We start from the raw sequence: 144,179 nt of genomic DNA, 5'->3' as shown, positions 1-144,179 counted from the left end.
ATCCTATCGGTTCTCAGAAATTATTTTAATAAGGGGAACAATTCTCAATGGAAAACCTATTTAATTTTAATTATATGTTGCTAATCAATCACAATCAGGATAATAAGGACTGTGTTAAATCAATATGGTTTTTTGAGTGCATTTGGGAATAGTTTTATGACAATGGGACATTGGTTATGAGTTTTGCTCTCAAGGTGTCTGTCAACTGCATGCACTGAATTGACTAGAATAGATGTAGAATGTCAAATGACTATCTATGTATTTGTTTTTGTTAAGGCGTCAGTTATTATGTTAATATGATTTCTATGTGATTGATACTTTATTATAGTAGGCAAATCTGTTATTTTATGCACAAACCAAAGAGAGCAGTTTGTGTCCTATTTTGTTTGACCACCTGCATTCTAAAGAATGATTGCAGCCACACATTTAAACAGCAAATATAGATCTTCCTCTCGCTCATTCTCATCGAAGAATCGTTGGGGAAACTCTCTTCATTTGGACGTTGCTAAGGAACCATTTCAAAACGCTAACATGGACAACAGTGTCAGTTTCGAGGTTCTGGGACGGCTGAATTTCAGTGGAGGGGGGGTCCTTATTCATTCCTGCACACTTGAACCTCTAATGGTCTGTGCCTTACCAGACAAGCTCATTTGGGGGGGGGGGGGGGGGGTCAATGCTTGAGTTACTGCTGGGATCCGACAAATAGGGTGACGGGGGGGGGGGGGGGGGCGGGGAGCCGCTCCAAGCAACCGATGCCTTAGAAGTGTCAAGCTATGGAGTGAGACGCAAATCATCTTCAGAGGATTCATTAAAGCAAAGATGAATATGCAAAATTCATTCAAAAGAGGGAAAGACTGTAAGACAGGCACCTACGTGAACATGGTATTTATTAGTAATAATAATAGTGAACATAAAAGCGGAAATAAACAAGCCCTCAGGAACTTTGTCATGGTTACCTGGACGTCACTGAGGTCCCCCAGTTCAACATGTATTTTACGTCTTGAGTGGCCTGTAAAGAGGACAATCACATCCAAAAGTGCTAGAAAGTTTTGGGCACATTTCTGGATTGTACATGGAATACTCCTGGGAATACTCCTTGGAATACTCTTGGGAATACTCCTTGGAATACTCCTGGGAATACTCCTGGGAATACTCTTGGGAATACTCCTTGGAATACTCCTTGGAATACTCCTTGGAATACTCCTGGGAATTTGTTATACAGTCGGAACAATGTATTTATTCTTTTGATGTATGCAGTGATTATAGATCTCGATGTTATTGCACCCTCACAAAAAACATGCCTTTGAAAGAGGCGTTTTTTTTTTAATAGTGAGTTTATATCCGCTCGTGATATCGAAACGTGTCAGTGCAGTTAAGCTCCAGGGTCCGCTGAGGGTGGGGCAGGAAGTAAAGCAGCAGCTGCTGTCAGCCTCCTGGAGCTGGGGAAGGAAGGACCCTGATTGGCTCTGGGACAAAATGCGGGCCCCCCGTGGCCCCCCGCACATTGTGCGGCACATCTGGCACGCAACTTGCGCATATAAATAATGCAGGAGGGGGAGTGAAATGGGCCCAGACGCATTAAAGGTTCTTACAAGCTAGAGATCACATTTAGGGATTACATGTGCTGAGAACCTCAAACATCTAACCAGGTCCTGAGTGCCAGTAACAACGGGGTCAAAGGGCATCAGGGAAATGGTGCGAAAATGTGAATCCTGGCACAGCAGTAGCTTCCTGTGAATATTCTCAGCTAGATTCTGAGGAGCATGTCCTCCCACAATACCCTGAACAAGGTCTCCTAAGCAAAGTTGGAAAGTTCAGCTTCAGGAGATGCAAATCCAGATCAAGATTTTGTTTTAACAAATCAGTTAAGTATTCTGTGAATGTCACTCTCTATTCTCAGCTGGCTGGTTGAAAGAAAATCTCGGTCTGGATTTGCATTTTCTGAGCCTAATCTTAATCCTAAATCTCTCAATCAAGCAGCCTGCATGTGTAACTCGAATACCACTTCAATTCCTACTTATTTCTGTCAACTTGTTAAATAAAGTATGTATGTGGGGTGTATGTGTTAAGAGACAAAAAATCAAATCAGAGCTTAATAAACTATATTTGACTGGTATTCTTACAAAGGGCATTGTCCCGTTATTGTATAATAAGCACCGCTCATTTTATTATTCAGTGGCTAATGAACAATTTACTGAAGGATGTTAACAATCTTTACAGAATTATTAGTGACCTAAATCCTCTTAACAGGAAAATAAAACCGGATTTTTTTTTTCTGTGATTAAGTATTTAGTTACTTGAAAAATCAATGGGCTGAATATTGTGTTGTGCCCAGTTATTCGGGCACCATGAAAGCAAGATAAGTTCCGGTATCACTTATGCAGCGTTTTATCATTGTGAGATTTCTTCCTTAAAAGCATAATCTCCTCCGAGTCTATTTCAGGCCGGCAGCCTCATAGAAGCTTCAGAAGGAGCCAAAATGCTCAGAAGGCTCCGCTGCCGTCTGCCGGCATTCCCGTCATCTGTAATATACGTACAAAGTTAATTCCTTTCAAATCTCCCAGTGTAAAATATTATTTTTTGCTTTAGATGGATTTATTTTGTATTCTCAAAAATTGAAAACAGGAAGTTGGGGGAGGGGGTGTTACGCAATCCGCTCTTTAAAACACTAAAGCTCGGGATTATGTATAATTATATGCAATATACTTTTAAAATAGTGAACAACATGAGATCCGTGACTTGTTTACTGATGGGTTCGTTTCAAGCCTGGTTTCATAAAGGGTGTATTTCAAGGTCACTCAAAGTGAATCACTTAACAACCACATCAAGGATAATGAAAGTCAGTTAGTCAAAATGTTAGATTACAGTTATATGTCACTCCACGGTAGAAAAAAAAGGAGAAGACCCAGTGCTGTATTCCATCTATCACAATTGCTAGTCTAGTACAGGGTCATGGCAATTCTGGAGCATATCCCAGGATGCACTGGGCATGAGGCACTTTGAATGCTATACCAGTCCATCATAGGGAAGACACTCAAACACTATGGTCAATATAGAGACAGCAATTCACCAAACAATCTCGGGGGGTGGGGCACTGTTATACATTTTACACAATGTGCTTGAAAATCAATGAGGAAGGTATGTGTGCCATTTCAGATGCATTACCAGGCAGGAAAAGGCTCCCTTATTGTTAGTCCTTTGACAATACTGAGGATAACTGCACTTAAGTGCATAACTGGTCAATCTCTAATAGTAGTTAAAATGTCAGTGGAGGAATAATTGAAGTGAATAAATAAAGTTTTAGTGGATTAGTTTTCTCAAATTAATTAGTGCTATGTCATTTTTGTTTTGATTCGTCATTTTTCTGCCAAGCCTTTACAATCACCGGCTAATTAATGAGCTTCAGTTGTTTTTGTTTATTTTATTTATGCAAAATGTTGTAGATGTAATATCCTTTCTGCATCTGCGGGCACATTTTGAGTGATATTGCATTATCTGTACAGATGAGTTGTACTGAATTCCAGATTATTAGACTGCAGATACAAATTTGCTCAAGGCATTTAACAGCGTTGTTATGGACGTTTCTTCCGGATTGTTCCTCCTGACCTGGCAGTGGAATATTGAGACGAGCAGCTTTTTCAGGACGATACGGCAAGATTGTTGATTTACACAACTATCTCAATAGCCGCTTTGTGGTGATAATCGTGTAAATCAAAGAAGAGAGGTATTGCAATATACATATAAAACATACCCACCCCCAGCTGCGGCTGCACTGTAAAGCGCCCATTGTCATAAACTGACCTGCAATGTTCCAGTAAATTTTCAAAACTGTATAAAAAGGAACAATTCAAAGCTGCATTGAAAAAAAGCACGAGTCTGCGCACTGCAGTAACTGCAGTCCATACTGATTGAAATGGTTTTAAACGCAGAGACTGACAATTCCAGCTAATTGCGTGCCATTTTCCCAAAATATCAATATATTGCTATGTGAAGTCTAAAAAAGACTATAAGAGGAGCTCATTGTATTTTGCAGATGGGAAATGAAAAGCTGTAGTTGTGTTTAAATGATGTACTTATGGCACATAGCATAATTACTGCAACAGCCAACAGCCTGCTTCTTTTATTTTATCACAATTCAATGATCAGTACTAAAATACATCATATACATAAAAGTATTGGGACACCTGGCCATTACACCTACAGGAACCTTTATGACCATTTGTGAGGTTGGGCACTGATGTTGGACATGAAGGCCTGGTTAGCAATCTTCATTCTAGTTCATGCAAAAGGTGTTGGATGCAATTAATGTCAGTGTGCAGGCCACTCAAGTTCTTCCTCACCAAACTCACTAAACCATGTCTTCATGTACCTTGCTTTGTGCCCTGGGGGACAGTCATACTGGAACAGGATAAGGTTTTCTCCAATCTGTTCCCACAACATACTGATGTCTAGGAAACTAAAGGGCCTACCCAGCCCTGAAAAACAACCCCATACCACTATCCCTCCTCCACCAAACTTTACATTTGGCACAATGCAGTCAGGCAGGTAACGTTCAGACTGCCAGATAGACAAGTGTGATTCATCACTCCACATAATACGTTTATACTACTTGCATGCCACTCAGATAATGCCTCAACAAACAATCTGTTCCTGGTGAAACTGAAATGGTTAAAAATCTCACCGCAAGCCAGTCAGATCAGCTAAAGTCCACTCACAGGAGAAGCTAAATTTGGATTTTTGTAATGACATGCTTGTGGAATTTGATAGCAATAGTTGAGGCGTTCCAAACCATGCTGGTCTGGATGAGGACAGATTGTCTTTGCATAGACTCTTATTGGTGAGTGTTGGAACAATATTTTCCTCAGGAACAAAATTGCATTTACATTTACAACATTTAGCAGATGCTCTTTTCCAGAGCGACTTACAACAGTGCTCTGTAGTCCATGACTGTTCTTCGATATATAAAGCTAGACCTAAAATCAACAACTGTCATTAAAACCAAGTTATCGCTAAGTACGTTGTATAAAAAACCTTGTTAGGGAAAAACAGTGAACAGACAAACATTGTTAGTGGGATTTATTGTTTTAAATGGAGAGAGTGGACAGAAAGAGGGGTATTAGTCTCCTAGGTACTCCTTGAAAAGGTGAGTCTTTAGACGAAGTTTGAAGAAAGCAAGGGATCGGCCATTCTTATGGCAAGAGGAAGTTCGTTCCACCGCTGAGGAGTCAACATTGCAAAAGGTATTGATGCATGTCATTCTCTTTTAAATGTTAGTGGTTCGAGACGAGCAGCGATTGATGCTCTGAGAGGACGAGAAGTGACACGATTCTTGATGAGGAAGAAAATGGAAGTAAATGGAAGATAACAAATCACTGGCTTATGAAATGGAGGTGTGCATACCTGTAATAAGACTGGCGGAACGATGGAATCACAGAGTGGCCATCTGGCCTCTGTAGATTGTTCTCTGCTTCTTTGGGCCTAGTTAATGTCATTGGTTGAGATGGGGTCTTCAAAGGTCATCTACTGTGTCTTCTAGGACACTAAGTATAGTTTGATATCGGAAGCTGACCAAACTATTTGTGGACTATATTTAACAACATGCACATTATAATGCAAATTATTATTCAGCATACGACTTTCCCTGCATTCCTTAACTGTTTTGGATATTTTCTGACATGACATCACATTATTCACAGACAGATTTGCTGAAGGAGACAAGAACTTCCATCCAGTATATGCATGCTAAGAAAATGTATGAGCCTTATCAAATCACTCAGACAGGTGCACTTCTTGTCTTACCTGATAATTCTTAATTATGTGGATAACAGCTACTAAATGTGGTCTGGCAGCAATTTAAGGTTGGACGTCCAGCCACTGTACCAAGTACTAGCTTCTGCTTGGCCGGCAAGTCAGTAAAGGAACATTTTTTAATATACTTCAGTGAGTTCTGGCTCCTGACCTGTGAAGACCAGGCAGGATGCCAAGACTGCAGTGACGCTCACCATGCCGGACAACTTGTACTTTTCAGAATTATGGGCCATAAGGACGTAGGGTTAGCAGCAGCTCTGCGATGCCGTGCCCACGATGGGAGCCGCTGGGAGCTGAGTAACCTCTGCCTTTCTGTCTTTGAATGCCAGCCATGCTATGCATCTAGACACGACAGCAATCCAATGCCATTTTTCTGCATAATTCATGAGGGCAGCAGCCATCAGTTGGCCAGGTCTACATGAAACTCCCCCTGTGTAAAGTCAAATTCAGATTACTTTACAATTTCCAAGGTGCACTCTTCATTCCGCATTTGTTTTTGCCTTGGGATTGAAACTCAACACCGTCGTGTTTGAATATGACCGAACAATAGCTGGAACAATGGCAATAAAACTGCTGCACTCTTACCAGACAAAATTAATAGCAGAGATACTTACATTGTATGATATGATTCAATGTTTCCAATCCGTTCCTCAGGGACCCGCATTTATTGGGAGCTGGGAGGGAGCAAAAACGTGGACCGTCTGGGGGTCCATGAGAAGCGGGTTGGGAAACAGTGACATAATTAAAAATATTTTGTTTTATTGGCCTGCCTTTAGCCCGTAGCCTCTGGGATAGGCTCCGGAACCACTGTGGCCTTGAATAGCATGAGCAGTTACAAAAAATGGATGGATGGATGGATGGATGGATGGATGTGTTTGGGGTTTGCTTTTGGAGACCCCATGTATTTTGTCCCTTGGAGATTACCAAAGCAGGAGTAGTCACCATGGTGAATTCTGATGGAGATTTTGATCAAAATCCAATCTGGGATCCATAACATTAAGACTTTTGCAATTTTTACCATGGCTTTTAAAAACATAGCCTGCATGCTTTTTTTTTTCTCTCTCAGTTAAAACATTTTGTCACAGACGCAGACGAGTCTCGCCACGGAAATGTTTGTCTGTGTGCAGACAGCTTGATAGGATTAAAGATTAAAGAATATAAAGAAATATTAACAGTAATAGAAATATTAAAGAAATACAACGGTATTTGCAAAAGACTTATGTTATGGATCCCAGATTGGACTATTGCTGCTGACGTCCCCCTAACACTTATTCGCTTATTCATGCAATGTGTTTCACGCTTCCTCTCTCCTTCCTCACTTCCTCATCCCACAGCCAATCACATGTCCCCTTGTACCGCATTACACTGCCAACGTAAACGTCTGAAACGTGGACACAGCTCTGTACCAGCTTTCAATCACATGGAACATTAAAGAGCAGCTTGAGAACAACTGACACAGATACAAAGCGTATTTAAGTTACCCTACTATGTATATTTAATTACTCTCACTAAAAAAGGGTGGAAATGAAGGAGTTCAAAAGGAAAAACCTAGAAAAAAAGGGTGAGCATGAAATATGCATTTCACAAGCTTTTTATTAAGTTTCCCTTGAGCACACATAATCAGTGGCATTTTCCTTCTTCAGACTCATGCTATTGTATGGCACACACTTGAACAAGCTATATTATGTATATAGCCCCTTTCCGGGGTGCATGTGGGGGCTGCTAATGAAGCAGCCCATGCAGGCATGACCAGTTAAATATCAAGAACAGGATGGAGCCCACTTTTGTAGAATAAAAGAAAAGTATATTTGCACTGCTTGGCTGAAAAGACTTTCATTACGTTACATGGGGGCCACTTCCCTAGCAACGGAAGCGACTCTCTGTAGGCTGCTGCAATGTATCCTTAACGCAGCAGGTGGGAAAATATGAACTACAACTGAAAGGAATCTCTTACTGTATCATTTTCCAATCAAAACATACCCTAATCAAATATCAAACACACGGAGGAGACACCCCCTCGACTCTCCAGGAGGGTTCCGTCTGGAGAAAAGGCAGTGCTGTTTTTAACCTTTAAGCTATCTAGATGACCGAAAAAAGCAAGCGAAATATCGGATGGCTCATATCGGTTCAAAATTGGTTTGCGTTTCTGCTTAGGGCAACCTGAAAAGTCACATGACCCTGGAGCGACACGGAGGGTCACAAGCACGTCCTTGGAGGCCGAGAGCGGCGTGACGTAACAAGTTATCTAAATGCCCAGAAGACTAAAACACACACCGAACCTCAGCTTTTCTGTAAGGTTACCTTGAAGTTTAAATTAAAAAAATTAAAATGATTAATGGAATAGCACAGATTGCCTGAGTGTGCGGCTATGCCAGATTATGGCTGTGCATTTGTCCAGTTACCAACTGACAGTTTGCTGTCTGTGATGTAATTTGTATACATATTTGAGGCAATGAGGCTGAGAGTGTTATACCATATGCCTGCCATAATCATTAATTTAATTAGTACTGCTTTACTTCCTTTTAAAAAATGCAGAACATAATGCACATCCCGTGTATCCAGACACCCAGGCTACACTGGGTCTTTAATGGTGAAATTCTTCAGTACCACAGCTCCTGGTCAACATTTAACATTTAATGTGTGTCCTTTAAAATGAAATGTCAAATGTGGGGGGAAAAAAGTTCTCGCAGAGATAATGCATGATTTGCCATCTGTTACCTTTACAAAAGGAGGACATACATGTAGACTAATAATAGATTAACTGTCTGTTAATTTCAGGTTTAATAAAATGTGACAAAGGTGGAATTCATGCACAAATGAAAACGCTTAAGGTGTTTTAAGGATGCAAATGAAGGAATTAAGTCTCTAGCTACTTAATCACCCTTGTGCACGAGCAGCACATTATCTTCATTAATCAGAACTGAGGAAAACCATTTCTGAGTCTTTCCTATTATAATTATCTATAGTACAGAAAGGACGGATAATAGAGGACGGGATGCAGAAATAATGCAAGGTAGAGGGATCAAGCCTGAAATCAGTCTACATATCAAAATTCCCACAATGCTTCATGTTACATTATAGAAGTCCAACATCAAGAATACAGTCCCAGTTAAAGTGGCTCCCAGCCCATGCAGCCCAATTAGCTGATTGATAACAGCTCACTGCTCACAGAAGTTAATCTTCTTTCTTCTTACTCTAAGGCCTGCTTGTGCATTCAAGATCTAGCTCAGTCCAGTATTCAGTAATCCTCAGTCGCATCAAAGACTCCTTGCCGATGCATGCAGACGCCGGAGCTCTGATTAAGAATGGGACAGTCACGCCTAGATTGCTAATGTCGTCCTTAATGCTCGGTGACCTGGCATGGCAAATTGATGGCTAAGCAACACACTACGGAAGTGTGCCATTGACATTCTTTGTATAGACACATGTCATAAGAAGAACAATGAATATGGGTGGATTTGGCAAAACCAGATAACTCATTTGCCTAAGGTTTTTGTGTACTGTATATCGAGTACGTCTCTGTTGAAGGATAATGAATTTATTAAAAATCGTATAAAGGCAGACCTCTTTCATTTGGTCCAGTATTACATTTCATTTCAATGAGGGCAACAGCAGACTGTCATTCTTCCAAGACAACGGAAAAGTATTATCATATGAGAGATATTTTATCGGTTTACATCAGTTAAATGTCTTTCCTAACTGGATTTCCTCATCACTGCAAGAATATGGCTGGATGTACTGCATCACTTAACCACTGCGATTTTTATGATTCACCGAAGTAATCCTTTAAAAAATGTATTCCCATACACCTGAGACTGCAAAGCCTAAAACAGACCAGATTCATCTGAAATTGGTCTTCAAAAAAGACTCGGCTCACTATTGATTAAACAACGCAGTCCAGGAGTTATAGAGAATTTACATCAATAACTGTAAATAATGAATATGTATTAAATGATGAAAACCCAGCCTTTGGGTAGATGTAGGTTCAGGTGCCGCATTATCAGCCCTGCATCCTTCTCGGACATGGGCATATATATATATATATATATATATATATATATATATATATATATATATATATATATATATATATATATATATATATATATATATATATATATATATATATATATGGATATTGCCTTGTCAGGACTGTTCTGTTAATGGGCTCGAGTACAAAGTCAAAGAACAAAACAATCCAACAGCAACCAAACAATGAAGGGAAGCAGAACAGTGTCTAAGTAAATTTGCATAAAATTTTGCTTCTTATGAAACTATTGCACTATTGTTACAGTGCTGTTAAAAACATACCACAGGTAGAAAACCCCCTGAAGCTGTTTCAGAGACAGTTCTTATGCACTAGATCCCTGACTGCTTTACACAGACTGGTTTCCTTACTTTTTTCCAGATTGGTCTTTACGCACCGATCTTCCCACCCCTCTACCTGATTGGTTTTCATACAACAGACACTCAACCACCTGACCAATCACTGACCTCTGCTGGAAGGATGCTTAAAGTCATGTGCTGTTATATCCTACATTTTTAGCAGGTCTCCATTACCCTTTGACCTAAGAATGAACTGCTCTGAAATGGAACACAAATAAATGACAAACTGAAAGAAACTCTTTGTTATTAAAACAGGTGCCTTAGGCCTTTTATTTTATGAATGATTAATTTTCTACTTTCATCCGGTTTCTGATAAAACGTTATAAGCGACGTTTACCATTTCATCCACCCAACTACTTACTCTGGACAAGACTGCACTGGGCATTCCTGTTTCAATCCATTTAAACTATTTCTACTGAGAAGCTTGAAATGTGCAACTAATTTACGAACATCTTCACTACTGCGGGCCTGAGGCACAGCCGGTCATTCTACTTCAGCTATGCCCTAGTTAGGATATAATTCTACAACCTTACGCTCCACAAGTGAATGGACAGTCGACTGTCTCTTGTTTTGTAGAAAATAAAACTATCGATGTGTAATATATGTGCTCTTCCTCAGTGTTTTCAGCGTTTTGAGCAAAATCAATATCAGGCTTAGGGAAAGAGAATCCCCGCGATGACATTCTATTCCAGTGGCGTCTGAGTGATGGTTTGACTGGCGAGCTCGTACAGAGAGCACAGTGACGGGAGAGCTGCCTCCCAGTGAAGGGAGCTGTAGGTAAACTGGCAGGCTAGGGATGCAGAATCCCCAATCCAGCACCATCCTTTTAAACAAAAAAAATGCACTGCACAAACACAGGGGAAAATAGAACTTAGATTAAAACATAAAACACACACATACACTCGCATATATATATATATATATTTTTTTTTTTTTTTTTTTGGGTGACTCAGAATGTGTTCATTCATCTGATCATTCATAACAAGATCAGTTGGAACTTCAGCCTTGACTGAATTTCATAGAAAGCCTACTGACTGTTTTATGTGGGTGCTGAATTTTTGGTTCAATAAACCTTTCGATAAACCCTTCATCTGCCTGACAGTCGGCTGTTTTTCTTTAAGCAGTGGTAGTCATCAGCGCTCAGGCTATATTTTCATACATTAGAATAAGTATTAATAATCCAAATAGTGCTTTGTTTTGTTTTAGAATTTTTGACAGTTAGGGTCTGTAAAACCAATTGGAATTTGGACAGGGCGTCATAATCTCCACTCGAAGTTTATACTCTGTAAACATTAAGCAGCAGATCAAATCTGGAAACTTGATAAATTAAAAAATATAAATGATTTCCTTTGATGAGGGACATTACAGAGCTATGCTCTTTTTTTCTACCTATCCTATAAAAAAAACATAAGGTGGAACATCTCTGCTTGAGTGACTTATAGAGGAGTTTCTGCACAAGGCGTTTCATTTTGAACTTCAATATGTTTTGTAGATAAACCGTCTATATACATCACACAGCCGTCAGCCTGTATATTATGTGTGTGCTGCGGGGTGTACGCTCAGCTGCTCGGCATTAAATAATCCCACCACAGGGGTGGGTACGTGTCCCCTCTGCTGGAGAGAGCACTCCATAATAGCTGCCCAGAAATGCCATTTGGAATATTAACAAATTAGGCTAATATGTGTCTCAGCTACGGTACGGTGCTTTACCCCAGAACTGAAAAATGAAGCATGTTGTCAAATTTAAGACTGTATATTTTTTTTTTGTGTCATATTGTCATCATTTTTTCTTGAGTGTGAACACCACTCCACAAGGTCACACTAAGACTGTCACATATAAGAACTTGAAATAACCAGCCCAATAGGTGTTCTGGCGCCAATACCAAGCCACAGGAAGCAAACTGGGGAAAAAAAATAAGAAAACAACAACTACAGCAGAGATCTGCCGGTGAGTGGAATGCAAGGAGGGGACACCGTCCAGCTACCGCGCAGAGCCGAGGGGGTCACGTTGCAGCGGCAAAGGTCGCAGGGAGGATGGAAACTTCCTCTTTTCTCACCAAGCCATTAAAGGTCATCTCCGCGGCGTCTCATCAGAGGGAAAACAAAAGCGGTTCCCACGTCAGGCTGTGGCAGCAAGCGGCAGCAGCCCCCTGTGCCTCTCCCACCTGCCTGGGTAACGAGACCTCTCTCCATCTGTTGCCACTCACAGGCTGCTGGTTGGTAATCACGGAGAAATGGCAATGGAGGAGGGGCAGCCGGACAGCCCCGCTGCATGCACCATGAGGCAGGGGAGCATTAGGCAGGGAAGCGAGGACTTTAGCAGGAGAGCTTGTTATTATCTTACTGCCGCTATCAGCGATGAGCCCGTCCTCCATCATGTCGGTACGTTCGTCACTAAGGAGGTCCTTCATCGGACACAAAGGACGCTTAGCTTCAAAAACTGACTGAGTTGAAAAAAGGTCATCGCATATGAGAGAGATTACATATCGTACCACCCACTATCGATAAAATAAAACGCAATAGCAGTCATGCTCATTCAAACTAGCATTCACGCATAGCTTGCCTTTTTAAGAGATCTGCATGCCTTGCGTACATCCCTCCTCATTGTTAAGATGCTCTGAGGATAAATGCATTACTACATTTTGCCTGTTATTCAGGCAAATTGCTATGTGTCACAGGAATGTGGGGAATGCCTTTCTGTGGGTCCAACACGGACTTAGCCCCTTACAGAGCCAAATGCTGGCCAGGAGATATATTTTGCTGAAGCTTGTATTTCATCTAGCTGCTAAATTCAGCTCTCCTGAATCACAAAGAACAGCCTGGAAGTTTTTTTTCTCTCTCTCTCTCAGCTCCTCCAGCATCTAGAATGTTACTTCGTTCGTTTCTAAGTCTTCATTGGTATTTTCAATTGAAAATAGACCGGAAGAGATAGCTTATCATCTGGAAGTGTCAGGGTGGAGGAAGTTCTATTCTGAATTCATAATAGTGGAAAAACGGTCCCGGGGGCAGCCCAGCAAACACACACAGACGGACACTCACATATGCATACCTAATTACTGACCCGTTTAACCACGGTTGAGAAAGTCCCCTAATGTCACAATCTCAGATTGCAGGCATCTCCACAGACGGAGTGCTTTACAGCTGAGGGTTTAACAAGATCAGCAGATTTGGTGGTATGAAACCTCACTGTGATTTCATTACCGTGCACGACTAACATTACACTGTTTCAAATAATGCATTACTTTAGTGATATTAATACTTATTTGCGACATCAACTAGAAGTCCTGCTGTGAGCAAATGTCTTCTTTTCCTTAGAAAACCAGGCTTGCAGAATCTGTATCAGATCATCTACCCATTAATTTCACCTAGCCTTTCATTTCTCTCTCTTTATAGTTGTGTTCTGTAATTCATTTGATCAAGTCATATAAAATAATGATTTTCCTTTTGCTTTCGGCTGGATTTTATAGGATTCCAGTTTAGCTGGGGCCTTTTATCAAGAGCAAAGGCTCTTTGAATTCCCTCTTGATTGCAGTGGTGCAAATACATTAATGGACCACGACATGAATTAGGGGATGTTTTGGGGGAAAACCGTGATTCAATATATAAATACATAAGCAGGTCATCTACAATTTAGAGGTTGAAAAAAATGAAACCTAGAAATCCTACTTCCAAAACACTTTTGAATCGTAAGTGGTCTCCCACTCTTACCTTTAATTCTGTTTACTGCTATGAGTCATGTAGGGATTAACTGAGCAGAACGACTTTAGCGGAGGACTGAAACAGCTTTACATAGTTTGTAGTGAAAAAAAGGGCAGAGATCCTGAGGCAAGTGAAACACAGCAAGCCCCCGTGCCTCCGTAAGGCTCCGAGACCTGGGCCTGGGACCAAGGCGAGCGTGTGAGAAGCAAACAAAGATGTGAGTCAGATCTGGCCATTAACTCCTAGCGTGCCCGCTCCGGTTAGCCCGAGCTCGCTTACCACCTTTGCGGTATGCGACGGCTCCTAAAATACGGATTGACGTCAAGCAGGGGCACGGAGTAATGTGCTTCGTCTTTACGGCTCCAGGCCGGACTTCCACCTTTGATGTCCTCTTCTGGCTTGATGCCTCCTATTCATTCGGCCCGCAGCCTCAAGAGGCAGCTGTCTTCGTGCAGAGCGTGTGAGGCAGTTTACTGCCCAACAAGTGCTAATGACAGCCACACATTTGCCTCTGAAGTCCTGCTTCATGTATCAGCCTTGTGCTCCATTGCACTAAAGTCCAACGAGCTTCAATCACTCTTTTAATCGGTCCACTTAACGTCTCACTTAAGGTCATTTTGACATCATCAAAAAAAAGGAATATTATATTAATGTTATATTAATTAGATGTCGTTGTAAGAAGAATCAAATACTAGAGCATAACGGTTATGTTTTAGACAAACACTGAGTAAATACGAATTAACATGGCAGGTCAACTGTAAGATGTTAGCGTACAAAACAGCAATGGTTTTAGCTACAGTTATCGGGTCTCACTCACTGAAAACCATTTACTATATGGATGCATGCAAACCACGCATATATTTAAAAGCTTGTTTTGACTATGCTAAGATCATGTGGAGACCTTTATCACTGATTCATAGCAGATCTGCTTTCTACGTGTAATGAAATGTCATCCTTTAATTGGGATGGGAGAATTAATTAATCCTTAATATGAAAAATTCTATACTGTAAAAATGTTCCTGTAAGACTTTCTTTAACGGAGAATAATCCAATCAGTCCGGTGCCAAAAGAGAAGGTTCCAAAAGCACCACATCGGACAACTGATGAATTATGGAACACACATGAGGACTGCTCATTCTAGCAACCCTGCAGGTTCTGAGCTGGTCCCCCTTTTTAGCTGGGTTAAAATTTCAAGGGTATTTAAAGGCTTGCTATTTCACAAGACCTGGCTGTCTATAAGGGACATGCCATCCATTTTCACAGAGGCTTCCTTACTGAACTTTTAAAGGAGCCTTGCTATGGAGGACATCCGCATGAATGTTGCACTTTCTCACCCAGAGTGACAGATCTCTATACTTTCCTACCTTAGACAAGCCCACACTCACTGAGGCGTGATGAATGACCTTCCTGCTTTTGATAGGCATAGGACACCTCGCGGGTTCACCCGCAGTCCATAGCAATCAGGAAACTGTGACTCAATCGCTGCTTCAGGTGGGTCTTCAGAAAGCGAATCTAAAAACAGTGCTACCTTCAGTCGTTTGTGTAGCAAGGGCTCCCTGCATGCAGTTTACAAACCACATTAAAAAGTCCAAGCAACGTAACCGGAAAACACATCAATCCTTTCTTCGCTTTCTATTTTTGTGTGCGCAACTGTGAGAATCATCTCTGGCTTAAGATAAAGCCTCTCACTCAGTGTACAAAGAGGTACATCGCGCCATTTGTTTGGTGAAACAGTCCTTAGAAAAAGGTCATGTGTGCCTTTCTGCACACATATGTCCTCATACAATAGCATGTCCAGCCCTGAAGCCATTATTTCTCCTATTATCTCCTAACAGGCCTAATAATCCATGTGGCCTTCACACCCATCCATACCATTTCCTGCTCTTAGTGAATGTCTCAATATACAGCTGACTGATGCAGTACTGTGTAAAGGTCTGCAGTCAAAGAAATTCAGTGTATTCATGATAGGTAACACTTTACGTTAACTGCGCCTTCATAAAGCATTCATTAGACATTCATAGAACATTCAGTGCACCATCATAATGCAATTATGCAATTTTTATGCATTCATAGAACATTGATAAGCAACATGCAAGTACACCTTAACATCCTAACATCCCTTAACAGCTGTAATATACATTAATAAGAAATATTATAATTGTATAATAATCAGATGTTTGTTATTAATGTATATTCAAGCTGTTAAGGGATGTTACGATGTTATGGTGTACTTGCATACTGCTTATCAATGTTTCATGAATATTTAATGAATACATTATGAAGGCGTACTGAACGTTTTATGAATGCAATATAAAATCTGTATGAAGGTGCAGTTAATGTAAAGCGTTACCTAATGATCTTCACTTTGGTGAAAACCATGATATATCTGTCAGGGTTTGTTAACTTAGCTATTTCAAAACCTGCTCTAAAGTTAACCCAGTATTTGCAGCAATCATCTGTCATCTGCAGCAACCAACTAATTTACTTAATTAACTGAGCTTGTAGTTAAATTTAACAGATACTTGCAATGGTGCAGGAGAGGTTTAGCAACTGAAGTGGAGTTCATCTAGTCATCTCACAATATATCAGCAACTTTTTGGAGAATGTAAGAAATTCCTGTTAGTTTTTATTTTACTCATAATTTGCATACGTTCTAATATGAAATAGTGTTTTTCGTTCTGAGAAAATATGCACTTACTACCAAGAAAAACAGCCTTAAACATTTTTTTTGCCTAAGACTTTTGCACAGTACTGCTAGACTTTATAAAGCGGCACTGTGCGGAACGTGGTGCCGAATACGACAACCTTGAGGTGCGTCAAACACCCGCTCGCTCACTCACTCGCTCGCTCACTCACACATCACGCCCTCGTCCTGATCGCTCAGCAGAAAACCTGAGCCGGGAGTTAATAAAGTTCAGCCAGGAGCGTTTCCCAATGAGTTATATGGTCGTCGAACCCACCGCTCCGGTGCCCCCGGCCTGCCTCAGAAGCGCGAGGCTGACAGATTAAGTGTCGTCACTGAGGCCGGCGCTGTGACAGACGTGCTCGGAGCAGGTGTTGTGGAGGTCAAAAATGCAGGCAGGGTTTCCTCGGGAATCTCGAGTTGGCAGGAGCAACCGGGTCAGGTGGGAGCTTCCATAAAGTCAGGGGCGTGTCTCGGAAAGAGGCCGCAGCCATGTAGACTGCGATCACCATGCCAAACAGCTACCTCACGTCTTCGAATACGACCTGGAGACATGTGTCTGTGCTTCCTAATACATTTCCGCTTGCTTACCCAAAAGATTTTCACAGCAGCGATTTTTCTGTCCACCCCTGGGACAAGAAGCAGTATCGTGCTCTGGGTCAGCCTTTAGTCTACGCTATCCGTCAGAATCAGCTTTCTGTTCGCCACTGTTACCAGCCCACTCGTCGGATTCTCCCAGCTAGTACTGGTTCCTGACTCATGGCAGGCATTTGTCAGTTACTTACCCAAACCTACATTAATATCAACATTTCTGTATATTTTTTTTTCAAAAGACTAGCAAATACAGCATTGAAGCTACTTTCTTTGCAGTATGAGATTTATTAAACATGTTTTATATGCATATCAGATAACTGCTTCATTAGCAAGGCTAAAAAAGTGAGCATAGGTATAAATATTTCAGCAAGATCTTGCACAGGTTTTCTTTGATGTATTTTGTAATACCCTGTAAATTCCACATACTACTTTTTGAGCCTAACACATAAAAAGAGTTACGGATTTCACAGAGTAACAAAGCCGCTGAGATACTCTGGTCCAGAAGAGTAGAGATACTACTTAAATATTTATTTTAAGTGCCTTTTCCCCTGAATGCAACTTAAAAAAGGGAGGAAGGAAGAACAGAGGTCTGAACATACCTTTAAGTTACCTTCTACTAAGCTAATTATTCCGCAGTTCCATCATAAATATTTTGAACTCTGTAGCTCGCAGTTTGCAGCTGCCTTGACAATGGCTTTTGTTAACTGTGACTCAGAGCTCTGACGAATGAAGCAGCCCCAGTATTACATAAAATCATTTGTCACAAATGTATGAGGTCAGTCATCAGATGCACCCTATAGCTGTTGACTTAGTTTGACGCCTCCCCATTGGCTTTGGAACACGTTTGTATGTTTAATTAACTGAGACACAATGGATGTCTGAATCCCTGGAAGCAATTGATCAGGCTAATACAGATGACAGTGCACAGTACAAGAGTTACTTTTCCTGAAGACATCTAGCACTACTGCCTTGAGCTAACCATGCATTTGAAATAGAAAGTAAATTAAACATATGACATCTAAAAACTGAACAAGGCTAAAAAAGAGCTATGAGACTCAAACTATGCTTAACTGTAGCTCATTAGAAACCATGAGATACAGCAGTTAATGGTTTAATGTTAGAATACACTTTTTGTTTTTTACTGGGACAGCAGAAGTCCTTCCATTAGTCAGGTGATTATTGTGCCATTTACCAGAAAACCCTCAAACGTGGATATGAAAATCATTTAAAAAGGCTACATTTACACAGTTCATTTAGAGTGGTGATCCATAGCACGCTGCCCAGACATGTTTGACCTCAGATGGCCAGTTCGCCAGACTAGTCTTATAATTCCGTACCATGTCAAGGCCCCACTTGAAGAGGTGGGCCCAGGTACAGTTAGTAACAGTCTGCATTTTGTGTGATCGCTAACTGTGCCGGGGCCCAGAGCACAGACATGACATCAATGATTCGACTGACACACACATGCACACATGTACACTATACATGAACCGGCCATGTAAGGAACGTTCTGGGTAAGCTCTACAGATCCCGTTTTTTTTTTTTTTTTGCAAAACTGCCTTGTGAAAAAAGTGACTCATACAGGTTGGGTAGTGACAAACAGTTAACTATCATGGCAGCAAGGGGTCGCTTTGGTCTACGGCAGAGGTGCAGTGTTTGCTGGGAATTTGGGCTGACGAGTACTGGATGCAACACACAAATATTTGGAAAAATATGGGACTATCTTCTTATACATGCAGCATAAATAAGTAAAAATGGCTGCATTGCATATTAAATAAGTCTACAAGAGGGTCTTGTGTCATCACCCCCAAAACAAGTCCAAATAAGACACAAAATTAGCGCATCCGATAATGAAGTCCGTTGTGCTGTGCGATAGCACGCTTCTTCCTATGTCTTCAACACAGAAAGTCGCATGGTGATGATGTAAGCGTGCTCAGGCCCAGGATTGAGTTAAGCTCAATGTGAGTGCAGACCAGCAGGGGAGTGGGGAGGAGGGACAATCATGCTTGGGCACGGTACAAGGCATCCGGGCCAAGTGTGAGTACTGTATGACCTTAGGCTAGCAGGAATAATTGATTAATCAGCCATTAAGAATTGTGCACAGTTTTAACATATTGGCCTTGGGAGCCTGTAGCTTAGCTATCTGAATAAGAAAATGCATAAATCAAGTGATGATTAACATTATTGAGAATCACATCGCTTTGCAAAGAGTCCCTCAAGGCATAATACTTAGACCTCTCCATTTCTCCATACATTTGAAGCTGTCTTTTATTTTAACAGTTGCTGTTCTTCACAGATCTTTCCTCTGAGATAGTCATGTCTTCCTTATCTGGATGTGTCACCATCACTTTGTCTCATCAAAGCTTACATCCTTTATTTCCCATTCAACAGTCACTGCACACTGACCCCTTTCTGATCCGCAGACTGCTGAAAAGCAGCACGTCACCCTGGACAATCACCTGGCCTCATCCAAACACAGCAAATTCACGCTGATTGGATCTCTACTCTAATAATGCTCTCATTCCTTACAAGTGGACCCTGGATACTACTGCAAAGCCTTTTCTGTCCAGCCGGTCTTCTTTTCGCAAACTACAAGAACTGATCCAGAAATGGTGTCCCATCTGCTTTTCAACTTGTCACATTGGCTGCTGAACATGGCTTGGATCAAGTTTAAAGCCTGTGTTCTGGCTTATTAAGGGACAAATGACTTGTGACTGCATCACTTTCAGAGTGTCATTCCCTCATACACTCCTGCCAGAACACATCACTTGGCATCTTTAGACATTTTTAGACAGTACCTCTCCCAGAACTTGAGAAGTCTTCCGCAGTGCACAGCTCACACCTAATTCACTGCGATGAATCTGCGCTCATTCTGTCTGCTTGCCCGTTTGTCATTAAGCTATCCATCTTATATTAATTCACATGACTTCTTGGATTTTTGCACTAAAATAAATTTATGTGACTAATTAAAGCACAACTTTTATTACACCATATTATTATATTATTTCTGAGTTACACATTGGCTTTGTTATTAAATGTTTTATACTGCATCTATGAATACAGAAATCACTAGTGATAGGACGTAAATATTTTTCAATTGATGTAAACTTTATTAGCTAGGTACAGTCCCGGCAGTTATTAATTGATCTTTGGAATCATGGTGATTCATTTGGTAGTACTGTTGCCTCAGTAGCCCTGGGTCGTGTATTTCAATCCTGCCCAAATAATATGGGCAGAACTCAAATGGGTCTCTCTGGCTTCCTTCCAGAAACATGCTGCTTATAAAACAGTAGGTCGTCTTTCAAAAAATGAATTGATTCTCAATTATCGTTATCTGCCTGAATTAAAATGTTTCTAAATATAGCAATGGGGAAAAAAATACTTCTTTAAATTGAATCTGAAAGAGGAACATAGTAGCTATTCAATTTGTGACGATAAAACAAATTCAATTTCATCACAGACATCATTTTAAGTCAGTCACTCTTGTTCTATTTATTCGCATTACGAAGCTATAAAATATATATTTGAAAAGTAGACCGTCCAAGGTGTCTGAGGGTGTTTCTTAAATGTTTATATGACAAAAACTCGCAGAGTTATTTTCCCAACATTTGTTTGCTTGTAGGTTTTACGTTTGAATAGTAGTACACGACTTCATGAAAATTTCAGGACAACTGAAGAGAACCCATTACTAATGCAATAAGCCACCATACCTCAACAAGCTTGTTTCAAACACAAAAAGTTGTTATATCCACCGACCTGTTGCTGTAATGCCTTTGTTTTAGATCAGAGGATGGGGCAAAGCTCTTAACTACAATGCTAACACAATGACCAAATGCATACATATTTATAATATATTTAAAGGTCATTGGCACAAACAGGCTATCCCCATGCAAATGCTAACTACATAACTTCGCAAAATATGCTTTAAGCCATGTATCAATGCATTATGTAATAATTTGACAAAATGTAAACATTATAGATTACATTGTAATGTTATACTGCAACTTTACCCTGTTATTATTATAATTATGATTATTATCATGATCATCATCATCATTATTATCATCATTCAATTTGTTACATTCTGGCAAGTTATTACATAATGTGACGTTATTACGTAATGGGACATTATTACGCACTGCGCTGTTACAACCCGCTCCTCTTTATCCTCATCAGTGTGCCATCTTAGAATGTGTCTCTGCAGAGGATTGCCTATTCATAGCTGCAGTTCAGACGATTAGTTGGGATATTAATACGCAAACAAATATTTACTGTAACTAGCTGTAAATCCTCCTCATCTTAATTCTGAACCAGGCTTTTCACACTGCTAAGAAACAAGATCGAGGATAAGGGACAGAATGTTGACCTGCTGATAATCATATACTGAGAGTTGTGCATTAAAGCAAGTTAATGGTTAAACTATGAATAATTATGAACAGTGTAGTATAAAATATAGTATTAGTGTATAGATAATAGTGTATAGATAGGATATTATCATTATTGTATATTATTGGCATATAAATTCACTTATTATAAATAGTTCAGTATAGTATAAAGAAAATAATTCAGTTCATTTCCAGATTAGTAAAGAGCAGAGAGTTTGACCTTGGTAATTCAGCATGTTGGAATTGAAAGATTGGTGTGAATCAGATACTTGTTACCGTGAAGGACAAATACAAACCACAGCTGTCCAGCTGAACACACCTCGGCTTAGTGGAACAAAACAAAGCTTTCTAACTCCCCTGGTAAAAGCCATTCATCTTTCATAAGTACAGGGTCATGATGAACCTGTGAAGGCGGAAAAATGCTGCACAAATACAGGCAGAACATGGAACCTCCACACACACAGAACCCAGGGCAGGAACTGAGCATCGAGCCTGGAAGCGTGAGGCTATGGTGCAACCCACGGAACCACCATGGAAACGCCCGGTAAAATATTATAGCGCACAAAAGGATAAATAAACATTACTGTGCAAAAGCCCTAGGCAGTCATAGGTAAAGTCATTTATCCAAATAATAAGGATATATGTGCTCCAATCCAACATGTGAAACACGTGAAAATTAAGAGTAACACAACAAAAACTAACAAGAATGTCCTCCATTCTCTGAAAATTTACTGATGACTTGTTGGATGGTTAGATGAACACGGCTTCAGTTCCCTAACCTCTCCTCAGGGGCACACCAGCCATTCCATGTATTTGTAACATTTCACATCCAGCCCAATTAATTCATAAATTTCATTAGTTTAAGCAGGTCAGTGAGGTACGGATTAGTTATATGAGGTGGGGCGCTGGTCGAATAACATTCCAAATATGATGCATAGTAATTAGTGTCATCATGACTGGCATTGGCCCTCATGTGGGTTTCTGGTGATTCAGATGGAATCGCATGTGAAAAGTCAAACACAGACGAAAGAAATACAGCTACAATCAGAAAAATAAGCATTGCTAACAAAGGACAGGACGACAGGACAGGACAGGACAGGACAGGACAGGACAGGACGACAGGACAGGACAGGACAGGACGACAGGACAGGACGACAGGACAGGACAGAATAAGATGCTGAACTCCCAGGGAAAATCTTGTCCATACAGCAGCAAGGTACATTGACTAGACAAAAATACATATAAAGCAAAACAAGGCAACGTGCAAGATAGTACACGAAGTGCAAACAAATTATGCATAATTAAACTGCATTATTAAATTATTAAGTTCAACTGCACTGTGACCCTGAACACTGATCAGGCTCTGCATCACTATGAGCCGGTCCCCGGAAGCAGAGCAAACCTTGACCATGACCTCAGTGTCTCACGAGGAACTCACTCTCCCAGTCCTTCACTAACACACTCAGACACAAAGGTCCCTTTCATGACCAAACGTGAGCTGAACTGCATGGCTTTGAATGATGGAAGGAAAATGGAGAACCTGGAAGAACCTTTGAGGCGACGATCACCAAGGCGTAAAGCGACAGTGCTGCACAAACAGATAACAGCCAGTCTAATTTTAATCTACTTATTTACGTGTTGCTTTTACAGCTGTCTGTGTACCAGTTATGGTAGAGAATGCACTTTCATCTAAAAGCATTAAGGATCATTTTATTTTTATGTGTGATTTAATTTCAGCAAGTAGTAAATTAACTGACCCAGCCTCCTGTAGAACTCCATGAGGAAAATTTTAATAATAATATGGTACCTTTGATCTCTGGATTGAAAAATGAAACTCTTATTTTGAAGTGGTTTAGCAATATGCGCTGAATGAGGACGAGGTTCCACTGGAGAAACGAGAATGCTGCATATTTCTGAAGTAACAGTGTGAGAAGGGTATTCTTCCTCGCTTGTTTATCAATAGCTAAGCCCATCAGTAAAGGCTGGTTCAGCAACCCAGCGATATGTGAAATTCACATTGATCCTCAAGCTCATAAGAGTTTGAGGAGGCCAGCAGCTGCAGCCTGCATGCAAGTGGAAGCACATAACCCCGAGGTGGGTGTCAGGTCCAGGGGGCGCACCTGCTGCCGTGACCCTCCGTGAGTAACGGAGACGCTACGCCGGCCTCACCCTCCGGGATCGGCTCATGAAATCCGCCTCGCAGAACTCGACACGTTCCCTAAAACACCCGTGAGTGGGTGGGGGTTCTAGTCACCGAAACCATTATCTGGGCCAAACACAAGCAGGATCCATGGCAACTGCACGAGGAATGCGAACGTTATGCATCCATTCTCTGTGCATCTCTGACAAGGCCATGGGTCCGTATGGGCTTCAGATCTCAAAGTTGAAACAATGAAAAATAAAATAAGCAGAATCACGAATGTTCCAGGACCAAGACCGGCCGGTTAATTAGATTCCCTATATGATGTCATCCACAGAAGCCCACGGGTTTGGTCCTGGCTGTCACACACTATTATTTCACCAGTACCTCACATGACAGCTCATACCCAAACCCCTTTTTCTCAGTGGCAATCCACATCAGACTTCCCCCTTTAAAATACCCTCATATATCCCTAAGTGACTTTTCATTTGAAAATGTCATATCGTCTTTTAATTCCTGGAGGCTGTCTCCACCATAATAACCAAAAGCGGTCTGTTCACCGTGGTGCAGAATGTTAATAGAAATGGGCCGTTACTGTACTTAATCTTGCTGTAAGCCAATTCCAACTTTTACAGTCCTGCACCAAGAACGGATATTATTATTGATTCCTTTGTCATGCCACTCTGGGAAGCGTTCCAGCACTACGCCGTGGACCGTCCTAAAGATTTTAATCTGCTCTTTCAAACTGATTTCATCAAAAAAGAAAAATAAAAGCCTGCTTCGTGCTTGATGACGACCTTGACGCTCAGGTGGGACGGTTTGCAACAGACGAAAGGGTTGGTTTCCCCGTCTTGAACTTGCACGACATTCGTTTTATAATATTCTGCATAGTAGGGACACACATTGCTGACGTTCGCTTGGTAATTAAGCACTCAGCACTCGGGCGGCAGAGCGACCCTTTGCATTCCGCCGTCTGCTGCGAGTCACCAGGACGACTAGCTGATCAGCTGCTTTCAGCCGGCATGGTGTGGATTTCTGTGTACGGCAAAAGGTACATCCAGTACAGGGGAAAGGGCTTGTAGCTGGTCTGGTCTGTCTTCTGTCCATAAAGAGCAAAGTGTTGTATTCTTACTGAACTGCCGACTTGGCCTCAATGCACAGAGCGGGCGTAGATATCAGATGATAAAGTTGTGATGATTCATAATTCACTCTCTGTTTTACACCCATCATCACGCTGCACGATTGTATCTTTAGACAGGAAACATGCTGCATCATTTTCAAAGCATCAGGCTGCATCAAAGGAGACATTTTACTTAATCGCAACCGAATGTTCATCAACAAAGGAAGCCTGGGAGCGGAGTGAAGTGACCGGATAATCGATAGATGCAATAAATGACACTAATCAGCATTTGATTAATATGTAAAGTGCAGTTTTCAGTTTTTTTTTTCGTTTTTAGCTGAGAAAATGTAACATTACAGATGAATAAATAGCAGATCGCGGACCACTGAGGAACTGGAAGCATATTCATAACTTTATTTAATCTCAGGCCAGGTCGAGAGTGTTGATCACGGCTGAGGACACAGAGCGCACGGAGGCTCACATGCTCAGGGCTAGCCGCTTGGAGCCGCCGGGGGGGGGGGGCATGTCATGTCATGTCCACCTGACCAGCCATCTGTCGCGGGGCCTCACAGCGGCCCTCCGAACGCAGGAGCGCTTCCAGAGCACTTCCGTTAGTGGCGAGGTATCGTCAGAAGCCGACACCAAGAGAAGCTCAGTAAAAGAGAACAAGGGGGTCACAAACTGGTGCCCCCGCATGGTCCACTGCCCCCCCATTATTGACTGTGGAACTGGGGGCTCTGTGGGAGCTGCCAGGTGGGAGCATACTACATCACACTGGCAGGCCTTCTAGTGTCATGCTAATGCGGGGGGGGGGGGGGGGGGGGGGGGGGGGGGCGGCCTGGACGTGCAGGCGGGTGGGGGGGGGGGGGTCTCCGGGAGGAGAGTTCCGGAAGGCGGCGAGCTGCCCGGGGTCGCCCAGCACAGCAGGCAGCAGCCATTAAAGGGGATATCAAACCACCTGCTTATCTTAAGAGCTTAAGAATAGCACTGTATCGCTTAACATTTACTCATCTCTATACTGGGGGAACTCTTTAAATGCCAAGGTTATTTCTGCTATTTTTAGCTGAGAGATGCACACTCCTTACACCAGATCCATTTGTGCGGATTTTATAGGAACACCATTTAATCAATGCTCATCAATACTTTGCGCAAAGCTCTGTACGTGTCGTGACATTAATAGTGGTTCCCTCCTGCGTGTGCTCTGGCTTTGCTGTGCCCTGTGCAGCCTGGGACAGCCCCCCCATGACCCTGTCCAGGATAAGCAGTTGGAAGACAGATGGACAGATATTAATAGTTCATCGCTTTGTCTTACGACTGGCATGAAGAGAAGTTTACAGTGTTTTCTCCCCTTATCTTTGCATTCATGTTTCAGTAACATACAGATATGCAGTATGTAAAGTCCTCTGCTTTCTTTAAAATATACTTAACCTACCGAATATTCGGCATATTATGCCAAGTCAAAAATGTCACCCAAAGAGTTTCTCATTTCTGTAAGGGTTTCCATTTTTGTCTCCCTAAGCTGATATATTTATTCTTCTCAGCAGTCACTTTTTCCCCACACCTCTGAACAACTGTACTCATCTCCCAGCACGAAAAACATTATTATTATTGTTTAAATTACAATTAATCACCTGGGTTTGCCACTGCGTCGCGTGTCATTCTGTATGAATTATGTCGTGTCATGATTTTCTCACAGAAGCCTGATTTTGTTGAACAACCCCCGGTTATACTGCTCTCTGGGGGCCCCTCGACAATCAAATTGCAGCAAGAAGCATACCTAAGGAGGACAGCGCCCGACCCACTTCAGTTTTTCATGTCCCACCAAATTTATCGATAAGCTAGCTCTGACAATCGGTGGAGCCAGCGTTGCGTGTGGGAAATGGGTGCATTGCTCCGATTTGACACAGTCAATTCACTCCAGGACAGGACATGAGCTCATTTATCCCCCATTATACCTCTTGGTCATTCAGCTGGAACCTATCGAGTCTCTGACTCTATTTCTGTCAGAGTGCCGTTTAATTCCAATCAAGGTCTCCCAAACCCACACTTCTGTGCTGCCGGACGTGCAGCTTCAGCTGCTTGCGCTGTAAAAAATAATTGTGACCATCAGCCTAGAGACAAATTCAAGCTGAGCTTTCCTGTGGATTTTAATGCTACATGCTACGTCATTGCCTTTGACAATGGGCTCATTAAGCTACTCTTATCATAATAAATACCGATATATTTTTTTTCACGGCCGAGATCCAGTTATAACTTAATTCCGAGACATGTAATCTGATTCTTACTGTGATGCTGAGTCACATGACGAAGGGCAATGAACAGGGATAATTGTGAGGATTTTATTATCTAAACTGGGTCACTTGGTTACCTCCATATAAATATACGCTTCTCCATCCTTCACTGCAATGAAAGGATTTACAATTATTGCAATTATCACTGCAGCTGTCGTCCAGCTCATCTCCTCCCACAGACAGATGAAGTCCCAGTTAACATTTTATAATGGTGGGGGCTTAGACAGATGAGGTGAACCGGGACAGTGCATCTGTCACTATCGTTGAGGCCCATCGTAGCTTTTTCTCCCCATACAATTACCACGGACGTTGGTTGAGTACAGCTCAGATGTTCAATACGTTTGATTATTTTGAAGCTCTGCTGCAAAAACATAAATCAAGCACTTATCATAAGACCTTTTCCATACAATGGGTGTTTTATTGGGTATTTCATTCTTATCTTATATACGGTGAACGGACTTCTCAGTAGTAACCTCTGTAAATGTACTAACTGCTGCACCAGGTGTTCTGTTAATTATATTGCTTAGTATTATTTAATTCAGACAAACATGCTTCTGGAGAATTGGAGCGGCAGTGAGGCTATCGGTCAGCAGGCTTGTTGTTATTGACTGCGATATATGGGTCACATGAACGCCAAAGATGACCTGACAGCTCCGGTCATCACGTAAAATTTCATTCACCGCATGTCTCACTAGCTGCAAGCATAATTAGATATGGAGGCTGCCCCTCAACATGTGACACACTTTGCGGAGGGGGGTGTTGAATCATAACCATGTTTGGGTTTCTGGTTACTTTACTGCAAGTACCCTGTTCCATAATATAATTCAAGCTAATTAAAAGGTACTTTATTTAAGTGAGATGCAACAGATCAATGAAATGGCTGATGGGAGTGAAATAGTTTGACATTTCAGCTGCCAATTAAAAAAAACTACACCTTCTGATGGCCCAGCATCGTGTCCAGGCCCTACCCCTGCCTTGTGCCCTGTGCTGCTGGGATAGGCTTTCTTCTAACCCAGAATAGGATCCATCCATCTATTTTCCAACCGCTTATCCTACTGGGTCGCGGGGGATCCGGAGCCTATCCCGGAAGCTATGGGCACGAGGCAGGGAACAACCCAGGATGGGGGGCCAGTCCATCGCAGGGCACACTCACACACCATTCACTCACACATGCACACCTACGGGCAATTTAGCAACTCCAATTAGCCTCAGCATGTCTTTGGACTGTGGGGGGAAACCGGAGTACCTGGAGGAAACCCCACGACGACATGGGGAGAACATGCAAACTCCACACACATGTAACCCAGGCGGAGACTCGAACCCGGGTCCTAGAGGTGTGAGGCAACAGTGCTAACCACTGCACCACCATGCCGCCCCTTACAGTGCTAACCACTGCACCACCATGCCGCCCCTTACAGTGCTAACCACTGCACCACCATGCCGCCCCTTACAGTGCTAACCACTGCACCACCATGCCGCCCCTTACAGTGCTAACCACTGCACCACCATACCGCCCCTCCAGAATAGGATAAGTGACTGGAAGTCAAGTGCATATATGTGACTGTATATATAGGATTCAGTGCACAATGAGGGCCTCTCCTGGGCGGTTAACTGGAAAACGACAACGTCATTTGATTCTAAGAACAAGCAGGAAATACTTTACACCTGGCAGTGCATTAACATGCATATAGCGTAGCAGCCTATCAGGGTAAACTGGACCACATCAGTATCACAAGCACGGCTGCGGTTTTAGACTCTGTGAAGGCCACCATGCCACTATGAGGGTGTAATACATGACAAGTCCTTGTTACAGTCCTTGGTCAACAGACTGCTTTATGCTTTTAGCTTGGCTTGCATTTGCCAAGAGCTGAGCCACGCCACAGATAACAAAATGTCAGCATAACACAGGGAATTGATCAGATTTGCAAAAACGGGAAGGAAAACTAAGAGAAGCCATAGAAGCCAAATGCCTCCATGAGAAAAGGGGAAAAGTGAGACTCTGTCATGTAGGTAAAGCATAAGTCATTCCAGTTTGGGAGTGCATCAGTCAGCGAACGTATTCATGGGTCAAAATCAAAACAGTGCTGGGTATCGAGACAGCTCTCATGCGGAAGATCGACAGCTACATCCTCACACAGCACACAGTAACTTGCCTGCTCTCAGAATAGAGATTATTAAAACTTAAAAACTTTCCGCTGCATTGCGAAGTTTTGGTAAACACTGCACAAGAAGTACAGACGATAGTTCAGTTCAATTCCTCCACTGTCGACTACACTGGGGAAGAACACCATAAATAACTGACAACCTGACTATTGTCGAGTCCCGCTGCAGCTCCTTCCTTCCTAAACAGAATCTTTGCTTTCTCAGCTGCAATTTCAGCGCAATGCTAGCAGAACAGCATTCAGCTGCATGAATCAGCAGAATACAAACCGTGCGGCTACACAAGCATCTCTTTTGCAGTAGAATTAAATATTCTTGTGTGTATAACCCTAAGTGGACACAACTGCAGTTACATGACAAATGGGCAGAGAAATAAGGGCCTTCTAGACAGTTAGTGGCATGACAGGTTTGTCTCCTTTGGCTAAGTATGTCGCAGGAAAGCACAAATCAACAGAAATAACCAGGCTTATTTTAAAAAGGCAACAAAAACACCACGAAACCGAGGGCACTCACTGAAGGGAAATGCAAAAACAAAAGCACTGTATTGCTATCTAGTTTGTTCTTACCCTGTATTGCTAGTTAATGTGCTTTTATACTATGTTACTAGCTAGCATGCTGTTACACTGTATTGCAAGCTAATGTGCTGCTACACTGTATTGGCAGCTAGCATGCTGTTACACTCTGTTGCTAGCTAGCGTGCTGTCACACTGTATTGCTAGCTAAAATGCTACTACACTGTATTACCAGCTAACTTACTGCTACACTGTATTGCCGGCTAACGTGCTGCTACACTGTATTGCCAGCTAACGTGCTGCTACACTGTATTCGTTAGAAAACATGCTGCTATACTGTATTGCTAGAAAACATGCTGCTACACTGTATTGCTAGTTAACGTGCTGCTACACTGTGTTGCTAGCTAGTGTGCTGTTACTTAGATGCTAGCACCTTTCTGCAGCCTAGCTTTATTCTTTTACCCCTGTAAAGTGTTCAGATCAGTTGCTGCCAAATGGGCATGATTAATTATGATATTTACACAGAGCTTGTTACCACGGCCACAGAATTTTGGCTTACACCCCCCAATAAATTAGTCAGCCTGACCAAGTGTAATAAACATATAATTTTGACTTTGATGTTTACCTCCCATAGCTCAGTTCTTTACATTATCATCACCAAAACCTGTGGGGATTCCTGACAGATTTCAAAATGACGAGTTGGGAGCAGATGGATGGTGAACATTAAAAATTCAGCTTTAAATATTTACCCCAATTGTTAACACCGGTATCAGCACATGCCAGGTATGGGCTGTCACTGCAAATGGCTTTCAGACAACATTTTAATTCATTCTGAATTCTATACTCTTCTAAAAGACCAGGCAATTAATTTTAAAAAATGTGAATAATATATGAAGTCTCTCACCTCTTAATGTATGGGTAAAATACAAGATAAAAAACAGGCAGTTTTTTTTAGCTAACATATTTAAGGTATTGTCATTGACATCAGGCCAAAATGTACGTTAATGACCTGGAACCCAGTCTTATCCTGTGCCACACCAGCAATTCATCTACTACCGTTCAACATGGGCAGCAAAGGCGAGTCCTGGGGGGCTGAGAGGGGCACCGAGAAGGTGACCTGGGTATCGATGTTCCTCACTTTGGAGTCGAAGCCATTGTTTCCTAACAAAGTCACCCCACAGGGGTTCCCGCTACAGACCTAATTGGTAAAGTGACACCGTCTGTCAGCATGACCCTCAAGGACAGCACCCGCCCTCCCTTACCAAAGAAGCTGCTCAGAATTTAAACAAAGGTGCCTAACGTCACATGCATGCTTTTTAAAAAAAACATTAATTTGCTCCAGGTGGTTCCCACATTCATGTATCTTTCTAAATACACATGGAAAGTGTGCTTGTCATTAAAGGAAAACAAAAGATTGTTATAGAACTGAATTAGTTATTCAATTAATTACGTTTACAGTTATATTTTACTTGGGAGGTGAAAAAATCTAGTGGTGTTTTCCCTGAAAAATAAAATTTAGGGAATGTGTGGAATGTTGGAGATAGAACATTTTTCAGCTGCTATCAGACTGGTGAGCATTCAAAACAGGATCTGGGTGGTAAATTACACAGACTGATGACCTGAAGGAAGGAGGAAAGGAAAAACAGAAGAGGCAGAATCTTACTGTACTTTATGGTATTAATTGAAAGCAGGGCTCCTGCATTGTTTGGGCATACAGGGGCCATTTGGTAAAAATATCTGAGTGTTTGTTGGATGGATATTGGATTACACACAGGAAACGATGCAGAGTTAGGGGGTGCAGCCTACTGTACGGTCAGATATTTTCTGCAGTTCCTCGATAAAACAGATCTGAAAAGTTGCTAACGTTAGTTAATGACGTCGGCGCAGAATTATAGTATTTAGTGCTAAGGTTCATCGACACATCACAAACTAGCAAAGAGAGGAAAGAAAATTAAAAAATATATGTATCAGGATTTTATGCTACAGTCATAGACTACAACCAGAACTGCAAAATATCTAAAGGTTCATACTTGAACTTGGGACTGACAATGACAGTGTAACTATAAACCATCAGCAAACCATCAGTTTGTAAATGAAGATGTTCAAGTTAAGTAAAGTTACGTTATGGTAATGTTACACATGTGAAATTAAATTGCATTTCTGCAGAGCATTAGATTGCTAGAACAATGAATAGTTGAACAATAAAGACTGAACAATAAATACTGCATTAAAAAATATACAACAGTGCACAACAATGACTCAGTGCAACAACGGAAGGCATGGACAGTGTTGATCTTGTTGTTCAGTGAGCCCATGATGTATTACATCACAGCACAGTCATGCATGCAAACTGGAGTTGGGTAATGATTGTATGTATATGTGTTATATGCATTTTATTACATTTGCATATCGTATGGCAAAAGGGCAATAGGGTAGTACAGATGTCCCTGTGCCAGACATAATGAGTCTGTTCATTCAGTAACCTGACTGTTTTATGTGTCAAGCCCAGACCACACCCCGAGATCTTGTCACTTGATCCATGCTGTATCTCTTCCCTACACCCAGTGCCCTGTTAATTTCCCAGTGCTCTCCGCTTTGGACGAAGCTGAATTGGTTGTCCTCCCTTCCATTTGGTTACACCTCTCCCCCAAATAAATTCCCTATACTGACTCAGATAATCTTTATTGATAAAAGTTATGGTCCCAATTGGAGCAAGTCTTATATATATATATATATGCATCACGCCATGTGCAGCCCATGTGCGATGAACACCACAGCCTGGCCAGCAGTGCACAGGGTTCTCTGCGATTTCATCTAACAAAGGAGCTTCACACACTCACCTGATTCAATGCGGTTCTGCAGCCTCTGCGGTGTAGGGGCACAGGCTGAGAACATGCTGTCCATGCGGCACAATCAACATGCAACACTTCCATCGGAGATCGTCCTCACATATCACCGCACACATTTATGATGAAGTCATTACAGTCACCAGTTCCAGCACTTTCTCAGGCATAAAAAGCTGAGACTCTCCCATTGATTTTCCATGCGCAATCTGGTAAATACGTCATCAATTTAAGAAACTGCAAAGCTCAAAATTAATTTTTGTTGGAGGGACCAGGAAGAAATGAGACAGTTCCAGTTTAGTGCCTTTCAGATGTATAACCATACGCCTTAACTGTTTTACGTCGTCATTTACTCTGTTCTTTATTGTTTTAAGTATGAACCTGACACATTCAATTGAAAATGGGCAGCATATCGATATTCCGAAGTCAACGGCATGGAGGAAGTGAAAGCTGCACATTTCCAGTTAAAAGCCCAGAACAGGCCCACGCTATACATCCTATATATACATGCAAATATATTCACCTGACTTCCAACTACTTATCCCAGGCAGCACAGGGAATAAGGTACCCTGGACGGGATGCCAGTCCATCACAGGGCAATTTAGAAATACCAATTAGCCTAACTACTTGTCTTTGGACTATGAATATTATATTATAGTATATAATTTGCTGTATGCTGTTTTACAGTAGTATGCTATTGTACAGTATAAGCAAAAAATAAAAATAAAAAACTAAGTAAACCTGCAATAGACCAGTTTTTTCCTTGTGATTTCACCTGTGTGTAGAGCTGCTGGCAGGGTTCAGTACTCACTAACTGAACTGGAAAGGGCCCTCCTGTACAGTGAACCATCTCTGGTGACGAAAGATGACTTTAATGTTCTCCGGCTTCACTTACCAGTAAAGGCCAGATCAATCCATTTATAGTACATAATTCAGTAACTTCAATCGTGTGCCCAGAGACGACGTTTGTGTTCGCACTTTGCAACTTAACAGTAGTTCTCAGAATTTCAATGCTGAATGACAGTGTAACTATTGCGATAGTCATTCTGTAGATGCAGCAAAGTTTTTGTTCCAAGAAAATACAGTAACGCATGCAGACTGCCCATAATCCTCATTGTAGGCAGTGTTTACATTGGTTATTTACTGCATATGTAAATAGGTATGTGTGTCCTTGTGGATGTGTGTAAACCTTTTTTTTTTTTTTTAAAAAAAAAAAAAAAAAAAGAAAATACCTTTGGTTGCCTGATTACCTAGATAATGTTCATCCATCCGTTGTAGAACCATTTAGTTCTGCCCTTTCATACCTAGACAAGCTGCCTAATATTTATAGTCCACTACATGCTTCCTCCGGAATATGTTTACATTGTATTATAACATGTTTCTGTACATATTTTAATATTTATAACCCTCTTGGTCCTGTATTTAGTATATTGGTACTTCTTTACAAAACGCATTTAATTCTTTGTGAGCGGAAATCATTACGTAGTTTTTTTTATTGTGGTCATGACTAAGGAATCAACGGTCAAACATGGGGCTCAGGTTCCGGAGTGGAGCAGACACTGGAATTTTCTTTGTCAAAAGAAACGCTCGAGTCACAGGGCTCTAAGGCTGCGTCCCGACAGGGAATGCCATGGTGCAGTCCCCAAGCACAGAGGTGACCGAACATAACCTTCAGGAGTATCACTGTGGATGCCCCACAAAAGCTCCCTAAAGGGGGCGCTATACATGCCTCCTCACCTGTCCCCCCAGCTTTCACCAAGGCTCTCTATGCGTCGCCTTTGTTTAAAGCAGATAGCCTAAACTCCGCCTCCCACTCTTTCTAAAAGCCCCCCCATCTCATCTGACGTTTAATTACATCCCTTTTCATGCACGTGCCCTTTTATTGCCCCCGGATCAGACACGCCTCTCATGACATCTTTCTCCCATGAGCCCCTGCTTCGCGGTGCCCGTTTCCCGCCACAAGTGCCCGCACGCCACCATGGCTGTTGTGCCGAAACTGCAGCCAGGAAGCAGCGAGACGACACCGGGCGTGTTTGAAATTAAAGGATGCCAGTAATCCCTTTTATGTATTTTCATCGATTTATACTGCGTTTCTGGGAAATGGGAATCTGGAGCACTTCCACAGCTCTAGGAACACTTGGGAGAACAGATTAATAAGGGCAACGTAATGGCGCTACGCGACCATCTTTTACAGCAATCAAACACTGTCTCTGCCAATGCGTGAGAATGTACTCAGAACGTGCCGGTTCCTTATTAATTCGCTGAATAAGGAGAGTGGCTCACAGAAGGTGAGGCATGAGTGGGACATGTACTGTAAAGATGCCGTTTGCTCCACAAGCTGCAGGTCACCCATGGCACAAAAGCATGTCTCACTTCACAGACGCTCACAGTACTACACATAGACAGGCCAGTCAGTGGACGAGAGGAGGGGTTAAATGAGGGCGCCGGGGGCTTCAGAGCAGCGGTGTCACACCCGCTCCCCCCCCACCTCGGCAAACGATGATGTCCCACTCAGAAATAAGGAAACGGCCAAATAACGACGTAGCGATTGATCACACGCTCGGCTTAGGGTGCCGACTGCGACCGAGAAGGCGGGCTGTCGTTTGAGCTGCGATCCGGCCCCCGCAGAAGCGTCTAAGAGCAAATGACGTTTGGGGGGGGGGGGGGGGGGGGAGAACAAAAGGACCTTCCCAGGGATTGGAGGGGATGAGTTCCTGGGAATGGCTCTGAGCAAATATCTGCCGTTTTTTTTTTTTTGTTGTTTGATGTCAGGTTTGCTCAGGAATGGAGAATGTCAATATTTCCACAGCACACTCCAGCTCCAGCAGGCTGGGGGCCACGGAGAGAGGAGGGCGGCTGCAGAAGGTCACGGCCCCCGGAGCCCCCCGAAATCTGTTTAAACATAGCGCTGCAGATCAAAGGCCCAACGATTGCAGGCAGCCCCCCCCCCCCCCCCGCCGGCTCGCCGGGGAGACAGATTAAGAGGCGTTCCGCAGACCAGGCCTACAGCGTGACACATGACTTTACGAAGCGTAGCACAGGGATCACAGTTTCTGCTTCAGTCTCAGCGTAGCGCTAATCACAGTATCCTTAGTTGACCATATAGAAAGTTACATTCCATTTTGCTTGTTAATTTTCAAAGCAGCTTCCAAATTTCAGACATTCACAGCACATTAAGTTCGGGACACATTAGCCACACATTAGCAACTCGTAGTTCATGGTACATGAATCTGTTTTAATGTCTAGTGGAAAAAAAAAAAACACAGCTGTAATACAGTCCGGTAACTGCAGAGATTTCACTTTAAAACCCACATTGCAATTTGCCAGTCATGTACAAGAGATAATATAACAGTTATATCACTACAGCTGTAAAAGGATTTCAGGGCTGAACAGAACAGAGCTGCAGTTTCTTTTTTTCCCCACTTACTACCACTAAAAAGAGATCACATGGTCCACTCAGTTATAAGCTGTTTATTGATAGTATGTTGAAAGTCATCCTCCATAAGCTCGCTGTGTCCCAGGTCCCTCTGCACCGTCAGCTTAGTGGACAGGTGTAACCCTGGGGTTAGGGTGCGCCTTACCCGCACGGGGACAGAGCGGCGCATTACACAGTGTCTCAGCAGCCTGGTGCTCGATACCCCTCCCTCCCCCAGGCCCCTGAGAGCGGGTGAGAGTCCAGCCTGTTTATTTGGGTCAGTTTCTGAGTCATCGCTCTGCATGGCCTGCTGACCTTCCATGCTCTCCACTCCACTGACAACAAACATTTTTAAGAGTTTACCAAATAATCCGAAGCATTACTTGAAAGTCAGCATTAAACCGAAGCAAAAATTGAATTTAATTCTTTGTCTGCCAAGCTAATGTGATATAGATAATGGCGACAGTGTGCTGGTTTGCATACAAACGACACTTGTGGATTGTTTTCATTAATTACTTCAACCAACTTCAGGCTCACTAAAGGAGGAAGCATTAGTCTTGGGGCCAATCGGGACCCACCTATGCACCACAATGCCGTCCTCTTTTATCTGAGGGTTATCTGAGAGACAGCCAGCTATTCGGAGACAGTTTGTTCCCACAGAAAACAGATGAGAGGATCCTGAACTCCATGGGGATCCAGGCCAGCTAGATGGATGTGTTCAGACATCACTTTCAGCAGGCAGAAATATTTCTGGCGAGTGGAGTGATACAGCGCCGTAGCCGTGAAGTCCTTTTAACGGGGTGGGGGGTGGGGGGGGGGCAGTTTGTCACGGGGAGGGGAGCGCCAGAGAGAAGCTGTCCCATCAGGCCACAAAATGAAAGACAACCGCAAGGAATAAATAAAGGACATCTGTAATAATACCCGTGCCCTCATGCCGAGCCACACGTGACCCCACCGTGACGTCGCACACCCGCCTCCCCCCAAGCGCTGAAGATCTCATGGCTGCCCCCTGGCTGCCCACGTGCCGCCAATCTCAGAATTCAGAAAAGTCCCATTAAGCGATAAATGTTAATGACGGATCAGAGCGGCGAAAATAGACCGGGGGACAAAAAAAATACTGAGGATGTTAATTTTTAAGACAAAATTACCAGACATTTATGCTTTTAAATGGGTTAACCATGAAAGTAAAACAGATGGCCCTGCTTCACAGATGGCCGTGAGGAGAGACTCCGGGTAGACTCTCGTTACTTGGTGTTGGAAGAGCTTCTCTAAGCCCAACTTGGACTGTATCCACTGCTAACGTCATTAAGCAACACGAGGAAAAAAAAAAACCTTTAGAAATAAGCAGTTTGATAAATTTCCCAGAACTCAAGGGTTGTATGTTGTAATTCTGGGGGCTATGATATAAAAATTAAGCGTGGAGAGACCATGTGTGATAATGCAGCGTTTATTCACAGAGACCCTTGGAGATAGGGCAGGTTTTCCCATCCGGAAACACACGGTCGCTTTGTGCTCACGATCGCCATCCCAGGGGGCAGTGGGGGAGCCAGAGACAGGGCGTGCGCCGCCTCACGACCCTCAAGCGTGACAGTGCACCAAGGAAGGAGCAGGTCGCTTGCAGAGCTCTGTGACTGAGACATAACTAACACTTTCTGTGTATATTCCATGTAATAAATGGGTGCTACCCGTGACAACTGGATGACCCTCTACACCATATAATCCGTCACCCTTGTGGATTTTCTCTCTCCAGAGAATTTACCCATTTCTCACAGCCCTTCCTTACACATTCCAGTCCAGCCCCTTCTTATCTAGTCTGCATTTTTATTTACGTAGCACATGCTTTTATCCAAAGCAGCGTACAATTGACAGAGTAGGCTTAGCCACCTGACCCTGTTTTCGCAAATGGGGAGAAATTGGGGGTTAAGGGCTCCGCCCAGAGAAATCACTCTGCCGACCATGGGATCTGAACCAACAACCTTCCGATTATGGACTTCCTGACCTACTGAGCCACCCAATGCAGAGCTACTCTGGCTGGCTTTCCCGAAAGTGCTACCGGACCCCCGGCTGACGCCAGCTGCTTGTAACTGCCTCCTGTCGCACCCTCACACAAACAGGAACCGGAATCTCCACGGGACTGAAAACGACAGCAAGTCAAGTCCCGCGCTCCCGTTACAGCCCTCGCCAGCTCACACGGTGTCCAGATTCGTGCCAGCTACGAGTAAAACCCAAAACCCAGCGGCAGGACGGACACGTCTGTGGCTCGTGCGGAACACAGCGAGCGCCAGGCCCGAAGGCCGCCGTGGTGAAATGTGAGCCACACTCCGTATGCCGCTGTCCTCACGACGGCTGCTTTGGGAACCACGTCCATCCCTCAGTAACTGGGTCAGATGACGCCTCACTGGGCACCTGTGGACCTAACTTTACACAGGGCTCACACCCAGCGGCACTCCAAGAGAGGCTGTCGAGTGCTGGTAAGGAGAGAGCAAATACTGAGCATGACTGCCCAACTTAACTGTTCCACTAGCTTCTCTGGGTACTCGAGGGTTTACGCCACCGCAATCACCCTGTCTTGTAAAGATCTTCTGCATCTACAGTATAAGCAGATCCTGCTTATATACAGTACAACACAGAGAATATTGGTACCAAGAGATACCAAAATGGGCCATTTGTTAAGTGCCCAGATAATCCATGTCAAGAAGGACACTTTTAGCTAGGACAGGGTTTGTGAACTACCATTTCAAATGAAAAGTACCTGGATTTCACTTAAGTGCTGAGTTCTTGCTCTGTGCTGATTGGTCAGTCTCCCATAATCATGCATGTGTCACTAATGTTAATGTGAACCAGCCGGATGAGTCAAGGAAACAAACCAGTCAAAGCATAAGAACAACTGAAATATTTAGCCAATCACAGGAGCCTTTCAGTTTGAAATTAGTTTTATGAAGTAGCTCAAAATGTCCCCCTGACATGGATTATCTGGTCATTCAAGGCATTTGTGAACATTTCTGGCTCCACCTTACCCAGATCCAGGCTTCTAGCGGCTTTGAGACAACTGGCTGTCGCCCCACTCCACCCGGGATACAGACACACATTTCATAAGGTGTTTTATGTCCCCCCCCAGGATGGGGCTCCGCCTCCTCTGTATAAGGTGTCAGCTGTAGGTGTGGCAGCAGACCTGGTGCACAGGGCTGGCAGTGGTGCCCAGATGGTAACCTTTGCCAGGGCTGCTTGTTCCGCAGCGTCACCGGGGCTGCCGTGGACCCCCCCAGTCCTGCCGTGGACCCCCCCAGTCCTGCCATGCTCCTGGCCTCCACCTCAATATGGGACATGAAACAAAAAATAATCACCAGTCTTTATTAACCCATGTGAGCGGCTGAGAGGAGAAGGCACCAGCCATGCCGGACACTGAAGTCCAATGAAGCGGCTTCCTTTTCCAGTTACCTGCAGGATATGGTAACATTGCATAGTACATTACAGCATATTAAACCCTTTGTGTTAAATTATGTTTACTATACTCAGCTTCTAGAATTTTCAGCTCTGTAAACTTAGCTCGGAATGCGAGCACTGTCCCCAAAAGTACAACAGATTTCCTATCATCCCAGCTCAGCTTTGATGCTGCGAAGTACTTAAGCCCACACACAGACAATGTATTATTGTCTGATGGTATCATGTTAATAAAAACTCACAGTGCGCGACATTACAGGGGAAGTTCAGGCCTCCTTCTTAGCACAGACCAAACTGCTCAACCAGTCTCACATTCTTAAATGTCGGTCTCTTGCCCAAAGGCTTGACCTGCAGGACATATTGATGCATGTAGGTTGTTCTGCAGGTTAGAGAACACACCTGCTGTGATCGATAAGTAATTTATACCAAACGTACACATAAATTAGTGACAAGCGTGACACAGATAGGCATTGCCTTGGACACTAACTCTGTTTTTCACTTCTTACAGATTGTATCAGTTGCTTTCATTAAGCCAAAATCTCTTGGAAGACTCCAAATTGGAATGGATCACAGTGAGGCTGTGTTAACCTAATCCCGAACGTGTCACTCCCACTAGATACTCTCAAGGCCGAAGCAGGAGCGTCTTCACTCCGTCAGTCCGCTTCTGGGCTGATGAGCAGACCGATGACGTCAGCAGCCTCTGTAGCAGCCAAGAGCAAAATCTGGATTTGCTTTTCATTCTGCTTTTACATAAATGTTCATAAACAGTGGAGTGCAGGATTTTCCAAATCCCCCGTGGGCTGGTGTTTATTAAAACTTCTCATTTTGAATTAATTCACCTTAAAATATGATGCATGATTTTTTTGTGATAATAATGTATGCAGGACTTTATCATTTGAAGAGGTATATTTATATATATATATATATTATATATATATATTACACACATACACACACACACACCTTTGCCTCAGTATTAATTTGATATGTGGTCAGTTAAGTGTGAAACTTGCATTCAAAAACTGCACAGAATGATTGAAATCGACAGCCTGTACAAACCTTGGCACTCATCCATTTTCTATAACTGCTTATCCATTAACAGGTTGCAGTGTTCTTATCCCAGGACACAAAGCAGGGTACATGGTAGGAGGTCACCCTGGACAGGAATCACTGGGACAAAGTGAATGCAGTCACAGGAATACTTAGGTCGACTTTCCTTTAAAATGTAGCTAGGTTTTCATATTTAAATCACAGGGACTGGTATGCAAACAGGCAAGACCGTTCATTTAAAAATGTATGAAGCTGAATTTGTTATATAAGATTCCATTATGTGAAGCAATAGCATATGAATTTATAATACTGAGCATTTCTACGTGTCTTACTGCAGAACAGGACTGGAGGACCCGAGTTATTCTCAGATTGTTATGTGACTAATCTGAGTTTGGGCCGAGTCCTGGGCTTTTGCTGTCCCCTCTGAGCAGAACATTCTCACATCCCACAATAGATTCAACGACAGGTTTTCTTCATTGTATGCGGTTTCCTTCTGACAAGACCAATATTTACGCTTAAAGCTCTAATGGACTGTGAAGCTGTAAGCAAAGTAGTCATACTCAGGCAAATCACAAATCACTCTTCTCTTCTGTAGACCAGATAAAAGTAGGGTAAACGGAGAAATCTTTTGTCTGGAGAGCGAGAAAAAGAAAAACTTTAGAAATTTGGCTACAAAGGGTGACTTTCTTTTTTTTTTGTCGCTGTAGTAAGAGATCACACCCAGCAATCTGTGAGTGATTTTCTGTGACAGATGTGTTTGGGCCGCACCCGCTGCAGCTGCAGTATAGCACAGGTAGGGGGCGATATCGCATCAAACGATCACCACTATACTATTACAATGTCACATACAGAACTCGAGTTCCTAAATCAGGAACTGCACCTAAAGATAAATCAATAATAATGCAGGTCCCATTCAGCGGTGAGAACAGGGAAGTAGGTTTGATAGCATCACCACCACCACCACCCCCCCCCCGTTGAAAATGACCCTGACTGCAATACCTTGCCATAGGTTAGGGCGGGGCCCTCAAAATGATGTCAAGGCTGAAGTAAACATGAGCCACAAAACTGCCAAAGCCACCTGCTCTGTTATGCATCCATGATACATGAGTAAACTCCATATTGACAAGGATGTGAAGACTGACAACGTAAGATTCACCAGTAGATAAGAGGCTGTGTCGTTTGGGGCTGACCACAGATGACAAATTCATCCATGCCTTTATCTTCATAGCCGTTTATTCATTACAGGGTCACAAACAACCTGGAGTCCATCCCAGCCAGTCTGACAGGGGGAGACCCCCGGCACGGGATGTCAGGGCAAGGCATGAAATATACGCAATTTTTGAGGCAACAAAATCCAGTGCAGATTTAATCCAGTGCAGCACCAGGCCAGCCCACGGAGTGCAGCCGATTATAAGCTTCTGTTCAGAACTGTCTGCTCTTCCCCAAATGTTGTCATACTGAGACAGTCTGTGGGTTTTAGTGGCATCTGAAGAGAAATGTGTTGCTAGAAAGAACAGCTAAAAATAAAGGCCGTATTTTTCATAATAAGGCAGAGTCCTAATTGAAGCAGCAGTCAGAGTTAAAACAACACGAAGTCACCTGCACGGGCAATTTCCCTTCGTCGAAGGGACAGACATCAAGAACGGACCTTTTTGCCGGCTTATACTTCAAAGCTGGGAATGAAGAGAAAGGGGACAAGAACGACCCAAGAGGAAACCAAGCAATAATAAATCTAAAAATGAGTTCAATTAACATAAATGAATAACTAAATGATTAATTCTTTGTTTACCGGTGTTTTACTTGTTTAGACCCAATACTATTATTACTAGTAGTACTTTTAACAGTAAAACTTTAATCAAAATAAAATAGGTATGTTTTGATATTTATACAGATTATTAAAGACTTCAAACTAAATAGCAAGTATTGGTCACGTCCTTTATCCCTTAACACCCAGAGCAAAGGTAGAGGTCTGTGACGCATGAATAAAAAAATCTCTATTAAGACAAACTAAAGATGAAGAATGAAGATTTAAATAAAGTATTATTGAACTTACAGCTTTTTAAGTATAAAAATAATAAGGTGTGAAAGGACAACTAGTGAAATAATTGTGGAATAGCAATTCATTATCATTCTTATTTTTTTAATTAACACAGTTTAAAGTGCAGTCTACCTCGGGGGTCCCCTCTCTCTCTCAATGTAATTATGAAAAGCCCTACCGGATTTCCTGCATGGTGAGTATTTGATACCCTGATGCAGCATCACATCACTGCGTTTGATTGTTTTTTCGCTGTGGAAAATGCTTTAGCATCCATGCCAGGGGCCTATCACAGACCCTTTGAATGTGCACACGTAACATGCACCGGTCTGCTTCACAGAAAAGCCAACAGGCTACCGCGATGCTGTCTTGCGGGGAAGGGAACCGGTCGGAGTACGTGGCTGTGGGGTAGATTTCGCCCCCGGCGCTGAGCTCTCACTGCCAGCTGTTCAAATAAGAGCCGAATGCAAACCACATCCACCGCTTGTCAGCGTGCTCATCGGTGGGGGTGCGGGTGCTGTCTGCAGGGTTTGCTTGGAGCTAATCCCAGACAGCACAGGGTACAAGGCAGGGCTACACTCTGGACCGAATGCCAGCCATGTAACAATAATCAAATAAGGTACATCCTGAAAAACGTTGTTAATCAGAGTCTTTGTAAATGCTTATATGGATAAATCTCCAAATTCCTATCGCTGCTAAAAAGAGTGTGCAATTCAGTGCAAACTAGTTTATCGATTCATTCGTTTCAACATCTACAAATTATACACAAGCTGTTCGAGTGGGCCTATCAGCAAAATAAAGTCAGCCGTGACGGTACCATCTATCTAAAATATGTTAATGTAAACAATTATTCTGCATCCAGGAGTTAAAATTTGATCTGGAAGGACTTTTTTTTCAGCTCCTTTACCACTGCTTACTAGGTAAACTGAGTATCGTATGGAACGAAGTTTCCTTTTTGAAAACTCAAAATAGAGAGCTGCCTGGTGCAAAGATGGTAGTGTCCCCACATCCCAGGATGCTCTGCTTTTGATGCCGACAGATCTTTCGCACCCCCCTCCGTAGACACAGCCCAAAACATCCCTCTGGAGAGACCAGCTGGCTATGTTACATAATACCTCAGTCCTGATCCACACGTTGGCTGAGCAAGGGGCAGGGCTGCTCTCTATAGGAGGCTTTGCCTTGTATTATTATTATTATTTTACATCTCAAAACACCATCAACACAACCCAGCAGACTCCTGCATCATTTTTTCATAGTACATTTTTACCGTTTTTAACGTAGGTGTCGCTAGGGTGGAGAAGAGGGTTATTAAAGGGAAGAAAATATGCAAAAATTTAAGTGTGACATGATACAGCTGATTTAAAACACCAGCAAAAAAGTACCACGGCAGCCATGCATACTGTGCGAGCCCGTCTCTTAATTCACTGTGAGCGACAGCTGCGATACAATGTTGCCACCGTGTGGCAGAATAGAAAATAAAATGAAAAAGCCTTCGGCAGACCAAAATAATCTATCCCTAATCGAAAAACTAAGACTCTCGACCAAAAGTAACATTCAAGAGAGGATCAGAAAGAAGGGCTCGCCAGTCCCAGCTGCAATCACTCTGCCAACCACTGGATTTTGAGATTGGTGACCTTCCTATCACAGGCACAGTCAACCTACAGAGTCACCCACCACATTCTGTTTATTTAGCAAACCCTTTTATCCAAAGCGACTTACATTTGAGGTAGCAGGATCAGATAGTTCCTGAAGCAGCTACGGTTAAGGGCCTTTGCACAGAGGTCCGGTGGCGAAATCATCCTTCTGACCACAAGATTCAAACCAGCGACTTCCCACTCATAGGCATCCTAACCCACTGGCCACACACCATCCCAGAGGACTTCATTGATCAAAGGGGGACATTCTTAAATAGATTTGGTCAACCTGAGGCTTTAATCCAGGGACCTGTACTACGAAGCGGTGTTACTGGCTTATCGGGGTAACTTTTAGGATTTAAGATTTAACCTGTGGTACCTCAAATCCGACAAGTTACCTTGATAAACCAGTAACACTGCTTCGTAGTACAGGCCACAGGTCCTTCAGCAAACCACTACAGGCGCGATTAAAATCACCCCACACCGGCCGCAGCACACCCACCATGCCGCCCACGAATTACCATGAAACTGAACACAAATGGCATATTTGTCCTGTTCCAAAATGTCTCGAAACAAGGATCTCATGACTTGCCCGAGTGAAATATATCCACGGATAATATATAAACATTTTTGCGCGTAAATAAAACGTGAGCCCATCATGCATTCGGATTCTTAAGTTAATATCCTAATAAATGTAGTTATATTTTGTGTGCTTTGCAGAGACCATGAGATGAGTATTTATTACATATAAATCAATACTAATCTCCCATCTGAGCGAAGGAGGGAAAGAGCCAAACACAGAAGAAAGATGCAGACACCCAAGTTACCCATGAAAAAACCAGTTTAATAGATTATTTAAAAAATAAGGCTAATGTGCTGTAGAAGCTTACATCTATTGGAGGAAGTGCGGTCATGGCAACAGGAAACAGGAGACAAGGGACCTCCCCCAACAGCAAGGACGGTTTCCCAGGAGGGCGAGGCTCCCTCAGCCAATCGCGGCCCCACTCAACCTCAAAGTGCCAAGAACAGATGGAGACGAAAAAAGACGCAGCTGCGATCTTTAAAAATGTGCATAGCTCAGCTGAGTAGTGGTGTTTCGAAAGAAAGAAAGAAAAAAAAGCAGCCACTTTCTCACTGGTGACCACTCTCTCTTCAACGCTCACCATTAAAACAATAAAACCAAGCCACTAATGTTTCATATACATATTTATATATATTTATATTTCATGTACAAAGTTACATTCTGAACCCCAAAGGCTCATTCATAGAAATAAATACTGAAATGGCTACACTGCGATATGAATCTGATTTTTTTTTTCTCCTGGAGAATAAAAATTAGATGAGGCACCACTCCCCCCCCACCCCCCACAGTCATCAGCACAAATACTAAATTAACATCTGCAACTCTGCTTTGAAGTTAAAGAGGCCAATAAAACACAGAGTAGAGTGTCTAAAAGACAAATGTACAAAAAAAGACCATTAAAAAAGGCATAAAAGTTTCAGAAAGCGTCGATATCATCACACCAAATCAAAGTGGAACGTCCGCCTACAAGTGTACAAAATCCAATGTGCAGCGGCGATCGCTACGCTCCGGATCCCTGGCAAGCAAATATTTAATCGTTTCGCAAACATGACATAAAAATATATTTCATTTAATAATCATTGTAATGAAGACTAGTGAAGGACTGTCTCTAAATTAAACGACAAGGTAGGGATCAAATGTACTGCAAAAAGGCAGTGAAGGAAATGTTAATGAGGCGGTTTACCATTTCGTTTTTGTCTTAATTAGTTTTCCTTTGGTAATCGGTAACGCTCAGACATAAGATAAATACTCATCACACATCAACGGGGAAAAAAAATAAAAACAAAAAAAAAATTAGCTTCCGGAACATTAAGTGAAAGTGTACTGAAACTAAGGCAGCCAGCGTTACATTTAAAGTGTCTGTGAGCTCTAGCGTTTATGAAGGAAGACCTAACGTGAAAACGGGCAGACCGTAAGGACAGCAGCTCGGGGACTGGGACGGACTCCATCAAGCACGCCTATTTTACCTAAGTAATAAAACAATAATAATAATCAGGCTTTTCTATTTGAACTAATCATCTTTACGGGGATCCAAACTGCAAACATTTTTCCCCACACGATTGTAGCTGCTAAAGATTAAACGTATTTATCCTAGAGATGGAATTTCAGGTACAAACCGTTACAGCCGGACACAGATACATCTGCAGGTGACTAACTTCTGTGTAAACGGTCCTGCTCACAATCAAAAATTATTACTTTGTGAAAGGGGGGAAACCGGGTGGGAATGGGACGCGTCACCATCACGCCATTCGGAATATCTAGACAGGGTCCCGTCCGTCGGTCGGCTTGAGGCTGAGGGTTGCCGAAAGCGCTGGCCCTTCCTGACGCTGCGGGGGGCTTTGGGTTCCGGGACTCCTCCATGTCCGCGCCAGGCAGGGGGGGCAGCGCCTGCCACCCCTGCAAAGAGCCCTGTGTGTCACCAACCCCCCATTCTGACACTGGACACACAGTGAGATACCATTAACCCTTAGAGAAAAAGGAAATTAAAAAAAAAAAAAAAAGAACGGAACGAAAACAGACGGAAAACAGTTTATCAATATCAGTATAGTATCAGTATAATGTCAGCGTAATAATAGCAATAATCACCAAATCTCTTTCTAGTTAAAAAGAATCAAACTGAAAAAAATAGAACCAAAAAAGCATGCAGTTTGTATTAGTGTGTGTTTTCCTGTGGGCTCCAACGGTCCTCCTCGCCCCCCCCCCCCCCCCTCCACTGTGGCACGATGGGGGCGGGGCCTCATCACTCGTCACTGCACATGACCTGCCACACGATAAGGTGGCTGCGCTCCGCTTTGGCCAGGAAAGGCTGCAGCTTCAGCGTAGGCTCGTCCAGCTCCTCCACGTCCCCTCCCTCGTCACCTGCAGTGACGCGTGACGTTAATATTCCTTGGGGGGGGTTTGAGTATCATCACTTCTGCTAGCATGAAACAGCGCGGCAGATCTAAGAAAGTGCGTCAGAGGCGCGTAGCTGACGTGCGGGATCTGCACATTAAATTCACACCTCCTTCATGTGCGACCTGCAAATCACAGATATAGCTATTAAATTTACTGCTGACTATTTGCGTCGCCACCGTCCACTCACCCATCCTGAAGTCGATGTAACCTTCCCCTCCGCTCATCACCAGGATGGACTTCAGACTGTCCTGAGTCTGGCTGTCAGAGGCGGCAGTTCCGGCTTTGTCAGAACTCGCATCTCCTCCGACGCCGGCTGAGGGGATCACCTGACCTGTATCGGCGCGTACCGAAGAGCTACGGTAAACACGACCACTGCGTGCTGATCACACAATAAGTACTTTATCACAAACAATGTTTTGACAACAAATCTATGATATGAGCAGCGATGTACTCCATTGTCTGAATGCATGTGAATTAACTATCATGTTATCTATACTGGCTTTGATCGCATAAAAGCAGATAATGACGATCATTCTAATAAATTCGTTAATGCAGCCTTTGCTCTCAGTGTTGAGGTTAGCGGTTTCATAGCTTAAAGACGTGTCCCGTCTTCCAGCTACACCTACGCTAAAGACCCACCTGGGACGGCAACAAAGAATTTCACAGCATCCCGGTGTCCATGGAAACAGAGTTGTGCGTGCGCCATGGAGCAGAAGGGTACATATGTGCCGGGGGTGACTTTGTCACTGTTCTCGTCGCCATAGACACGGATCGCGCTGCCTGGTCGCTGGGCCGTTCCAGTGGCGACCTTATTTACTTCATTTAGGAGGCAAAAAAAACAATTATGAATAATTAAGAAGGTGAACAGAAGATACCGGTGGACTTCTTGCTATGGCAAAGGATTTAGTGTCGTTACGACCCAGAATGCTGCAAGCAGACCTGGCCCAAGCAAAGACAGGCCTGCATACATGCCGACAGGCAACGGAACCGGCGCTTTGTGTGTTCTTAGCCAGGGAAATCAGATATATTCCACTGTTTACGAAGCGCAAAAGAAGCGTGCATTGGAGCCAAAGTTAAAACGTGCTGAGGGTAAGGTAAGGCGACAGGGGCAGCGTGTTCGCTGTGAGCTGCTCACGCAGCTCCCACCCCCAGCAAGGAGACGCAGACTTCTGTGCAACAAAACCAGAGCGGATGTAGAGACGAGGCCCGAAACGCAGAGGAGACAGCAGCTACCTGCATGAGAAGCGTCACTGCATGAGGGTTACCAGGTGGGGTCAGTCATGGAACAGACCTCATTTAATAAAGCATGTTTAAGCAGCACTGCCCTCTGCTGGATTGGGGGATGTGTTGACAAATGAAATCTAAATCAAGGGATAGTAAAGCTGGTGAGGAAGAGGGAGAGTGAAAAGGAGGAGAACAGGAGTGAAAGGAACCCCAGGAAGGATGAGAGGTGGCTGAAGGCAGAAAGAGAAGCCGCAGCTGACCGGCATTTCCGTGCATCTGAAAGTGTGGGGGCATTACTGTTAGCGTGGGGCTAATTAGCACATTCCGCTAATGTCGCTGATCTAACTCTGCAGTCAATCATACAGCTTCTTAAACAACCAGTCACCTTAGAAACTCTTGGCAGTAATTTGTTCCAATTGTATTTAAGGAGCACAATATAGCTCAAAATGCATTAGCTTCACATATTTAAGCATATAAAGCCATAAAAAGTAAGACTTGTATAGTGCATTTATTACAAATCTGCTAACTATTTAAAGAACTTTAAGTTTCTGGATTATAGACGATGGGAAAACCCCTGTAAGCAAATGAATGAAACTACTATAAACTACTATATAGCTTAAAACATAATATCCATGCGCCCATCTTGCATAACTGCTAACCCAGTGCAGGGTCACTGGAAGCCTTGAGCCTATCCCTGGATGCACCCTGGCTGGGATGCCAGGCCACTGCAGACAGTGCATGTAACACTATGGCAGTTTTATAGACAGCAATCCACCTAATTGCATGTTTTTGGAGGGCAGTGGGATCCCATGCAAACATGGAGAGAGCATGTGAATCTACAAACACAGAGGGGATGGGGGCTACAGGCCTACAGACTAATGTATGCGACACCCTCAGTAATAACTATCCAAAGGAAATGGTCATATCAGGCACAGCCATACTAATGGCGCTTTTCCACTGGCATTCAGGAACCGACCCGAACCCGAGGCGTACCGCGAAGATGGTTACGGTGCGGCCCCAGCTCGCTTCGGTTTCCCCTGCAGAAGGGTCGGCTTGGGAAAGGCGTTGGCGGCTTTGGAGAGCGACAGTGATGTAAAACCGAAGAGGTGCTTATTTACTCTTCACATGGTGTATACCATGATTTACTGTGTGCTAATTTCTGCTAGCAGGCCAGTAAGAATCGCCGTCTTGCGTTAGCATCAAACGCTAACAGATTTAGCATTGACTTCCGTACATTTGCATTATGAATCCATTCCATGCAGCTGTTCTATAGCACTTTTTTTTTTAAGTAGCTGGCTGGATATTTTCAAGTTCCAGGTTATTGAGAATGCATTAACACATCACAAAGTGCGGTACTACTAATGAATAATATATAGGAAATACCCTTTTTTCCTTCAGGTAATCCGTGTGCAGAACACCGATATTTCCATGCATTTCGACTAATGAGATGGTGGTGATGCAAATAGCTCAGTTTGGTCACGCTATTGGCCCTGCAAGTAAGCCAGGCCATGTCAGTGTGGTTACAACCCGAGTGCGGCTCAGGTCCAGCTCGCATACTTGGCAATGGAACACCGCCGGTTCACTGTACAGCTCAGTTCTTAGAGAATGTCCCCATGGGGATCAGTAAAGAATCTATTATTATTATTATTATTATTATTATTGGTGGCAGTGGAAAAGCACCATCATGTGATAACAGAGGTCTGGCCCACCAGGCTCATTCGAAATAGTCATACGTCCACCTATACCGGAACAGCTGAACCTCTATTACAAATAATACGTTTTACTGGCACACTTAAGGTAGACCATTCCCAGACACCGATATCAGGATATAGTCCACGTAAGCAAATCTGACCCACGTCATTACAACATTTTTTCTCAAAAACCCCCAACTAATGAACAACAAACTTTGGTGATGCTTGAAGCGCGTAGACTAGCGAGAGAGCGAGTGAGCGAGAGGGTTCATCTGGCAGGTGGGACTTACCCCTTAAGCCTGCGTCACGTCCCTGCTGACGAACTACAGGATGAATGAAAAGTGACATTAAAGAAGGAGAGGAGAGCAACTTCATGAGACCGGGCACTGTCCCAGAGCTTTGATTTCCCAAGACCTTCCCAAGAACTACAGTGCCCTCCCCTGGACAGGTGGTATCACTGCACCTCAATGCAAGGCACTGCGGGAATTACTTTCCTGTGCCAAAGAGTTGAATGAACACCCAAAGAAGAGTAGTGAGATGTAATGAGACGAGGACAGAGTGCCTTATAAATAAAATTAAAGATGGAGCTGCTTTTAGAGACTAACGCCGGTCATCGAGACGAGCGCAGCGCCCGCAGGAGAGCCGCATCGGCAACAACATCGGTGGTGGGCACACGGGGAGACAGGGGGCAGACGGGCCCTTACCCTCTGTCAGAGGGATGGAGATGATGACGCCGTTGCCGGTTCCCACCCAGAGGCGGTTACAGGACACCATCAGGGCGGTGATCCTCACGAAGGAGAAGCCCAGCTTCCCGGTGCCTGGAGGAAGAGGCTCATATTACATACGTTCATAGGTACATATTACACAGGAGAACGTGAAGATTTTAGCAGAAGTACAAAAAAAGATTGGGGAGCAATTAAGAGAAACCTTAGCTACTCATTGTGTGACAAAACTGGTTCTGTCCGGTTTGCTGAACGCCGATGGTAATGGCACTTAATGCTCCCTGTCAGCTCAAACCACTCATCATTTCTAGAACAGCGTTTCTCAACCTGGTCCTCAGACGTCAAGACATTCCTGCTCCCTCCCATCACACCTGAATCAATCAAGAACCCCAAATAGCTGGTATAGGTGTGCTGGGGCTGGGAGTGTGTGTGCGTCTGCGTGTGCGTCTGCGTGCCTGTTTAAGCAGATTGCATGAACACAGTACCATGGAAACACTGCTAAATAACTCACACGCAAAACCTACTGAACTCTCACATCACTGCAAACCATCCCACCAACACTAAAACCCCAAGAACAAACATCCAAGTCACAGAGGTGACACAGGTCCGGTTGCCGTTGCAACCAGAAGTGACAGATAACTGGGATGAATTGCAAATATGCACTGGACTGCCCCTGACCTTACGATTAAACCTGTTCTGAAACAGGATAAGCGCATTTTGAAAGAACGTCTATATTGCTAATCGCCATATAATCGGGGAACGAAGTCATCGATGTACAGCCACAGAAAAAATTAAGAGACCACAGCTCAGTTTTTTGTTTCACTCATTTCTCAATTTATGTGTGTGTGTGTCTGAATTATAATTATATATATATATATATATATATATATATATATATATATATATATATATATATATATATATATATATATATATATATATATATATATTATTTTTTTATTTATTTTATTTTTTTGCAAACTGCAGCCTGGTTCTTCTCCGTTTCCCATTAATGAAGGGCTTCTTCATTGCTTTATGGGTCTTCATCCTCCATCTAGGAGCCTATAATGAACTGTCCTAGCAGTGCACTTCACACCAGCACTTAATGTTTCCCAGTCCTTTTGAAGGTCAGTTGGTGTCATCCTCCGATTCATGAGACTGTCAGATATGCTCACGGTCATCTCTGGCATCAGAAGATTGTTTCTGCCCTTCACCTGACTGGTTTCTGGTCGTTCCCAGTATCTCCTGCTTCACCTTATTCTTGTGTACTGCTGTCTCAGAAATTTTGAACCTGGTAGCAACCTGCTACTCAGCGTAGCCTTCTGCCAGCAGAACCACAATTAAGCCAGGATTTTAAAATATTGTGTCTTAATTTCCCATGGCTGTATGTTTAGGTTTCCTTATTATTTAATGATTATGTTAATAGATCGTGCAATTACTGGACCAAAGGAGTCGCTGGTACCCGCCCACCATCCGCCGGTCATTACATACACAAAGAACGCAGAGCAGCAGCACTGTGACACTGTGGGCACACGCCGCCCCCTACCGAGCATCTTGCTGACGTAGGGCTCAATGTCGACGTCCTGCAGGTGCTGGTAGGTGTGGGCGTGGAAAAGGCGTAGCGTGGAGTCCAGCCGGATCGACACCCAGATGCCGTCCCCCACCCAGGCCAGCTGACGTACCTGGCTCTCCTTCCGGGGATGGGCGTCAAAAGACTTCTGTGAGGGGTGGGGGGGGGGGGGGGGGGGGGGGGGTCCAAAAAAATTAAAAATAAATAACCCATCAACAACCCAACTGTTTCTCATTAAAACATTTGTCCTGCCCCTAAATCTTTACAAGCCACGAGGAGCACGAGGAACCCGGACGTAACCTCCAGGGACCGGCCTCACCTCGATCTTCATGGCTTTGGGCTGCACCACGTAGATCTTGTTCCTGTAGCCGCACCACACCTTGTCGTGCACCACCGTCATGCAGCGGATGGAGTGGTGGGGCCGGCCCAGGTCCAGCAGGTGGTAGTTGGTCAGGTCCCACTGACCGTCTGTGGGGGGGACAGGAAGCGCAGGGTGAAGGAGGCGAAGCACCGGGAGACCGGTACCACCGCTTAGCGCACAGTCGGGGGAGTTTACCGACGCCTCGGTGGAAGATGGCCAGCGTGCCGTCAGCCAGGGCCACCAGCACTCTGCCCTTCACGTGGCTGCAAGGTGGGAGAGACGGCGAACGGTCAGGATGACGACGACGTGGAGCATGCGAGCCTCGCGACGCTCAACGGGGATCCAACCCGCCAATCCAGTACGTTCAGGAGACGCGACGCAAGCCTGCTTTCCAGAGGCGACTCGAGCAAAACCCAGCAACCCCTCACTATTCGCCAGTGGGGAAAATGGGTGCAGTACTTCCCCAATATCTGCAGTTTTGTTTCCTGTAGTTTCATTTGCCCACCGTCAAATGCAGTCCGAAAACCCTGAATGGAAAATTCGAGGAATGTCTCGGATTTCTGGCCCATTACTCAGTTAGCTGCCATCTTGGTTTCCAGATCAACGGTCACGGCATTACAGCATTAGTAACCCTCTTTTTAACTCAATTAAATTTTATTTCACAATCTTTTATTGTGCCTAATTTATAAATTCAACTTAATCATAGGTATGAATGTATAGAGGAAAAAAAAAAACAGAATGTATCAGGACCGGTACCATCCGTGATTTCACACATTCACTGGGGGGTCTTGAAATATATCCCCCGCAGATAAGGGGATAACCACGAAATTAATATGCGCACAAATGCCAGAAAGTTTCATACTCACACAATGCCAAGGATGGAGTCCTTCAGCTTGATGGAATGGAGGCATTTTCTCCACTGAGCCACAGATGAATGAACGTAGACACTGCGGAGGAGGGGGAGGGAATGTCTCACCGTCACACGGCAGCTTATGCCCCCCCCTCACATCCACAGCCCGGACCCGCTCCCCAGCGCATTACAGTACAGCGCAGAACACGGTGCAGCGGTGCTTACAGGCGCCTGTACAACCTACAGACTTAAATGTGCTTTCTGACTACAGTGAACAAAATACCGGGAGTTACAGTCATTGCTGTCAAAAAAATCAGTAGGTTATGACCAGGCCTCAGATACAGATTGCCGATATAATTTGTATTTTCCGAGTTTCATTTACACTCAGCACTGTCTACATCACACGTGCTACATGATCTTTTCAGGGTAAGGATATTTCAGAGTAACAGGGCAGCGGCAGAACCATAGGCGCAGGCCGGAAAGCAGGCGGCCTCACCAGCCGTTCTGGGCCCCCAGCCACATGGTTGGCAGCACGCTGCTCATCTTCTGTGCCTCCTCCCGCATGAGGTCCTGCTCGTCCGGCAAAGTGGCCACCCCGTCCTTCAGGAGGTCCGACTCCCTGGGGGAAGAACCGCCACAGAACCTTGCTATTGTAATTCAGGGACTGGTGTCCGCAAATTGCCCTAAAACACGGCGCCTCCTGCTGGCCACTGCGTGCTCAGACATGCAAAACGGGCTATTTATGTACTAATGTAGGGAGACTAATGTTAGCACTGTGAGGTATCTGCTACGTCAGGCATAAGTAGAACCACAAGCGAAAGGTGAAAAGCCTGGGCAAGGGTAATTGTATCATACAGTCCTGTGCAAAAGTCGCAGGCAGTTAAAGGAAATATGTTGGGATATAACTATGCTGTCCGCTAACTGTCAGCTTAGCCGTCTCAAAACCTCTGCTGAAATCACCCTAATAGTTGCAGCAACCATCCAACACACCAATTTTTTTTTTTTTTTTTTTTTTTTTTAACTTAAGCTGCGTATAGCTAAATCAAGCTCATTGAGGTTTTTAACTAGTTAGATTAATTATGTGAGCTGGCTGTGAAATGTAACAAACACGTGGAATGTCTGGGGGGGCCCTGAGGAGGCATCTGAGAACTGAGGTCGTGTTCATCTCACCGTCCAACTGGACATCAGTAACTTTCTGGAGAACAGAAGAAATTTACTAGTTTTTGTTGCGTTACTCTTAATTTCTATATGCTCCAATGTTAAACTGTGTTGCTCTTGTTCTGAGCAAATGTACACTTATCACCCACATAAACAGCTTTAAACATTTCTGATTACTGCCTAATACTTCTGCACAGTACTGGAGATAGTTGATTTATTTTAGTTGCTATATCATCCGATTTGGTGACATTAGCTAAAAATGTCTAAACACTGCATAATACATACGATTGAATGAATGCATAAATAATATTTGGATTGTGCGAAAATTATGTATATTTATTGAAATGCATTTAACATACAAGGCTGACCCCAGAAATGCATAAAGACGTCAAAAAAACAACGCTGGTGATCCCCCTTTTGTCCAGCAGGTGGAGCTAAGCTTGCGCTACCTCTGTGGATATGAGGCCTGGCTTTCTGAGGTGTCCTGCACACCCAGCGGGTCGGTGAACACGTGCTCCGTGTAGATGCATGGCTGGCTTATGTCCAGGCCTTCGCCCTCGTCCCCGGTCCCGGGGCTAGCCTCAGTAGCCTCAGTCGCTTCCTCGGCAGCCTCCTCTGCCGTGGCGATCGAGTCCTCGGCGGTGCTTTCTGAGAGCGACGCCTCACCTGCCGGGGAGATGCACACGAGAGCTCCCCTTATGAGCGAAGCACGCGAACAGTTTCCAGAGAGTGCCAAAGCTCTACCCTCATCGCTATTAGCCCAGGGAGCAGGATGTTAGACCACATGAGCCTGGTTACCGGAGTCCCCGCGTGTGCTGGGCTCCTCGGGAGTCCCCACAGCACTGCAGGCCGTCTGCGGGACGGCGGCAGACCCCTCCGCAGAGCAGCCCACCACGGTGATGCCTCCCAGCATGCTGTCACTGCCCGCTGAGCTGTTGCTGGCCATGCTGCCCGTCAGAGAGGTGTTCTCGTTCTGGGCAGCCTCTGGCTCCTGCGGTACCTCCTCCCCAGCAGGGTAGTCTGTCTCTCGGGCGCCTGAGCCAAACCACAGAAAATTCCGGTAACAGTCATAAATAGCCCATACGAGTCGATCTGAGGCACAGTCATACCTCGACGGCAACCGGACCTGGCACGCTGGCGATACAAAGTACGTGGGAGTTACAGACAAAGAAATTCTCCAGGATGTGGCCGGGCTGGTTGGCGTCCACGACCATGACTTTGGTGGTGGAGTGCGTACTGGTGCAGATCCACACGAGGCTGGAGAGCTCCTCGTGCTGCCGGAGCTCCTTCTCCTGCTCCTGTCCGCCAATCACACGGCAGCGCATCAGCTCATTACCCAGCTGAAGCTCAAGGGGACAAGAGCAGACCCGCCTGGTACATTGATCCTACAACGTTTAGTCACAAAGTCTTTACCCATTTTACTCAAACGATGTTTGGCCTTTGTTTATGCGAGCAGTGAAACACGCTTGGCATAAGCCACAAATAAATCTATATTGGTTATACTTGCGTTTCATTAAGCATCAAGAGTCAATACAGGCAAAGGGATGGACTCCATGGTGCTGCAATGCATTCTGGGAGGCAGCTCACCTTGAGCTCCTGTTCCAGGCGGTCCAAACTGCTCTGTGAGCCCTTCTTCTGCTTGTGGCCCTCGCTGTCGGCTCCAGGCACGTCGTTGTAGAAGACGCTGGCCCCCACGATGGAGCCCCCGTCGCGGGTCTTCCCACCGGTCAGGTTGACACCGGCAGCGCACCAGAGCTAGGGAGGGAAATGTAGCAGAAGGCCAGGTTCAGGTCTGGCTCTCAAACATCCACAGCCTGCTTCTAGCTCCTCTAACTGAGGTGCAGATTGTAAGGGATGGATCAGAAGGCTTAGCGGCCATGAACAGGCAGAGGAAAGCGTTCCAGGTTGTGGTTCACAGCACACAGAGCCCATACCTTCATAGAAGCATCCTTCTCATCCAAGGGCCTTAGGTACACAGGCACAGGCAAGTTCTTCATCTTGTTTTCTGCCTGACCGCCATTGGTTACCTAAAGTAAGTTTTGGGAGAAGGATAAAAGTTTTTTGCAGTGGTGATGTAAATTGAAAGGACAATGGCGAGAGGACAATGGCGAGAGGACAATGGCGAGAGGACAATGGCGAGAGGACAATGGCGAGAGGACAAGCGGCCTTGCTGGAGTATAGGCGTAATTGCCCTGAGCATCCTGACCTTGTATTTTGGCGGCAGGCTCCACCCGTACGCCTGCACGCGGCCATCTTCCTTCTGCACATGAGCTTTCACCTGCTTGTACTGAGCTCGCATCTGCTCCTTCCGTAATGGTGAGCTGCTCAGGTCCGCTCTGAGGGGAGCGGGAATGACAATCGGTCACGAAGGCGGCAAAAACAATGCATCCAGGGCTCCACCACAACCTGGGAGCCTCCACTGCGACACCTGGCCTTCCCCCCCGACACTCACTCCTCCTTCAGGAAGTCGAAGGCCTTGGACTTGTCACTGGGCAGTTGCGACAGGGTGCTACTGCGGGCCTTCACCGAGGGCACGATGTGCGACGTGGGCGCGTTGTACTTGACATTGACCGGAGACTCGGGCTTCCGGGCGGCGGTGCTGGACGAGCTAAAGAGCCGGCTGAAACTAGGGGGGCGAAGAGACGAGACAGAAAGGCTAATAGAGGTGCAGACACAGGACGGGGGGGGGGACCAGCGCACAGACACATACATGTACATGTAGGTGCACAGAAAGACAGAGCCTGACCTCCGCTACCAGCAAGCCTGGATCGTGCCCTTCACCAGCGTCCTAACTCAACACCCTCACACCAGTAACCCTTCTGTTATTCTGTTAACTAGCAGGTTAAAGCCCTAAACCTTGAGAGGGAAAAAAAGTGAGAATCAAGGCAAGAGCCAGTTAAAAGCAAACCCACTCCAGCAAACAGCTTCTGCAGCTCCGGGAGAGATTTCAGCAGCCCCAAAGGAAAATGTCAGCCACTCTTTTGTGCTAGTATGTGGCTAAGCAGACAGGCCAGGAGCATTAGCTTCCGTGCTGGTCATTTGCAAATGCTTATCCCAGCTTCATCATCCCAAGGCAACGACAAGTCAACCACATGAACTATGCCTGCCAAGCCATCACAGACACTAAGAAAGAAACCATCACATGACCACCTATGACCAAGTGTATAGCACCCAGAGGTCTTTAAAAATCAACGTTGCTGAAAGTGTCACTGACATGAAACACGCTTCCCCAGGCTCCTCCCATAGCTTTTCTGTAAAAACATGCACGTTTCTAATTTCATGTAAAAGCTTGAATAAGAAATTAGTCCGTGGCAATGGAATGAACGACAACTTATTACCAATTTCAGTGAAATCTGTATTTCAAGAAAAATGGATGAATATTCATGACCAGGTTCTTCTGAACAGACAAGAAAATCCTCGCTGTTACAAGCTTAGATCAGCACTAAATCACTACTGTTATAAAGACACCTAGTTTGCCTGACTGGCATAGCTGCCTTGTGCTACAAACCTTCTGCGAACGGACAAGACAACAAGAGGCAGTATTTAGGATTTAAGCAGGAAACAGGAGAGTGAGGAGTAGGAGAGCAAAACGCATATTTAACAACAGGTGCAAAATGCAACAAGTAAACCACACCATAATCATTCCTGCAAGTCTGGCCAGGGATACTGCACAAAGGGATTGGCCTGGACCCGGGGAGTCCATGGTACGTATATTAAAAGCCTGAAAAGCAACAGAGGCTTAAAGCATTTACCCGTGGAATAACCGGCACATCCTGAGTGCCGATTTCATTTCTAAGAGTATTTAAACAATAGCTAATGGGAGTCAGAATGGATTGTAATTACTCTCAGCCCAGACTGGGCCATGACGACACCATTCTGCACCACATCATGAAAAGGCAGAGGACACAAGCCATTCCCTTTGACGGTACTCCATGACCTGATTGGGATCAAGTGCAAGAAAAGCATCGGCTTCGTTCTAAAGCTTTACCTACATCCTGGAGACCACGAATCAGAAAATAAATAGCAAGATAAAAACAAAAGGAAAGGGAAGATACTGAATGACCAGCAGAGCACCAAGAATTTCCCATCGTGCTGTGTGATTCGTGCGAGTCGTGGTGGTGCGCTTACAACTGCCAGATACTGGACTTCTTCTTCTCGGAAAGTGCCGGGTTTTCCCTCGAAGCTCTGAGCAGGAAAACCACAACAAAGAAGAAATGCAATCACAGTATTACAACCTCGGCACATAAACTCTGGTGGTACAGTAAACATCGACAGTACAAGTGATAAATCAGCATGCATCACACCATCTATTTATTTAGGGGGTAGCAGAAATGGTATGGATTTGTGAAGAAAAAAAAAAGTTAGAAGGGTGTCAAAACTAATATGGATCCTGCTTTTCCCTTATTACCGGATCATCTCAGTCCATCTGACAGCTTTCTTGATAGCTCCATGAGCCTCTCCTATGTACTGGTTTTCGCTCCATCAGCACCCGGGCCATCTCCACACGCGTGAAGCGTTTCCTCTGCGCTGTGGGTATGTCACTCTGCGGAGGGGGGGGGGGGGACAAACATGCCAAATCAACCATCATATCACCGTTACTGCGCATCACACCAATAATCGCTATATCCATTGTGTTTGAACACAACAAACATGGGCAAATTTCCCACCCAGATCACATTCCAGTGCAGCCCAAACCAAATTGATGAGGATCGGCCTGCTTGGGTTCAGATACATATTACAAATGACTAAAGGGATGTAAATATTTATAGTTTCCCAATACTGGACTACGGGCAAATGCCCAGCTACCCTCCAATGATGCCTGCTAGTTTGCCGATTTATTACATTTGCACGATTTCATCTTTCATTTTGCTACACTACACATTTGTATTTATGTCTAGCACCAAAAGGGGGCTCTAGAAATGCACATTGGTGAGTTGACACTAAAAATCAGCAAGAAGGTCCTGGTTTCGGTCCCGGGTCCTTTCTGTGTGGAGTTCACACACCTTCCCTGTTTTCGGCGGGGGCTCCAGTTTCCTCAAATGGTCCAAAAGCGTACAGGGACAGGTTGATGGGCGAGTCTAAATTGGCCCTGTAGTTTTGCGAGTGTTGTGTGCACCCTGCGGTGTAATTGGCGACTGCCCAGGGTTGGTTCCCGTCCACACACATTGTTCCGTGATAGCCTCAGGTCCCCCCCCCCCCGCGACCCCAGCTGGGACTAAGCAGTCTCAGAAACTGGATGGATGGGCGCACAGCCCACCTTTAAATGAGCGGTGCGGCAGCATTTTAGCTTTCCGGTAATCACAAACGAAAACGGCGAGAGGAGCACAAACTGCGTGCAAACACTGTAAAAGACTGATAACATACAGAAATAACACAACGAACATGCTTCAGCATGTCTACCGGCACCACAGTGAGCTCAACTCACCACCACCAGAGCGGAGATGATTAAAAGGGCAAACCATGCTAAAAAAGCTGCACATGCAAGCCTTAGTTTATTTATTTGAAGATTTTTTTAATTATTATTATTTACTTATTTTGATTTGGGATTTTTGTAAAACAGTATTTTAATTCATTTCAGTTGTACTGTTAAGAGGAGGGACACGTTTTGCACAGTTTAGAAAGATAAAGAAATATTTTTGAATAAACTGGTCTGCAGCTCATTCTGCGAAAAAATCATGGGAAAATCGTATCGGATCATGAGTGGAGCGTATCGTTACATCCCTACACTTTACCATCCCAATCCCACCCTGGAGAGAGATCAGGGGTGTTTCGCAATGTGCGTGCTTGACCAGATCTGTGTTCTCTTTTACCCGTTTTACGTTATCTTCCATTGCAGAAGACTGGTTCAAAAATCAAGAACAGACGTACAGAGGACAGTAAAAATCCCAAGATGTTGGTCTTGCTCCGCCCCAAATATCTCACCAAATGAGATCAATCCCACGATTCATTGTCCCCCAAGTTTGTTCTTGGGAGGCAAGCTAACGAGACCGGTCTCGCCAAGAACCACAAGCACGATCTTTACGTTCTTGGTATTGAGAAGCACCCCAAGGTCCACAGAGAGAGATTACTCACATCATCCTCCTCCTTTGCCTTCTGCTTGGCCTCCTCCACCTCTACCCGTACCCTGTCGGAAGATGGGAGTGTTTCACTCAACGCCTATGGAACTGGATCGCTGTTACGGTAACTCAGCCAACAAAAGCCAATATATATAAATGTAAAAAATTTTTAAAAAGGGAGAGAGAGACTAGTGACTGAGTGGACAAATATCCCCAGGGCCAGTGTGCTTCCTGACACGACAGATTCGGTCGTTTCATCTTGCCCACTGGGTGTTTCCACACTGTAAACTGCGGTCCATTTTGAAAATTGTTTTTCAACTTTATTTTCCGTAAGGGAAAAAATTACTTGAATTCTTATAAGGATTTATCTGTCACAGAGGTACATGTACATGCAAATAAATGGGAGGTGGATATTATCAGTAGCTGGCAGAGGGTGTTGTACATATTGGGAAGTCTGACAGGCTGTGTGTGTGTGTGTGTGTGTGTGTGTGTGTGTGTGTGACATCCAGTGGCATATCATCTCCGAAAGACACTACAGCCAATAGCTGCTGTCGTTTACAACCTCACATGCTTTCAATGTCCCTTTAAAGGTGTCTGCTTGTTCACATTCAGCCTCCCAAGGAGGCTTTGAGACACTATTTCGGACCTGACCTGAGAAGATAAACACTGTATTTTGCCATTGAATAAATAAATGGTTGTGTTAATTATCGGTTATGCTACTCATGGGACCCGGCCAGGGACGCAAGTATAAGCTTGGCACAGCACTTCCAGGCCTGTGAAGCCCCCCCACCCCCCCCACCCCAAAAAGGCCTTTTCACTGCATGCTACTAACATGGTTTGACATATACACTAGTGGCCAAAATTATGCAAACACCTAGCATTTTTGGCATCACGCTTTAAAAATTACTACACGAATATTGACTTTTATAAAATATTGATGTTTATAAACAAGGAATGTTACAAATATAGCCTGGACAATTAAATAAGTAACTGGAGTAATCGAAGATCTGCAATCCCTACAACTTGGAAGTGTTTCCACAACTTTGGTCACTAGTGTATAATAATTCGTAATACCGTGCTTCTCCTAAAATAAAACCTACCCCAAATATAAGCCCTAGTTACTATCCCATGGATTGTACGGTAAATATAATGAGATGTCGATTATTATGTAAAAACCGGAATTAATATTTATTTATTTAATTTGAATATATATATTTGAATATTTGAATTAATGTATACACAGTAGATTTTTGTTCATGAATAAACTGTACCGTTAGATTGTTTACATGGAAAGATACGGTTAGAAAGATCATATGATGTCTGTATTTGTATTAATGTGGATTTTTGTTCATGAATACCGGTAAATGTACTGTAGTTCGTTGTACATGGAAAAAATAAGACATTACTGGAAAATAAGCTCTAACAGGTCTTTTGGAGCAAAAATGAATACAAGACCCTGTCATATTTTCGGGGAAAATACAGTATATCAAGTTTCGACGTAAAGAGAATTTGCGCAAGTCACACTACTACTGCAGGGGACAACGCTGCCCGCTGGTACTGCCTCTCGCACCCCCAGGAGCACGACTGCCGGCACAGAGGTGGACGAGGAGGTAGGGCGGACGAGGAGGTAGGGCGGACGAGGAGGTAGGGCGGACGAGGAGGTAGGGCGGACGGGCCGCTTCCTGCGGGGACACTCACTTCCTGAGCTCCTCCTCCAACTCCTTGTTCTTCTCCTCCAGCTTGCTCTTGGCCTGCTTCACAGCCTCCAGCTCGCACTGCAGCACCTCCCTCTCACAGGACAGCTCGTCCACCTTGGCGATGAGGTCATCTTCACCACGTTCAGGGCGTTTCTGTGCGGGGAGCGGACCGGAAAACAGTCGGGGATGGAAACTGGGACACTGTGGTGGTCAGGTGGTCAGTGCAGTGATTTACTGCTTCATGCATTGATTATAGAGCATGTATGTATCAATATTACAGCAGAGATTCACTCAAAAATCCCCCCCCCCCCCCCCCCCCACATGAAATAACACATTCGCCAAAGGGAGCTATGCTCTCTCTTCAGGCTAATTTGAACATTTTACCACCATGCAACCCTCTTCCATTCATTCTTGACAAATCCTACTTATATATTTCATGCAGCAGTTTCAAACATAACAATATAATGCGTTATGATCCATTTTCAAGTCTGAGAAAGATCAAACAATTCAACAAATTATTTCACAACACAGGCAGGACACAACACAGGCAGTATTAAGCAGGACAAACAGTGTTTTCCAGCAAAATACCGATGTACATAATAGATGAGAATTAAAGATCAGTCCGACTTCACACACAATCCTTACTTTGTTTCCAAAAGCTGTGTGTTCTCCTGAATGAGATGCTCAACTTCACGGCCCATACCTTTATAAAAAGGTAAATAAAAGAGGAAGGCTGCCAATCTTATAGAAGTTATAGAACAACGGCCACAGATGTCACAATCCAACCACTGCCCTTCCCAAAGCTGGCTTCCCATATTTTATTTTAATTTTTTATATATATATATATATATATATATATATATATATATATATATATATATATATATATATATATATATATATATATATATATATATATATATATATATATATATAGTAAATAAATAAATACATAAATAAATAAAAATACACCCCCAAGAATCCCAGGCGAGCAACCAAAGTCAGAAACACAAGCAACAGCAAGCAGGGATGAACGCAGATGAGGAGGGTCTCTTACTAAAGAAATTAAGGGCAGAATAACCCATGCGACGCATGTAAACAGAAGCACGCTGAGTCGCGAAAACTCAAGGACACTAAAGCAATGGCCTTTGGGGGGGGGGGGGGGGGGGGGGCTGGGTTCTAGAGGACAAGGATGCAGTCAGTCCGACCTTCAGTGACAGGAGAGGACAGACATCGGAGAACACAGTGAGAGACTTTGACAGGCCAAGTGGAAGGATTCATTTCGTCTTAGTACATGCAAGAGTGATTCAAGACCACAGTTTTACACTTGTGAAGAAAAGTATATTGACAGGAGATGTACCTATGACCAGAATGGTTAAGATGCACGTTATCCCTGTGCAGTGGTCTTACGTCTTCAGAAACTCATTATAAAACGTTCCTCTCGGTCAAATGCAGCCTCTCTGTAACACTGCACCTCGCCCAGTGAACTTCATCAGTTCATCGTGCAGCCGACACTGCCGAAGCCTTCCTTCACGGCAAGGGCCGTCTCCACACACTCATACGATGTCATCACTAATCGATGACCCACAAGCGTCGTACCCTGGGGGTTATTTTAAATGCCGCTCGATAGCCAGAATGAGGCCAACCTTGTAATAGTTAAAGTTCAGCTGAATGATAGGTCAACTTGCAGAGAGAGACAGTGACAGGTGGACAAGGACACAAAATAAAAGCAAAAGTGAGTTTTGGGAGACTATGGGTGACGGGAGTTAAGCGAGGACGAGTGAAGTCATACACACCAGAATATTCCACTGGGAGAAGGAACAAGAGCGGAGACAGGAGACAGCATGGAGAGAGAAAGCCAGGGTTAGCGTCACTGGCTAGAAGAAATGGTCACTGTCCGCGGTCAGCGTGCAAAACGATCATCTGCATGAGGACAATCCCCAGCGAGGGCCGGTCCGCGTGTCGAGCCAGGCCGCCCCCCACCCAGCACTCTCGCCCTCGTTAAATCTAGGAGGCTTGCATGCCTGGAGCGATCAGCCTACAAGCAGGCTGGGTTTCTAGCACATTTACATGAGGCGAAGGACAAACAGGGCGTGGGGTGTTTAATACAGGGAGACAGAAACAGATGACATAAGACACTCCACAGCCTCTGCATGGGGTCCTACCAAACAGAACTTTAACAGCAGCTAATCCAGTTTGCTCTCCAGCGCAATTAGCAACTTACTGGACCACAATCCATCATAGTCCTCAACCTAAAATGTGACTGTACTGCGGTTTAACACGCTGTTAACACCTTACCTGATTCCTACTGGCATCCCTTTAAATTCACAGTCTAGTTTTCCTGACGTGAATACGATCAGAGATGAACATGACCGCCATCAGAACATCTTACCCAGCAGGTCGGCCCCCTCATCTACATCTCCAATAAGGTCTGTGCCGGCGGAGGAGAGCTCCTCGAAGAGCGACTCCGTGTTGCGATCAAATGCCAAGTTCTCGACGCCCTTGATAGGGGTACTAGAAACACATAAAACAAACAAAAATTTCATTCGAGAGAGAACTTCAGTTAAAAACAAAAAATCTAGAACAAACATAAAAAGCCAGCAGGAAATGGAGACTTCAAAATATAGGCGAGATGAGCATCCAGTGAGAAAGGCCGTGGCAGGTGGGTAGCAGCAGTGTACCTGGCGGCCTTGTAGCTGCTGAGGTCCATGTCCAGCTCAGGCGTGGACTCGATGATCGCCTGGACCTCCGACTTCTCCTCATTGTCACTTAAACCTGGAGAGAAGCATATTAAACTTTCATTAAAGACCATAACCCCTGAAGGACTCCGTCTGTAAATACTACATAATCTGCCCCTTTGTGTGGCCCGAGAGCCCAGCTTAAAAAAAGATGCGTGATCTTCAAGTTCATCCCTCATATGGTGAAAATGAGAAGCAGTAGAGCGGCCGGGGGGGGGATTGCTGGCGGGGGCCCCTGTCACCCGGCACTCCCCTCACCTATCGCTCACCTATGGAGACAGAATTGGTCCCTGGGGCGGCCTGAACGTCAATGTTCTTACTGCTGTCTGGCTTCCTGCTCCTGCTGTTCAGGTTCTTGTTCAGCCCCTCTGCCTCCGCTTTCTGGGGCGTGTCCACAGAGCCCATGGCCACGTCCGAGGCTGCCGTGGACGCGGGGGGTGGCCGACTTGGAGACTCCTTGGCTGACGTCAGACAGCTCATCCTGTGAAGACATCCCCGCGCAACCATAACAGGGTCACGTGACATACGGACAAGCTGAGCTGAAGCACACCACAGTCACACGACACTCAAGAACAGGTCCTGATGTGGCACTTTTCATTCTAACCAGATTAAGTTTGGATACCACACGACTCCACTGATCACAGATAGTCTGCGAGTGTCAGGGGGGCCACAGACCGTTAGCCCAGAGCCTCTGCATGTCAGCACTGTATCTGGTCATGCACTGATAGTACGTTCCAGATTTATGCACAAAGAATATGTGCGCTCAGTGTATAAGAAACTTAAATCAAATTATCAAATTGTAGGGCTATAGCGCAACCCCACAATATTTTGTTAAAGTATATAATTTATATCGTGCAGTAATCCAAAGCTTAATCATAAATGACTATCAAGTTCAAACTTCTGCCAGGAGGTTTTTCCTCGTGCTATTGACAGGCGTGATCGGCCCAATGCGTCCATCGGCTTGGCTTTGAGCGATGGGCCGAGGGATACGGAGGCGAGGCCACAAGGGACGAACCGTGACCACGTACCCAAAGCGGCACGCGATCTCCGAGACTGGACACACGAGAACGGCACCACACAGGCAGAACACACAAAGACACACCAACGCAGAGCACAAGACGAAACACACTTAGGTATCACTGTGTTTGTCTTTCTCGCACTGAAAAAGAAACACACTTTTGACCCACAAAGCACTTCAGCACTACAAAAAAAGGAAGGTAGAAATTACTACGAAGCACAAATCAAAACCAAACCAGCTACAGCTACTGATTTGTGGCCACCTAGGTGAGGATTAGCGGCTGCAAGATGCCGTCTACCAAGTGACACGCTGACAAAGTGAGAAGCTCTACGACACAACGTGAGTGAATCCATGCAATGGAACCAAAATCAACCTTCTGCATGCAACCAGAAAGTTCAAATTCTCTCAATGCGGCATCAGCATATTTAGAGGTTTTTTTTTTTTTTTTAGCGTTTTACAATCTTAATTGGTCAGTTTGAATGACACTAGAGTTTATGATCCATCACAAACGCTTCATGTCTCTGCGGCTGAAGTGGTTGCATGCAGCAGTGTAGAAACTAAAGGGGGGGGGGGGGGGGGGGGGGTTGGATGCACGAGAAAAATACAGCTAAATCGGAAGATGATACAACAACACACAGCTACAGGCCAAACAACATTCGATTCGGACCACTACTGCCAGAATGCGAAATCGTCACTCCTGCAGCTACAGGACCAACTACCTTGCAGTTGTCAGCCAGCGAATTCCCCCAAGTCTCCTGTGAACTCTTACCCTCCCTTTTCCTTAGAGAATCTTCTGCCTCCAACTGCTTGGGGAAGAGAATTACAATGAAGTGTACGTTCAGAGCAGCGCTAATGCAGCGCGTGGCACCCGGCTCCCCCAGGACTGGCATCAGCAGCCCCGAACAGAAGCACTGCTTCACCATACAGAGGAACCACAGCCTCACCTCGCTGCCAAAGCAACGACAGGCATGTTTCAGCAACGCGCCATTTTCATGGGTTCTTCTGTATGGACAAGCAAGAAAATGCAGGAGAAGAATAACGAGTCTATGTGAGGCTCAACGGCACATCGTCCATCCGAACAACGCCAGACCTTAGGCTGTGACACCTAGATATTCTGGGTTATGGACTCAATGACAAATGAAAGAACACAAAATATTCCAAAAAATGATTAAAAAAAAAACAAATTAGAAAAGAACATTTTCTGAATCAGTTCCCTAACCCCTTCTTCTTAGAACAGTAAAATAAACATTTTCAGGGTGAAATTTGGATGTAACAATGGAGACACACATCATACCATCCATTAATGCTTGAACAACATGTCAGGAAATGTACATTTACACACCTTTTAGATGTACCACACAGTGACTCTTCTTAAGGCACGCAGCGCACCTCACCAAATAAGCTCTCTGCATGGCTCTTATCACTAATATTACATTTCAGCTTCACAACATGAGAGTAAACTGGAAATTGCACTAATTGCTTAAAATTGACCAGCAAAGCAATCAAAAACCAGCAGAACTACATAAACAAACCCGAACTGCAATGAGCCGATATAATAAAAATATTAAAACACAATTAATTACAGTCAGCAATTACTCTCCTCCCCAGCCACATCCTACGGGATCATCTCCTCCCCCTCCTGCTGCTAGCTAAATGGCATCATGGTCGTCTCCGGTTGCCATGGCGCTGCCACGCCACCATTCAGCTTCCACTAAGACACAGGAGCCCAAACCTCACAACAGTAGCAGCTTCATTGGCAGGCTTATTACTAAATGATATTATTCAAAGAAGCAATTCATTTCTTAGATAATGCTGATGAGAGTTACGTGCGTGACTAGACTCTCATTGTGATATCAATAACTTGGGTGACATACTGTTTACAAAGACTGGGTGTGCATATTTATCTATACATCTGCACACACGGGTTGGGTATTTGCACACTGGACGCTCTCTTTGTGTCTGAATGCCTGTCAATCTACACACTGCAGAGAGAGGGAGGTGCACAAGGGGCAGTGCTGTTCCGGCGTGGGTGAGCGGTAACAGCCGGCCGCAACCGGCGGGATCATGGGAACGGAGACGTGCCTTTGTGCAACAGGCCCCGGCTCACTTAAGGAATGTTCTGAGGCGCAGAACAGCGGCCAGAACACAGACGTCTTACAGTGCCGCCATCGCACTGCAGGCATCGACGGGCGAACACTAAAACGTGACAGCTTAGCTGAGCCAGCAGTCAATGCCGTTTCTGTCGATGTACAGTTTGAACTGCTGCTAAATAACTGCAGAGCTCGCCTGTCAATCAAACATGAGTACGGCAGCACAAGGAAAACCCCACGGAACCACAGCGGGAGCCGGGACGCCCATCGCCCCTGTACTCCACCCGAGCAGCAACCTCACCCGCCACTCACTGCAGCATCTGAGCGCGTAACGCGCTCCTTGCGATGCAGATAATGCCCAGGTTGAGTTGGGGGGGGGTGGGGGGAGGTGCCCAGGAGGAGGAGGGCATTTCAAGGTCAGCCGCATGTCGATAAGCGACTCCAGTTACAGATTCAGAGCCTTCGGAGTCCTCTTGGGGTTCGACTTCGGGACTGCTCTGGGGTGTCGAGCCCAAAACGGTATCCCAGAATGCTCTGAACAAGCGCCTGCTCGGGGGGCCCCTCTGGGGCTGGTCGACTGCCAGTTTCTGGCAGGGCAATGAAAAGCTGCCCCCCCCCCCCCCCCAAATGATTTAGCATCCATTTTCTAAAACCGTTTGTCCCATTCAGGGTCGCAGGGGGTTCAGGGCCTATCCCGGATACTATGGGCGCAAGGCAGACCACCAGAAAACTGAGGGAGGGGAACAGCTACGCATAAGGTTGGGCAGACTCACTGCACTGCTTGGCCATTAACAAATTCATACAAGCATGAATGTAATATTCATGAACGCTGAATATTCATGAGGGCCTGAGACGCTGGCCAATTGTGGGCCGGGGCTGAGGACGTGGGGACAGGGGGGTCTATACCAGGGCCCCCAAAGCTGGCTCCTCCCCCAGGAAGTGGCCTGATCTGGGATACAACGACCACAATGAACTGGAGAGAGGAAGGCAGTAGTGCCAGGATGGCTTGTTCCCAATGAGCAAATTAACCCACAGAAAAGGACGGCAGACACATAAAGAGCCAGTTTTTCAGTCAGTACCTCACTTCAGAGACAAACGCAGCTCGCCCTCCAGACCCAATCTACCGACAGCACCGAATATCAGAGCCTGTGCGATGGAGCTTCTCCATTTACGTCTATTCTGGAATTAAGCTGACAAGTAGAAAATATTGCCAATCTGCAATCTGAGAGACAGGGACGCACAAAGATGGTCAATGGCGCTCAATCGACAACGAGGGAGACGCTCTGCTCGAGGCAAAGGCGGGACGCTCACGCACCTTGAGGCTGGTGTTGTGAACGCGGGTGACTGAGGTCGTTGTACCTCCAGGTGTCCGTACCAGGGGTCTCCGCCCTCTCCCTCTGGAGGTCGGGGGTGAGGAGAGCATCTCCTCCAGGCAGAGGGAATATGGCCAGAGACACGGGCCGCTCCTTTCTGCGGAGAGACAGAGACAAGCAGAGCTGCTTCAGGGGGGTGTGGAAGGGAGGTGGGGGAGGTGAGCAGCATCTGTAGAGAGACCATGACCAGCCAATCATACAGGACTGTCAACTTTGGGGAAACGGGGGCTGTACTTTATAACTTACCATGTCAGGGGCAAGCTAACACAGCACAGGTAGAACATTAACGTGATTCAGATCAATGCACCCTAACCCCCTACATACAATATGTATACGCAATTCACAATTTACATTTAAAACATTGGCCATTTGCAAACTTCACTGACTTCCAGAAATACTCCACTGTCAGGATGCACTCTCTCCTAGAGATCTCCATGGCAACAAAACATCATCCCATTATACTGAACAATACCCAGCACACATTACACACACACCCTCCATATCGTGAGCGAAAGCTCTAGATTTTTCAGTATCTCAACAGAAACCAACACCACAAGCGGACATGACGTCATTGCTCTGCTGCTGTTGTATTAGTCCTGCCTGCTCCGTTCCTCTAGCTAGCTAATGATGTCAGTTTCCCCTAAGCATCAAGCCCAGCGGCACATGGGTGGGGGAGGGGGAGATTCCCACATGGACAGCATAGAGAAAAACAAACAAGCGGCCACAGAAAGGCAGCCTAATCTACACCGTGCAAGAGAAACGTCAGTATTACGTGGCTAAGAACACACTGAAACACAGAGAACGCAGCTAGCACAGAGAACGCAGCTAGCACAGAGAACGCAGCTAGCACAGCATTCAGGCGGCTTGCTAGCTGTGACGTTTTAAATCAGCTGCTATTCTCACGCGTCCAACCAGCCTGCAGTGGAACCATAAGACCACAGCTGTTACTCTCTCCTCATCAGTGATATACAAACATATCCAGTATAATAAAGGCCCAAATGCTGATGACATGGTTTCTTACTGAAGAAGGGGTCAGTTCAAGGGGTTATGCTGCGAGGATGTCAGCAAACAGGCATCATTCAGGTCATGTTCACGCACCACTTGTACCCAGAGGCTCCGGGGCTGGTAAGGGAGACTCGAGCAGATTGACGGGGAGCACAGTATCTGCAGTTGGTGAGCAAAGTGGGAGGGATTCACAGTGCCACAGGGCGGGAAATGCATGCCCTCCCCCCCAAAGGGTGGGAAGGAAGGCGCGATGTTTGCAACGAGCCAAAGTTTCGATTTGAAACTCCGCAGAGCGATGACCACGAGTCTCGATTTACCATCACTATGGAAAACCTCTGACTGCAAGCTCATCCATCAATCTCCCATCATTTAACCCCCATCCAGTCGTGGGGTCACGGCAGAAGAGGGGCTGGGAAGCCCCCTGAAAGCTGCGAGTCTCTACGGACGCTTTGCTCCAATGCAGCGGGACGTGACGCAGACTCGGTGCCTGGAATGTTTACAGTCGCTCGGAGTGTGAGCAGATCGGCAACACGCCACGTGCATGCCGGCGACAACGCAACGTCAGGAAAATCAAAGCATCCATGTGACCTGGGTGACGGTCTGTCCTCCAGGAACCACGAATACTCAAGGCTGCAGCTGAAAACTACGGCCAGAGAGGAATAATGATGCACGGGGATTAGTTATATCCATGACGCAGGGCAGAGGGGGGACGACCCCCCACCCCCACACACACACACACACACACACACACACACACACACACACACACACACACACACACACACACACACACCACACACACACACACAAGCCCTAAAGAAACACATGAACAGCCCTGACACGTGTGTCAACACGAAGGGGGTGAGCGTTGCTGAAAGCACAGGACGGGCACATGGACCCGACAGAAAATCTGCAGCCAACAGCGACTCTCAAACAATAACCCACAACAGCAGGCTTGGGGGGGGGGGGGGGGGGGGGGGGGGGGGGGCGGCTTCACAGTTCAAAGGCAGGACAAGCGGCCCTTTGTAGTGCAGCGGTGATGCATTGTTCACACGACAGCTCTGAAGCCGAGGACTTTGGATTAAAAAAAAAAAGTTCAAAACACAACAGACATTAAAATGCTGAGAGGTCAGCATCACCCACCGGTCTCAGGCGGGGAGCCATTTTAAAACACCTCCGAAAGTGCTGCCGTCTCACCGATACCGAGAGAGAGACTGCGGGGACAACTCCGGGAGGAGCGAGGATGCGGGGGAGCGTGCAGAGCAGGGGAGGCGAGGGGAGAGAGCGAGCGAGCGAGCGCCATGCCTACCTGGAGGCGATCCGCGGCAGTGACTGCGTCAGCGCAGGCAGTCCGGTGGACACGGAGTAGTGGACCAGCAGCAGAAACGGACAGCGAGACCAGGATGGCCGAGTTAATGACCACGGCCCCGCCGACAAAGCCGAACACGAAGAGCAGCATGCACCCGGGGCTCATGGCTGTGCCCTGGCATGGTGGGGGGGGCGCCACACGCCAAGGGGGGGGGGGGGGGGGGGCTGGGGGGCGATGCCGCTGACGTGGGAGCGCCCGCGCCAAAGTGATCCCGGGGATGCGGAGGCGGCAGCGTAGTCGAGCGTCTCTCAGGTCTGAGGCAGGAGGCGTAACATCATCGCAGAAACGGGGGCGGGGGAGCAGATCCTGACCGACCGACGGACGGATGGACGGACGGTCACCCGCGGCGGCTGCCTTCCGGTTCCCTCGCTGCCATGCTGCCCTCTCTCCGCTGCTCAGACCGGCTCCCGCTCGCCCTCTCCGTCACACTCTCTCACTCTCTCGCCCAGCATCGGGCTTATTAAATATTCCTCCCCTCGCACCCCCCCCCCCCCCCACCACCTCCCAGCTCATTGGCCAGAGGACAAAAGAGAAGAAAAAAACTAAGTGAAGACGGCTCTGCAGGCTTTGAAAAGCCGAGAGGCTCGAATAAAACCTCAGTCGATCAGCGAGCCCGAGAGGCCAGGCTGAAAGCTGCTGATAACAGGAGCGCATGCTGAGTGTGTGTGTCTATTAGTGGGTGCGTGAGCGCGCAAGCGCAGTTAGAAATATCGTTAACAACATGAACAGGCTTTATATAAAAAAAAAAATACAAAAATCAGGACACCCATTTCAAATACTATACAAATCCATCCGAATAATAGGCCGATAACTTAAAGCCCCCCAAGGCAGAGCACACACAGCACTGACCCCAAGCCTTAATACACGCCTTCTCCCGAGAGCAGGGACCAATCAGAACTGCATTACACACCAGGGTGCGCACATACTGCACTGTACAGCAAGGAAGCATGCAGTTAACCTGACTGAATTCTCCAAACCTGTCTGAAATAACACCCACTGGTTGGGTCCAGGGGCAAAAAGCCCCACCACTCTCAGGCGAGAGAGAGATCCTGGCTGACATCCTGCTGGAGGAAGTCAACGCCACACGGGGCTGCTTCTTAGCAACCTCCTCCCGGAGCGCAAATTGCCCAGCGGGTCCCGCATCATGTATGCTTCTCGTTTGCAGTTACAATGTAATAATCACGTTACACGGACCGTCACATGCTTTAGAGCAGGGTCTCTCAAACTGGGCCTCGGGGACCTGAGACAGTCCGTGAGGGAGCAAAAATGTGAACTGTCTGGCAGGGAGCTGGGAGGGAGCAAAAACATGGACCATCTGTGGATCCCTGAGGGCCAGCTTGGGAAATACCGCTTTAGAGAGCGTCGCTCGAGCACCCACCTACCGCTCACATGACTCAGACAAAGCCTCCCCCAGAAGATTTAAACTGACAAACAAGGGACAAGCCCCTAGGCAACAAATAAAAGTGCGTCCTGAACCAGGTCACCCTGTCTGCATGCACAACACTGAGAGGGAGGCCTGCCAGTCCAAGGGCCCCCTGCAGGGGCCGTGCGCCGGGGCCCCACCGGCTACCAAAGGCCTGCCAGAGGAGGCCCCGCTAGCAGCAAGGTGACAGACACCCAGTCCAGTTAAGAGACTATTTTTTCCTACTCAAAGCTTAACATGTAACGAGGACATGGCTATATAAAGAACAGCAAACTAAAAACCCATAAACACAAAGAAACACAGAGAAGCAGCCATTCTCCATACATCCTAAGTGCTGCCCCAATAGGCTTCCTTCGTCAGTCAGCTGACATCCTCTGGTCTTATGGAGGAAATTAGCCAAAATCAGGGCCACCTAGGATTCACTATTATAGGCATCCAAGTGCACCGAGCCCATGAAAGATCAACCCCATCATCCAGACGCTGACCTGCGTCATCACTCCAGCTCAGAAGCCACAAAGGTGGCCGCTTACGGCGCCGGCAGCGGTCATGCAGGCCGAGATGGACGCCTCTAAGAGCGAGTGGTGCAGGGTAGAGCCGGGCATGTTTTACCGCAGGTGGCCGGGGTCTTACCTGACCCTGCCGAAGGTCCCCGTGTCAGAAGCCTCTCCACCCGTCAGCTGCTGAAGCTTCGTTCGTTCTAAGTGCTCCATGTAGTTGTGGATCATCTGGAACAGATGGAAGGAAATACAGTTCAGTCTATGGGCCAGAACAAACCTCAAAACACTGCTCAGTGGACTTCTGTGAGAACCTTCCTGGTGCTTCCTATTGATTCTGTATCAATGTCTAACCCCGATAAGTTCTCCGGGGTAAGTTCTCCTGCAGAGAACAATGGCGAGGAGAGCTGGCACATCCTGCCGGACGACCCGTGAATGGGTCCCTTTCTGCAATGAAGTGCTGCAGCTGGGGTGGGGTCTGCCCAGATCCAGCACACACAGACACAGGGGTACTTTAAGAGCTTAGTCTGATGCACTGAACCAGAAGCTTTGAAAGAATTGGGTCAGCTTCCCAACTGCCTGGAACACAGTCTCAGAGATTCCTCTTCTTTGAGAAACAGCAAATTTGATCCACGTTGTATATAAATGGCAGAGAGTTCAGGGGTCAGATGGATCGAAGCGTAGCAACCTGAAGCTTCGCCGAAATGACACAGGCGTGGCCAAAGGTCTTGGTACTCTACCACTTTTAAAAAACAGAATCTCAGTTTTCTGTGAAATAAGCTGAAACTGAGAAAAATCATTAGTAACCGTCGTGATTCATTCCATATTCATTCCAACAACTGAAAATGTCATGGACAAAATTACTGGGACCCCTAGCCAAATATTTTTCTAGCATATTCGTTCAAGGGAATAACTGTAGTGGCAGGCTTTCAGGGTACTCTTATAAATATGTTTTGGGTCGTTATCCTGCTAGAAGACCCTTTACCTGCAATAGAGACAGAGTTTTCCCAACACTGGGCAGAAGGGCTGTGCGATTTTGGGCAAAATCAGAGTTACTGTGAGTTAATTGAGAAATAAGCAAACAATGTTATTGCTCAAACCAGGGTTGGAAAATTTTCCTCCTCCTTACCATCACAAGAAAGGTCTTTAGGTCGGAGTCATTTTATTCTCACCGTTGAAGCTTAAATTCTATCACCTTGTCACACACATTAGACTGGTTTTCAGATGTGCCTCCTCTCCCTGTGCAACTTCATCTCACCGTACAACGCAGTGCTGTCGTATGTCGATACAGCTACGGGAGGGAAAAGGTGCTCCTTGTTTGATGAAATGGATCTCTGTCAAGTACGGCTTTAACAGCAGTCATATTCACTGCACTGCTTACAGTGCCCGAAAATAATGTGATATAAAACCAAAATTTAAAGAAATAAAAGCTAACGATGTAAAGCGAAAAAGGATATTATTGGATGTGACCTGCTGTCAGTTATAAGAATACTGGTAATTATCTGTTTCTTCAAACATTGGGGGTAACACTGAAACAAGTGAAATTGGCAAAGTCTGCAGAATTCATCTGACTGGGTACAGGAACTGCAGAGAAAAACCGTGCGGGCAAAAAAGTGCAGTGTATTAGTGCAGTGTATTAGTGCAGTGTATTCACAGGTATGTACAGTCATGGCCAAAAGTTCTGAGAATGACACAAGTATTGGTTTTCATAAAGTTTGTTGCTTCAGTGTTTGTAGATCTTTTTGTAAGATGTTTCTATGGTTTACTGAAGTATTATTACAAGCATTTCATAAGTGTCAAAGGCTTTTATTGACAATTACATCAAGTTTATGCAAAGAGTCAATATTTGCAGTGGCAGCCCTTCTTTTTCAAGACCACTGCAATTTTCCCTAGAATCCTGTCAATCAATTTTGGGCCAAATCCTGACTGATGGCAGCCCATTCTTGCATAATCAATGCTTGGAGTTTGTCAGAAATTGTGGGTTTTTGTTTGTCCACCCGCCTCTTGAGGACTGACCCCAAGCTCTCAATGGGATTAAGGTCTGGGGAGTTTCCTGGTCCTGGACCCAAAATGTCGATATTTTGTTCCCCGACCCACATAGTTATGACTTTTGCCTTATGGCATGGTGCTCCATCATGCTGGAAGAGGCATTGTCCATCACCAAACTGTTCTTGGATGGTTGGGGGGATGTTTTGGTATCATTCTTTATTCATGGCTGGGTTATTATGCAAAACTGAGTGATCCCACTCCCTTGGCTGAGAACTCCACACGTGAATGGTTTACTGTTGGCATGACACAGGACTGATGGTAGCGCTCACCTTTTCTTCTCCGGACAATCTTTTTCCCGGATGCCCCTAACAATCGGAAAGGGGATTCATCAGAGAAAATGACTTTACCCAGTCCCTCAGCAGTCCAATTCCTGTACCTTTTGCAGAATGTCAGTCTGTCCCTGAAGTTTTTCTGGGAGAGAAGTGGCTTCTTTGCTGCCCTTCTTGACACCAGGCCATCCTCCAAAATCTTCATCTCACTGTGTGTGCAGATGCACTCACACCTGCCTGCTGTCATTCCTGAGCAAACAATCAACTTTAGGAGACAGTCCTGGCGCTTACTGGACTTTCTTAGGCCCTGAAGCCTTCTTCACAACAAATGAATCTCTCTCCTTGAAGTTCTTGATGATCTGATAAATGGTTGATTAGGTGCAATCGTACAAGCAGCAATATCCTTGCCTGTGAAGTCATTTTTGTACAAAGCAATGATGACTGCGTGTGTTTCCTTGCAGGTAACCATGGTTACCAGAGGAACGCAGTGGAAAAGTTTTTTTTTTGGGGGGGGGGGGGGATTAAAGTTAATTTTCAGGGCAATTAACTGCAATTCATCTGATCACTCTTCATAACATTCTGGAGCATATGCAAACTGCCACCATAAAAACTGAGGCAGCACACTGTGAAAATTATATTTCTGTCACTCAAAACTATTGGCCACGGCTGTACAAGAAACATGTAATGCTTATCGTTGTATTGTTTTGTTATTGTTATACTATTGTTATTTTCGTTAATCTTATTTTCGGTAATTTAATTATGTTGCTTATCAATGTTAACACTGTAGTGCTGTGCCACTTCATCCAGTGAACACTGCCCACGTGGCACCTTCTCCGACACCTGTGTTCTCTGTCATATTGTTACATCGGTTGTACTTATTCTACGTCACCGTTTCTGACCTATTGTGTGGGTACTGCATGCTCCCCTGCGCATTAGCGTATGTATACGTTTATGTTTTTTATTTCTTAGCTATTATTCTCCTTTCCACTCTCCCTCATTGCCTTATTTAGAATCTCTGCACTTTATGTATATATATTTGCACCACAGTCCAATGGAACATTATTCCGCGCCACTGTGAGCTGTGGATTGTATATAGATGGTATGACAAAGATCCACTTGATTTGATTTCACTCCAGGATGTCTTGATACTCTTTTCATTGCACTGTGATTCACAATCGGAAGAGTGTTCATTTGTTTGAAAGCATCATTTTGTCTTCTGTAAACATCTCAGCTACTGTCACTTACGAAAAGACTCTAATTTTCTTTAATCTCTCCAAAAGGATATTCTCCCCCAAAGATTGTACCTTGTCAACATTCATTTTCATCCAGCTACAATTTACAGTTAGGCTTTTTTGTGTCAGTGGTTTAGAAGTGGGGTCTTCCTGGGTCTTCTACTACTGAACCAACTTTCATTCCGACAGCAACTGATGGTGCAAAGTGATACAGTTGTACTTTGATCTTGTTGACATTTTCCTTGAATCTTTTGCCATCATTTGAACTGTCCCTCTGTTCATTCTGGGTGAACTTTCCTCTTGCTGCCACATCCAGGGAGGCTGCCTGCAGTCCCATGCTGGAGTCATGAAGCTCTTTGGATATCCGCTTCTCGTCCATGTTCAGTGTGATGCACACAAACAGCAGAGTACTTTACTCCTTTCAAGTAGGCTGAGAGACTACGACTGAAGACTCCTACGATACTAATTAAATGAAACAGTCTGCTTGAGGTATCCACTATAATGCAATTATTAAGGGGCCCCGATTAATTTTGCTCATGCCATTTTCGTTTATTATTTACTATTAGGGGTGTAACGATATACTCAGCCCACGAGACGAGACACGACATTGGGTTCACGAGAACGAGACGAGATAATATTTTAACAATATTCTAAGAAAAACTTCTGGAAATATATTACTGGAAAGCAACCTTTTATTTGGTTATTTTGAAAGACAAAATTGCTAAATAAAGCAGATGTATGATGAAATGTGTTAAATAATCACCATCATCAAATGCAGAAAACAGAACAAATATCTATCACCATAAAATATTTCACCACAAACTCAAATGACAGGCTTCTCCTATATTTGACTTCTCAATTGAACATAAAATAGAATATAAATAAAACAATATAAATAACAAAACATAAAACATATTTTTTTAATGTTTTCTTCACCGGTGCAGTGGATTTCAGTACAGAGCTCTGATGGTGCTGCAGATAGCTCTGCACAGCAGTAGCGTTAGCCGCTGTGTACGGCGTTATTTTCCTACAATGCGTACAGATGGTTCGTGTTTTGTCTGTCACCCTTTCGCCGCTTTTATTTTCCGCTGGGTCCCCAAAATGCTGCCACGCAAAACATTTAAATGTCTGGGGCATCTGCTATGGTAATTTCTTTATTCTTTTTTTTTTTTAAGTGGAAGGGCACCAGTACCTTTGGCCGGCTCCATATTTATGCTCTTTTAACATATTAATATAAGCATTTGAGTGCCAGTACATGCAACAGCATTATGCCACAACATCCCTCTAAAACAGGAAAGAGGTGGTCTGAATGGCTGCTGTAGTTGTGCGAATCGATACAACATGAAATCTGAGCTCTTCTTGCATACTGCTGAAAAATAAAGAAAAGAAGAGTGGATCTATGTGATCCACAGCAACAACTGGAGTCCAAACTCCGAAACAAGGATTTGTGGTTGTCATGTCATGTTGGTTACGTTCGATTTTTTAGTTAGAAACCGTACTGACTACTCAATTAAATATTTAGCAGCATTCATAAATATTATATGAAACTGTACGGGTTTTGTCAGCATTTATTAAAACAAAATCAATATGTTCTACATACAAAGTGGAGAATGGTTAGGTAGGGTTAGGTAGCCACAGCAAAGACAGGGGCTACTGCACAAAGCAAGTTCAGACAGATTAAGCGTTTCTACAAAACATATCGTCAGGAAACCCGATTGCTGGCCATATATAAATGTCCATGGTCCTCTGGTCCTTTGGTAAGTTAGACAGATCCATGTTGAGTTCAACCGATTAAGCAGGTAAGTTTGCCCCCGACTAAAATCAGCCATATTGCAGCATGTTTTGCTACTCAGTACATCTGAGGAGGAATGTTCGGGGGGAGAACGTGACATCAGTGCATGCATTCCCCCCATCTACTGAGACAAATGTGTATTGCACTAATTTGTGCGTAATTTGGATGGGTTTGCTCCTGCAGACCAACGACATGCAGGCAGCTACATTGCTATCCCTGTGGTACGTGAGGCTCAGCCAGTAAAACAGGATTATTCCAGGTACTTTGGTTTCATGACATGCGGTTCAGGCAAACCGGCATCTCTGAACTGGCTGTGTGTGTGTGGGTATATATGTGCCCTGTAATGGACTGGTATCCCCTCCAGGATGAACCCCAACCCTGTGTCCTAAGCTGTCATGGAGAGCCTGTAGGCACCGTCGACCCCCCCCCGAATGGGTGAATGGACCCATAATCACTCAAGAGGGCTGCAGGGGCACATGAGCATATCTGCGTGACCCCTGGTGCGACGGCCCCCCCAGCTCCCCCTTACCTCCGTGTGCCTCTGATGGAGCGCATTGTACTCCTTCCTGAGCTCGGTCTCTCGCTCCTCCAGCCTGCTGACTGAAAGAGGGGACATGCGGTTGGCAGATGGCATGGCATGGTTAATGAGGGGCACAGTCAGACACCGCAGGTGCCCTGGCAAATTGACACCTTGCCCCCCCTCGCCTAATTTTATGTATTATTGTACATATTCAAGGCCCCCTGTAACATGCTGGGCCCCCGGAATCTGCCTGGGTATCCATGCCTCGACTGCACCCCTGGGCACAACTGACGCAACACAACCAGTTTGGACACAACAGTCCGCTGGAACAAACCAGTAAATATCTGGCTAAAACATAAGCCCCGTTAGAGTACCCAACTACACAGAGCAAGTTATTTTGATACGATAAATCTAATTTGTGGCGAGTAGCAAATTCACCAACATAAGTAACCGTTTACATTCTTATGAAAATGTTTTTTAAATGTTTCATAAAAATCCACAAACCAATAATAAATAATAAAGCAAAAATAAATAAAAAATTCTTGATTTATTGATTATAGGAATCCACATTCATTTGTATATTATCTGCGATACTGGAAGGAAAGAGAACCACTTAATATGACCGCATATGTACTTGCAGTGGAAAATGTACTTTGAATTGACCTGTTCTGTGGTGCAACATCGGTTGCAAAATTGAATAAGCGGATGTTGTATTTTAAAGCTACTGCCGGTTGCAGTAAGGCAGAGTGTCCACAAGATGTCCTCTGTACAACAGGACAAAAGTCTGCGCAACTCACCACCAATGCCAGCGGGAGATATAAAACGCAGGAAACCCAGTAATCTCTCAGTTGATTTCAAATGGGCTTCCTTTGGAGGTCACTGAACAGCATAATCCCTCTGTTAGCCATGTGATTAATCTAAGCCTAGTATGACAAATACCATTCCTTCGGCATAAACAAAAACTGAGAATGGCAATATATTTTCACTCAACTGCAAAAATAACCATTTTGTGCTAAAACCAGTCTTTTCCAGAATTCGAGATTAACGGTGGCAAATAACACAGACTGCAAAGACTTCAACACAAAACCAAGTGTCATCGGTGTGGTTGAGTAACAAACAGTAAATTGCCAGACTGTGATTAAATAGGCAAAATATGTATACAAGTGGGAGGGAACAGCGAGCAAAACAGAGAAACCAATGAGCTAATAATTGCCTTCAGGAAACACTTCAGGGCCGTCATACAAATCCTGAACTGTGTGGACTGGGGGTATCAGACCGTTTTTCAATAATGCCGTTTGTTACATGCAGGCATGAATTCTGAGATATTTCCCCGTGACATATTAAATCATTTTGAATGTTTAGTGACCGACGCCTGAACTGAGCGATGTGGCTGCTCCAGAGCGCTTCGGGTAGCTGTAAAAACTCACACCTCAGAGCCCTGACTGTCAGCCGCCTCATAGCTGACACATCCTGCTAATTCGCATTCAGCTCAACATGAATCACCTCTGTGTTTGTAATTGAAATTAAAGTTACTTCAGTCAAAATCCATTTTCATTCCATTAGTTTGGCCACCCCCACACAGGCGTGTATACAACACAATGTATAATATGCATTAGACAAACACACAAATAGGTGCAGCTCATCTGACAACCGATCACACTCACAGCCATCATCCCACTGGTCAATACATTTACTGTAAAGGAATTGAGAGTCTTGTCGGCTGATTCTTAGGACCTGCTACAATACCACGGCTGGCCTGGCCAGCATATGCGGCACAGAAACCCGCAGCTTTGTTTACTTTACGTCGCACGCTGTTCCAGGGTCAGCAGACGTATGCAGGCAACAGTGTTCATGGCAATTATTTCAGCGTTTCCCACCCCAGTCCTCGGGGAACCCCAGACAATATACGTTTTTGCTTCCTCTCAGCTCCCAGCGCACCTGTACCAGCTGTTTGGTGTTCCTGATTGGCTGGAAGCTGGGAGGGAGCAAAAACGTGGACTGTCTGGGGTTCCCCAAGGACTGGGTTGGGAAACACTGACTTAGAAACCGGGAAAGGGTCCGACTGCATGTTAGTAGTTTAAGACACTCAACCTGCAACAAGTTCAGAACCAAACCCTGTCATACATTGAGGAGTGTGTGTGTGTGTGTGTTCATATACATCAGTGGTTCTCAAACTCGGTCCTCAAGCCCCACTGTGTAGGACAGGGATAGCAGGAAAACAAGCAGGACAGTGGGGTCTGAGGACTGAGTCTGAGAACCACTGATATATATGAAAGTACATTACATCTTGTGAGTAAGGGTGGGCGATATGGCCAACATGACATATCATCATATGTTTGGTTAGAACCACAATCCACACGCAACGCTTTTTATTTACAAACCAACCACACTGGAATGTACACCATGTACTAAGGATGATTAACCATTTAACGACTTAAGCAGTAACTCTATGCTTACGAGAAACACTGCTTGTACCATTATAAAAATAAACTCAATTAAGGGATGTAAAATATTAAATTATATATAAAAGGAACTGACTCAGTGTGCTTCTTAATTTTCTTTTAAAACTGAAGTTGAATACAAATGAACTTGTGACTTTGGTCAATAACAGCACATTTGTAAGAAATGCTCAGCCAAAACACACACACACACGCGCACACACACACACGCACACACACACGTTTATTCGACCGCACGGCCGACCTGTCTATTTACCGCATGACGAGTGCAATGTTTTTAGCAGCCTGATCTTAAAAAGTTTAAGAAAGATCAATTGAGTTTTTAGTTCAAGATCTAGTCACTAAAGCCGAGATCCTTTGAAACAGATGGTTGACAGGAAAGTGAGATAGACGGCGCTGAGAAGTCAGGCAGGCGTCGGGTGAGAGGCGTTTGCCGCTTTCTTCCAGTTATTTGTTAAGCAGCAGACTGATAGCTGGACATTCATTGGGAGCTCAGCCACATTCCTTACTTCTTGACAGCAGGCTTGTAAAGTGCTGCATCACTTTTCTTACAATAAAGTTTATCATGGATCCAATTGCAGTCAGTCACAACAAATTATCATTACATCGCCCAGCACTACACAAAACGAAATTAACGGGAAGCAAGGTGCATGTCCTGAGCTTTTAAAGCACATTTACTCCCCCCCCATGTGCAGCTCATCAACTTTACATACTGCGGTTTCTGTGTTTGACTCAGTGGATTTATCAATAGTTCCCCGACGCGATATATATTTCAGGCGCGTGATCAAGCCGGGGGGGGGGGGGGGGGGTGGTGACCGGCAGCTGTGGGCCTTTGCAGAGCTCCGCCGTGACCCTCACAGGGTGTTTTCCGGGGGTCCGTAATAGATACTGGCATCAGCTGGTTATGCAACGTGGGTTGAAAAATGAGAAGTGGAGTCCGTCATGGAAGAGCCCACAGGTCAAATGGTGCAAATGGTCGCATGGGGAGCGCAAACCTAAGAGGGCGGCCTGCAGGGGGCAGACCTGAGCAATAGGTGAGCGGAGAAGCTAATAAACACACAGGTACACATTCATGTTAGAGACGCAGCATATGTATGTCTCAGCATATGAGTCACTTTGTGAGTGTGGGTGTTTGTTTAGGGTTCAGGTGTATCAGTGTGCGTCTCCCCGAACTAACATGGACGCCCCTCGCGAGTAACAGACCGGTGCCACGCGTGCAGATCGTCAAACCGCCGCGCCATCCGCTTATACGAGGCAGAGAGCTGGCAGCGAGCACAGTCACACGCTGCCCATGTGGCAGAGTGGGGACGATCTGGCCGGAGAGTTCCGTCCCGTGAGGGCAGCGGTTCCTGCAGATGAGTGCGTGAGCCGGACAGCGACACCCAGAAAGGCGAGCATGGGCACGAGGCATGGGGGCACGAGGGCACGGGGCACGAGGCATGGGGGCACGAGGCATGGGGGCACGAGGCATGGGGGCACGAGGGCACTCACTCTGGTCTGCATAGTTCTTGGATTTGAGCTCCAGCTGACGAGCCTGGGACTCCAGCGTCTCCACCCGGACCTGCAGATCCTTCTTCTCCTGCTCTTGAGAGTCCTCAAACTCGATGAACCTCTGCGGGGAGAGAGATGGGCCTGGTGTCAGAGAGGGTCTGGTGCATGGGTAGGGCGTACAGGTCACACAGCGGAGCACAGATACAGATAAATATAACAATTTCTGTGCCAAAGAGCTCAGCTCGGCTATATTCTTAACACCAAAAGTTACACTGAAACCTGGGCTTCAAGATATTTCATGAGCACATGTATGCTTCAAATGTGCTGCTTTATAGTTGTCATGTGACATATAAAAAGCTGTATGAGGATGTCAAATTAAACACCACGATGTATAACCATTAGTAGTAAACAAGCTAAAAACAGCTGACCAATCAGCACTCGAGTAACAAGAAAAGGTCCTTTTTCCTGTTGCTGTCCTAAGTAGCCAAAGCATTTCCTCGGAAGCCTGAGCTCTCGGGTTTATCCAGAGCTCAGGACAGGTATGTGAGCGCAAAACCGTGCTACAGGGACCATGGTGGCTGATGGTCCGACAGGGTCAAAGGTCGGTAGCTTGTGACTGAAGTGTTGCTCGTTACAGGCCAAGCTAAAAATTCCCAGACTCAGCAAACTGCCAGGCCGACAGCGAATACTTTGTCAGTTACAGTCGGCGGATGTTACGCAGACCCGAGTGCAGGGTGAGTGTAGGGGGGGTTAGGGTGCGTGGGGACACGTAGGACAGGCCTAAAGAAGAGTGATACTGTGATTTGAGGACAGACTAAGGCTATTACACCGAAAAACTGCCAGTGGAGAGCAGACCGCAGTGAGGACACACACACACACACACACACACACACACACACACACACACACACACACACACACACACACACACACACACACACACACACACACACACACACACACACACACAATGCATCCCCCTTTTTTCACCCATCTCATCCTACGTTCAGTGAGACAGACAAACAAATAACAGGTGCGAGACAGTTTACAGGTGAGCGCAGCGTCGCCCCTGCAGCAATCGGGGGTTAAGGGCGTCACCCCAGGGCCCAGCAGGGGCAGTCTGTCGGTCGGGGGATTCGTAGCTGCGACCTGACGACAGGCACGAGTCCCAACCCCCAAGAGGTGTGTTTTCCTAACAAAACTGAACGAAAAGTGCTTGTGGTTCAGAAACCGTTTAAGACGGGGAGATTAAAGCTAAAAAAACTGGAAAAAAATTAAAGCTTAATGTTACACCCATGACTAACCAAAGCAACATTAATTACAGTCATTAAAACACAAATTTGATGACAGCTGTCAGTTTACTATGTATGTCACCTTCATGCTGAGTCTCAACAAAAAAGTAAAAAAAAAAAAAAAACTTCCCCGCCCCCATGATCGAGGCAGGAGTGGGGAAGGGGGCTCGTCAGCCCTGCCCCCCAGCCAAGGAGCAGGTCACCTGCGTCCTAGCGGCAGCTGCTCCTGGCGCCTTAGGACCTGCCCTAAAAACCAGCCAATTATTTATTCGGCTGCACGTTTTGCAGGCTATTTCTGCCATGCGCAGCCCACACCGGCCTGAAACCAAGAACTGCACCAGCAAATTCTAGGCAGTTTAATGTTTTATCTGGAGACTGGTGGAGCAGCGGCACAGGGCAGGTTATGCTGTGCAGAGAGCCGTTCAGAAAGCTGTGCTTTGGGCCCCAAAGGCAGGTTGGGGACACGCTGCTGGCAGACAGTGACTGCAGAGCACCTGACCTTACACAGGCTCACTGGACCTCGTGCAAAGTCGTACAGCGGACAGCCAAGGAACAAACTGAAACCTCCAAGTTCATCAGCAAATGAGGGCCAGATTTCCACTCCCGGTGTGAAGTGAGCTGAATTCCCCGGGGAAGAAGCATAACCAGCACAAAATGCAATAAGAGCATCAGCGGGACTACAGCGGCCCCCAGAGTGATGGCTGGCTAACGGGGCCTTGACTCATGTGTGCAGCCCCCTAATAGCACCTGACTGCAGATGCAGCAGGACAAAGAGGGACAGGTAGCGACTCTAAAGAGAGCAACAAGAGATTAAAGGATAAGGAGAGGCACCTGTCAGGACCGGCATGCTCAGGAGCCGTTAAGGGAATCAAGATCACTGAGAGTGTACACTGTGAATATGGCAGGGCCTCCAGGCACAGGCAACATCTCCGAGCCCCAGCCTCCAACACCGAGGGCCGCGACCCTCACCGCATCCCCACAGGCCAAGGCCTCCTAACCCCACTGCTACTTTTAGTCTCAAACAGCACAAACCTGAGGGGGACAAAAGGACAGGAGAGGAGTCAGGAGGAGGTGAAGCCCACTGTACCTCGGCAAGCATCTAAGCAGACAAAAATAAAAACTAAGCTGAAATGAGTTTGATAAAACAACAGTTCCTCCCTGTGCTGTTGAACAAAAACACACAGAATGGAGACTACAGAGCAACCAAAGCAAAGCTTCCCATAATGAGAGTAAGAAAGCGGTTTCCTGTGTACAGGTGCTCTGCCACTCCAGGTCGCAATACACCGAACCGCCTGCAGATGGCGCACATGGAGAACAGCAACCGAAACGTAGGAGTCAGGACCGGGTGGGGGCTACTGTCCTGGGGGTACTCGGCAAAAACCAGCGACAAACTCCAGCCCTTGTGATCGGCCCAGGTCCCAGCGTGTGTCCTGCCCCCCCCCCATGGCGGACGGGGCTCACATGACAGGAACTCAGAGAACAGAAAGTAGCAAGAAAGAGAAAAGCTGCCTTCTTAGTCTTCACAATGTTTGCATTGTGCAGCAGTGACTGCAGGAGATGTGCTGACCTGCACCCAAAAATAGAGACTCCAGCAGCCCCAAGGCAAACGCTGCTCAGGACACGAGACTCCAAACAGCAGTGATTTGTTTACCGGCCTGTAACATACATGCAGTTGCCTTTCATGATGTATTAAGCTGAGGCAGCCCAGTTCCTCCAAAGACAGGCTGGCAGAAGGTCCCAGGTGATGCCTAATGAAGTCCTGAGCAGACAGAGGAGGGACCAAGTCACCTTTCGGGGTCAGAGTCCAAAGCTGCCCCCCAGCTAAACCGTCCTCACTTAACCTCTGCAACTAAAATGACAGTATAGCAGCAAGCACTAGTCAACCTGCTAATACAGCAGGAAAATGCTCAGACCGCTAGTTCAGCAGTACAACATTCTGATGCTTCACTTGCAAAATAACCACTGGATTGTACCAGTTATCTCAGGGAACCATTTGTGACAAACTGCAAATAAGTGGCTGGCAAGGAATGTGAGGTTATACTGACAGCAAGGGCAGAAAGCATCATCCCAGACATCAGAGGGACACGGGTGGCTGGACAGGAGAGAAGGCAGGGGAACAGCTGAGGAAGCACTTCTGAGAAAGCGTGAAAAGACGCTCATTATACATTAAAGCACAGTGCATTCGGCACTGAGGACCAGGGGGCTGCGGGGACTCGGCCTGCAGCGGCAGGCACAAAGTCACGGGTCTGTGGCGCGTCTCCCAAGGAAGCCACGTTTCGAAGGAGAAGATGGGGAAAAGATGGGAGGGGAGAAATCAAGCAAACAGCCAGCGGCTGGTCTGGAACGTTCCAGGACCCCGAACTGCTGGCTGGTGACCCACGGTGAGAAACACCCCAGCTTCGTGGAACTTAATACATAAAAACAGTGAGAGAAGAAAGGTGGGGGGGGGGTCCAGAAAGGCCCACAGAACAGCATCACTGAATTCAGAATCAGGCCCTTCCTTAGTCACCAGAGGGAGGAGGGAACCACCCAGCCCAACAGCCTGGCTGCATCAGAGAAAGGAGCGTCACTGCATGTGGAGTGCCATTAGGAGCAAAGCAGTGCCCTATGGCGTTACATCAGGGCCGAGAGACAGAGCCCTGCAAGGCTGCCCCCTACAGGACGAGGCGGCACGCACACAGGGCCATGCCCCAGTAACAAAAAAAAAAAAAGCAGAGGAAGGCCACAACCTACTTATGAAAACATGAAAACACATCAAGCTGCATGAAGCATCATCAGCAAGCGCGTCCTAAGCAGCCAATCAGATTAGCAGCTCTGCTGCCACTCAGCCTTCTCACATGACCCCAATTAGTCATGCACTCCAACAAACGCGAGGAGAAAATGAAACAGCTTTTCATGTAGCGCTGATGTGACGCCAGTGGGGTTTACAGCAGGATGAGCCGCGAACGCAAACGGGATGTCATACGCCACAGAAGCACCTCCACCCCCCGACACGGTATTTGGTGACAGAGCAAATCCCATTTTTTCCCTGAACATTTCTAACTACACCCACTTCCTCCCAGTGTCTGGAAAGACACGCACGTCTCCTATAAAAGAGGGAAGTACTACGCTTCCTGTCAAGAGCTGCAATCTGTTATCTCGCTCCTGTTCTCTGGCCTAGGAAGCTGCAAGGAAAGGAGTTTCAAGTAAACAGATCTCCTCTTCTTCAGTGTATAATCAGTCATCTTTTGATGTATCCCTACTATGCATTTTAAGGAACTTTTAGCAAAAATGTGCTCAGGATACTGAAAACTCAGGAATGTCTAGCAGCTCCGTCTGGTTTATCGGGCTTTTTGTCTATCTACACCCCTTCCACGTGAAGCTGTGTAGGAGGCCACAATGGCAAGGTCCTGCTTGACTTAAGAAGACATCAGCATTAGCTACATTCTTTAAAAATCCAGGAGGCAGCCATGAACAAACTTTTAGTAAAACATCGTAGGGAACGCATCCTCACACCCAAAGCAGAGGCAACATCTTCCCCTCAATCATCAGAGCTCTGATCATTCTGACGTTTAACTAAACTCTATATATTACATTCTTGACTTCCTAGCTACATGGTGTAGCAGTTTCGCATCTTTATATGAGCCTATATTTGTCAAAAAAAAAAAAAGATAAAACCGGTCTGATGTGCCAATCTTGCCAGCTGAAATTTATGCTTCGTCCAATATTCAAAGTTAGCAGCACAAGAAAGAAATAACTACTAAAAGAACATAGATGGTTGCATTGGGCCATCGGCCATTTCCCGTACTGTAAGAGGAGGGATTTCATTGGCTCCTTCACCACTTAGAAGAGGGTTTCAAAGTGCTGCGGCCAAGATCTGGCCTGCGACATTAGCATGTGTAAAAATAAGATAACAAAAGGAGAAGTGGACACAGATCAATGCACCATGTACTTGTAGCAGGAGGAGATCCTTTTGAAATGTGCATGCGACACATCTGTGACGCCCTCAAAGTGCATCCATGCTTGACAAGGTGCAAATAAAAATATAAAAGTCCTCACCCATAGTGTCCTGGGGGAGAAAGACACCAAACACAAACACAAACTGAAAACTGCAGTTTTTCCAAATGGTGGGTGATGAATGAAACAGAAAGATTCGCCTGTCCCACACTGGCCACCAGTGAGGCAAAAGCTGCCACCTCATTGTGCGTTGCCAGGCAATTCAAAGCAAAACAAAGACGTCACAGAAAACAGGCTTCAGACTTTCAGAGCGTAACCATACAGAGGGCCACGACGACCCAGCCAAGTTACTGCTTCGTAAATAATACAGTCAAACGCACACGGAGGAGGAGGATGGCCAGGCGGACCACACAGCTAAGGGGAAGGTTGGGTGTGGGGGCATCAGTCTGCAGATCAGACGGACATGAGGCCCGGTACTGTCACCAGAGGGACACCTAATGACTGAAAGGTGGACTCCTTCCCACAGGTGCCCACTGTCAGAATCAAAGAAAACGAGGGGAAAAAAACAGACATCTGGGTGCGAAATAATTCAGGATGATCTAATATGACGTGTGCAATTAGGGAAACAAAAACGATTCATGTAGGAACAGCCAGAAGCAGAAGCTGCGGCCATCCAGTTGCGCTCCAATGGCTGCGATGATTCTCTAGCTCACGGGCCAGACCTGTTTCCGGCATGTTCCCCATGTGGCAAGATGGCTACTCCCAACACTGCGATGGCGGAGCCAGAAAGAAGGCGGAGAATCTTAAAAATGACTCATCCTTCGGCCTGTAGCTTCCACACAGGAATACGAGACGGACAACCAAAGAACCAAGCTCAACTTGCAGCAATTAAACAAGACAACTTATGATATTAGCCAGCAGCGAGTGTAAGAACACAATAAGAGAAAGGGCAAGAGGCTTAGCCACTATTAAATTCTGATGCTGCATATCTTGCCAATTAACACACATGAATCAAGCAGCTTCAGTAATTAAAAATGGCTGCCGTTGCTTTATATGATTTCATGGCGGCTCTGACACACCCCTCATTTTCTGCTCGGCCCTCCCCACCTGGCTGATCATGAGCACAGGTGCTACTGATCCTGGCAAATCAGACAGCTTCAAACATTATCCGCCAAAATTTAGTGGTTGAACTAACATCACATGCAGTGACCAGGTCAGTGTCAGAAATTAACAGGGGCAAAATGCAAAAATGCCCCAAGAAATCTCAGAAAGCCCCTAATACCCACGTCCGGGGGGCGAAAATTGTGCCCAGGATTTCAAAAAAAGAAAAGAAAAAGAGAGACAGCTTTTTATTCATTTCACGTCCGTCACACACACTCACACAAACAGCACTGTTGTTTACGCTTCAGACATACACAACTTCATGTAACTGTAACCACATGCTATGATGTAACCGCTGTTAACATACGTTGCAGAGGGCAATTTTAAATGTTTTAATAAAGGCATTCAGCCAAAAACAAATAAGGTCCTCTCTCTACTAAGGGCGTGGCTCTCTGCTAGGGGCGTGGCTATTGATTGTCGCCTTACCCATGGCTTTGCCACCTACCCATCAACAACTTGTACAGTTGCCCAGGGCTGGGCAGTATGTCAAATTTTCACAGTATACCAATAAATTATCAAAACAAGATACAGGATGGCAATAACCTTTATATTGATATACCTTTAACTGTGTCAAAATTAGGGTCAAAAGATTAAACCAATAGCATTCCATTCCGGTTGCACCGCCTCACAGATTCCCAGAATGCACAACAAGGGTCTCTTGGGATATTTGATGGGTGCGAAGAATACCCATTTTCATTTCGCTTCAAAACTTTGCCGCACATCTCACAGGTTAATATTGTAATTTGCAATATTTGTTTTATTTTGATGCTGCCCTTTATTTTTCCCCAAATATTTTTAATAGACCTTCACCAGGTTCTTAAGATGTTTAAAGAGACTGGAAACCAATTCATTTGAAAGACTTTAATGAAGTGTTCAATTTATCGATAAGCTAATGCACTAAACATATATACAAAGGCAATTAAGAGCTAAATAAAAGCCTAAATAGTTAGACCTGTCCCCTGCATTCTATCACATACAGATAATTGCACACATTTACTCATGTTGGCACAAGGTGGTTATTACTGTATGCATTTTAATCTGGGCTCATTTCATATTAAAAACAGAAACTTTATACATTAATTACTAATTTTTTCCCCCAATACTACCTGCAAAATTCTGTAAATGCTCCCCAAATATTTTATATTTCTTAAAATGAATCAGGCACTGCACTGAAACGTGTGGAAACACCTAGAATTTCTGGCATCACACTTTCAAAATAAATGAATGAATGAATGAATGAATGAATGAATGAATGAATGAAAATCACCACATGAATATTGCCGGTGTTCTGATGAGTTGAGCCACCTATCGAGACGCGCTATGGAGCCTTTCTGCGCATGTACAGTTCCACCGTCTTGGGATTAGGGTTAGCTTTTACTGGTTAGGGTTAACGTAAGGGTTTTAGGGGAGTTAGGGTAAAGGCTATCGATTAACACTATGGTAGCCTAACTTGACAAAATAGCTCAACCCAACAGAACACCGGTAATCAAAAAAATGTTTACGAAATATCATACGTTGGACAATTAAATAAGTCGAGCAACTGGAGCAACAGCTGAATAAAGTTCTGCAATCACTAAAACGATGGAAGTGATTCCACAACTTTGGCCTTTTGAGTTCACGATACTCGGGAGTCGAGAGTGAGATTCATTTCCATCTCGACACTGGTCATTGATGGCAAGCCTCAGCCTAGCTGACTTGATGGCTGCATGATCATAATCTGCACCACTTCTATATCACTTTTGGACCGAAGCATCTGCTAGATAAATGAACCTTCATGTCAATCCAGTACAGTAACACAGCACAGGGGCCATGGCATCAAAGACAGGGTGTAGCACCAGCAACGTTTAGACGCCTCAGTCCTCAGAAGTACCGACACGATTAATGAGATTTCCAGCAGCTTGTCTGTATATGATGCAGGCCTGCTTCATTAATTACTGCTACACCCACTTTAAATTCAAGCCGAGTTGGTTCCACCTGATGACTGGCTGGATCCCGGGGTGGGGGTGGGACAGAGTCCAAAATCCAAGGTAACGACCTGTAAGGTAGCACCTGCAGGGAAAGACCATCCCTTCACTCGAATCCTCATCTATTATAAATACTTACTAGGATCACAGTCTATGGGATTTTAAAAAAACGTAAAAAATGTTAAATTAGTGCACAGAAGTCAATATCTGAATCATGTGGCATCTACCAGGCGGCATGACTGCAAGACTGATGCACTGCAGATAATCATCCTCAGATCTGGGTACATCCATAGATCTCCAAACAAGTGATGAGATCACGTGACACCACCACCACCCCCCCCCCCCCCCAACCGACCACCAGCTGACATACCGCCTGACATGCTTTATGAGGTTTATCACTGTAAAACAAGCTATTATGGCACCATTCATTCACAGTCAGCTGAAAGAGGATCTCGCGAGGGCGGAACGAAATGGCCTGTAGAGGCTGCGTTTGCACCTGGGCCAAGACTGAGCCCAGGCCCGGCAGCAAGAAATGCTATTTAATCAGCCCAGAGTCTTTCTACACACAAATCGGTTAGGCTCACATTTTCAGCACATATCCAGGGGCCAGTCACACAGGCTTTACTCCAAAAGGTCCACACAAAACCTGGAGGGTAGAAGCTTAACCAACAAGAATATCAGGCAGAATTTTGGCACAAAACACTACTCTGCCAAGTCACCCATTTTCCTTCATTAGCTCATGTGCGTTGAACATGTATTTTATTAAACACAGAATCCAAAAAATGGGATTAAACCCAAATCCTGGACCCGGGAGCCTTCGGCCATGTTAAATGGACATTGTTTAAGCTAATTGTTCATGTCCACTTGCCCCAGCTTCCTGTACTTACAGCTGTAGTTCCTGGTGAGCCCTGCTGCACTATTTTGAGCCATTTCCCTGTGACCTTTCAGAAAGACACATTTATCTGACCACACAGTAGGAAAAGGCACACGAGGTTTTGAGGTCAAGCAGGCTTTTCATTAGGCTGCGTTTACACTTGGGTATGACAGACAAGCTATGATTAAAAACTGATTTAAGGTCAGTTGTCCTACAAATCCTTCTGGATGCCCTGACCATCACATCCTGAATATCTAATCCAAGGATCTCCAACAGCACCATCACTGCTCTTCCCGAAGGAGCCTGTGTAACGTGCAATTGGTTCTTCCCCATTCAGCCCAGTTCAAAACAAACGCAACTCCTACAGAAAAGCAAAATATAAAAAACAAAAAGTCTCTGCAATTAAATCACTGTGGTTTCACGCAGATATGGCAGCCCAGCAGAGGACACTGCATTCACAAACCATGTGGAGATTTAACACAGATGAGGAGCCCCAGTGAGCACTGGAATTAGATAGGTGTGAGGAGTGGCAGTCATACAGTGAGAAGGAGCCACGTGGCAGGAGAACAGGTCCATCCACCAAAAAGGGAAATGGAAGATATCACTGCCATCCAAGGAAAGCCAGATGACACGGGAAGAACATCGGACACACAGAGGCGGGGTTCAAACCCCCAAGCCCCAGTAGGTCTGAGGCACCAAAGCTCCCCACTGACCCATCCACATCGTAAACCTTCCATGGTCAAATTCACCATTCCCCTCCCAACTAACCAAACGCAGCAATGCGGAAATTCTGACTGATACTAATAACCGATATATTCATGTTGAATATCACCAATACTGACAATCAGCTAACCATTCACCCACCTGCAGAACAGGGGGGGGGCGGGGTTTGCCAGTGCAACTTGCTAAGCTTGTCCGGCACAGATTAGGGGAATGCAGTCACACAGTTTTTGTTCTGTGGAAAATGGAAGATTGATCTGCCGGCCAGGTTTCAAAATGAATTATAAAACATGCCCTAGATACTATGAGACCTCTTATGAGTGGTGAAATATCAGCCAGCAATATTGACTAATAACTTGATTAACAAATATTGGTCAGTAGAGATATATTAACCAATAAATCCTGCATCTCTACTCAAAAATGCACTTGAACCGATAGAACATCTGCACTTTACCTCAATAACGCACATATAAACATCGAGAGATTAATGAAAAGGTCTCGGCAAGCGATTCCCGAACATTGAAATACCCTGACTGTATCCCTACCTACTCGTCAAACATCTGGAAGCAGCTCCGCTGTGGAAGCGAACATGAGAGCAGGACCGGTCTAACTTACGGCAGGACGCGTAATAAACCCAGACAGCGAGTGCACGCCAGCTCCTGTCTGACAGGTGCATTTCATGCGGCTAAACCCACCGATCTATGAGTGTGCCACCTTTCAACAGTATTACTTCTGAGAGGAAATGTATGGCAACAAGCAGCAAAGTCCCATGTCGAAAATGAATGACAACCTTGATGTAAACGATAAAACTAGACTCAAAATCCTGCTTTTCTGACGTGACACAAGCTTGTAAACTTGCAATTTATACTGCACAACAACACTGAGACAAAAGATAAGCAGTGCAGAGCACCTTTCTGGCAGCTTTAGTGCACTTGAGAGGGAAGCCAAAAAGTAGCCAAATGCCTCATTCAGATGCAAAAAGAAGCCCTTCAGACTGCATAGCTTTGCCTCAAACCCAATTCTGCTGGCAGGCTGGCTACCCCCAGCCCCCCCGGGCCCCCTGGCGTCTCATGGTGCCACAGCAGAGCGACTGCACTAGTCACACAACACAGAGAGAGGTCCACATCACCGGCTGCAGCACTAACAGGCACAGGATGGAGGTAGGCAGCTTCAGGAAAGGCTCGCATTGGGAGGCTAGGGAAGGCTGAGGTGGGCTGGGGTCTATAAGGAGCAGCGCGGGGGTCTCTCTACCTGCAGAGCTGGGCCGACAGATCAAGTCCCCGAGATGATTCACATTCCGATCTGCTTCCCTGTTACCTTCAGCTACCAGGTAGCAACCAGGAAGTCTCAGGTTCAAATTGTGGGGATTAAGAGCTGATAATTTGTTGGACACTTGTTACATAACCAGAAGAACCTGCCCTCCCCACCCCCACACCCCAGGAAATCCAAAGTGCTGCCACACCATGTTATGGTTTCCCTCATCGTTTACCAATCTAATCGTTTCAAATCTTGTCCGATCAATAACAAACCCCTGCCTAAACAGCTGCTTTCCCGCTATCAGCATCACGTAACAGCAACATTTAAAAACGCTTAAATCGCAACTTACTGAAAAATCATGCCTCTTAATTAAACGCGTCGCCAGCAAAGGGGTAAAACGACAAACAGCCGCTGAAATCACCAACGCGAGACCCAGCCTCAAGAAAACACACTAGAGGAAGGGTGACTGCTGAATGTGCTCATCGAACCCTGATCTCCAGCGCAAAGGGGCAAAAAACACCACAGCAGAGTAACAAGACGGGATTAAATCTCTGTTGCCCCAAAAAGTTATTTTTCTTGAAAAATTTGAAAAGAGCCGTGAGAAGGAGCCGAGTCAGCAACCCGATTTGACGTCCAGAAAACCTGCGGTCACCGCCATGTGATAGCGACTCCAAAGAGAAACGGCAACCCGCCCAGCAGCTCCCCCGTCTACCTGAGCTCGCTGGCCGGCCACATCCCACACAGCCACGCCGCTGTAGGAACTGCCCTCCGCAAACACGGCCGCCTGCAGCCTCAAGATCGAGAAATCAGCATCATCTTCACGTACGTACTAAACATAACTAAACGACTGCAGCCGTTTAAGTTACACATTCCAACAGCGATACCACCCCCCACAGACCCACGTTACCCACATTTCCCACCAGTCAGTACTGTGCATTTCCTACATTTTCTGTTCCCATTAAGACTTCCCGTTGGCTTCCCAGCCTCACAGGGTTTAATACTCACGGGGTACAATGTAAGCAGGTCAGCCGTGCCCAGAAACACTCCTTACGCCGCAGAGCCCACTCAGACCCAGCCATACCAAGATCTACAGACTGAGCCAGCTACAAGAGTGACAGCTAACTAAACAGGGTATCATCCTCAAGGCACTCGTTTACCCTATGTGCACTACATTTACTGTGGTACGCATCAGCACCAGACAGAACTTGGTTCATTTTAGGTAACTAGTTAAGGTGACCACATGTCAGGGAGAGGGTTTGTAAACCACCATTTAAAATGTAAAAGACCTGGATTTCACTTAAGTACCGAGTTCTTGCTCTGTGCTGATTGGTCAGTCTCCTATAACCATACATGTGTCACTAATGTTGATGTGAAACAGCTGGTTAAACGGTCTTCCAGTCAAGGAAACAAACCAGTCACAGCACAAGAACAACTGAACTCTTCAGCCAGGCAACGGCAGCCTTTCAGTTTTAAAGCAGTTTTATGAATTACCTCAAAGCGTCCTCCCTGGCACTGATTATCTGGGCACCCTAGTAACTACTAAATGGGCAGTTCTGTCGGTCAATTCCCGCGAACAGTCACAGCCAGCTCCGTACAAATCCTAGACAATACATACCCATCAAGTAGAACCACGAAAGTTTAAGAAGAACATTTCACAATAATAAATCAATGAAATGTGACAGAGCAGCAGTAAACACAAAAGCAGCAGGTGCTGCAAGCTTCTCTCAGACGGGGGAAAAGTGCCCTCAGTCACTAAAGCAACCGAGATGTTTCAACAAAAGCGGGAATCTGCTGTTTGATGTGCAGAATAGCAAGGTCTCTGTTGAACTCATACACAAGTGCCGGATGATAAGCAATCATTTTAAATTACATTCAATTAGATTTGCATGGAATTCCTCTGGAAACAGTGGTATTAAACTATAAAGGTCATGCACTATACCATAAGTTACACTACCCACATTAAATATTAATGCCCAGTAATAGTATAAAAGAAAATTAGTTTGCTTTTGTAACATCCATGTGCATTACAAATGAAATCTTCTTGCTTCACAGGTGATGATAACCTTATGACTTTGTGGCCGAAAACAGTGTTTCCCAGCCCAGTCCCCGGGGAACCCCAGACAGTCCACGTTTTTGCTCCCTCCCAGCTCCCAGCCAATCAGGAACACCGAATACCTGGTACAGGTGCTCTGGGAGCTGGGAGGGAGCAAAAACGTGGACTGTCCGAGGTTCCCTGGGGACTGGGCTGGGAAACACTGGCCTAGAAACCTTACTTACCTTACCTTATAATACTACAAATATTGTTTTTCATTCAAAATTATCTGAGTTCTACAGTGGTTATTCAGTGTCTATCGAGACAAGTATCTTTAGGTAATGTTACAAGCATCAGCCAAGTTTTGCACACTGCATCTTTGCATGGGAATAATATTATAAAATATCTATGCAACTTTTTGACCATTATCCTGGTCAGAATCGTGAGGGTCTGGAGCCTATCAGTACAAGCAGTACAGGGCACGTGCCTGGTGTAAACCCTGAATATATTATTAAATACAAAATGTATTATTAGACCTAGGCAGATTCTGGTTGTACTGGTTTATCCACCAAGTTACAAAATTACTCTGTGCTAATACAATGAAGGCTCCCCTACTCTCTACTACCAAACCCTGGTAAATTTGCATTTTAGAAAGAATTAAATATCTGTACGTTTCTAGAACAATATCAATAAACATGCAGCTGAGGGTGCCCTAAATGGACACTAGCAAAATATCGATCGTATAACAACGTAAATCCTCCGTTTGTATGTCTGCACGAATGCGCCTGGTAAAGATCGACTGAATAACTAGATTTCTGCTTGGTGTATAGCATGTAGTCTTTAAAGGCAACCAACGCCTTCGGAAATTCGGTCACCTAAGCAATGGGAGTATTGGGGATTCAATCTTTCAGATCTCAATCTGAGAGAGTGAATTTTAATTGAAGTATTTATGCTGACTTCCAACATTGGCTTCTGTGAGAAGCTATTGACGGGATCGGGCGCGCCGCCGCCGCTGCTGCTGAGGGCCACCGAGACTTAGCGAGGCACATTTGTCCCGGGGCCTGAATACGTCGCTTTTAGAGCCGCAGCTGCACGCACAGCCCAGACCTTCAATGGCTGAGCAGCTCAAGACCCCACATCCCGGCAAGACACTGCGTCCATGCAAAAGCATTGACTTGTGTCCGGCTCATTAGACACACATCCAGCGTACCGCTGGCCATCTCGGGTTGCAGACGGGTGTCTGTTATGAATGGCCGGCTTGTATCCCCCCTAGTAGCTTCCAAGCAGTTGTAAATGTACAATATGAATCGGAGCGTGTGGCGCGATGTTGGGGTATACTGGGCCACAGGCAGCTAGTGTCTGGGTAGCTAGCTAAGTAGCTACATGGCAGTGCACGTCCCTTTGCAAATATTCGCAACAGATCTGCCAAATGCACGGTATTATTTGGTCCGATCGAAATCGGGAGTTATTGAAACCTGTCAGGATCCACACGTCTCGTTGTGCATGCACCATAACGCCTACGTGTGCGTCCACCTAGATTCTCATATGATCGCGTTCATTCCCTTTCCAGCCCGAACGCGTAACACTGGAAATAAGCAGCTAAGACAGCGGCTCCATGCGTGGCCTGTGCAGGGCGCCTTCCGTATGCAGCCAGCTATGTGGCGATCCCAGCGGGCGAGCGGGCGGGTACGTCCGCCCCCCTGCCCGTCTCCCCGGCTGCGGCTCCCGGACCCACCTCCTCTGCGTGCTTCCTCAGCGCCTTCTCCCGCTCGTACTGGGTGATCAGCTGCTCGTTGTCCTCCTTGAGCAGCTCCAGCTCCACTTCGTGCTCCTGGTTCACGGCGAACACCGAGTCCAGGTTCTCCAGCACAGCCACGACCAGAGGCATGAGCTCCTTCACCACGTCCTCGTCGTATTTGCCGATGAGGCGCTCGAACTCGCGGTAGATAGAGTTGGCCAGGCCCGACACTCTCTCGGACATCAGAGCCGACGTGCCCGGGTCGTCCTGGTATACAACTCCGTCCTCCAACTCCATTTTCTTCGCTTCCCCCCCACCTCTTAGGATCGGAAACTGCTATTTAAAAAAACCTGATCGGCGTCCTCCCCTCCACCAGTATCTGCACCTTAACCGAATATATGGAAACCCCAGATTCCCCCCGACGGTTTAATGAAAAATAAAGAGGTTCCGGAGAAGTTGCCGTCCCTCCCTTAAAGGGACCGTGCTCTCCTCCGCCGCTCTTCCCTTTTTCTCCCGACAGCTGACTTGTTGACCAGCCCGTCACGCCATGACGTCACACGGCAAAAACAGGAGTGAGGGAAGGGGGGGGGGCAAAGTCAGGTTACCCTGTTTAGTACCCAGATTGTCGCCTTTTCGGTCGCTTCCGTGACGATCGGGCAGATTGCCGACTAATTCTATTCATGCATTTTGCGGTGGGGCTCTAACGCGCGCGCTCTGACTAAACAGGCTTACTGGAGATGCTGTTTATTTTTACTGTCTCTTCATGGCAATGGAATTAGTCATAGAAATGTTAAAAGTTTCAAACATGAGACAGTACAGTCACGTAATGTTCCATTTATTTAACTTTATGTACATTGCTGTACACTGTACGCTTTGCTTGTCTCTGTAACTTTTCTATCTCGGTTAAGATATTAAGTTCATATAATAATGGTTTTGCCGACGCTTTTCTTTGCATTGTGTTTATTTGTCATCATATTAGACATTATAGCATTTGTACTGGTCAACAAATCAAGCTGATACAAGTGGATCCCATTGTTTCGTAACTTTGGTTGATGTGATCTGGGCTGCACTTGCACCAGATGAACCGGCAGATGATTACTGGTTAGGGCTAATCCTAAATATAATATATCGTAGTTCAACTGTTAAAAATTAATCTGTTTCACATTAGATGTAACTTATAAGTGGACTTTTTATATTAGTCTGATACATTTAGAATTCGCATTAATGGGTTCTGGGAAATATGCTATTTGAGTATTCTGTAAAAATGTGATTCAAAAATTGTTCATTACAACTGAAAGTTGTATGTGAACAGGGAAACTGTCAGTTTCCCTATTATCTTATATCTATAAATGAAAGGCATCAGCAAAGAGATATTACTGTACAACACAATGCACCATCCCGTTTCTTGCACTAATCATTCAGACTTATATAATTTAATGTATATTTTAATTAATAACAGAGGTGGAAATTTCAGAGATAAATAGAGATATTTGAATACCAGGAAGTTCTCTTTAAAACCAAACTATGGTGCCTAAACAGTCCAGGTACTTTTGTACAGTAGTTAAATAGCTTAATTATGCATAATCGTTTTTACACAAGTTCATGTGCGTGAGGTTTAAAGCGGTTAATCTTTATTGGAATACGTAGTACGCAAGACGTTCGGCTGCTCAGCACCAGAGTCATTAAGGCGATTTCTAAAGAGAAAAGCGCTGCCATTTACAATAACAATGAAGGCTTTTATTTTCCATTGTTCATCCCTCAGTCCGGAGTAGGATTCTTGGGTTTTCGATGGCGACCCCAAAAGGCCTGGCCAATACACAATGTCTTCTCTGTTTCATTCTCTGCTTATCCTCACGGTCGCCCTTCTTTGACCAATATAACGTGAAATGAGATAAATTCTGCGAGACAGCTTTGTGGAGGTGGGATGTATCTGCTCACCTCTCGTTGCCTGGTTAAATACTTCGACTGCGATGTCATCGATGTCCAGGAGATGGAGCTCTTTCGCTAAAGAATCGAGACTATCTGGTACCCTGTTCTTCCAAGTGGATACGCTGCTTTTCCGATCTGCTCGGACCATGTCGGTTTGCAGAAGTGCCAGGATTAATGACTAATTAATAATAATAATTAATAATAATTAATGGTTTTAATTTAGCGTAACGGTCACAATAATTTCCAGTTATATGAAGACAAATGTTCGGTTTTCCTAGAGAAATATTCACATTGCATTCACTCGTGGGATCCTATTTATTCTGAGATGCATTTTTATCCATTACTTCACAATTTGAAATGTTTCCAGCTACTACCACAAGTAATGATGCTGTATCTTTGCCAGAATCCCATAATTCACTCTATAAATAGTGTTCAGCTACTGTAAGATGAAGATGATCAAATTAGTATTTTTTTTTTTTTATCAAAATGCTAAATTTACAATACAGCCCAACCATCCATCCTCCTATTGCCTATTCAGTACAGGGTACAGGTAGGGGTAGACCTTGGTCCATCACCGGACACACATACATACACATAGCAACAGATTATGGGCATCTAGAGGAATCCCATGTGATATGCAGAGAAAATACAGGAAGAGAACAGGGGCAGGATTCAGCCTCACACCTGTAAGGCCAGAGCGCTGTCCAGAGTCGTCATGGCAATATGCATTTGTTTTTGGTCAATACAATTCTGATATCTGAGATGTTTAGCAGATACAAATGAAATGACATAGGCCTATTTATAGAAAAACGTTTTTTAAACCAGAACTATACTGTAGGACATAATTACGTTTAATTTCTTAATTTGTTGGCAGATCTAACATACGTTTTAACAGAGCTGCGATTCCACTGTGGAAAACCGCTGAAAAAAACTGGGATGTTTCTCGATATGCATACTTGACTGTAGTTGAATTCTCAGGTACCCATTTGACATCATCTTCTACTGCCGAAGTACAGTTCCAATGCTCAAGAATAACAGTACTGAAGGTGGTAAAAAACCCTGGATGTCGGTCTTGCCCCATCCCAAATGTCAAGGATACATCGGTTGCATGCTTTTCTATTGAGAAAAATCCCACGTTTCATTGTTCTAAGTTTGTTCTTGGCAGGCAAGTTCGCAAGATGAGTCTTGCCAAGAATACAAGTACGATCTTTGCATTCTTGGTATTGATAAACACCCCTGAACTCTGAGCTCCCACAGCAAAGACTGCGTCCTTAATCCCACCCCCAACAAGCAGTGGTCCCTTCACAAGGACACTTAGAGCCCTACATGTGGACATTATGGCAAAATCCTGGTCACTCGGATATCCAAACACTTGTCAGAGATCCAGCACGTTTGGCGTTAAAGTACAACCTCGGCACGTGAAGGATTCTAAACACGATGAGATCAGTATTGTTTCTGCAAAACTGGTTATGGGCGGCACGACGGACGGGGCCATGTGAATGTGGGGATGAGAGAGAGGAATGGGTACAAATTTAACAGACCAATGGAGAGGAAAAAGAGAGGTAGCCATTGCTGTAACAGCCTTCGTTGAACACGCAGGAAAGTGAAACGGTGGGGAGCGGTAGAGCCGGCTACTGGAATAATCAGGGTCTGGGCAAGCTGGGGAAAACCAGAACCCATTTTCAACTAACCACTAATAACAACGGTCATATGGTCAGCCGTCTTACTTTATCAAAGTACAGTAATGTACATACCTTATTACAACTCGGGGAGACCAACTTCGGCTTGAACATTGTGTTGATCAGTTGTAACATCTTCAACACACGCAGTTAGTGGATTCACAAGTTTGCTTTTTCTAATTTTAGTACAGATCAAGGAAATTATATCACAAATACTGGTTTGAGTTTTTGCATATATGCATCCATGCTACTTGCCACTGGCACAAGTGCATTTGATGTGCAATTTAACAGGTATGTTTTGTGAAGGTGACAGGCAAACTAGCTCTTGAATGGGTTGTGAAAAAAATAAATGCTAAAATCCATCCATCCATCCATTTTCTAAACCGCTTATCCTACTGCATCGCGGGGGGTCCGGAGCCTATCCCGGAAGCAATGGGCATGAGGCAGGGAACAACCCAGGATGGGGGGCCAGCCCATCGCAGCAAATGCTAAAATATAATCACATATATTTTTACGCTAAAAATAAACAAACATTTAGTTTAGCTAGAGTAGGGCATGCATGGTACGTCTGATTCCTCTAAAGTTCTACTGCTTGTTTGTGATTTATTTGTAAAACAATAAATTCAAAAATGGGGCTGGAATATGACCAGCTGCAACCATCTTGCAAGACCAGGGATTAAAGGATAAAGATAAGTAAACATAACGTTCTACTAGATTATCACTCAAACATGCACTAGAATTGATCACTAAGTCCCCTTAAGACGTGACACAAACTTTACACATACAGATTTAACCTCAATGTTCCAAAATACAAATACAATCCTTTAACTACCGAGAAAAATCTGTATCAGATAATTCGTGGCCCTTGAAACAGTATCCCTGCTAAATGGCATTCATAAAATGCTTATCAACAGCACATTTCCAAAAGATGTTTAACCCAGAGACAAAGTAATTAAATTATATCAAATGGTGCTGTACTTATATGTAAACAGTTTAAAAATGGAATACCTTGACTAATAGGTCTGTAGAATGCAAGGCAACAAAACTGCAGAATAAATAAAAATTTATATAAATAAAACAAACAAAAAAATGTACATTTCTACTAAAAGATGATTGGCCATTGAAAATTTCTTGCCTTGAGGTTTAATAGATTACATCCGTATAATTCATTTGCAGGACACAAAATGACCACCCTTCACATAATCGAATCTGAGTAATTGTTACCATTTGAAAAGCCCAGACCATTCATGCAAAAAAAAAAGAGTAAACATTTAAATAAAGCATCGTGCATCATTAATGCATTTCCAGGGAATATGGAATATGATTTTGTGGACGTTTGTCCACGGTGAAGCTTCAGCAGGTCTCAGTGAGCTGGTATTTTCTGAGCATTTTACTGCACGGATGTGCTATCCACCTCCATTATTTCTGTACAATATAAAATGCTCACACCGCAAAACACACTCACACAGAATAAGTACAAATTCGGCTCCATCGACATGCCTCCAAGTCCCAGGGCCGTAATAAAACCACAGTCGAAACTCATATAGCCGGAATGCAAACGCAGCAGTATTCATTGCAGTTAAGCAGAAAGTGTTTCAATCGTGGGATTGTTCACCCAAATCCACTCGTGAGAAAGGAAGGAAAGCGGACCCCCCCTCACAGAATCACGGCCATTAGACTGATGAGTGCGTTTGGAAGGGTGGTCAGGTCCGGGTAAGGGATTCATCTCTCCGCGAGGCTCTCCATTCACCGCACGTGGAAGGCGGAGACCGGTACAGCGGTCTGGCTCAGACCACATTGAGGTGGCTGTTGCTGTATGGAGACGGACAGAGGGGGACGGGCAGGTCCTGCGTCAGGCTGCGGAGGGCGCACAGCACCAGGTCGGGCATGTGGTGGGTGATCATGCGCGGGCTGATTAGGATGCTGCAGAAGGTCGTCTCGCTGGACCACTGGGCCCGGTAGCTGGGCTGCGAGAGGCACGATCTGGACAAGCAGCACACATGGCCGTAAGTACTGTGTAAAGTGCAGTAACACACAATAGCAAACAGCTTTGCTGAAGACCTGTCTTTATAATAATACCCCACCACTACTCCTTCAGTGTATGACTGTAACACATTTACATCGCCTAATCCCGCCAACCAATCCTGTCGTCCGATCACATCACCTGATCCATTCACCCAATCCAGCCACCCCATCCATTCGCCCAGTCCAGCCAACCAATCCCATCACCCATCCAGCTGTGTGTGAGCAGACCTGTGGGAGGGCCCCTCCTCTGTGATGTGGATGATGCGGCCTGGCAGGAAGAGGGGCAGGTGGGTGACGTGGCTGGGGGACTCCTCAGAGGCCAGGCTCTGGTCTGACAGCGACCGCTGCTGGAGCCTGTGTTCCCCAAGCAGCGGCTGTGTCAGCTGATCATCCCTGCAGCCCTCCAGCTCCGTGGGAAAGTCCTCCGGCTTGCCCCCAAACACCTCGTACCAGCAACCGCGTAGCAGGATCTGGTACTGAGGGAGTCAACAGGAGGGCGAGAATGAAATGTGGGCAGAGGCAGAGTACAGATAACTGGCTACAGTGCAAGAACATACTACAAATAAGATACACGGCCAATGGCTACTTACCAAACAATAGTGATTCTCCACCATAAAAGAATTATGTCATTAAATATACCGTATCATTAAAATAATCATTAATACTGTAAATGTGATGACCAAACACATGATAAAAAAAACACAGAAAACGTTCCCAGACGCCACGATGGTAAAGAGTTACAGGGTCCGGACATCTTCACCTTGGGCTTGTTGCAGTTGGAAACCATCTTCAGTATCCTGCCTTTCAAGTGCTCCATGTTTGGGATGCTCAGCCTGGGCAAAAAGCAGAGGAGAAACTCCGCATTGGGGCAGCTCAGGCATCTCCGTGCTTCAAAGATCAGCCAGTGCCCACTGGAGGTGATCCCAGCAAACCCCCCCCCCCACCACCCTGTCCTCTCAGTATAATTAATTCCACCATCCTCACCTGGGAACCAGGTCCTTCCCAAGCACCACAGAGACGACAAACTGTTTGGTGTAATCCGCAAGGGCTTTGCTGAAAAAAGGGGGGACATATTTACAGGATTAGTGCATAAAAGGCCATTAAAGCAGTAGATGACGTGACTGAAAATGCTCCGCTAAAGGTTCCACCTTAACAGCATATATGCATGACAGAAGAGTCACCTCAGCAGGCCCCCTGGTGGAGAGAAGGCATAGCAGCGCAGTGTGGGGTACATGCTGCGCAGTAGGATAGCCAGCACCGCTGCCGCTCCCGCACCCAGACTGTGGCCGGTAATCACCAGCTGGTATTCCTGTGTGGAGAGAAGGAACCTCACTTCCTGATGGTGCAGAACAATCTTCAGGTGCAGGAGAATCAAACTGATTCTGTACTGAAGACTTAAAACAGTGATGAAGCGCGGGACTCCACGATGCTACATTATACACACTACAGGGGAATGTATGCCATACATGCTGTGTTAGCGGCTTCAAAACAAGAATATGAAAAGCGCGCGAAGTCTCACAGGAGCAACGCTGATGGCCTGGGTCAAAATACCGTCGTTGATAAGTTTCTTGTAGATGTATTTTGCAGCCTGTGTAATTCCCTGCAGAATGGAGACAGACAAACGTACTCAGTGCAGTAAGTATATAAGACCAAACGGAATAAACCACTGCATTGTCATATGGGGGGTTCAATTAAAAGGAAAAAAGTCATAACAAGCCAATGAGAAAGTGTGAATGCTGGAGAGCTAACATGTAAATATTACTGAATTCCGAAAATGAAAATAATTCATTTGGAATGAAGAGCCATGTGACAGGCTCCACACACAAAGTTCTCCATAACGGCAAGGGTTGTAAAATTCTGGGAATTTTCCCATGAATTCCCATATATTCCCGTTAATTCCCATGGAAAGTTTCCAAAAATTCCAAAATTCCCCTGCTTAACTTCCCATGGAATGGAAAGTTTCTGCAAAATTCTCCTCCCCATTGCAACTCTTGGCAATACACTTCTCTTTGTGATGAATGCACCCACCTTGTGGGCGTAGCAGGTGCCGGTCACACCCTCGACTGGCAAGTCCTCACATTCGGCCGACAGGTCAGTCAGCGCGTCCTGAGCACACGGGGAGGTGTGGGCAGGGAAGACGGCAGAAGGCGGCACATTTCATGAGGGTCATGATGCTATTCTTTAATCTCAACTTATAGTTATATCTCAGACACATTGTATGTAGCAGCAAACCTCCACCTTATTTCACATCGCTACAGTACGCAGCGGCATTTATTCAACAGATGCTTTCATCCAAAATGGCATATATTTGACGGGGCAGCGTCAGCCAGTACATGAAGCGATTGGATAAAGGGCGACGTTCAAGGGCCCAATGGTGCAATCGTTACCAACCACAGGATTTGGGACAGCAACCTGCCAATCACGGCCACAGCATCTTAACCCGACAAGCCGCACATCCTTAAAAATGTTTTAATTATATTAAAAAAATTGAATCCTTAAAATTCCCTATAACTTTTTTCCCTAGGGAAACACATGTATGACTGTATCCAGTAACTTACAATAGTCTCTGTCCCCTGTAAAGTACCATCATTCGTCTGAGTCTCAGAGACAGCAGCTCGGTCACAGACTTGTCTCTAACCTTGAGCGACAGAGTCCCCCTCACGGCAACCAGAACCGCCTCCTTCTTGTGATCCAAAGCCACGTAGAATGGGATCTCGTAAACCTGAAGTCAAACAACAATGGAACAGTTTTTTTATTCACCATTTCAATATAAAAGCATCATTGACTGTACTGACAGTCCTAAGTAATTACTTACAACCCTGGTAACAGACTCCTAATTTTCAGTCTTACGACACTCCTAGCCAAAAAAATGGGGCCAAAGCTTAATGTTCTGCAATTAGAGTTTGGCCCATTTTTTTGTCCAGGAGTGTGCATGTCATGCAACGCACTCCTACTCTCCTTAATACAAAGTCGTGAAAGCATAGAGAAAAAGAGATGCACCAGAACAAACAGAATTTAGTTTATTATTAGAATATTAGCTAATTCATTCACATCACTCTTTCAGATGCCCTGATATGTGTCCCAGGACCTGGTTATGGAAGCTGATGTGGATGAAGTCTCTGTACTGGAGCCCAGTGCTCTGCAGAACGGAGGTGAAATGGCAGCCCAGATGGTCTCCTTCTATGGGGTCGAACTCCGAAGCCCGTCTGCGACAGCTGAAGCAACCCAATAAAACAGCGGAATCAGCCATAAGCGCGAAATATGGAACGTGCCATGCCACGCCCCGACACCCAGCGTAACCTACGGAAGGGCCCTCACCATTCCCTGGCGAGCTTGCAGGCACCAGTTAAAGGCTTCGAGTAGACGTACAGGGGCCAGCCGTACGCAGCGAACGCAAACTGCATGAAGTGGGTGGCCCCCTCCAGCTCCGTCTGCAAGTCTTCCCTCTGCAGGCAGAGACAGCTCCAGATGGCATTCGGTGGAATAATACGCGAATGTCAAGTCAGAAGGGACTGCTTGCATTTCAGGGACGTGTCCAGCCAAAAACGCAGCTGCAGTGCGAGACATTCACCTCTATTACATCCAACATGTATGTTTGCAAAATTGACTCTCAATTTATGTGAGAGTCACATTCTGGGAAGTTCAAGTTTCGACTTTTACTGCCGCGTTTGGTTGGAGGAGCACAGTGAAATTCTAATGCCACAGTTGCAGCGGAGGGGACAGGTGCAGAGGGGGGACAAGCAACAGTGCAATACAGGACAGACGGCAGTGCGATAAGAGACAAAACAGTGCAATATAAGTACAAGAAACACATGCACTGGAATTTCACCTATTAAACATTTTCATTGAAAATACACAATTTAAAGAAAGCAAAAAAAAAATACAATTTAGGAAGGACGGCATTACTCTAAAAGTGCATACTTCAACGACATAAAACACAAACCCATTGTTTATTAAATACTGCAGTCCCACACTGTCCAAATTTTTTATGTTAGGAAAACATGGGATTCACTTCAGATTTGAACTAAGCATTTACTTTTGATGTTTTTATCATGTAAGAGGAGCCCAGTGACTGGGCAGTGGAAGCTAAGCCCCACCTTCACCATCCACCCTCCAGTGGCATTCGCCTCATTACCGCCCAAGCCGCCCCCAGGACTCACTATGGGAGAAGAGGGGCTATGGGTCATCACTTCATCAGGGTCCCGGGTCCGTTCATTCTTATCCTGCTCTTGGTGAAGTAGAGTGAGTCCGGCGGCGATATCACTGGGGACCAGATCTGTGTCCTGTGCGGGAAAGTGACACGAAAAAGCACATGTTAGCCACACCGATACGGAATAAAACTGCTGCTTAAAAAAAGCAAACTTACAACACAAGAGCTCATCTCATTAAAGGTTAATCTGTCAGACTATATCACTGTACTGTCCACTGTCTACATCTTTTCTATAAATATATGAAAATGATACTTCTATATGTGCTACGATTAATTTGCTAACAGCCCATACCTAATGTACATTAAGGTTAACATGCATCCGATTCCACACATAGTCAGTAAACAAATCATTAATATTTCACTGCCTGGGCACAGCTAACATGGAGCTGAGAGACATCAGTGGCTGTTGTTGTTTTCTCTGGTATTAATGGTAAAACGGTTCGAGTTTATTTCATACTGCTATACAAGGATAATGCTAACCCACTGCTTTTTATATGGTGTGAGAGAATGAGCAGTCTTAATGTTGTCAGAGCAGTGTTGTAATTTACTGACAGATAGTAAGGACATGTGAAGGAAAGGTTATTTAGCGGCAGGTGTGGTGGGGATATTACAGAACACACTCCCAAAGAGATCACTGGACAGAAACGCAGACAGGACATCTAAGTAATAAAGTAGCATGAAGACACAATTCTTTGTATCAAAACCTATGTATACAATGCTAGCTGTACGAAAGCCAAGAACTATTCGTATTTGTTTGTTACACATTATTCCGTTCGCAGACGTCCTGCAGTTAAATATTAATTTATCTATCTCTAATGATAATTATTAAATTATAAGACTTCTAGATTAAACTTGTGGATTCTCTGCAGTGCATCATGCTAAACCAGGGGTGGCCAATCATATCCAGAAAGGGCTTTCGGGTTTGCGGGTTTCCGCTGCATCTCCCTAATTAGATTATTAATCAGAGGCTTGATTGGCTGAAGAGTCCTCACAGCTGGGTTTGAACAGCTGACCTAAAGGTTACCCCAGAAACCTGCGTACGCAGTGGCCCTTTGCAGATGAGACTGCCCACCCGTGTGCTAAAACGTACATAATGCAGACATTCCATCTTTCCCAGAAGAGCCGCAAATTATTCACAATGTCCCGGAAACCTGTCGCTCCCCTATCCAGTTGTGGTAAAATTAGCCAACAAGAAGTTTTACTGCTGCAACCTCTCCCCAAAGTTCACCTCCAATCTGTAGCCCCAATCAGCAAATTCTGCCCGCCCACCTGCCCCCAGTCAGCAATATATACACGGTATTACCATAATACCAGCCAAGCACTGGCCCGCACGCCCACCCCCCCGAATGCCCCTCATCTGCATCCCTAAAATCAATATCAAAAGGTGGGATGTCTGCATAATGCCATTCAGAAATGTCATTACATCCAGTGTGACCTCAGCTGAAGCAACAAGTGGCGCATTTTTGTCCTAATTTTTAAAAATAAATTACAAAATTAAGTCACACCACATGGCACCCAAACGGACTGCTAGTGGGAGTTTTACTTACACAAAAATGTTCTGAGAGCAGAAAAACAAAAAAGATTGGTTATCTCTCTGTACCAATAAGACTGTAGAACAGCTGGGTTCAAATAACTACAGGAGGTAGGACCAACCAATCAGATATCTTGGACCAGCCTCCTCTAGTACAGTAAAATTCCAGTGAGCGGATGGACACTGTCCTGTCTACTGACACCCGTGACAGGGAAGAGCACGCTGACCGAGAAGAAGCCGCTGAAGAGCTGGGCGAGGCTGGAGAAGGCCGCCCTGTTACTGTCGTCCTGGGGCAGGCAGCAGCAGAGCAGGCGCAGCCGGCACTCCCAGACTCGCACGGCCAGCGATCGCGCCGTGTGCAGCAGCTGCCTCGATCCGCTGCTCTCCAGGTCCCGCATCACTGGCTCAAAACTCGCCTCGGCCCTGGACCGCGTGCCACCCAGCGGATCGAACACAACGACCACTCCGATCGTTGTGAAAAACAGGATGACCCAGCTGTAAGAAGAGGAAGAGGTGGGCAGATATAGAAAGGGATAAAAAAAAATGAGAAAGCAAATTACGATTCAATAATCATTACAATACACCAATTTAATCTTTATCTATAAAACTGAAAAATGTTAAAAGTTATTAGGCTAATATTATTGTGGCAGGACAAGCTAAGTAGCTTAACTGAATGAACTGAATGCAATTAATCAAGTTGTGGCAATATTGTAGTGACACGCCTCCAGGGTGGCGGATTTTTATCTGATCCCATCGCTGAATACTCTTCCTGCGTTCGTAAGGGATTCTCCTCTCAGTCAAGTAAACTGGGGTCTCTAAACCATCTTATGTGAGGATGCCCTGTGAGCAACTGACCCCATCCGCAGTGTTCCCCTGTCGTACAGTCGGTATTTTCTGGAACATGGTGTGGATTACAGACTCAGCATGTGGTTATTGAAGGGGAGAGATCAATGAACCTGAGCTTTAATATGATGTCTCAAATGCCCATGTGACATCGTAGCCTGGCTCCACCCACCTGGCAATGACTGCACCAATCACTGCTGCAATTTCTGCTTCTCTACAGCCTTGACTGTCATCTGATACCCATATGGCACCAAGACATGCCCAAATGAGCTCGGGAAAACACAGCAGTACTCGCAAACAGAGAAGTGCGGGGATAGCTCGGCGAGGCCCCGAGTTTGTGATTGTCCCTAATCAAAAGATAAGAAAAAAAAATCATCAAACATTCATTGCAATAAAAGCAAATCTGCCATTCTAAAACATGCTCTGTTACTCTTTCAGGCATGTTATTTCAAAATTTTGCAATAATCAGCCACGCACTTCCAGCTGAATCGCAAATAAATTAGTATGACTTCCACCATAGTACGCCCCTGCAAAAAAATAAACGTTCAAACAGACTTACCCTGAGCACTGACATAAACAATTGCAATGAGTGATGAAATTATAGCGGCAAGCAGAACCAGTAGCACAACAAGGTATGTGTGTAGAAGAGATCCGCCAGGGCAATCAAACCGGCCCTTATGATTTGTGTAAAGAACCAGGGTACAAATCCACCTGCAATTAAAGAACGAGAGTAATGAGTACAAATACACGCTGTGATGATTAATACTGTATGAGCATGGGCATTATGGGGGGTTGTAACCCCCTAATTATTATATTGCCCCCTAAATGGATGGAAATCCCAACATCACCCGCCATGTTCAAACCAAAGTTACGCCCTTATGTATGAATCATGAATTGCGATTAACGAGACATCACAAATCAGAATATATGCATATTATTATATGTTTTTATATCGAGTATTGACCTTCTTGTAAGGTGACCACTACGACATACCTAAATTTAAGTACGACGTTCAAGAAAACAAAAACTAAAAGCAGATTTAAAAAAACATATTATATGAAAAGTGAATTGGTTATTACTTGTGAACTCACCAGATAACTCTAATAAACAGCTCGAAGGCGCCGGGGAACACCAGATCGTCGCTCGCAATACCCCACCGCCGGCCAAACACGACCATTCCCGGCATCCTGACTCACGATCCGCCGCCTATAGCCTTGTCACTAGCTGAACACTACAGGTAAACTTCGCCTCCCCTTATTCAATGACCAGCAATCAAATTAAACAACTGCAAGCGGCATCATGTAAGACGCAACACTTCCTTCATGATTTCACTGCCTATTGTGTCACATCGAACACAATTGTCCGGGAACATAGCTAATGGTGATTACGACATAGTCGCATTAGCAGTAAAATAGCACCGAATAACTTCACCGCGATTCTCAAGCGAATACAGGCAGCGTCGCGTGTAGCTAGCGTGTCAATCCATAATTTGGATAATCTTTCCAGCAGTTATCGCCAACATCGCGTCGGTACACAAAGAAACTAGTATAAGCAGCTAAGGACGGAGTCTCGCGTGTTGACAGCCCGATCGGAATATTTCAACATTTTTACTATTTACGGAACTGAAAATTCTTGAAAAACGAATGAATCCAGAAAAATTTCACAGCGATGTTATAATCATCTACGCCAGCCTACCCTGCCGGTACATAGCCCCCCCATTCCTGCCGTGTGTAACACTATCAAGTCTCCCCCGGGCCACGTGACCCACGCGCGGCTAAGGACGGTTCCGCGTGACGCGTCCGACGAAGGTTTGATGATGAGCAGATCTGCCCGGATGAGCATCGCGGTAAGACGCGGGGACGTCAGAGCCGCTTTAACACGTTTAGCAAGGTTCTCTTACAAAATGGGTAACGATAGAGACAGACCAAAACAAATAGAAATAAAAATCCATCGACGCACGACGAACATTCAATTTTCGTTCATTTCTTTCAGCCAAAGTCATTTCCTGAAGACCGGCGTTTTCGTTTCTCTCAGTAAATAAGACAAAGCTGAAGTGCGATTATGGGAGTTCTCTCTTCTTTCAATACTAACTGTCGGGCACTTTCGATGCAGTTAATTGGAAATGTAACACTAGTTGTCAAAGGTTGCATGTCAAAAAAGGGAAAAAATGTTTCATTTCAGACACACTGAAACAGCGTGTTTGGGATTAATATGAAAGAACCTTGTATTCCTAAATAACGGCAAATGTAGCATTCCAGTTTAAACTCAGGTCTTCCTGAAGCGGCCGTAAAGCCATATATTAGAAATAAATCAACAATAGGCATTTTCCATAAAATCTTTATTGGAGGTGGTATCACAGGGTAACATCATGCAAAAGCTCAGTAACAAAAACTATCTGGAATGATATAAATGAGGGCAATGGGAGCAATGGCTGTAGATTCTAACAAAATAAAACTGAATTCTAATTCTTTAAAATGCCCAGAACGTCATACATATCTCCTTGATTAAAAATAAGACTTATGAGCTCAACAATATGCACACCATGTAGACAATTCTATGGACATTTTTTTAAATGAATGACTGCTTTGAAGCCATTTTATCACCTCTATAGTATCCTGCAAGTTTCAATCTCCAGCTTAGATTTATTGCTCTAGTAGCAGAGGTTGGACCTGCTTACACCTTTTAGATGTATACTTTTGAAACCTTGGATGGAGAATGCTCAAAAAACATGAGCACCAAATCAAAAGAAATCAAAGTGGGATATGCAGATTTTAGGTAAACTATGCAAGAGGTCTGTCAAAGTTACATAAAGAAAGCTATTTACAGCACAGAAATCACACATTGGAGATAAGGCAGTTAAATACTGTTAATCATGTGTCTCATGGGGACATTAAGCCTGTAAAAAGGTGCAAAGTCTCAATTTTGAGTTTGTCTGATTCTCATCACATAACAGATCTCCCACACTCTTCATTCACAAGAATGAGGGCCAATCTATTATTTGAACCAATACATTTTCTTCATAACCAGACTGATTTGTTTGACTTGACGAATGCAAACCAGGATGTTTATAATAAAAAACAAAAAAACTGGATTCTGTTTTTCAGCTTTCATGATGTACAGATACTCTAAAATGCTTATCCAAAGATCATTATTTAATTGTGCATTTATTCTGATTGAAAACAGGTAAAACATTTTACCAAATTTTACACTTGAAGAATGTCCTCTTAACCGTTTTATGCACCTGTTTTTTGCAAATTGATGTACTGGACTGCATGTCAAATTGTAAATAGAATGTTGAATGTGTAGAAAACTTTTCCTTTATACAGAGTAATATAAAAGTAAGGCAAGATGCTTAAAACAGAGATTTGAAGGCTATGACGACCACTGTTTGGCCTCTTGTTCTGGAGCGGTTTTAAATTTGTCAGGAGATACAAAAAACGGTAGTGGTTCCCTTTCAGCCTCTGTCTCAGGCATCTTACTCTCGGGTGGTGGGCAGCAGTGGCCTGCGCCTCCTGTGGTGGGGGGGGAGGGGGGGGCGCCCTGCGACGTGTCGCTGCTCTTTGGCCTTCAGGCTGGCAAGCTGAGCTTCTTCCCTTTCAGAACTGCAGAAGAAGCCATGTGATCAGTCGGCAGCATCCCGGCCCACCCGGCCCTCCCTTCGCGTGAAAGGTCACAGCTTACTTTCTACACACTTGAAGTTAGTTTTTTTTTTTTTTGATCCATCATTACACTATATTCCCATAGACTTGTCAATCATACCGCAAAAAGAAAAGCTAACTTATTTTTTCACATTTTATAGGGTGTATTTCTGATAAATTAAGGCCCTGACATCGTCCCACCCCCCCCCCCCCCCCCGCCCTCACACACACACACACACACACACACATTCCTTTTACAGGAGCTATCCAGCTCAGACACTCACCTTTCGTTACATAGAGATAGAAGAAGTCGCAATACAGGATGGTCTGGACCACACCGGCCACAATGGCGATCATGTCAAAGAAGCCCTCAAAGTAGAAGCGCCAGATCCAGTTGATGAGGTAGAGCGCGCGGTACAGGCCCAGGAAGAACAGGTAGTGCGTGGTGATGGTTTCTGCCTCTCCGGTTTTACTGATCATGAACAGCTGCGGCAGGATGGCGACCGACTCCAGGTAAATGGAGAAAGTCCACAGAATCTAGGAGCAAAAAGGGAGAGAGAACATTAAGAATGCAAGCAGGGAACCCTCCATCCAGACAAGTCAAATTTGAAGACGGCACGAGATTCACTTCATGGAACGGATCACTCACATTTATCTAGCTAGTGGAATTATCCAAAGCGACACGCTATTGAGAAAGCAGGATCAGCCAGTCCGTGGAGCACATGGAGGGTGAACTCAAACTAGGTGATCCGTACCATGCCCGAGCACGTCTGACCCCCAAAGTCCACTTCATCTGACTAGTGTGATCACTCTATACTGTGCCCAGGCCTGCTTCAAGAGCAGGGCCCAAGCACAGTTAGCTGGACATTTAATGTGATCGCTAACCGTGCCTGGACCCAGAACACAGACACCAATGATGCAACTGACACACACATGTGCACATATACACTATACATTAACCAGACCAGGATGGAACAGACTGGGTAGGCTGCGAACAGATCGGGTAGGCTGCGAACAGATCGCCTACCCCCCCCCCCCCTCCCCAAAGCTGTTGCAAAAAAAAAAAAAAAAAAAAAAAACACGTACAACTCAGGAAGCGACAAACATCACATAAAAAAAGTTCACTTTGGTCTATGGCAGAGGTGCAGTGTTTGCTGTAAATTTGGGCTGACGAGTGTATCCAGGAACAACTGGAAGCAACACACAAACACAGATTTGGTAAAATACGTGTAGCACAAATAAAATCGCTGCATTACATACTACATAAATCTGTGTCATCCCACCGAAAACGACTCCAAAATAAGACAAAATAAGGACATTTATCTTGAATGCCATTGTGCTGTAAGAAAGCACCCCCCCCCCCATGTTTCCTTCAACACAGAAAGTCGCATAGTAACGACGTAAGCGTGCTCAGGCCTGGGACATTAAGCTTAATGCAAGGTCAGACCAGTGGGAGAATGGGGAGGGGGGACAATCATGCAAGGACACAGTATAAGGCATCCGGGGGAAGTGGGAGTGCATCCTTAGAGTCTTGCTCAAGAATCCAAAGACGGCATCACACTGCTGACCACAGATTCAAAACAGCAACCTACTGATCAGAGGCACAGAGCACCAACTCAGAGGCACACACCAATGTCCATCGTCTTCATTCATAAAGCAATTGTTAAATAAACAGAAGCAATAATGTTTAACAAAATCCTCATTATGATACTTATAAACTTTATCTGTGTCACTTTACCTCAAGAGGAGAGAAGTCGTGGTTGACCAGGAAAGCAAGACCCCCAACTGGGACCACCAGAAACTCCACTCTGAAGGTGTCGTGGTTACCATCGTAGGTGGCCTTGAACTTGACGTAGATCAAGTAAACCGTGGCATATGCGCAACCGATGTAAATGACCTGAAATGCGGAACGACAATCTCAATTGTCTGTGATCCAAGCCTGCATACTTTTCTGCTGAATTTTACTAATGATCTCAGCTTCCAGATTAAAATGGTGAATAACCCATGGGTAAGGATTTACACTAATCAAACATCAACACAAAGAAAACACTCAGAGCACCTATACCTTATTTCAAAGATTAAGTCAATGGGGATGAGAGATTACCACTATGTAGGAGCCTACAATGCAGGCATTATACAACTGATGCCAATTAAAAAAATCTTAGATTACTGCAGAGATTCAAGTTGTTTTCAGAAGTTATTATATTTACATTGATATTTTAAAAAGCTTCACTAAACACTTATCCAACAGTCTGTAAAACAGTGAGTTTCTGGGGATCATTACCCAAACCACAGCTAAGTTCTCCTTGACTATGCAGTCCCTGGAAAACTGGGCATTAAAAACTGCAGATGCTGGCATGATACATGTTGAATAAACTTAACTGTACAAAAGACAAATCTCAGGTCCAAATACAACATACGCACCTTCATGATAGTGTTGTAGAACGAAATGAAAGATGTCAAGAGATCCAGATAACGGGTGGTGAAAACCAAGGCAAAAAGAATCTGGCTTTTCCCAGAAATACCTGTCAGGAGAGAGAAGAACCTGTGATGTGAAAATAGTCCATGATATTTAGAGTGGGATGGAAAAATTGCATTTAGCCGAATTTTAAACACTATTCAATAAAAATCACTGATTGTCAAAAAACAGACCAAAAATAATCTACTTATTACAAATAAGAAAAAAGTAACTCTGAATGGGGTGGCGTAGCGGTGCAGTGGTTAGCACTGTTGCCTCACACCTCTGGGTCCCAGGTTCGAGTCCCCGCCTGGGTCATGTGTGTGCGGAGTTTGCATGTTCTCATGACATCATGGGGTTTCCTCCGGGTACTCCGTTTTCCCCCCACAGTCCAAAAACATGCTGAGGCTAATTGCACTTGCTAAATTGCCCGTAGGAGTGCATGTGTGAGTGAACCCCATCCTGGGTTGTTCCCTGCCTCGTGCCCATTGCTTCTGGGATAGGCTCCGGACCCCCTGAGACCCAGTAGGATAAGCGGTTTGGAAAATGGATGGATGGATAGCTCTTTGAATAACAAAATGACCAGCTGAATCACATGATACTCGAGTGTAAATTATTTTGCATTTCACATTGCATTATTTTGCATCAAACAAAGCTTCTGAGCTACAGGAAAAGTCTTACACCAGCCTGCAACTATTCGTCAGAAAATCAAGTTTTAGCATGTAACCCTGCTACACCGTTGCTACTAAATCTTATTCCACAATACACCTCACTACCTCTTTCAGCACAACTTCATGATAAAATCAATTTTACTCACAGAAAGTCAGAAACCAGTGAATCTGCCATCTGTATGCTAACATGGTTCAGCAGGCTACATCTTTAACAGCCCAGCCACATCTCTCTAGTGCCTCTAGATGCCAAGAATAAAACCACAAGCTGCCCATCCCTAGTCGAAGACTGAACTTTGCGAGCAAGCTCAAAGTAACTAACTGCATCCTGTGGCTTAGATAAGAGTAGGGCAGCTGAAAAGTAGCCAAGACAGGCCTGTGACCAGGCCTTCAAATAAGAACACATTTCACAAGCGACAAGCCTAAGCAACAAAAACCACTAGCGACAGAGCACTGACATTTTCCCATCATTAATAGCACAAAACAGAAATAAAGCAGGATGGCTAAATACAGTACCACAATAAATGTGTGCTCTGGTGAAAAATGAATGAATAAGACCAACAAAATCAATGCTTTCCCACTCATTCCACACGACCAAAAGATTGCAATGAAAGTCCAGAGCCATTACGTCTTAAGGCTTTGCAGGCTACAGAAAAAGAAAGTTAAACTGGACCATTCTAAACGATTTGCATCACCTGTTGCCTACACTGATTTTGCACAAGTAGGGAGTCTTTTTGGACAAGCTAATAACCCAAAGACCAGTGGCCGTGTTTTACTGAATTTCACCATGGCACATCACAACGTAGTGAGCCTAGAGCTCCAGACACAACCTTGGCAGAATAACAAAAACATGAAATATAAAAATGCACATTTCAGAAGAATGATTTATTTAAAGTGATACTCTTATTCAAAACGCTTAATTCCATTACTGGTGGTCCGCCTTTCTTGATCCGGCATGCCACGTCAAAGGTCACGCAGAGTAAGACAGCCGTCAGCTGAAGAACTACTTCTTAAAACTTTACCAATAAAAATCATTATACAGAAGCCAAAACCGAGCATTAATTCTCCAGTCCTGCTAAATGAATTAGACTTTTCTTTTACGCTGCACGCAGCTGCGAGCGCAGAAACTGCCGCCTAGACGTTCATTCCTATCGCTCCTATCACCCAAGTTAATGTCCACATAGAGGCGAACTTTGGCTCGTCGGATTCTTCTTCCAACGGGTCGTTTTAACTAATAGTCAGTGTACCAATGAACTCTACGAGCAGACAGGTACTTGTATACGTGTTATAAAGCCTCGCCACAATGTTAACGATACCCAAAAACTTAAGAGGAATACGTGGAGATGTATAAATTCACATTAGTGTATAGGGAATTACCAGTCATTCCACATTTTACACAGGTTATACCTACACTGATATGCATGATTCCGGTACAGGCCTAGCTGCAGCTGCCCACGCCAAGTTTAAGCAAGGCAGCCGCCGCTAATTAGCAACATTGCATAAGACATCACGTCAGGTGGCATATTAATAAGTGAACCTACCGGCACAAGACCTGGTTTTCCATATTTTGAGCAGCAGAATGATAATGGCTGCTAAATGAGACAGATCCCCGGTGAGCCTGAAAATGTTCATACTTCTCCTGACCAGTGCAGAGGCCGGGTGCTCCTTTTTATCTTAATATTTTACTCAAAGAGCGTGGCCTCAAGGGCGTCTCTGTCGGCTTTCTCTGACGTCTCGCTGCCCTGGAACTCACGAGTGTGAGCCGTGTCCACCAGCTACCTTCAAGTAATCGCTGCTTTCTCCCAACCGAGCAGAAAAATGGCGAGTAGAGCGCGACGTGGCCCGGGTACGTGGCCAAAAATATTAGCGCACAAAGCAGCCTGGGAAATCGGCGGCGTGAGAGCAGCTGGTCACGCCCCTTAAAGGCAGTGGCCCGCGGCCTGGCCCTCGCACTTCAGTAATGTATGGATCTCCTTTTAGTACTTTGCCGAGATTTATTACTATGGTCTGCATTAGAATCATTGTCTACTAAAGGCTTCAGTTATAGAAGTATGGGCATGGAGCGGCAAAACAGGAAAATACGCATTTGTTTAAATCGTAATTGGTCTGTCTGTCTGACTAGGACGCATTTTGATGCTGGAGTTTTCTTGAGACGCTAGTGTCTGAAATCTTAGATTACGATACTTAACGGTCACGCTTTATCTGCGAATACTGGATAGATGGATGAAACAGAATATCAGATTTTGCACTTCAGTGTCCACCGGTCACACCAAATTGTAATCTGTTAAAATGTACGTTGTGCTCGATATCGCCGTATGAAGTAAAATAACCGATGTATTAACAGGGCTGTAGACACTTGCTAAAGTGCAGTTTTCTTATTCCCTGACAAAAATAGTTATTTTGAGTCGCAGTAGTTCAGACACCCCGAAGAACACTGCTCGCTCCTTGGGCCTCGCACAGTGCTGTATCCCTTTAAGTGCACGGTGACGCCGCAGTACAGCGCCGCGCTCAGCTTCCCAGCGGATCTTCTTTGGATTTAGTTTGGTGAATGGTGACACTGCGTTTAATTTTAGAATATCTTATGCCCAGTTCTGTAGGACGCTATATAAAATACCAACATATAGCACAGTTCAGCAAAGAATGTGGTGGCTTCAAGAGTGAGATTCACAGTATCCATCCATAGAGTTACCGACGAGCACCAAGCTCCATTTATACATTCGTATAAAGTTAACAGTCCATGCTAACTATTCAATGAATAATATCTAACAAAACCTAATTTTCTACGATTGTTGTGCTTTTTTTGGCGGCATAACATGGAACATAAACATTTATTGTAGTCCTTTAATATTAAAGATTTGTCGGACTTGTACTCTCACTTTCTTTTTTCCACTTTATATACAGACCATTTTTGGTATGAGCTATAAAACAATTATTTTGCGCAAGAAAATAATTCTGTTCAATACGCCAGGTTTTAGTCCGATGCTTCTTGAGATGTGCTGTATCTGTAGAGCAGGATGCTTGTACAAAAGCAAACCTATATTTATTAATATTTTAACCCTATAAAACAATAATAGTAAATGTACGAACGGATTCCCCAGGTTTTCAACAGTGACAGCACACAAAATAAATACATCACTACTAAATATGAGAATAAGAAAATCGGGTACAAATATTTTATTATAAAATATTTTAAATTAGTGACTCTACTTTTCTACCTAAACCTAAAGCAATATGTATAACTGGAAAGAGTTTCCAATTTTCACAAAATAATCCTGTTGTAATTAAACAGGTATTCGTGCAAGCAATCATTCCCAAAAATAAAAATGGATCAACATTATAGTAATGGAAGTTAAGACTTTTTTAAAGTATGGGTATTTTGTATGTTCATTGTCGATGGAATTACACTGGAATTACAGAATTGACAAAACTACTAAATTATGAAAAAAGCCAAATCCATCTCACTATCAGTGTGTACATTTTTTTTGCTATTGGGCAGTATGTACATTCTATAACGGTTATAATCACTGATATATTAATGAGAATGCATTTCAGTGTTCAATATTTTAGCATACTAACATAATACTTTCCACATCTGAATCTCACAGTAAAATGTCTCATGTAACTGGACACAAATATATGCCCTTTGAGCCTCATCACCGCTAATTTTGCCAATTTCCTGGCAAAGACGTACACAGGGCCCAAATCCACCAACCGCTGTTGAGATGGAGACGGATACCTGCCAACAAAACATAACGGATGCAAAGTAAATCACCAAACATTACAAGCTGTCTCATTTTTTTAGGTAGTATAAGAAAAAAAACACGTTATGCGGATAAACCTGAAAACACAATATAATTAGTACAATTGTATCCAAGAAAAATACTGAATGTAAATACTACAATTCCATTATTAATGTCATCTCCTTATCAACCCCCTGCCAAAAAAACTACAAATTAAACACATCCTGGTAAGTGAACTTGCAGGGAGGGTGGGGCAGTGACTCAATATTGTCTCTTGTCTATTGTCACGACTTTGTGTGTGTTGAGTTTGTACATTTTTCCTACATGACATGTGTTTCTTTGGTTAAAAAAAAATACATGTTTAGGCTAACTAACATCTACGCACTGTTGTGTGTGACTATCAGGGTAGTTTCTAGCTATTGAAAAGATCAGTGGCTAAGTCAAGTTTACCTGGGAATTGACTCTTTTTTTTTGTTTTTTATGGAAGATTGGCATCGGGGCTAAAATACTCGGGGCTGATCAGAGTGTGCATGTATGTGCCCTATGATGGGCTAGCATTCTGTTCAGGGTATTTCCCTGCCTGCAAAAGCCTGCAGTCCCCCTCCCCCCCAACTCTATCCAAAATAATTGTTTGGAAGATAGATAGAAGTTATACCAGCGCTAACAGTGCCTGTCTGAAGGCTGGAAAAGACAGTAGGGTGGACTTGGCTAGAAAGACCTTCTCTCAAGCCTTCCCTGGCTGCTTGCAGGCCTTGAAGCTGCTCGTCACTCAACTGAGCAGCCTGCGATGATGTCACTGCCAGAGCATTTCCCGGGCCCAGGCTCTGTAGTTGCTCCTTAGAGAGTTGCTGTTGAAGAGATTTTACATACGGACTGTAATAACCAGTTCGCGCAAACGTCAGATTTCTCAAACATAAAGATACTTTAATATCTACAACTACAGTAGTTAACTGGATTAGCAATTATTTGTTAGATAGAACTCAGTGTACTGTATGAAGGCTGGTGACCATCAGTCAGATGTTTTAACCCTCCACAAGGGGGTGCCGCAGGGCTCAGTATTAGGTCCTTTTCATTTCACAATTTACATAAACAATATGGAAGATAATTTGACTGATGCAGGTGACCATTGCTATGCTGATGACACTGTAATGTATTGCTATGAATCTACACTGAGCAAGACTGGGGAAAACTGCAAAAAGAATTTTAGCTAAAGATGTATCAACTGAAATTGGTCTTAAACCCTTCTAAAATGAAATTGATGTATTTACTAAGTCAACGGTTAGTACGCTAATTCCAACCTTCATCATGACCTTAAACGGTTTTTATATTGAATTTATTCATTTTTTAAATATCTAGGTATTTTGATGGACGATAATTTAAATTATAAAGAACATACGACCGAGACATAAAAAAAATAAGGCTTAGGGTTTGTTTTTCTTCCATGGCCAGAAAAAATCTGGGTGCTGCCACATTTGTGCAGATCTCGTGTATCTTCACTATGTATGTTAAATTCTACTTATCATGCTGCATTAAGGTTTATTACATGGTGCAAAAGTAATACTCATCATTGTTCTTTTTATGACAAGGTGGACTGGATCTTTCTAGAAATGCCCAGGCAACTTCATTGACTTTTATTTGAATGTAAAGGCATTATTGGCTCCTTGCCTTCTTATTTGACTGTCTACCTGAACATTCCCAATGTGGGTACCTATTCTTTGCGCTCTAGCGATTGTTTGTATCTACTAGCTCCCAAAGCTTACACCATGTTTCACAAGGCCAGTTTTATGTTTGCTACTCTGGTTGCATGGAACCATAAGACTGCGAACACCTGTCACCTTGGATGTGTTTAAATCTATGTTTTTAAGGGTTTTAAAACTTGAATTAGGTTCGTCTAAATTGTTTTTAAATGCACTGTTTTAATAGTTTTAATATTTAATTTTGTTTTATGTGTTTTTGCCGTCTCTGTTTATGATTTTGTTTTCTACTATCATGCCACCGGTTCTTTGGTGAAATATCTTGATCTCAAAACATCTCCGTGGTTAAATAAAGGTAAATAAAGAAATAAAACTGTATTTCCTTATACTACGTGGATGTTAAAAGTAAGCTCTTTGCTGTTCATTGCATTTCATTTTAATACATATAATGTACAATTATCAAATAATCTCCTGATTTCTTCTTCCAATTTAGGTTAGAGGACAGAGGCACAGGACATCACGGCTGATAAAAACCAAAGGATTTCATTATAACGGCCCCTCAAAGCCATTGTCCTGACCTTGAGACAGCTAGTTTGCGTTGTTAAAGATGTACAGGTCATGTGATCAGTGCTAAGCTGGCTACATGCCAAGCCAATGGCAAAAAACTAGTGCCACCCAAGACCGATGAATGATCAGATTTTGTCAGCTCCTGTTAATTGAGAAAATTTGTGCTGCAACTCACCAGCATGGCTAGAGGTGACGGCTGACATATAGAAAATGAGAGAGCTCACTTTCACCAGCTAGCTTCACCAGGGTTCAACAAGCACAATCGGCCAAAACAGCATCAACGGGGACCAACTGTGTCCAACTGTGCAGCACCGACTCTCATCAATTCTCACCAACAGCCTGAAGGCTTCCAATGGCTGAAAATAGCTTGGTGTGTTGTAGGCTTCATCTCAACACACCAGCTGAACTGAGCTGCAGTACCAGTCAAAAGTTTGTATACGTCAAGTCGCCTACAAGGGAGAGGGATAGTGTTGCATCACATGACCTAACCACTTGACCTAAACATAGTAGAAATGGTTTTGGAGGAGTTTGATCAGAGAGTGAAGGAAAAATGGCCAATGAGTTCTCAGTATATGTGAGCCCTTCTTCAGGAGAGCCGGAAAAGCATCCCAGGAGGCCACCTCATGAAACTGGCATAGAGGAGACAGTAGGCTCAGCCTGTTCCTGGAGAAATTGGGGTTAAGGGCCGTGCTCAAGGGCCCAATGGTAGGATGACTCTGTCGACTCAGGAATTTGAACTGGCAACCTTCTGATTCCAAACTCACAGAGCTGCCCCGCATACAACAAATTATTATTTTTTTTTTTATACTTTTTTTACCAGTGCATATTTCTGTGTATGTTATTTTATAGTTTTGATGTCTTTATAATTATTCTAAAATGTAGAGAATAGTTCAAATAAAACATTCTACGGGTAGGTGTGTTCAGATTTTTGGCTGGTACTGTAAATGCCAATGATCTTCTTCCCATCGACTCATCTACTCATCCAGCCACCGACTGACCGCACTCACCGAAAACCCCTCAGGTGGAATAGCGGCGATGGCCTGGGGTTGCAAGTAGGGCATTAGATCTAAGCTTAGGCCCTTCATCTCTTCAGTACTCATGCCAGCTGTATAGAAAACACTGTCAAATAATGCCAGTGCCAATGTTCACTGCAGTAACTAGCTGTAATTAAAACAATTAGCATTCAAAAGTACACACTGCATTACAAACATGCAGAATTTTGAGGGACAAAGAAAAATTATAAATTTATTTACAGTATACCCAGTCTGTCTTGGAGTTTAAGTAGTGTATGTCTACACCTCCAGAAAATCTTCGAAAGGATTTCACAGAGACACTCCTGGTGATACACTAGTTATAAACCATTGCATGAACTTTAGACCTTCATTGTTCTGTGCTGCATTTCTCACCTGCTACCACGCCCACCTCTTGCAGCACAGACCTATTCCATGTCCTGACTGGCCCAAACACTTTTTCAGCTGTGCTCTTCAGCTGCCGTAGCACTGGCAGGGGGCAGGGGAGGGAGCCAATCCGTGCTGCTGTGGTGCTGTGTGTACAGGATTGTTGGAAAGACGTCAACCAACAAAAAAATTGCAGATAATACAGGCTTTCAGTCTTTATCTACCCACCCCGCCCCCCATTCAATAAACAAAAGACTATGCAGCTGTAAAAATGTCACAGTTGTCAAATATAAAGGCTGTTGTGCTGCATTCTGTACTCTATTGTTCAGTACTTTTCTCCTCTACTAGCCTGATGTCTCTTTATGTTCCCTTCATTAGTCTTATTAGGTTCTTGCTTCGCTAGAAGTTGTGAAATGATTTGTTATTTGCACAAGTACACTGGGATGCTTCTCTTCACATAACCAGTCCTGCTCTCTTTCTGACATGCAGACACAGTTCAGAGCAAAGCTTGGGGTCTGATTGCAAGGTCAGGCTGGACATCCAGCACACCTGGAGCATCTTGGGGGGGGGGGGGGGGGTCAGGGGCCTTGCTGATGGATCCAGAAGAGATGAGACTATTTGGCCAAGGCTTGAAGTGCATACCGTCTGATCTCAACACAAAGGCTTAGCCTACTGAGCCTCACATCACACCCAAGTCATTCTGTAGCTCCTGCTCCAGTGCTGCTTACACTGGGCAGTCACTGGAAGCTCAGCAAAGCCGCTCTTATGCCTAGCTGACTCCTGCACAGTATGTGTGCTTGCAATGTGCTATTTGCCTGATTTATACATCATTTTGGACAAAAGTGTAAATATGTGAAATAGGTCAATGTAAACTACTCTACCGCCTTGTTACCTGTAGGCTTCGGGGTTGATCAGGTGGGCCTGAGTGGGCTGCACTCCACATAGAAATTGGCTGAGCCCAGTTAAGTCCGAGCCACGCAGCTCCCCTAGAGTGAGATTAGTACACTCCAGAAAGCGATAGAGCAGGCTGCTCATCTTTGGGGTGAGAGACAGGATAAGTAGCAGGATGAGAGTCACGAGCAGTATATGTCAGGCTCCAGGCATACAAAAGGCTAATTAATGCTATGTTTCGTATTTATTTTGAGCACATTCATGTGCAATGGTGTTCAGGACAGTTTAAAGAATGAAAGATTTGTTACCTGATGGAGGTGCTGTCAGTGAGTATGAATGACGTTACCTGTTTCATTGTCCATTTGCTTTGCTGACTAAGGACAGTCAAAGTATCAATGGAACTGAGATCCATCTGCTTGATGTCCTCTTCAGTTAAGGACACAGCAATGGAACCCAGAGAAACCACATGGTAGTTTTTCCAGGTGGACACAGGACCCCAGGCCTGACAGAGAGTAAAATGAACTTGTTCTTGAGTTTCACAGCGCTAGTGGTCTGGTTTTCCTTGTTCCAGTATAATCATGATATTAGGCCTGAACACAAACCTGCTCAGCAAGGGACTTGAGGGCCCTAATTTGAAGCAGATCAAAGCCCTTCACTGAGCCCAGCAATTCCACAGTCTCTGTGAAGGTCTCAGGGCTGATGCATCGCAGCTCATTAACAGACCAGTAGACGTTAGCCTCTGACAGCTTACGGATATCGTCTGCAGAGGGCGCTCTGACGAAGATGCAGTCTGGGTGATAGAAATGCAGTAAATGGCTTCAGGATAAGATCTGTAAATGCAGACACCTGGAAACACAATTCCATTGTAGACAAGTCATGAAATGAAAGAGGGAAATAACCCTATAACGAAACCAAATATATCTGTGTGTTTAAGAATACTCTTTATTTAGACAATTAATGTTTTATTTTGATTTCTTGTCTAAAAAGGACCCTTTCTAAATACCAACTCAAGTGATGCTTTAATTTCACTATTTGAATGTACTGAATGTTATTGATTATACATGAAATAATTTTTTTTATTGACCTTTGTGGAAGGTTAGGGTTCTTGTTTTACAGACAAATCATGCATAAAGAAGTTATTAAATGACGTGTAATTTGTGTACCTCGACAGAATTTTCAAGAAACCTGTTTGACAATAGAGACCTTTTATTTAATCATCGGACCCTTTTGTCTAAAGCAGCAAATATGCTTTTTTTTGATAAAGTGGAGTTACACAGTCCCTGGACCAATTTGGGATTAAGGGGCTTCCTTAGTGACCCAACAGTGAAGTAATTTTGCCAGCCTTGGGATTTCGACAACCCTCTGATCATTGGAATGGCATCTTAACCTGCTGAGCCACACACACACACAGCAGACGGACAGCTAGATAGAAAGATGATCTTTCCACACTGTGAATTTCATAAGGGAAATGGCTCACCAGACTCAAAGCTTGAGCTTGGTGTATCTCTGGGTCCAACCACCAACTCAAAAACAGCAAGAAGAAAGTCCTCTGGCAGATGTGTTTTCTCAGACTGCACTGCCAAATGTAGAACTTCCTCTGGATACTTCCAAGGAGTACAATGCAACCAATTGTGATTGAACCTCACGATTAGGCCAAAGGCTGCGTCTTGTGTTTCATCACAGTGACCAATAAGCATGTTATAATTTTAAATCAAAGTCCAACTCACCAGATAATAAGTGATAAATTACAGATATGCACGTGTATTGAAATTAAGTAAACTGTATTACATTATAAAACACCAAACATTCTGACATAACTAAATCACAACCAGATATACTGTATGACTCATCCATTATAAGTATCATAATGAAGTGAGGAAATGATGGGGAAGCAAACCTTTCTCCCCAAGATCAGGAGATCTTCCCTGGACATCAGGGTGACTAGGGGCCCCAGGTCCTGGAGAAGTTCAGTGCTCCACTCTACTGGGTGACTTTGCCACCCCACCAATGAAAAAGAGAGATGATTACTGGACATGGATGCATGAGATCTGTCCAGACTTAACAAGAATACTCCAAGCTTTCATGCTTCACCCTTCTCATGAAATATACTATGAATAATTTAGTAGGAAGTCCACCTGCTTATCAATTCAGGGCAAGGCAGGAGAGGGCTGGAGGCTTCCCCAGACAGATAAAGGCCCAAGATGCGTGTATTACAATTGGGATAACTGTGCAGTGCATTCTGTGGGGCTGCCTGGTGAGCTCTTACCCATACAACTGCACCAGCTTTCCTCTGATTGCAGCCCTCTGGTTGGCAGTGAGGTGGGCACACCCCCGGAGGTACCAGAGAGCGGCGGGCAAGGCGGCCAGGAAGAGGTGGTCACGGAGGGCGGCGGGGGGTAAGTGGCACAGCAGCGTGCCCAGCACATCCACGGCGTACTCATCACGGATGCCCTCACTCTGCAACGGTGCACTTACATCAGACTCATGCGTTTTGGAGCAGCAGGATCTGCGCCAGGAGAGATGGGGAGCAGATCCACGAGAAACACTGGCCTGGCCTCTCCCCCCACCCACGGGATGTCCAGACCAGTTTAATTTTACACATAGTCTTTACTATTGCATCCATCCATCCATTTTCCAAACCGCTTATCCTACTGGGTCGCGGGGGGTCCGGAGCCTATCCCGGAAGCAATGGGCACGAGGCAGGGAACAACCCAGGATGGGGGGCCAGCCCACTGCAGGGCACACTCACACACCATTCACACATGCACACCTATGGGCAATTTAGCAACTCCAATCAGCCTCAGCATGTTTTTGGACTGTGGGGGGAAACCGGAGTACCCGGAGGAAACCCCACGACGACATGGGGGGAACATGCAAACTCCACAGACTCGAACCCGGGTCCCAGAGGTGTGAGGCAACAGTGCTAACCAGTGCACCACCATGCCGTCCCTTTTACTATTGCATCTTAAAATAAAAATATTGCTTATATATGACAAAGTCTTTCTAATAATTGTTTGTAGATGGATCGTATGAAATGTTCCAGGGAACTCAGATAAATGGCTGAATGAAGCTTCATTCTCAACTCTATATATGTATGTGTAAAGAAGTATTCCTGTGAACTTCTACTTCTAATTGGAAAACATAGCATTACGAAATTCCATTTCATTTTTTTAAAACTACATCATGGACAAAAAGGTAAAATAACTCACCAAACAGTGCAGCACCTTCTTGACAATGGCCTCTCTTTTTACAGCACATGGAGACACTAAGCTGAGGTCCAGCCGTCCCAGAGCACCCTGGAAGTCTTTGCAGCAGGACTCTGGCATCCTACTTAAATAGTGCACCCTGCAGCAGGGACACCGGCACCATCTTACACAGGAGTGTGCTTTCTGTCCACTTTACATGCAGCTTGTTTCACTGACTCCATTTTTCAGTTCCCAGCATTTACGATGAGTGTGACATCACAGGTAACAAGACGAAAAGCGACTGTCACTTGTCCTTAGACCTTAATGATAATCATTATCAAATTTATTATTATTGCTTAAGTTGTCATCCTAATGTCATGCAGTTGCTGATAAGACAGAACTTACATCTGATAAGTAGTACACTGCACTTACACTTATTTCCATTGCTATGAATCTAAGTGTCGGTAATATGACTGCGGTTGTATCATAGCTACCAGTTGTCCCTTAAGTCATATACACTGAATTTGTGTGTTATTGAGTCCTTAGTCTATGTCTCTAAACCAGTGTTTCCTAATTCGGTCCTCAGGGACCCACAGACGGTCTATGCTTTTCTGAACTGCTTGACAGGGAGCTCAGAGGGAGGAAAAACATGGACTGACTGATTGGGAGACACTGCTCTAAACAAATGTGAGGTGTCTTTTTAATGCATAGTCGAACACAGAAAGCGTCAGTGGAGCAAAATGGTAAACAGACCACTCACGGTAGCACTGACAGCAGGATTGGTGGGATGAGTGAGATGGGTGAATCCGGAACTTCCAAATATCTCCAGGCCAGGCAGGTCATCTGACACAGAAGATAGGTCATTGGTCATCTCCAGGCCACCTACCGGCTACACCCCACCCATCCCAAGCAGAGCTGCTGTGTGGTTACTTTTGATTGAGATCTTACACACATATCACTACTTCCTTCAAAAATACCTGGAAAGGAGAAAGGAGATGGAAGTTCTTTTCAAAGTCATGGAAGTTTTGAACGAGGAAGGTGTCACTCATCCTTTGTATGTCATGACAGGTGATGCCTTTCATCAGCTGCCCCATGCTGGGAAAAGAGAGTGAGACAGATGCAGGAGGATGATGGGATAGGCCCTTCTCTTAGCTATCAACACTGACTGAGAAGCTGATCAAGAGGGAGCAGATACAGCAGATACGGTGGATACAGCAGATATAGCGGACACAGCAGATATAGTGGATACAGTGGATACAGCAGATACAGTGGATATTTTGTATACAGCAGATACAGCGGACACAGCAGATATAGTGGATACAGTGGATACAGCAGATACAGTGGATATTTTGTATACAGCAGATACAGAGGATATAGCAGATATAGTGGATACAGCGGATACAGTGGATACAAGTGGATACAGCAGATACAGTGGATATTTTAGATACAGCGGACATAGCAGATATTAGAGACACAGCAGATATAGTGGATACAGTGGATCCAGCGGATACAGTGGATGTAGTGAATACAGTGGATGTAGTGGATACAGCAGATGTAGTGGATACAGTGGATGCAGTGGATGTAGTGAATACAGCGGATGTAGTGAACACAGCGGATGTAGTGGATACAGCGGATGTAGTGGATACAGTGGATGTAGTGAACACAGCGGATGTAGTGGATACAGCGGCTGCCTCTTACCTTATCAAGGCAGCAGTGGGAGTCGTCCTTGAGAGAAAGCTATATAAGAAGGAAGCCTGAACCCAAAAGACAGAAAGAATAGCTATGTATGCAGCATAGGCTGAATTTGGAACTCCTCATCAACACTTTGGCTCAAATTAAGCTGCCCGATGCCTTCAGTTCCAGCCTTTAGCCTACCATATGTTCCTATACTTCGCTACATGTGAGCACCTCTTCCTCCAACGAAAGGCTCCCAAAACTGGGCACCTGAAGCAGGCTGAACCTTGAGTCTGTCTCTCTTAGTCTGGTTCAAATTACACGGCCCTGTACCATCAGTTCTTCAGTTCCATCTTACCTGGCTGCATGTGAGCTGCTTGTCCTCCACAGAAATGCTCCCAAGACTGGGCACACGAAGCAGGGTGGCGAGGGGCACCTGAGTGAACAACTCACACGGAAGCTTCCTGGCCACCATCTCAACATCCTTTGATCCCAGCATCTGCTACCACCCAACATGGTTAAAAAAGCCACATACACACACCACTTCTACAACCCCCCCCCCTCCAAAGAAATGGCCCTGCATAAGAGGAATTATTAGCAGGGTTTATGGTAGTAAATGATATCCTTGTTTTTTTTATGGATGCCATGTTGGTACCTGACTGATAATAATGTGCTGCTGTGTGGGACTGAGTTGTGTCATGTGGAGAAGAAGTGTGGCCTCCATCGCTTGTGCCAGCTCTTCTGCGCTGACGCTGTACAAGAGGTTGGCATCCACTCCAGAAATGAGAGAGCCAAGTTCACTGATGTTTCTGAAGGTTAATACCTGCAGAGAGAAACGGACACAAAGGGATTAAACAAATAAATCTCGGCCACAAAATTTCACTTCCGGAGAAAAACACGTGTTCACTGAAGACACAAGCATTATGGGTTTTCTCGACCATGCAACTTGTTTGAGCCTGGTATTTAGCACTCCGTGGACACTGGGACATGGTCCCACATCCTGCCTAAATCCATATCTATGCACAAACGTTCCAGGACGCTAAAAGGTAACATGTATGTTTCATTCAAAGGCAGTGTTAACACACACAGACAACCCAAATTTGCTTTTGAGTTTTGGCAAACAGTGATTTACTGCAAAGTCATGCTCCAACCAATACAAAAAACATTTAAAGTTGTAGTTGATTAAGCAAATAATGCAGACTGCTTATGAGCAAATGTGAAACTCCCAAAAGAGAAGGAGCTTGAAGAATCCCACACTTTTAGTAAGTAACTGAGGGATAGACAGTGAACAGGTGGATGGCCATTTCAGCCATAAACCTACTGAGATAAATGGCAATAACTAACACAGGCAAATGTGCCTTAATAACGGAGCTGCAGAAGAGGTTCACCTTGCTGGACCCCATGTACTTATTAACCAGTATGGTGGTCTGGCTGCGCGTCCAGCCTGACATTTGCTGCAGTACAGACATGGAGCCACGGACCGCCGAGGCCGACAGGGACTCCAGCTGGCTGGCTGTCAGGCCCACGACTGTGTCCGACACTGAGCCCAGCAGCTCATTCAGGGTCTGGTTCCGGATCACAATGGAAAGGAGCTGAGACTTAAGCTGAAGAAGTGGAGGAAAAGTAATGAGTGGTGAGGCGTAGTGTGGGGGAGAGTTTGAGAGTAAAACAAGACTGAATGCTTAATGGTTCTTATCCAGGGGAATGGAGACTGTGACTGAGACCTAAATGCTATTTAACTGATACTCAAATATTGTGTCTACGCCAAAAGAAATCATCTCCACCAAAAACTGCCAAGCACTCATCCGAGCAGTGTCAGCTGTCGGCCAACCCGAGGTTCCTGGAGGTCCTCACCCTCTGGATCTCAGTCAGGCTCCCTCGTAGCTGGTTGCACTTGATCAGCTGGTGCAGCAATACGCGAGCGTCATTGACGTCCAGCAGAAGGAGGTTGTCATAGAAGCACACCAGCAGTCCCAGCCTGCATGGGAACATTAGACCCATACAAGGTCACACTGGTGACATCAAGAGCAAAGCACATCTGGTATTGTACCAGTGTACAGTGAGGAGATGAAGAGGAGGAACCAAGTCACACTTCATCACCTCCTCTTGTGAAGATGGACACACAAACATACAGCCTAAATATATGAAATGATAAAAAAAAAAATCATGAAGTGCAGCAATTTTTATTACTTACATTATCTAAAGCAGACACCCAGAAAACTGAAATAGTGTTTTACCTGCCCCCGGATACAAGGTAACTTATGGTCAAATTAATTCTGATAATTCAGTTTTGATAATTCAGTGTTTTGACCTTTCACCATTCAATGTTCTTTTCTTCAGAATATCTCGTGTTTTTGGAGAATATGACATACCTATCATAAAGGTTAAAAAAAACTGCAATTTTTCAAAACAAACAAAGTTTTTTGTGAACTTGAGTGGAAGCGCAACAGCTGTGGATTACTGCCTGCCCGCAGTTGGTATAAGAGGTGGGAGGACGTGACTCCTGGAATCTGACCTGTACGCAATGGAGACGTTGGCCATGTCAAACCCGGAGGCGTTAATTCTGTGGAGGAAGGTCTTGCCGGTGTCAGGTTTCATGTCATACACGCAGTCCAGCTGCTTGGTGGCATTGTCATAGTGAATGAAGATCCGCATCTGAGAGACGCAGTGGATGTCAGCACGTCAGAGGGCTCCCTGTCTCATACAGCGTGCCGGTGTTTAAGTCTCTGCATATTTGTGCATCCATTTCCAAGTCATCTCACCTCACTTAGGCTGATTCTTAGAATATGATGCACAGGGAGGTGAACCATGTATCTCCCCAGAAACCACAGGTTTTCTGCTGTCATCCAGGTGGTGGGATTGGCTGAGGTAGAGCGGATTAAAATCACGAGTGACAGAATGAAACATGCATTCAAATTCATGCCGAGGAACAAAACTGGGAATGTTTCAGTGACGCTATACGTTTCGATTTTGTTAATTGCTTTGTATATCACTGATTTTTTCTACAAAATCTCAGATGGTTCATGGTATACTTTGGTATTTTTTTTACTTGAAATTCCCTGTAATTCCTTTCTTACTACAACATTATTGATACATCTTAGTGGTTTTTAAAAATGTATATTTTCCACCATTAAGTACGTGTTGTGATTGCATGAACAGCCTCTGTATGGAGATATGAAGTACGTAATAATCTGCTAAACTAAGCAAGAGAAAAATGGAAAGAACATTACAGGTAGATTTTGAGGTCTTCTGGAGTCCCAGCGCTATCCACTTGTAAATGGCTCTTTGAGCGGTGACTGAGAATATGTCGTACAGGTCCTTAAACACTGCTGTCCTGCACGGAGTTTAAGGGGAGGACAATACTGCGACTCCCACAATGCACTGTGCTTCATAATTACACTAGGCATATTCAGCAACATTTTCTAATTTGTAATGCCTGAATTAAAAGCAGAGAGAGCGCAAAGAGGTGCTGTGACACTATTGCTACTTATGTAATGTGAATGACTTTTACTAGAATAGCATTCTTATATTTTGCATTTTATTAACGCATCTGCTGGTTACTCACAGGTTTCGGAAGATGTCGTCTGACAGGTTTGTGGGGATGTCAGTGACGAAATCCTCCTGGACAAACTCCCCGTTGGAGAGGCTGAGCAAAGCTCCCATTAGGTCCACACAGTGCCCCTCCCTCAGTAAGGACAAGCACTTCTCCCTGGCCACAGCAAACAGGGAGCGATTCCCCCCGGGGCTGCGCTCCAGAGAAGCCCTCATGATTTCAAAGTCCACGTCCATCAGCACAGTCTGCAAAAATGGTGGAGCATACAAGCATAATGGAAGTTCATCAAAAAAAAATAATTAAAACTGCCTCAGGATGGAGCATTGGGGTTAATCAACTTTTCAACCCTGTCCTTGGCGACTCCGAGACGGACCACATTTTTGCTCTCTCCCAGCTCCCTGCATTCCTCCCACTAAAGAACAGCCAAAGCAGGGCTGTGAACTGCACTAAGTTCAAAGACCATGTCTGAGATAAGCAGCTGGGGGTACTGGATTAGAGGTAACCGCCGATCAGGAGCTGGGAGGATGCAAAGACGTGGACCGTTTGGGGATCCATAAGGACTGGACTGAGAAACACTGGTTTATACATCATTAAGTAGGGTGTCAGCACTACTGACTGTCAGGCACACAGTTGATTTGTCCCCATGTTTATGTCAAGTTCTTGAGCTCACGTTCACAATGCGGTGAGAGAGATGGCAGGGTGAGGCACACCTGCTCCGTCCTCCCACTGAAGAACAGGCGTAGCAGGGTTGTGAACTGCACAATACTCAAAGAGGCCATGTCTGTGATAAGAAGCTGGGGGTCTTGGATCAGAGAGCGTTGGTAGCCAGTCAGTATGTCCTGGAAAGTAACACAGCATGCAAGTTCTATGTTATACCCGTGAGGCTCTTCCTGGAGATTCATAGGATTAATGTGACATGTGGAGAATCTGTGGATGATCTGGCCAGGATGAAATGTGTCATTTAATAACAGGTCACAGACAAGACTGTGTGGCGTATCGACTGGTGAGAGGACCCTCTTACTTTAACACGGTCTATGCCTAGGGAGGCGTTTCTGCGGAGTAGGTACACCAGCGCATCTGTGGGGTTCCATGGCTGCTGGGTACTACAAAGGGGGGGGGAGGCATAACTCAGGAACCAGGGCAAACAGTACAGGACAGGGTGACGAGCAGCAACTCACAGTGCAAATGAAAAGCAGCCCGACGTTACATGTCAGTTAAAGGGCCGGCACTTTACCACATTAAGTACCAGGCGGAGATTCGCTTTACCTCGCAAAGAGAAATGCATCAACCAGAGCTGCAGAAACACAAGTGGAAAAAAAAACAAACCAAAAAAATCCTTTAGGATCTGGGGTGTTCAAATGATAAAGACGAATGTCAATATCTCTGTACGAGCATTTAAAATTTGGAGAGACTCAGTATTTATAAAGTCTGAAGGTCACTATAAGCAATATTATGAAAAATGACTGAAAAAATTACCATGAAGGTATCTGCTGGTCAAGAATTCATCCTAAAAGAGAAACATTGTAGAATCCTAAATGTAATAAATATGTAAACACACCTTCTCTGTATGAAAAAAGAATGTAGATTACAAGAAAAATGTACATACCAGGGCTTTTTTCACCAAATGTGGCAACTCTTTATAAATAAATAATTAGATATGTTATATAAGCTTGAATAATAAACACAACATTTGGATTTGGATTGTACTTAATGCATTAACAAAAATGAAAATTTCATAATACAATGACATTATTCTATCAGTTACATAATTTCATCTGAAAGGCTCCTCTTCCTTACCTGGCAGTGAGTACGTTCCTTGCGAGTCTGACATGAGCCCAAGATTTGGAAGAAGCAGCAACAACAAGACCAGCAAACTTTCTGCCATCCCAAACCATTCGATCCAACAAACGTCTATAGCAAAGCAAACAGTCCTTGGAAATCACACATCTACAACACTTAGGAAAAAGTAAGAGATGTAAACACACAGTAAACACGCAACCAGCACGAAACAGAGGATATTGTACCTTTAATAATATTATTTAAACTTTCACACAGAAGATACTACGCGATTTGGAAAAGTGTACATTTAAACTAAATGATTACGGATGTTTATAACTACTCACCAGGGGAGAGTATTCGTCTTGGTGTCAAAGCTTTCATTGACAGTCCAGTACTGAGCATCACATTTCTGTCCAGGTTCCAGATTTCTCTATTTGTAAGCGACCCCACGTTTTAACCTCACATAGTCTTATCACCCGCTAAACAATAATCAGATCCAAGCTGCACGTCTCTGTTGAAGCAAAACAGTGAAACTGACATGGTGTTTGCTGTAAATCCATGAATGGAATTTGTAGAAATAGGTCTTTGCCATTTCTCATCCTGTTTTTGTCTTTCTCTAGTACAGCCTCTGATTCTTCCCCCATCTAGACGTTTCTACGGGTCTGAAGGAGAGAGCCATTTCTATTCAGGCAAGACCTTTAGCTGACGCTTTGCTGCACAGAGCATTCACTCTCCTTCGTGAAATCAGATCATTTCCATTATACCCTGGGGAACCACAAGGTGTCATTTTCACTCAAAAAACGGTGGACATGGTGGGAAAATAGCTTGTGAAAATAAACCTACTTAAGTTACCAGTGTTTGTCAGTCACACTCGAGTGTCAGTTCTTACGTCTACGGTTTGTTTGTTGTTTAAAAAGTCCTGCCACCTCCAAGTTCCCACAAAAACAAAGCTGCAAGGACTCTAGCCTCAGTGAGTTTAATGACGTAGGAAGTCTTGCACCAATTCACCAGAGTCATCTTCACAAAAAAATCACTTTTCTTTAATTCAGACACTAAACTCAGTTAATTGATGAAGGTATGTTTTTATATACCTTTTATATATATTTCTTACTTACATAACATTACAGTAGTGGACAAAATTGTGCAACACTATTCAAGTTGCTAGTTTTGTACTGTCCTATATTGAATCTGCAGAATCAAACACAAAACTGATTAATGTACATTTTAAAAGAAATAAAGATTTAGCATCTCATGTCATGTTCTTTTTTTAATTTAAGTTTTTGTTAGAGGGGTATTATATACATGCATCCAACATTGTTACATCACATATATTCACCCATAAGCTTTTCCATTTATAATAGACAATTAACCAATAATAAAGAGAACATACAAAGGGAGAAAGAAAAAAAACAAAGGTTCATAACAGAGAGAAAACTCAATATTTGTATTTTAAGAAAAAAACATCTGCGTTTCAAATTTGACACAGAACAAAATTTGGACTTGCTAAATTGCCCATAGGTGTGAATGGTGTGTGAGTGAATGGTGTGTGAGTGTGCCCTGTGATGGGCTGGCCCCCTGTACTGGGTTGTTCCCTGCCTCGTGCCCATTGCTTCCAGGATAGGCTCCGGACCCCCCCGCGACCCAGTAGGATAAGCGGCTTGGAAAACGGATGGATGAATGGATGGATGGATGATTCCCATTGACTAATGCAAATGTTTTCCCATATAGCCTCAGATATATGTAGATTACTCTCCTGTTCCCATTTTTCTCTCCTGTTCCCATTCTTCTTTAATATACTGCGAAGATTCCATTTTACAGGCCAGAAAGGCACTGTAGAATTTTGGCACAATTTTTGTACAGCTATGCGAATCATAAGCTGAGTAGAAGAGTCCTAAAATACTATTTGCATAAGATTCTATTGTATCTGTCCCCTTTATTTCTTGAAAAAAATAATGGCGCATTTGTAAATATCTATAAAATTCTCTTTGTTGTAATCCATGTCTTTCTTTTAATGTCTGGAAATCTCTTAGTTCGCCATTGATCGTAATTACCCAGTATGCAGAAATCCATTTTTCAGCCCATAACTTAAATCTATTGTCTAAAATATTGGGAATAAACTTTGTGTCAAAGGAGCATCATTTCAAAGGCAATTTGGGCTTTACGGGCTACTTAAGTTACATTTATTAAAAACCCCATCCCATATCTTCAGAGGGAAGCCAATCCACGGGTTGTCCCTATCTTAGAGTCCATCCATCCATTTTCCAAACCGCTTATCCTACTGGGTCGCGGGGGGTCCGGAGCCTATCCCAGAAGCTGTGGGCACGAAGCAGGGAACAACCGAGGATGGGGGGGCCAGCCCATCGCAGGGCACACTCACACACCATTCACTCACACATGCACACCTATAGGCAATTTAGCAAGTCCAATTAGCCTCAGCATGTTTTTGAAATTACTTCGTAATTTCTTGTCGGCTATCATTGCTTAGATTGGAACATCTCCTGACAATGAGGATTCAATCTCTTTCCAGTTTGCTGAGTAATTTTGGTTGCACCAACATACGAATGCTCTCAACTGGGCCGCTGCATAGTAATCTATCAGGCAAGAGAGAGCCACTCCTCCCTTGGTTGTCTCCAATTGAAGTGTTTTATACCATATCCTCGGTATTTTTGCCTTGTCATAAATATCTAAAGATAATTTTGTCCCATTCAGAAAATTGCTTTCAGAAAATTTCTATCGGTAGTGTCTGGAAAAGATAAAGGAGCCTAGGTAACATATTCATTTTTACTGACGCAATTCTTGATTCCAGATCTAAGAAAGGAAATAAATTCCATCTAGCAATATCGGTTTTAATTTTGGTCTAATGTCATATTCTATGAGTAGCGCACAAGTAGATCCATCCAACTGCCAACCATTTATCAGGAGGAGGGTTGTGGGCATATTATTAAATGTTCACACAATTAGTAGTGGACCGACTGGGGAAACTACTTCCAAAATCTCAATTTGAGATCCAGGAAGGTTGGAGAATCTTTTGAGATTGACTTTTTTCCCCATTTGTATACTGAGAATCTGTACATTGAAATACATCTTGTTTTGCCAATAAACTCGCTACAAAACATTTAACACAAAGGAAACTGCCCAAAAATGTTGCAATTACAGCATTTATTGCATCCAGTTGTAAATCACAGTATAAATACAAATTAATCTGAGTATCGTGGGATTATTCCTATGAGAGTTAAAAAACAAAAATAATCAGACAATATGGTGGACGGTCAATATATGTGCAATATAGAATACAAGTACCAGCATTTGCCAAAGACATAAATAAACATACATAAAACTGAATTGATTTTTTTTAATTCCTAAGGAAATTCCCAGAAAAACGTTGCTATTACTCAGGTTTTTAAACCCGCTTTTCAGTTGATTAAATGAGGCAGCCTGCATTGTGGGATTTTCACACACCCTCCCACCTCTACTGGCAACACATCACAACGGTGCTTTTAGATCATATATATAAAAAAACAGCCAATCACGGAATGAAGTGGTTCATAACAATGAGGTACTTCTGGAAAACCTTCAGTTAAGATGCTCCCATCTATAGATTAATTATAACCACAAATAACCAAAGCTGTAATGTAAATCTAAACATAATCTCAGTCTATAATTAAGAATTTCCTTCTCTTACTAAAAAAATCAGAACTAAAAAAAAATTGTGACTTCAAATATGTTTTTTTCCCTATAAAATCACTAAATGCCAGTCTCGGCATTTATTTAAAAAAAATACAAAATTTCCTAAAAATATATATGAGAAAGAATATAGTCTATGTTCAAAAGTGATATCACAGAGGCAGCAAACTGAACTGCAGGTCTTTAACGGTCAAAGATATGACCCATGAGGTAGATGGGAAGCACAACTTCATTCCACTGGCCTGAGAACAAACACCGCATCATCCAGGACGTAGAAGTCTTTATACAGGTCCCCCTCACAGAGGTAGGGCAGTCGTGTCACTGCCTCCACCTCAAACCCCGCCCCCCTGAATACATCATTGGACAGGTGAGTGACCTGCTCCTCCCACACCTTTCCTCCGACTTTCAGGTGCTCTTCTGGCCGCTCCCACCTGCCACCTGAAAGAGGAAAAGTGCAATTCCAGCAACCTGAATATCATTAAAAAAACCAAAAGCACCCATGTCAAGTACAAACATGTCTTCTTCGGGGTAGGGAGCGAAAGTATAAGTCTAGCACATACAAATTAAACTTCACAGCTTAGATACAGTTTGGAACTTCCATTTTCACCTGGATCTTAACAGGCCCAAAACAATCTGTCACCTTACCGATTTCCACGTAAGGCTGAAAAGGCAGAACCACAGCGAGGACCAGCCTCCCTGTGCCTGGAACCAGGGAGCGCTTGATGTCTCTGAGCAGAGCAAGAGGATGGTCACAGCGGTCCAAGAGATTCAGACAGCTAATCACATCATACTGGAAGCCCGCTGAATGCCACTCGTCGATGCCCAGAACCCTGACAAAGACAGAGGACAGAAAGTCAACACAACTGGTTTTAAACAACTGTAACACAGATGCAAAACATTTCAATTTACTCAATATATGTGATTCAGGACAGGTCTTCAAACTTTTGCAGAAGCACCTAGTCTATTCTAGGTTAGTCATACTAACACTAATACCTTTTGTCACACAGCTGTGAAGAGTGGAAGGAGTAAAAAACTACATTACAAGAAGCTACCACCCTCCTGAAGGGGGATTAAACACAAAACATTATTCATTGGACAACAGCCCCCCTGATTATCACATGATTTTGGTATCATTTGTAGCAGTGATGTTCCGAGCCGATGTCAAAGATTTTTTTTTTTATTGATTGGTAATTGAAAGCCTAATCAGTTTGCTGGGTCCGCCCAATTCACACAGCTGTGCAGATCGTAAGGTTCTGTCATATGCTGCAGTAAGTCCGATGCAAATGGCTTGAAAGTATAAACTGCTGAGATGTCGTGCGGAAATTCTTTAAATTGGAAACTCAAGTAACGCAACAGTTACCTGCAAAGTCTGCGTTGCCCATCCTTCCGAGATGGTAGCAAGAGAGCGGTATTTAATACAACTAATCTAATGCGGCACTTGAAGAAACAGCATAAGGAAGAATACTGTGTAACCGTGAGGCTAATTCAGACAAACGATAAACCAATGCATACTGTATCTATCTGTTTATTTAAATATCTATTAAAAGATCAGATCGGGACTCAAAATTGGCAAATAAACAAATGAAATGGATCAGATTTGGAATACCAAAAAAGTGGATCAGGACATGCCTTGTTCCCTAATATCTTACACATATAGATATGAACCTTAATTAGTGGAGTAAGTGCTTTCCATGACCTTACTTTCCTACTGAAACCGACAGGGACAATATGTGACAAAGTAATGGTTGTGGGTCTGAAGCATTAAACAGTTCAGAATGAAAGTTACAGAGAGACCGCGGACTCCCCCAGCCTCACGTCTGCCGCCACGCCGCATTGGCTTACGTGTAATTCTTACGTGTAATTCTTACGTGTAATTCTTACGTGTAATTCTTACGTGTAATTCTTACGTGTAATTCTTACGTGTAATTCTTACGTGTAATTCTTTTTCTGGAGCTGCCACCTCATAGGGGCAGATACTTCTGTGGTGTAGACCTCCTGGAAGTGTTTGGCCATGACATCAGTGACACCCCCATCCCCGGCGCCCAGGTCCAGGAGCCTGTTGCCCCGCCAGTCCGAGTTAATCTGGAGGAGCCTGCAGAACTGCTCACCGGAGAAGACGAACATGGAGCCCCTGCCGAGGAACCTGCAAGACCAATGGAGAGCAAATGTCGAGCTGACACCGGAACGCACAAGATGACAGGAAACACAAGTTCGACTGTGGGATGTGAAGTACTTAAGAAGAACCAGGGCATAATGAGAAACCACATGATGAGACAGGCTGCTAAAGCAGTGATTCCCAATCCAGTGCTTGGGGACACACAGACAGTCCATGCTTTTGCTCCCTCCCACCTACCGGGAGCTGGGAGGGAGCAAAAATGTGGACTGCTGGCAGGGAGCAAAAATGTGGGTCCCTGAGGGCTGGATTGGAAAACACTGCGCTAAAGTCTTAAAAGACAAGGAGGGTTACCCGTTTATGGAAGTGCGGGAGACGATGGGGCTGAAGATGGTGGAGAAAAAGGAGTGATAGATCTGTGTGAAGAGCCAACCAGACTTTTCCTCGCTATGCTTCAGGAAAGCCTGGGTGTCTGGGTCTAGGTGGCTCTGGACAAACAACGGCCGCAGAGACTCCTCCAGGATGTCTGGACAGCAGCGGTACCACTACAACATCACCACAGAGCAACATCAGCGCGGCTACCTGGAAACACCACACTTAAAGTACTTCACAGCCTCTGTTACTCTTCAAAAGGAGCAAGAAAAATTAATCCAAGGAAATTTACACCTTACTTTTTCAAAAATTCACCTATATCAGTGTTTCTCAACCCAGTCCCCGGGGACCCCCCAGAAAGTCCACTTTTTGTGCTCCCTGCCAGCCTCCCTCACATCTGAACAAAACATTGAAGAACATTATGAGAAGGGGGGTGGGGTTCCCCTCAGCCTTTCATCAACTTGGGTAGGGGTCCCCCTCGGTAGATTTCGCCAACCAGGTTGGGACAGGAGCATTTTTTTTGTGAGGTGGGGGGGGGGGGGGGGGGCTGAGATTTCAAACTCGTTATTTTAATTACTTTACTTCCTGGCTACTTGCCCGATCGAGAGCAGATCGGGACGGGCGTCAGGAAGGGAGAGGTGCGACGTGCCTGACATCATCCTGTAGCTAGAGGAAGGACAAGTTTGCCTATAATCAAGACAATTATTTGATTGATTGCCAAGTTCTATAAATGATGTGCTTGAGAGCATAAAGCAACGTATTGCCTCCCAAAAAATAACCCAAAACAGCCGCCAGAGCTTTTAAAAAGTTCCAACTTATATACTTATAAACTACAGGTTAAGACTGCCTTCCTTGTGCCCTCTGCTGTCTGCTGACTCTGACCCAGGCAGCTCTGACCAGGATAAGCGGCTGGAATACAGACTAATGGATGTTAATCGCCCTCCAGTGACATACCTCCGGCGCTGCGCTCTCTCCTTCTTTCACCATGCTGAAGATCAGCGTCCGGGCTAGCGGACTCCGCACGTATTTGCCCGTCCACATCCGTCGGATCGTTAGTAGCGAGGAAACGTAGACTATGATCCACGCCACGAAAACCAGGGACCTCATCTGTGAGTGACACATTTCACGTTAAGACGTTAAGGTCCCAGCCCAGATGCAGCCAGTAACCGGCTGAATCGCACATTATAAAGAGAGCAGTGTCCAGTTGAATGGAAACACGCCGATGGCTTTAAGTAAATAACAACAGCAGACATACCCGTGGGTGTGGTGAGATTTTATGGAAAACAACATCGCTTTTCGAAGTTTGTTTTGCTAATGCTTAAAGCAACGTGTTAACACGAGCCCCTCCCAAAGCCGGTCGGGGCTACGCTTCCGCGGTCACGTTTTCTTCCTGTGCCACACTAAAATATGTCCCGCGGCGCGTACCCATCCCATAAATATATCCACTTTTAAAACCTGTTTATCTGGAATATGGCAGATTCGCGCATTTTAAACCATCATTGGGGGAAGTACAACGTACAACTGAATGGTTGTGCATTTAAAATCGCTAAAAGTAATATGTGTGCCAATACTGATCACTACACTTCACTGTACTTCATTACACCGCCTACCTCCCCTGTAGTGAAAATGTCAAGAGAGCCCTATGGGGTCTTCTTTTTTATGTCTGGTAACAGCAGGGAATTTCTTAGATTTAGCTTGTATGGGAAGCAATTAGCATGAATCTGTACTATAAATAATTACATCTCTAATTA

At 44.6% G+C, this 144,179-nt stretch overlaps 5 protein-coding genes across 6 annotated transcripts; all 5 read right to left on the bottom strand.

Annotated features, from left to right (window-relative positions):
• Positions 1-45,019: 45,019 nt before the first annotated feature.
• Positions 45,020-99,338, bottom strand: spag9b (sperm associated antigen 9b). Its single transcript, XM_049013280.1, is given in 35 exon segments — positions 45,020-47,137; positions 47,361-47,504; positions 47,813-47,989; positions 50,379-50,411; positions 50,793-50,906; positions 52,357-52,528; positions 52,700-52,848; positions 52,937-53,004; positions 53,608-53,688; positions 54,088-54,210; positions 55,199-55,415; positions 55,548-55,784; positions 55,876-56,095; positions 56,337-56,504; positions 56,684-56,776; positions 56,956-57,085; positions 57,202-57,375; positions 58,878-58,934; positions 59,158-59,222; positions 59,224-59,292; positions 60,822-60,873; positions 62,504-62,633; positions 62,636-62,655; positions 63,148-63,205; positions 64,895-65,016; positions 65,184-65,277; positions 65,510-65,675; positions 65,677-65,721; positions 66,978-67,061; positions 69,664-69,678; positions 69,680-69,818; positions 74,149-74,243; positions 79,884-79,954; positions 83,825-83,945; positions 98,796-99,338. Coding segments are annotated over 35 exon segments (4,122 nt in total). The 5' UTR covers positions 99,096-99,338; the 3' UTR covers positions 45,020-47,018.
• Positions 99,339-102,995: 3,657 nt separating this feature from the next.
• Positions 102,996-112,779, bottom strand: daglb (diacylglycerol lipase, beta). Its single transcript, XM_049014063.1, has 15 exons — positions 112,107-112,779; positions 111,575-111,726; positions 111,188-111,362; positions 110,400-110,667; positions 108,592-108,714; positions 107,750-107,877; positions 107,520-107,646; positions 107,070-107,153; positions 106,460-106,537; positions 105,951-106,031; positions 105,613-105,740; positions 105,416-105,484; positions 105,192-105,264; positions 104,660-104,907; positions 102,996-104,389 (listed from the first exon to the last, which is right to left on the bottom strand). Exons 1-15 carry the CDS (start codon positions 112,199-112,201, stop codon positions 104,194-104,196), a joined length of 2,025 nt encoding a protein of 674 aa, XP_048870020.1. The 5' UTR covers positions 112,202-112,779; the 3' UTR covers positions 102,996-104,193.
• Positions 112,780-113,336: 557 nt separating this feature from the next.
• kdelr2b (KDEL endoplasmic reticulum protein retention receptor 2b) lies at positions 113,337-119,650 on the bottom strand. Its single transcript, XM_049014064.1, has 5 exons — positions 119,321-119,650; positions 117,078-117,178; positions 116,392-116,550; positions 114,938-115,190; positions 113,337-114,617 (listed from the first exon to the last, which is right to left on the bottom strand). The coding sequence occupies exons 1-5, from the start codon at positions 119,409-119,411 to the stop codon at positions 114,583-114,585; spliced, it is 639 nt and encodes a 212-aa protein (XP_048870021.1). The 5' UTR covers positions 119,412-119,650; the 3' UTR covers positions 113,337-114,582.
• Positions 119,651-121,296: 1,646 nt separating this feature from the next.
• Positions 121,297-136,876, bottom strand: LOC125742473 (otoancorin-like). Its single transcript, XM_049014506.1, has 29 exons — positions 136,604-136,876; positions 136,278-136,391; positions 136,087-136,115; positions 135,957-135,987; positions 135,747-135,774; positions 135,502-135,583; positions 135,191-135,319; positions 134,493-134,725; positions 134,158-134,261; positions 133,690-133,790; positions 133,443-133,582; positions 132,782-132,905; positions 132,316-132,531; positions 131,583-131,750; positions 131,286-131,426; positions 130,952-131,007; positions 130,231-130,348; positions 130,014-130,096; positions 129,278-129,413; positions 128,335-128,525; positions 127,966-128,059; positions 127,546-127,672; positions 126,671-126,858; positions 126,415-126,570; positions 126,070-126,212; positions 125,187-125,323; positions 124,788-124,885; positions 122,175-122,367; positions 121,297-121,515 (listed from the first exon to the last, which is right to left on the bottom strand). The coding sequence occupies exons 1-29, from the start codon at positions 136,659-136,661 to the stop codon at positions 121,439-121,441; spliced, it is 3,495 nt and encodes a 1,164-aa protein (XP_048870463.1). The 5' UTR covers positions 136,662-136,876; the 3' UTR covers positions 121,297-121,438.
• A 2,527-nt stretch (positions 136,877-139,403) lies between these two features.
• Positions 139,404-143,823, bottom strand: mettl9 (methyltransferase like 9). Of its 2 annotated transcripts, XM_049013378.1 has the most exons (6): positions 143,684-143,823; positions 143,383-143,535; positions 142,411-142,601; positions 141,877-142,086; positions 140,589-140,773; positions 139,404-140,381 (listed from the first exon to the last, which is right to left on the bottom strand). In XM_049013378.1, exons 2-6 carry the CDS (start codon positions 143,533-143,535, stop codon positions 140,173-140,175), a joined length of 948 nt encoding a protein of 315 aa, XP_048869335.1. In that variant the 5' UTR covers positions 143,684-143,823; the 3' UTR covers positions 139,404-140,172. The 2 variants fall into 2 exon arrangements, with proteins under 2 accessions (XP_048869335.1, XP_048869334.1); XM_049013377.1 differs by lacking the exon at positions 143,684-143,823 and having other exon boundaries at positions 143,383-143,550.
• Positions 143,824-144,179: the final 356 nt, after the last annotated feature.

This window comes from Brienomyrus brachyistius, chromosome 5, assembly GCF_023856365.1.
Source record: "Brienomyrus brachyistius isolate T26 chromosome 5, BBRACH_0.4, whole genome shotgun sequence".
In the NCBI taxonomy this organism is placed as follows: domain Eukaryota; kingdom Metazoa; phylum Chordata; class Actinopteri; order Osteoglossiformes; family Mormyridae; genus Brienomyrus; species Brienomyrus brachyistius.
This window is presented reverse-complemented; position numbering and strand designations above follow the sequence as displayed.

Excerpts from the sequence above, each read along its gene's own strand:
- LOC125742473 (XM_049014506.1), bottom strand. The coding sequence starts at position 136,661 with ATGCTCAGTACTGGACTGTCAATGAAAGCTTTGACACCAAGACGAATA. Across the intron at positions 132,906-133,442 it reads AACGTCTCCATTGCGTACAG|GCTGGGACTGCTGGTGTGCT; the intron begins GTCAGATTCCAG and ends GTTCCCATGCAG. Across the intron at positions 128,060-128,334 it reads AAGCTGGTGCAGTTGTATGG|TCACCCAGTAGAGTGGAGCA; the intron begins GTAAGAGCTCAC and ends GGGGTGGCAAAG.
- kdelr2b (XM_049014064.1), bottom strand. The coding sequence starts at position 119,411 with ATGAACATTTTCAGGCTCACCGGGGATCTGTCTCATTTAGCAGCCATT. Across the intron at positions 117,179-119,320 it reads GAAAACCAGGTCTTGTGCCG|GTATTTCTGGGAAAAGCCAG; the intron begins GTAGGTTCACTT and ends CTCTCCTGACAG. Across the intron at positions 114,618-114,937 it reads CTATCTCTATGTAACGAAAG|TTCTGAAAGGGAAGAAGCTC; the intron begins GTGAGTGTCTGA and ends CTTCTTCTGCAG.
- mettl9 (XM_049013377.1), bottom strand. The coding sequence starts at position 143,550 with ATGTGTCACTCACAGATGAGGTCCCTGGTTTTCGTGGCGTGGATCATA. Across the intron at positions 142,087-142,410 it reads TCCCGCACTTCCATAAACGG|GTTCCTCGGCAGGGGCTCCA; the intron begins GTAACCCTCCTT and ends TTGGTCTTGCAG. Across the intron at positions 140,774-141,876 it reads CTCCAGAAAAAGAATTACAC|GGTTCTGGGCATCGACGAGT; the intron begins GTAAGAATTACA and ends TGTCTTTGTCAG.
- daglb (XM_049014063.1), bottom strand. The coding sequence starts at position 112,201 with ATGCCGGGAATGGTCGTGTTTGGCCGGCGGTGGGGTATTGCGAGCGAC. Across the intron at positions 107,154-107,519 it reads ACATCAGCTTCCATAACCAG|GTTTACGAGATCCCATTCTA; the intron begins GTCCTGGGACAC and ends GTTTGACTTCAG. Across the intron at positions 105,265-105,415 it reads GGGAAGGACCTGGTTCCCAG|GCTGAGCATCCCAAACATGG; the intron begins GTGAGGATGGTG and ends CTTTTTGCCCAG.